Consider the following 144,179-nt stretch of genomic DNA (forward strand, 5'->3'; position numbering starts at 1 on the left):
AATGCTTGTAGGATGGAAAACTTCCTCAGAAAATTGGAATAGCTGATAATGGAGTGGAGTCTTTCATAGAATGGCCTGAGTTGAAAAGGACCACAATGATCATCAAGTTTCAACCCTCCTGCTATGTGCAGGGTCACCAACCACCGCTCCACAGAAGGGGCATCCACAGCCTCCTTGGGCAACCTGTTCCAGTGTCTCACCACCCTCTGGGTGAAAAACTTCCTCCTTGTATCTAACCTCAATCTCCTGTCTTAGTTTAAAATCATTTCCCCTTATCCTATCACTATCCAGCCTCATAAACAGCCATACCCCCTTCCTAAGTTCACAAGGAACAGAGAAGACAGAAAGCTTTTTTTTGTAATCCATCAAGGCCTAAAGTGAAATTAAAAATCATAACCAATTTCTTGTTTCTAATATTATCTTTATGCATAATTGAGCTCAAAATTGTTAATGTAGTTGTTGAAGGAATTGGGAAACAAACAACCAGAAACAAAAGCTGCTTTTGCTGCAAAGAAGAGAAATTGGACTGCTATCAAATCAGATTTTTGAATTAGGGATCTCACTTGGCAAAGGACACAGCAGCCCTCTAGGGAGCTGTAACAGGACAATGGCTTCTGTACTCATTACTCATATTTACTGAAACTGCTTTATCAGAATGGAGCATCGAGTTGAAAACTGATACATTAGTGAGAGACTATGAAGCACAACTACAGGTGCTGTGACTGCACAACAAGCCCACAACTGAGCATCACAATGCGACATTGGCATACAAAAGTTATCTAAATCACATGACTCAGACCACGTGAAGACCCGTGAAATATTTGATCAGGGAAAACAGATACATAGAAGGGCAGGGTGCCAGGTGAAACTAAGTTCGGGTCAAGCTTTCTTCAACAACCACAGTGATTACAGAAGAGCATGAAGCCGTGCGGGCAGCAGCAGCAAAACGCTCGCTTTGTTGGCTGCTATCTTCGGCCATAACGAGCGCTCTCGAGAGAAGGCAGACAGCGCAGAACGCGGAGACTCCAATAAACAAAACGAATTCAAGTCCCTAAGCCCAGGAACGAACGCAACCAGCGTTCTTCCTTCACTATGCTCCAGATTCCCGCATCGCAACTCCGGCAGCACTACCAAACAGACTCCAGGACGGGCTACGAATGCTCCCTCACCCACCCCACCGGCCAAGGAGCGCGGCAGAACCGCGCGCCCACAGCTGCCATTTCCGGGCGCCGGCCCCGAGGTGAAAGGTCCCGCGGCACCCGGATGGAGGCGGTGCCGCCCGCCTTATATAAGCCGCCGGCCGCCGCAGCGCCTTCCTCTCGCCGCCTCCTCCTGGCTCACCGCTGTTCGCTGGGCCCCGCGTCGCGCCCCGCCCGGGAATAAGTCGGCCAGGAAGGCCCCGCTGCCGCCATGGTGAGGCGGGGGGCGACGGATCGGGGGGAGCGGGTGGGGGGCGGCGCCGCCTGGTTGCCGCCGGGTCCGGCCAGCAGCGTGCCGCCGGCTCGGCCTGGGTCCGGGCCCGAAGCGCGGCGCTGGGGCGGGGCGGTGCCGCGTGTGCCCGCGGAGCGCTGTGGGGCGGCCGTACGCATCCGGCCCTGAGCAGGCCGCCGTGGGGTGAGCTTGGGCTCTGCGCCTGCCCTTCGTGTGCGTTCTTAAGCGAGCAGCGTGGTCAGCTAATAGGGCACGTGTCAGCTGCTCGGTCGGAGAAACGCCGTGCTTCTAACGTTTATCTTAAAATGCTTCTTTACTGTGTGTTTTCCCGTTCTTTTATCGGTTCGATCTGTCCGCTTTAATACAGTTTTTTTCCCCAAGCATTTAATTACGCGAAGCTCTTCAGATCAGTGCCTGAAGTGGTGCAGTCAGTCTTTCTGGTCTGTTTGCTCAATGTTCCACCCATTTAGCTGATATCTTTGCTGCTGGATTTATGCGGGGGCTGTTAGGGTGGTAGAATTTCACGGGTTTTGGATACAAGAACAATCGCAGAATCACACAGGGCTTAGAAGAGACCTCTGGAGACCGTCTGGGCCGGCGCTCTGTAATCACACAGAATCACAGAATGGCCAGGGTTGGAAAGGGACCTCAAGGATCATGAATTGCAACTCCTGTCACAGGCAGGGTCACCAACTTCCACATTTAATACTAGACCAGGCTGCTCAAGGCCTCATCCAATCTGGCCTTGAACATGTCCAGGGATGGGGCATCCACAACCTCTCTGGGCAGCCTGTTCTAGCACTTCACCATTCTCATAATAAAGAACATAAGTATGGCAAAGCTGTAAAGCAAGTTTCCTGGAGTAGGTCACACAGGAAAGTGTCTGGGTGAGTTCTGAGTATCTCCAGAGAAGGAGCTCCACAACCTCACTGGGCAGCCTGTTCTGGTGCTTAATTATTCTCACGGTAACAAAGTTCTCCCTCGTGTTTGTATGAAACTTTGTGTTCCAGTTTTTGACCATAGCACCTTGTTCTGTTGCTGCATACTGCCACGGAGTCATCTTGCCCCCATCAATTTGGTTCCTGCACTTCAGATATTCATAAACAGTGATGAGATCCCCTCTCAGTCTTCCCCGGGATGAACAGCCTGAGGTCTCTGAGCCTTTCCTCATAAGGGAGGTGCTTCAGGCTTCTAATCATCTTTGTAGCCTCCCACTGGTCTCTCTGGTAGCTCCCTGCATTTCTTGAACTGAAGAGCCCACAGCTTGACAGAGTATTCCAGATGTGGTCTCACCAGGGCAAGTTAGTAGGGAAGGAGGAGAATCAGGCATGATCACTGCCTGGACAGGCTGCTTTATATGTAGGCAAATCAGGCAGAGCTGTTCTCAAAGCTTTCTACCCTGCAAAGCAGTTACTTTTCACAGCGCTTCACACGCCTCTGATCATCCTTTATTCCCACTGTTTGGACCATGCCATTGTACCTGCCTGATCACGTCATGCAAATAATATAGTCCCAAAGCCAAATTGTTCTTTACATTCCACAAGCTTGTTTTCAGTAGTGTTAGTTGGTGTTGATAGTCGTGTTTGATATCTAACTTTCACATTTTAGGCATTTAAAGATACTGGCAAGGCACCTGTGGAGCAAGAGGTAGCAATTCATCGCATTAGAATTACTTTGACCAGTCGCAATGTAAAATCACTTGAGAAGGGTGAGTGACACTTTTTTTAAAACTAGAGTAGTAGTAAGACAGAGCTTCTGTCCCTCTGTTTGTCTGGGGGTTTTAGATGTTACTGTTGGAATGTCTGAGAACTGAAAGCTATTGGTTTCTAGATTGATACTCTGTCATGCTTGTTACTAAGCAGTCAGTTAGAAGTTCAGTGTTCAGTAAGGCATTAATAGATCTCATTTAGGAACTGATGTTGGCAACATTTTAATCACGTATTATGAATGTAGAAGCAGTGCTTGTTGCCTGACATTTGGGTTGCTTGTGGCTCAGATAAGGGTTAAATGGTAATAACCTTCTGTTGTGATTTTTTGCTATCTTACTGTGGGGTAAGTCACACAGAATCACAGAATCACCCGGGTTGGAAGGGACCTCAAGGATCATGTAGTTCCAACCCCCCTGCCTAGCAAGGCCACCAAACACACACATTCAGATCAGGTTGCCCAGGACCCCGTCCAACCTGGCCTTAAACACATCCAAGGACGGGGCATCCACAACCTCCCTGGGCAGCCCGTTCCAGGGCCTAACCACTCTCCTTGTAAAGAACTTCCCCCTAACATCCAACCTAAATCTTCCCTCCTTCAAGTCGTTTGATTTTGATGTAGTTGGCTATGAGGATAAACTCCTAAACCTGAATTGCAGTGATCATTTTATACGCTATTCTGAGCCAACGTGTCTTTTAAAAGTCTTTGTTCAAAACAACAAACGAAAGATCCACAAGCCTTAAAAGCATTCTGTGTTTTCAGTCTGTGCTGACTTGATCAGAGGCGCTAAGGAGAAAAACCTGAAAGTGAAAGGACCTGTGCGCATGCCTACCAAGGTATTTAAACTTAATTGAAACCATGTTATATTTCTGTAAATAAGCACCTAAAATGTCTTTTTTTTTTTAAATAAAAGAAAAGTTGAGATATGAAGCAGTGCTACTAAATTGAGGGTTGTGTTAGATAATAGCATACCTTGGTTCTTTGATGCTTTGATAACTGTTGTGTGACAAATGCAGAAGGTAGAAAGGGCTTCTTGTGTACATCAGCTTGATACCCTGTGTTTATGGTTTTGCTTCAGATTCTGCGAATCACTACCAGGAAGACACCTTGTGGTGAAGGCTCCAAGACCTGGGATCGTTTCCAAATGCGTATCCATAAACGACTCATTGACTTGCACAGCCCTTCTGAGATTGTGAAGCAGATCACTTCCATCAGCATTGAGCCAGGTGTAGAAGTTGAAGTTACAATTGCTGATGCCTAAATCATAGTTATCTACTTCGAATAAAGCTGGCTTACAAGTTTTCATTGCTCTCTGTTTCTATATTTGTGCCATGAGTCTGTGGTATTTCTCTGATTTACCTGAACAAGGACATAACCAAAATGCTATCTGGGAAGATCACATTTTCCTGATGTTATTTTTCAGGAAGAACACATGAATTGTAAATGAGAAGGTGGAACTTGGGCATCATAGTTTGGTTAGATTGCTGACTGTATGGACATTTTGCACATGAATCCTTTATGGAAAAATCTAACTCGGGGCTATCTGAGTTAATAAGATTACTATTAGTTCTCATGCATTTAAGTTGATGCTGTTCTGGCTTCTCCATGCATTGAGTTAACTTCAGTTAAAAAAGCAGAAACAAGGGCTTATGTTTGTGTGGAGTCTGATATTTCATTGCCTTCACCAAGAAATAAACTGGGGTGAAATCTTGAGCCACCTTTAAAAAGGGATTTAGGAGTCCCTCATCTGCACGGTCATCCCAGTGACATTAAATTTCAGGCTTTAGAAGGATCTATCTATGGGAAAGTCCATACTAACATGAGAAAAACCTTTCCTGTGAGGATGCAAGGAGCACTGAAAGAAGCAGCCCACAGAGGTGGTGGAGACTCCCCTGGGGGTATTCAAGACCTGCCTGGATGCTTTCTGTGTGGGCTGCTGTAGGGAGCTGCTTTAGCAGGGGTTGGACTTGATGACTTATACAGATGTCCCTCCCAACTGCTATGATTCTGTGATGAGCCATTCTAGATTCATCGTAACAGTACAAAGAGCTGTAGGAGAGGTGAGAAACCTTGTTGCATTTGTGGATGGCTACACAACTGCTTCTGCTGAGAAGCTGGTAGGAATAGCTGTGCTCTCAACAAAGTAGGGGAAAAAAAGGTATCTAAAGATAAGCTTCTGGTAAGATGTGAACAATGAGCTTCCTGGCATATTTTTAATCTTTTAGAATCAGGTGCATGTTGTTAGAGTGCATTGAGAAGCACAGCAAGGACTGTGATGGCACTGGTCAGAGCAGAGCGGGTGAGCTGGGGCAGACAACAGCAGGGGTGTACGTGAGGCTGGTTGGCCTTTGCATGTCATCAGCTGTTCGCTCTCACCCATCCACCTTCCGGCTTAGCCCAGTGCCTTTCTGACCTAGGGCTCTCCGAGGGAGTTAAGAGGGCTGTGACTCTCCTTTGCCTTCCTGATTGCTTTTCTAATGCCTCACAAGCATACCTCGTGGTATTAAACAGTTAAACAGCAGCCACAGTAACTTTGTATAACTTTTGATAGAAATATTTACATAGCCGTACCTCTCCGGCAGCCCGCCCTTCTGTCGCTCAGCCCGCAGCTCTCCTCGTCCCGATAAAGCCCGCCACATCCCGCCCAGCAGCGGCCCCTCCGACGGCGGCAGCGCGGATGCAAGTCTTACGCTGTGCGACAGCGCCCCCTGCCGGCCGGAGGGAGCGACTCCGAGCCGCGTCAGCCCAGCCCCCTTCCCGTCGGCCAATCAGCGCCCTCTTTCCCCCCGCCCAAAATGCTCCCTGCGCCGCCCGTGCGAGGTGTCCGGCAGGTTCCCGCGCGGCGAGGTAGCGGTGGTTGGAGGCTGCTGGGCGCTGCTGGGCAGGGCTCGGGGCGGGCGGTACGGAGGTGGGCACGGGCTGTGCCGGTGGATGAGGGCGATGCCCAGCTGGAGCAGTTAGCGTGCTCCCACTGGGAGGTTTCTAAACGCAGCCCAAGTGCCGCTTGTTTCTTAAGCTTCTGTCGCGCTGTCTTGCTTTGAGGACCTTATTTTCTTACGAAGCGGCTGCCGTGCTCTTTGTTTTTGTTTCTGTATGCTTTCAGTTGCTCTGTGAGAGAACGGTGTGCTTTTTTTTGTCTTGCGAGTGCCTTCGCGCAGAGCAATGGATGATGAGGGGAAAAGCCGCGTCTCTGCGGAGCTATCCGACGCGTCGGAGTCGGATTCCTTCCTGGACCTGGTGGGTAAATCCTCACCTAGGAGTCTGTAGTTGTCTGGCGAAGAGGGTCAGCCCGTTGGCTTGCCGTGCTCCCTGCTAAGTGGAAGTGCACAGCTACGGAGCAGCAATTAGAAACTAAAGCTCGAATTCAATACTGAGGGAAGCCAGAAGGTGGAAGCAGTGCAGTTTACACCTCCCGTATCATGCTCTTTTAAAAGCCCCTGTGCTGGCATCATAAAAACCCAAACAAACGCAGATTTAGGGCATGAGGATGTCAAGAAGTGAATGACAGCTCTGACCTTCACAAGCAGAGAGGGAGGCATTAAGAACAGCAAACAGTGCATCAGAGATGTATTACAATATCACCTGGGGGGTGTTCTGTTGGAGAAGTGGCTGCTGTAGCAACACATCTTTTTTTTTGTCAATAGGCCTATCAACCTTTGAAAGTTTTCTTGAGGGTGAGACCCTTTTCTGTAGCAGAACTGGAAAACCATGAAACTCAGGTTGGTTGTAGAACTAATAAGCTTTTATCCTCTGCCAGAGAATACCTACTATTGTAAGCTGGGTCTTTTTGTTTTTATGAGTCCTGTAGTTATTTCAAATACTATTAGTGGGTGCTTGTGTGAATGTGACTATCGCCGTTTTTTCTAATGTGCACAGTACAGACATGCACACCTGTAGCTCAGTGAAACTGCAGTGGTATGTTATTTCAAAGTAGTTGTCACTCTTATATCTGCCCATGGCTCATGAAGCAAAGAAGTTTAAAGAAAGCTATCAAACATCTCTACGAATAATGCAGGTATTTGACCCTTGAGCCACTTGAGAATGCCTGAAATCTCTGGTCCTGCTTGACTTGCTGCTCTTCTCATCAACTTTTAAAACTTATTCTGTCATTCTTAGATGCTGTGGTGTTTTACACATCCATGTGCACATGCAACCACACAGGAATATTGCTCTTTCTCCAGCCCTTTATTGTTAGCACTGATGCAAATAATTTGTTAAGCTGTTCCTGGAGGATGAGGTCTCTGCAGTCCTATCTGTCAGTCCTGATTTTTGCAAGGCCCTGTGAGTTTCAGTTAGACCTCTTGTTCCTGGCCTCTCTAAGAAGGATTTAATATTTGTTCTTCTTTACTTCTTAAGATATTTTATTTTATTGTTGTGTGTTCTAGTGTTGAATCTGCTGGAGTTGAAAGTTTTCAGTAGGAAAAGCAGTTCTTTTTTGGCTAGTATGCATTGCCACGGTTTTTTCCAGTCTGGCATCATTCAGCAATCTGAGCTGGCTATAGCATTACACTGATTTACAAAATCTAACTATCTTACAGGTTGTCTCTTATTCTTCTTTGGAATGGGAAAATTCAGAATACTTGACCATAAATGAAATTATTTGTGTGCTCTTACATGCAGTGAGGAAAGAAAGTAAATGCTGAAAAAAAAATTTAAAAGCTGTGAGGCTGGCTGGGGGAAATAATGAGAGTGGCATGGTACCAGCTGGATTTCAGTTCTGCAGATCCAACTACTTTAGGGCTTCTACTCACAAGCTTCTATGACACTGGAGGCAGCTGATGGATGTGCTGCTGGTGTAGAATTCCTCCTACACCAGTAGTGTAGTTTGTGAAGGGATTTAGTATGCCTGGCCTGCATTCCTGATCCTGGCAATGTGAAGAGGGTGTTAGAGAGTATAGGAGGTCAGAGCCTCATGCAGTAAGTAACTGGTCTGAATTCAGTACCAAGCCACTTAGCATGGCTAAGCCAGTTGACAAACTGAATTGTTGACTGAGGCTCTTATGAAAAGCAAGCAGTGTGGCCTAGGTGTGTGCTACATGTGTATTATTTGTATGGCCAACCTCTGAACACAGATTCCAGGTTTAGCTACAACTGATAATCCTTACTGCTGATACTTCAAAACACTGGCAAGCTATATTGATGGTTGGGTGTAAAATGAATTTTCCTATGATATTGCATTTTATATTTATCTAGTTAAGTGGGTGCTGGCTAATTGTATCTTACCTTTACTCAGTTGAGAAAATGCAATCAAATCAGATCTGAAACTAATTCAGGTTCCTTCGCTACTGATAACATCGTCTATCAGTCAAATTATGTGTTGCAAATTTACTTAATGTGTGCTATTTGTAGATTTTTTCGCACTAAAAATGATTTAAGAGGGGGAAAATGGTACATTTCTGTGTATCTTTGTTTCCATAGCTGTACAAAGTGCTGCAAGTTCCAATTATGAGATACCAGGGTTTGAAAAAGATGAGTTGCAGGTGGAAAGGAAAAGGCGTGGTGGAGATGAGAGGAGGAGAGAGAAAGGAAAGGAGAAGGGAGAGAAAGGGGAAGAAGAAAAGAATGTGGAGGGGGAAGAGGGAGAAAAACAGAAAAAGAAGGAAGAGTGGGAGAAGAAAGGAGAAAAGGGGCAAGAGAAGAGAGAAGTAGAAGGAAGGGAGTTGGAGGAAGGTAGAAGGGAAGAAAGGGGGGAGTGAGAAGAAGGAGTCAGGGAAGTAGAAAGAAACTGCTAGAAGGAATCCAAGTAAAAACTTAAACCTCTTAGAAGACTCCAGGCAATTACCTTAATTTTACTTATGTTCTGGCTTTCGTGTGAAGCAAATATCTGCTTGTATGTAGTTGTTACATACCTCAAGAGACTATCATCTGTTAACTTTGCAAGTTTTCATAGATCTTTTTTTCTCTCCAGATAGGCTTCTACATGAACAATTTTGTGGGATGTTTTGATTCATCTTTTCTTGTTTTCAAGGGTTGTGTAACTATTGAAGATCCCCAGACAGTAATTCTTCATGCACCCAAAGAATCTCCTGTAATGAAAAACTGTGAAAGAGGAATTGGTCACTCTGTACATAAATTCACCTTTTCTCAGGTAAGCAGGCTTTTTCTTAATTTTAGTTATATAGTTAGTTGTATTTTTCAATTGAAGGCTTTCTATGATATTGTATAATTTGATTTTTCTTCTTTGAATTACACATGATACTTTTTCCTTAGAAAAGCAAACGGCTTACATTTAGACCATTGTAACTGCTGATTTGCAGCAGTCAATTGCATTTGGTACAGAGCAGGAAGGAGTTGTTCACTGCTAGCACAGCTGTTGAAAGTGTCCATTGGACAGTATGCTTAATGAGTAGTATTCTGAGCAGATAATTTTAGAAGTAAGAAAGCATTAAAAAATAACTAAGTGCAGGTTTGAGTACCTCTTAGGATTAAGAAGGCATCCTGTAACATCCCAACAGAAAATGTTGAATTCATTTCTAGGCAAGGCAGAAAACTAATCTGTTATCTTCTAGTTGCTGCCATTGTACTGTGATATGTTGAACTTCTTTGTGTTTATTGCTTTTTTCTTTTTTTCTTTTTTTTCTTCTCTCCCTTCTCCAAGGTCTTTGGGCCAGAAACTACTCAAAGTGAATTTTTTGAAGGCTCAACAAAAGAGATTGTGAGAGCACATGTTAATGGAGTAAATGGGCTGGTATTTACTTACGGCGTTACAAATGCAGGCAAGACATACACTATCCAAGGTATTCCTTACATATCAAAAAGCAACTCTAACAACCAAGTCAGGACTCCAAGAGAAGCTTGTACAAATACCTAAGTTTTCTTTACTTATTTTAAGGAACTTCAAAGGACTTGGGTATTTTACCTCGCTCACTTGACATGATTTTTAACTACGTAAGAGGCAGACAGTATCTGAAGATGAATTTTAAACCATATTTGAGTAATGATGTTAAGAAATTAGAAGAGGCGCAAGTTAAGCAAGAAGAAATCATAAAAGCCACTCTTCTGGCATCACTGAAAGAGGTCAGTGACTATATAATTCCTAATTACTGAATGGAGTTTAAAAAATTCATAATAGAAGAGTCTTGTAAATGATTTACTGTTGGGTCTTTAGATTTATCTTAATTTACAGCACGGATTCTTTGTCAGCTCTGGAGCAGTAAGGCAACTGGCTGTGTTCAGGACTGAGGGTAAACTGGAAGAACTTTCCACAGAGGGCAGTAGCACATAGTTCAACACAAAAACTGTTGCAGAGCCTGGATTTCCATAGAGGAGCAGTTGTGACGCTGGTGGCACTGGCCCTTGGAAAGTCTCTGAGATATCTGAGGCCAGGCCAGGCTGGATGTGGCTCTGGGCAGCCTGGTCTACTGGTTGGTGACCCCACACGTAGCGGGAAGGATTGAAACTAGATGGTTTACTGTGGTCCTTTTCAACCCAAGCCATTCTCAGATTCTATGATCTGACCTGTCTAAACCTTGTTGCAAAGTGGATCTTCTTGGTCACACCTGCAGACTACAAGTACCAGCACCAAGCCTGTAGGCAGGACAGAGAAGTCTCTATTATGGCAGCTGTAGTGAGTGTATTCTATTATTTGCAGAATAAGAAACATCTGTCACCTGAAAAATGGGCACCTTGGTGTATTTGGTTGTTCTGTACTCCTTATTCCAATCACCAGTTTTCACAGGATGTCGGTGTTATTTTTTTCTAATGTCCAGTATAATTCCATGTATTTAATGCCAAAATTCAGTCATTTCAATTGATTATGATTCAAAGCAAGTCTGAATGAATTCTGAGAAGTATAGAAGTAACAATTGCCTGGGTTTTCTTTTTTCAGTGGTCGTTAATACCAACATCCTTGTAACTCCAGTTATGTCTGAAAGAATATCCTTCTGTGACTCACATTCATATGTAAAATTCCACTCTAAAGTCTACTGTTTAGATTAAATCCTGCAAACTGAACTTGAGGCAGTCTAGTTAACTTTTGAGATAAGACCTCAGATGAAAAACCTAAAAGATGCTGGAGAATATGTATTTATTTCAGGAGTCTTAAGTTCACTCATATTCTATGAGTATGTTTATGCATTTTTGGAGGGGGTGAGAAAAATTGACAATATCAGGAGGATAGTGGGTAAATATTCTGAACATCTTTATGGAATCTACAAGCTTGCAAGAAGGAACAAGCAGGAACTCGAGGTCTAGAACAGGAGGTCAAATACTGTGTTTGAAAGAGAACTTGATACTTCACAAACATTCCTTTCTGTTAAATCACCTTCTGACTTTGCTAATAGTTTAGTTACAGTAAATGATCTAGATGCTGATGTACTACAGTGAAAAGCAAGCAAGACTCCACCATTGAGAAAGAAAGGTAAAAATGCATCTAGACAATAATGCATGACAAGAACTCGCGTATGTGCTGTGATACGTCTGCGCTGATAGCTCAGCTGTCCCCCTGCTGAAGGCATGCTGCTTGGTAGCTTGTGAATAGCATAGCTGTTTGAATGCTCACTCAAGCTTGTAATCTGAGGGCAGATATGGTTTGGTGAGCTTGGTTTTGGTTTACATGGATTTCGGTAGGCTTTTTTCCCAGGCTCATTTTACATGTCATGCAGAAAGAATCTGCTGTTGCTTTCATTCTCTGTTGAAACTCTGAATTACTGTAATACACTTGTATTTAATGTTCTCCTCTTTATGTTTGTTACACAATATTGGTACAAAAACACGCTTGGCATAATTCTGACCCTCTTTGCTTCCCTTCCCTTTACTTGTTTTTCTTTTCCACTGGATTAAATATTGCTTTTTATTGGATTAAAAGCTGCTTTACTTGCACTTCCATTCCCACCTGTCCTCTTACTCACTACTAAGTATTAACTTCTGTCATAAGCAAGCACTATCAGTCCATGTTCCTGCTTGTTTTTAGATAGTCTTCACCTTCTTTTCTGTAGTCTTATGATCTGAAGAATAATATATAATACAGTGTGTAATTCACTTAATTTTGTTGAAATCTCTTTATGAAAACTTATTCAACATCATATCCATAAATATTGCTTTTTTACATTCTGTTTTTGACATGCATGTATCACACAGCTAAATCCCGTATCCTGCTATAGAATTTTACTTTGTGCTTGATAAACTGTAAATGATTAGCCTCCCTTCTTGTAATTACTCAAGAAGCAACATAAGCACACTGACAATGCAGAATTAACTAAAATAAGTGGGAACAAAATAGCATTAAATATTTATGTTTAAAGTGCAAGATCCTACTTGTCTGCAGGTATTCTATGTTAAATATACCAAGTGAGTTACATAGGCATCAGTAGGCATTCCATATTAAACTTACCCCTGGATTCTGATAGCTAGAACACTGCATTGCTTTTGTGCATCTGTTCCCCTCTAGTACAGTAAGGTAAACCTCTATCAAGACTGGATTTTGGGAAGTCAGTGTGAGTGGTCTACTGGTGTTTAAGATATGGGGGAAAGGATGGGGGGCAGGAAGGAAGCTAATACCTAAAGATACAGGAATCTCTAAGTAGTAGGGACTGCTACTTTGTTTCGCCTGTTGTCGAGGTAATTTGATGCCTATGTCTTGATAAACCTCAGAAGGTTTTTAAATGACTTTGTTGATGTGAAGAAATTCAGCAAGGGTGTATACTCACGCTACATTGATGTCTATACAGGATCTTTTTTTTTTTTTTTTAATGGCCTTTTAACGTAGTTAAAGGCTGTTGTTTATCAGATCTTTGAGTCCTTTATGAAGATCTCTTGTGTGAGGTCTTTGAGTAAGTTTGGCTCAAACACCCACAGACATAATACATGTCTGGCTTATTTATGTTTTTAAGTGACCTCTGTCCCATATCCTGCCCTCTGCCCCTTGAAGAGACTTGCTTCTCCAATATGGTTTGTTGACTGAAATATTGGTCAGACTTAAACAGCAGTTCGTAAAGACATTCTGGGTTGTCAGCCCAGTATTTTTAGAAGATTTCATTTACAGCTTGAGTAAAGTTAGTTTAACGGTTTACTTCAATATTTAAAACCTAAATACTAGAATTACTGTCATGTTTCACTTCTGCTAGTCTCATTATCTGTTTGGATGTAACCATCTCTTATTTCCTCAAGGAGACTGAAAGCATCTCAAATACAGTTGCAAATATGTGTCACGTGGAGCCAACTTCTTCCAAATGTACTTCAAGAAATCTGCCTTCACTAGGTAAAGTGGAAAATTGATTCAGAAAAAAATAGTTAGAAATTCTGGAACTTAGAGTGAGTAATTATAGGTAGATTTTAAAATCTTAGTATTAGTTATATCTTTACCAAATTTAAATAGCTGAACTTGGGAGGAGGAGTGACGGAGTAGCTTTGTGCCCTTTGTGGGAAGAGGGAGATCTCAGACTACACAGCAAATGAACAAAATGCTGGAAGTTTGCAGTAGAGGGAAGACAGCTTAAATCCTGTGCACGTTCTGGGTACAGGTGGCTGCTGTGAATGTTCTTAAAGTACGGTCAGTTATCCTGTACTGCATATCTCATTGTAAAACACATGTGAAAGCCACCTTATTTTAGAAGTTTTGATGTCTTACCTTGGCGTGAGAGACCATTAAAATTAGAGGTTTATCAGTGTTGTTGTTTGACCACTGAACCTAGTTTTCCTTTTTGGTTAGCAGAGAGGAATTGTGTTCCAAGTGACGCCTATCAGACCAATATACACCAAAGAACACAAGCATCTGTGTGGGTTTCTTTTTGTGAGATTTATAATGAGTATGTGTATGACCTCCTAAGTGTGTTATCTACATTAAAAAATCAGAAGCGGAGAGTCTTAAGAATTTGTGAAGATCAAGGAGGAAACTCTTATATTAAAGGTAACAATACTATTTTGTGACCTGGGGCAGTTTCATGGGGTGTCTTTGACCAAAAGTATATGTGAAAGGTCTCTCTTTGCAGACTTGAAGTGGATTAACATTCAGAGCACTGAAGAAGGCTGCAAAATACTAAAAATAGGAAACAAGAACCGAAGCTTTGCTTGTACTAGAATGAACGAGCAATCAAGCAGGAGGTTTGTTCCTCTAATTATAAGCATGCTCTGTCTTTTAAGGAGAGGAGGAGGGGGAGGGAGGTGAAAACTTCAGAGTGCCTATTAAATGAGCCAATATTCAATAATATCTTACGACTTTCCTTGATTGCTCTGGTTCTGTTATGACATTCTGAAAGACAGCTTGGATGAATGTGGAGAGGCTCTAGAACTGTAACAGTGGCAGGAATTGGGTTGCTTTTCAGTGCCTTTGGACAGCCAACGTGATCAAATCACATCTGTTGTGAGTGCCAACAGTACTGTGCTCTTTGGCAAGTGTTAACCCTCTGAGTGGGGATGGCTGTGCGAGGACTTCAAAGGAAAAAGCTGTGTAATTCTTCATACTGGCAGTAAAATTCCTGGAAAGCTGGAGCCTGGCAGTAGGGAATGTGAGAAGGAATGAGTCTTGCAGTGCCTTTTAGTGCTTCTAGATTATCTAGGTTCATTGCATTTTTGTAGCTGAGTTTACTCGATCTCTTAAGAATTAAGACACAGCTCTTAGTCCCTCTGGAGAGGGGCCAGGGAGAATCTGGTTTAACTGAGTGGGGGAGAATATATGGAAAAAGTGGTATACTTGCTGCAGAAACTATCTTCCTACTTGTTTTTAAAGCTGTCTTAATTGTTCTTTAACTGTAGAAGGGCATGCTGCATATTTAGTTACTAGAGTCATAGCGCTACTGAGCCTGCTTCTTCTCTGAGGAGAAAATCGTACTGTTTTGTATTAAAGACAACTTCCTTCAAATTTCAAGTGGTACTTCCATGTGACTTTCAGCCAAGATTAAAGTAGTGCAGCAGAGAAATGTGTGCTTGTCTGGCAGAGTTTTTGTTCCTAGAATATTATTATTTTTGCTCCAGGGAATACCCCGACTTCCGCTTAGCTTGTTCCCAAACTGTGCTGTGTGTTCTCCAGGTTTGTGTTGTTTTTTAAGAAACTTCTCTTGAATTGTGGGTTGGTGATGAGGTGTAAAGCACTGCTTTAAATCTGTCCTGGAGAAGTTTGTCTTCTACAGTATGTGTTTCCTGATGTACTGGATAAAATGGGAGACAGGGCTTATAAGGTTGTGGAACTTTCTCTTAGTTTCGCATAAGAGGTCTATTATTCTGTCTTTGTAGCTTGATGTCTAAAACAGAATAACAACAGCTTTTCAATTATTAGAAATCCAACCTTTCTGAAAAACAGGGAATAATTTTGAAACTTGATGAATAACTGTGCATGTTAAGAACTAGGCAGAATTACAGGACTTTTGAACATTAACTTATTCCTCAACCTATTTTTTTCTAAGAAGTTAATGCTTCAAATTTAATGAGTTCATATACTGTCTACCTTTTGTAGACTAAGTGGCTATGTGAGCATTCATTTTCTGATCAGTAAACTTCAGGGAATTAGCTGCTGCTTTCTCCAAGACAGCTTGTAGGTCTGATGTGATGTTATTCCCTTTCCTTCTATTGAAAGAAATGAAAAGCCACAAAATACAACTCGTATTGCTGCTTTTTGCTGTTAGATGAATGCACAGGTAACTGATGTAAATTATAGGGGGGTTGTTTTTGGCACAGAATTTTCTGTAGCATACAAATATTACTTAAGTGTCTGCCTAATTCTTGTAATTCTAATTTATTAAAATGTTGTCTTTTCCAGTCACAGTATATTTTCAATCCGGCTACTGATTCTAACTGATGAACATCAACCACACGTTCTTAGAGTTTCTGAGTAAGTAAATTCTTCAGCTGACTACTAGAATGCAAGTGTTTTTGAAAAGTTGATATGGTGTAAGCATGCCAAACTGCTGTATGTCCTTGGCGTTGTTTTTGGTGGTTTTTTTTTTTTTTTTTTTTTTTTTGTTTTTTGTTGTTGTTGTTGTTGTTGTTGTTTAAAAAACCAAAAAATCATCTGAGAGCTGAGAAGGAAATCCAAACTGCCCTGGTTTGATAAAGCTGGCTGGAAATCTGATAGGTACAGGAGTAGAAATAGTAGAAATATTTCTCTGTATCTTACTCTAAAGTTTAGCTGAAGGAACCTTTAGTGGAAGAATGCCTACACAGCTTTAAATGAAGCCTATAAACAGATTTCTTTGAACGTGCTGAATAGAGCAGCAATCTCATTCAAGAATCTTTATATTCACTGGGAAGATAGTTCAGTGCTGTTGTGTTTAATACTCTGCATAGTGCCTTCCAGATGAGATACGTAAGTACAACTCACTCTGTAATCTAGGTAGGCTGAAATGAGTCATGCTTTTACACTTGAGATATCTGAAGGAAAAAGAGGCACAATTGTGTTTTCATGCTATTTAGAAACATGCTTGTTTATGTGTTCTTCCATTCAGGTTGACTTTCTGTGACCTAGCTGGGTCAGAGAGGTGTAATAAGACACAAGCCTTTGGAGACAGGCTAAAAGAAGCAGGAAACATAAATAATTCTCTTCATATCCTTGGAAAATGCATTGCAGCACTGAAACAGAATCAAAATCCAAAGTAAGTAACAAGTTGTAAGCAACATGCTGAGTGTTAGGTTGAAAACCTAAGTATCTCTTTATGCTTCTATGAAGGATTCATGTGGTAAGTGGAAAATGTGAATTTCCAGAATCTTGTAAGCCTTTATTTCAGATATCACTGGAATACCTCAAATTACCACTTTCTTTAAAACTGCATGGAGAAAAAAAGGCAATTAAGTGGAGGAAAAAAAGCAAATTAGCAGCAAAACTACAATTCTTTTTCTTTAGCATTTGCATATGAGCCATACACTTTGTGTACAGAGCTTCTGTTTTGTTCTTAACCCCTCAACCTCCAAGATACACTGGTGGACTCTTCAGGCAATTGGCAGATCTCTTGTAAAAAGAGGCTGAAACAAGACAAAAGCTGTTTTCTAATACTAAGGAACAGTGATGCTGACATTTTACATCTCTTACTTTTAAATAATTTAGCTTGTTGGAGTGCTTATTAGCTCTAGGAAAGATCTTGCTCTTTGAGGTGAAATAGTTTAGCCTCAAATCCAAGCATCATCCTTCAGCTGCTTCCTTAAAGAGAAACAGAATTAAACCAAGCTACAGTATTGCACAGGCCTTTTCACATATTTTATTTTGTTTCACAATTTCATAATTCTTTTTTTCCATGAGGATGAAGCCAAGCTATATTCCATTCAGAGAGAGCAAATTGACTCGCCTGTTTCAGCCATTCTTTTGTGGAAAAGGCAAAGCTTGCATGATTGTAAATATCAATCAACATGCTAATACATATGATGAAACACTGCATGTAATGAAATTTTCTGCTATAGCCAAACAGGTAAGAGCACCTGATTTCTCTGCTCCAGAATCATAGAATATCCCCAGTTAGAAGGGATCCATAAGGACCATTGAGTCCAAATCCCAGTTCCACACAGGAGCACCCAGTAATCAAACTGTCTGAGAGCATTGTCCAAATGCTTCTGGAACTCTGGCAGCTTGGTGCCACAACCACTACCCTGGGCAGCCTGCTTCAATGCCCCGCTGTCTTCTGGTAAAGAAGCTTTTCTAACACCAAGCTTGACCCTTCCCTGATTTTCATGCTGTTTCTTAAGGTCCTGTTGCTGTCACCAGCAAACAGAGCTCCTTGTGAGGAGCTGCAGGCCACTCCTCATGGATGTCTCAGATTTTTTTTTTGAATGATTTTTAGCTGCAACTTTCATGACAAAATAAGAGTGTGTTCTGAGGCTCAAGGTTTTCTAATGTGCTGTGACATACATACTTATGGTTGCTTATCTAGGATGAGTTGCTGGGTAGAATGTTTCAGGAAGCAGTAAATGTTTTGCAGTGTTTGCCTTTAGCTTTTTATCAGCTTTTCAGGAAAATATACTGAAGCTTTGTGTTATTGTAGTGGGTTAGGAAAACACCTTTCTATGCATTCCCGCTATGTTTTCTAGTAGATCTTTCCCATTTCCACTTTGCTACAGTACTGAAGTTTTACTTTTTGTATTGATGTTTTTGTCTGCTAAAAGCCACGAGCAATTTTGTTAATGTTTTTATAATCATTAAATACTGTAATTACAACCATGTATTTCTGCTACTTCTTCCTGCTATTCTGACATCTGCAGTATTGATGGCATTGATAAATCAATGTGTTCAACTCTGGGCTTTCCAGGTTATCCAGGCTGTCCTACCAAAAAATTTAGGTGACTTTCCACCAAAGTTAGTTGGAGGTGATGGCAAACCTATTGTACGTTTTGATGTGAACACATCTGTGGATGACTTTCCTGACAGTAATGAAACCTCTGCAGAAGAGGAAGTGGACATCACCATTCTGAGTCATGAGGTAGACAAACATCTACTGAAAATTGTACCCAAGGCCACTGGTATTAGTTCTGATATTAGGAATGTGCTGTAAGAGGTATACTGGAAACTGTATCAAATGGAAACTGTAAGCTTTTGTGTTTTTTAAGACACAGCATTATTTAGCTGTTCATGTTCTTCTGAGAATGGCAACAAGATGAGATGTGGCATTTGAGGAACAAAGCTATGCAATCTAATGGCAGTAAACTACCAGTTGATATTTGAATGCCAAAATATACCCACAATAATCTTATTTTGATAGCATAAACAGTAAGATGGAAGGAGATTGGCTTAGCAGTAGAAGAAATTCAAATTTGATAACGTTTCATCCTTGGTACAGCCTCCCTGGAAAGATATATGTAGGAAGGCCCTATGTGAATGTCTTGTCTGTGTTAATGCCTGCATATTGAAATGCACACCTAGCTTATTTTCTCAACTGAATTTTGTTAAATTTAGGATCTCTTGAAAACTGCAGAGAACCTGAAAGAGAAGCTAGTTGCAGAAAGGCAGAGTAAACTCCTTCTGGAGGTGAACATACGTAGAGAGATGGCAGAAGCAATGTTCCGACAGCTGCTGGAAACAGAGGAAGCCTGGAGGCAAGTCATATTACAGTCCTATTTAAAACTGAAACAATGCCCCATTTATAAATACAGACACTTAAGTATATGTGTGTGTGTGTAAGATATGCATGTTTGTGCTGTTTTGAGAAGTTAGGGCTGGCTGGTTTCAAACCTTCAGTTGAAAAGGGAAGAAGTTAAACTGTTTTACAGATCAGCCTCTTCCTATGTACAATGAAAAGGTAATGTTGCTTTCTGTTGAACTTCGTTTAATTTGTAATTACAAAGGTTGTCCTGTCTTGTTATCCATACTTAATAGATGCAGAAGACTGTTATTTGAACTCAAGGCACTGATCCCTCTCAAACAGGCATTTGGTCATTGTATGCTAATATATATGCATGTGCTTCAGGTGGTTTGAATTGCAATTCTTTGAACTTTCCTTCTGGTTTCTTGCTCCTGGATGAATTATGAAGTTTTCTTGTTTTAGTATCCTAATAATGCAGGCAGCCACAGTAATTTGTTACTTAGTTGGGGAATTTTTCAAGTGTATCCAGATTGCTCAAGCTGAATTCACTTCCTCTTTGCTCTTCTCTTCTTGAAATCAGTTTCCTGCTGCTTGAGTTACTAACAAACACTTACTCAAAGTTAAGTTGCCAACTGCATGCTCTATTGTTTAACACCTTTAACATCTTTAAAATTATTGGGATCCTTTGGCCAAACACACAAAACTATTAGTGATGCCTTTTATCTGTTAAACTGATGTTCTGTCTCTGCTGGGCCAGTTTTTTAAATAGTGGCAAGACTAATTTGTGCCTTCTGTAACTTGAAATAACAAAGCACAGTGAATTTGTTGTTTATCTTTAATGAAAGAGCAAACCATGACAGACCTCTGCCCCTCCTGCCCAGCTTCCCTGGAAAAATGCTTCAAATATCAGGCCTAGTTGGGTGTAATGATATCTACCATTACATGCTGCTGGATTTTTTTAATTACAATTTCTGTTTCTCAGATCTTCCAAGTCATCACATAAATCTTCTAGTTTAAAATATTATTTGGACATCTGACTTGCTAGCAGACATTGAAGCAGCAGAGACTTCCAGGAGTAACATAGCTACAAGCACTTGTGCATCTCTATCAGCAGACCTTAACAGTTTGATTTCAGATTGAGGTTTTTTTAATCTTATAAGGGATAATATCTCTTGAGCGTTTGTTTCTGACTGCTTGTAGTTTAGAGAAGGAAAATAGGAGTATGGAGAAAGGGAGCTGTTGTCTGTGTATGTGAGAAAAAGTGCTTTTGACTTTTGTGTGGGCAAGTTAGTTGACAAAGGTGTCTCGTGATGATGCAGCACTGCATTCCTCTGCAGCAGCAATTTCCATCTGAGTGCCTGCTTCCCTCTGAAATGCGATATTAATACTTAGTATTAAGTTACCAGTTTTTCAGCTGTGAAATACAAAGTTTAGTGTCACTGGAGATTCATGCACCTGGTTCAAGTGCTTAGGTACAACAGTGTACAACCATTTAAGAACCATGGATGCTTTTACTTTTGATCTGCTGCTATTATGGCTTTCAGCTTCGAACAAGAGCAACATAGTTTGTGCTGAGATCTGTGGCTGTGTTTAATAGGCATGCTTCTGTTGACATGTTGAAGAGAATAACCACAGAATAACCACATCAGGTCTGAGTTCTGGGATTAAATGCACATTCTCCTATAGCGTGCTTTTTGGTATGCTGAAGCATTGTACCTTGATGCAAATCTGGTAGGATCTTTATAAAAAATATTTCTTAATCTCTTATGTTCACTATCTATAATTAGGTAAATAACTGGTAATGTATTTGGTTATGTATTGTCAAGTTGTAGTAGCTGGAATGCTCGTATATTAAATAAGACTGACGTTTCCTTCTCAGCAACCGCTTGGAAGATATGAAAGACAGTTACGAAGAAAAACTGGAGAGCAAATTTGAAATGTACAAAGAAGCCATTAAAAAGCATGCATACATGTGTGCAATGGAACAAATTGAAGACCATTATGTTCCCATAGAAGAATTTATAGCTGAACAAGAGAAAGTTGAGGTATTACTTGACTACTGCTAAAAACTGTGTGCTGAGCTAACGTTCTACTTTCCAGAATTGCTCAGGAATTGTACATTAACACTGAGCATTCAGAGTAGCTGTAGTGGTTCAGCCTTGCTAATTCTTACTGTAGGGTCAGAGATTTTGTCTAACACTAGCTATAGTGTATATCTAAAATTCCCAGTCTTTGAGGGCAAAGATTCAATTAAATCCAAGTCGTATTTATCTCTGTAATGCAATGATTACAACACCTTGAGGGCTATTGTACACAATAGTCTGGCTATGTGAATATTCTTGGAATTGGAGGGTGTGGAGTAAAAAGCTGGTCTGAAAGGGCTGGTGGGCAATTTAATACAGGATAGCTATTTTACTTATAATGGTCTCTGGTCCAAAGTTCTAGAAGGAGCTTACATGATAAGAAACAATGATGAGAAACAAATTTTATGCAGGAGACCACTTAACCTGAATATATTCACACCTAGGACTTCCCAGTAGCTGGTGTCAGTAAGTTGCTATTCCTTTGCACAGCATCAAGAGTGTGCAGATCCTCAGAACTGAGCGAGTAGCCTGTGTAAATAACTTCCTCCTGTGATCAGTGCAACATTCCTTAACAGCAATTTCTCAGCCACAGTCATCACAACTTCCACCCAAAATGATTTGTAAACTACATATGCATATGTAGTATAATTAGAGGACAGGGTGTAGTGCATGGGGTTGAGTGGAAATTTAGACAAATTCTGCCATGTCCTCTTATTTTTTTTCAGGATAGAGAGAGTAAAATATTGCAGTTGAAAAGGCAACTTCATGAACAGTCAGGAAGGCTGTTGACTCTGGGAAGTCCATGTTCAGATATATTGACTACTGAAAATGGTATGGAACCAGGTGGGAATCTAACCTGGCTATTTGTAATTCAAATTACTTTTTGTTTTCTGTATGAAAATCAAACTGCTTTTGTCTGTAGATCTTACAGACAAGACGATGAAGAGAGCCAATGAAGGACTGCAGAAACAATGCATGGAGAAAGATGAGGTAGTTCTTGCTTACTGTTTAGCAAATCTGGGATTAGCAGTCCTAAACTTTGACATGGTTTCAGTACTTGAAGAACTGCACTGTAAGGGGAAAAAAAAGCATGAAAATTCCTGCAAGTGGGTGTCAAGTTTACAAAAGAACCCATTATTTGATTGTGGATGATTCATGCCAAAGACTGGCTGTGTTCTGACTTTAGTTTGTTAGAGGTATCTACTACTATGCTGAGTCACGTGGCAATCATAATGTAAGGTTGGAGGAGGGGAAGATGGGAACTTATGTTGGAACACATGGTAAAAATTGCCACGGCCTCAGTGCTCTCATTTTGGAAATGCTGCCTTCTCATACACACGGGAGCAGCTGAAGAATCTGGTGGCAGTTTAGACCTAGAGCCAAAATACTGCCTTAAACCAGAATGAAATTCCACCATCCATTTAAGTTTAGGTAATGAGTGAGAGCTCTCTTTAAACAAACAAGATCCTTCCAGTTCTGAATAGCATATAGACAGTGAAGTTGTGGGCTTCATTCTGTGTTATGGAAAACGATATTGTTTTTAGAAAGATATTTCTAGTCTACACATCACACGACCTTTTTGCAAGGCTATAGCTAGTTTCCCATATTTAAAGAAGATGGAGGGGAGGGAAATGATGAGGGTTGTTCCTTTCACTAATAACAAATAAGAGTAGGATTTGGAGAAACAGATCCAGCTGGTTCTAATATACCATGTAAATGGAAAGTGAACTTACATCCATTCCTATAGAAAAAGTATAGTCCAAAAATAACTTTTCCTTACCAAATTTAATGTCTCGTTTTATGGCCCCGGCATTTATTTTCCACTCCTGGTCTTGATAGCTCTACAACATTTTCCATTTCCTATGTCAGTTTCAAATTTTGATGCCAGAAAGCAAATCTGGTTTCAATGCTTGATAAGAGCATTCAGTATTGATTCTTTTCAGTTGCCATGCTGCCTGGCAATAACTGGAATGAGCATAGATTAAAGCAGCTGCTTTGATTAGTGCCCTTCCACTGCTTTGCCTCACAGTATCTGTGCACGTGTGAGTGATTGACTACTTTGCTTCTCTCCCACTCACCTTGGTCTGTGTTTAACAGATTTTATTTAGCAATCTAGAAGTTTTTCATACAACTGTGTTGATGTAAATCCATATAATATTTCTGGTTTGAAGGTTTTTTTTCCCCTCTGAAAACAATCTGTCAATATTAAAATCTATAATATCTAAATAATAATCTATAATATCTAAAATCTAAAACCTCACATCAGAAAATGAGGTTTTCTGTTGTAACTGCACTCCAGAATATGCGATGAGAGAGAATTCTTCTAACTACCCTTATGGAAAAGAAGCAGATTGTTCCAGAAGTCTATACTGATGTTCTTTGGTTGCCAGATTGCTGTGCAATCCATTGGCTTTAGCACAATGGCCCTTGAATACTCTGGCATGTGTCTTGCTAGAAATTATGGGTTTGGACATTAGGATTTGGAAGAAGCAGTCTTCATCTTGGTTGCTTTGATCTTAGTTTGCCCTATTTAGTATTAAGCAGAAAGGCTTTCAGTGTATGTACCAGTTCTAGTCATGAACTAAGCTCATATGAAATATGGTGTCTTGAAACTTGAGTGTGTATGGGTTCTATTTTCAGCTTATAAAATCTTTGAAGCTTAAAATACAGAAATTAAATGAAACACTGTTGGAAGCTAATGAAGGCTGCAGAAAAATGGCAGAAGAGAACAGCAGGCTGAAGCATACGATCATGCTTAAGGTTTGTCAGTCTTCTCAAAACAACTCTAATATGACTTGTTTCTATAGGTTTATTGGTTGTTTCTACATGTTTGCACATGTAAAAACAATGTTCAGTTTTAGTAATTGTTTTTGAGCTTACAGCCCTCAGACTTCACACTTTGGCTTTGTGTCTGGTGTTATAAAACTCCTTTCCTCTCCTTTGTTATAAGACTCCTTTATTATTAAGTGATGGACTTAGTCAATAGGGAAACTGACGGTGCTGACAATTCTTGCTGACCTAAAGATGTCCTAACCTGTTGTCAAGCACATAAAATACAACTTGGAACTCTTGCAGAATTCTCTCAAATCATGATGTGTTTTGCTGAAGACAGGCAAGCTGTTGGTACACTAGTGTTAATGCAACAAAACCCTGTGAGTTTTGGCTTGAAACCTGTCCTACCCCTCTTGCAGAGGTGGCTGAGCTGGCTGATAGCTTTGGGCAGGTAAACTTCAAAAGCTTCATGAAGGTGATGGCATCTGACCTGGCTGCCAAAGTAAAACATGAAAAGTTGACTTCTTGATGCTTTGCATGTATGCCTCATTTGTAAACTGCAAATGGAACCATGTAAAAGGTTGCCATGTTGTTTTCCTCTGTGGATATTAACTTGCATTTAAGTCTCAAGTCTGAGTTTGAAAATTAATTATATTCAACTTCATTTTTGTTAATTGGTTTGAAGACTTAGGAAGTTGTGGTCTTGTTAACCATGAAGTCTAGGGAATGTCTTTAAGACTGTGTTCTATTCACTCAAAGAAAGTTATTCAGTTCTGGTTAGCAGACTTTGTAACTGTGATATGAATTTTGATTTGACCAGTTTTGTTTCAATAGTAAGCTTGCAGCTGGATACTGGAAAGACTTCTTTATTTGGTTCCTAGAACAAGTGAAACTGTTCACATGGTGTGGCTGAGCGTTTTAGAGTCAGTTTATTCAGGCAGATCCTAAGTAGATCTGTTGGCCCAATAGTTTGCCATTCTCTTAATTATGTAAAAGTAATCCAGAAGAAATGGCTGCTGAATAGTCATTTGATATAGTAATCATAGGGTTGTTTACCAAAAACAATAAAACTGTCTGAAATAGGAAGTCACTTGTATGAAAAAGACTTCAGAGCGTTCCCACAGCTAATGCAGCCTTATGCTCACAGGATCAAGAAATGAATAGTCTCCAGAACTGGGCTAAACGTGCTCTTGAGCTCGAAGAAACAGTGTCTTCCCTGCAAAAAGAACTTGATGGACGCAAAAAGCATTTCTCTATTGAGGACTCAAAACAGCAGAAACCCAGGAGAGGTTTGTTGGCTAACCTGAAATCCACAGTAGCAGCTACTGCTGGCACACCTCTTGGCAGAGGCTGGGGGAAGCATGAAGAGGCTTCAACCTCAAGAAAACACGTGTTATTTGCTCATAAAGCAAAGGAATAATATTTGATTAACAAAACTAGCAATTACTGGACTGCTTTATCAATCTCATACTGTTGGTAGGTGCTTTTTTCTACTCTTAGATGCCCTCTTCATTATTATGTTAAACATTTGTCAGTTAAGTTGTATTAGGTTTAGGGTTATGCAAGTACAGACCCGAACTTCTGCTTTTATGGTTGATATGGGGATGTTATTTGAGCTGGATCAATATGAGAAATCAGTGTATTTTATACATCTTAAATTCTTAAGTAACTGCTATCAAGGTCTCTTGTACTTGTATGCGATTCACACGAAGTGGAATATTCTTCATCTGTTGCTTGTACCTTTATAAATGAAGTATTTTTCTTTTGTTATTGATTCCTAGAAATGAGATAGCTTGTAACAAGTGGCTAAAATAGCTTGCTTCTTCAAAAGTATTGTAACTTTGACCTGAGAACTACCCTCTTGGGACTAAACTGACCAAATAAGACCTCATAAAAGAAACAAAATGAGGTCTTATCTATCTCCTCGCTATTTTTTCAGCTAACTTGCTTTAATATCATTTAAATTTCCACTAAGTGTATATATTAAACTTTGAAAAATGTATTATGAATAAAACTTTCAGTTATTATATTAAGCTTTGTTCATTTTCTAAAGGTTATATTCAGTAAAGGCAACTGTCATAAACTGAGGTTGAACTGCCATAGTGATTGACATAAGATGGTCTTGAGTTTAAAGAAACATAACTCTGGTTTTAACTTATCTGTATCTACCAACTCAATGTAACAGCAAGACTGGAGCATGGTAAATCTGAAAATAGTTTTCTTGCAGCCATTTCAGTCTGTGAGAGTGAAGTTTTTTTTAATTACTGAGAAAGTACTGTGCCTGTAGGAGTTGAAGAACTGCTATAAAACAAAGAGCTTTTATATAACTTGGAATGATCAGTTTGTGCTGTTTCTCGTGATGGAAGGGAACTCAGTTTGGAGTGAGAACCTTTGCTTCATGCTGAAGTCACTAGGTGGTGCAGCTTTCCTGCATGACACTGCAACAGCCCTTCACTGATGTGACACTCCTGCAGGTTCTTTGGGGCAGGCTGTTCAAATACAGTGATGAACAATTGCTCTGCTGTGTCTTCAGTCGGTCTGAAGAGGTGGGACTTGAACCAGTGCCGGTATTGTGTGTTGACCAGTTTGTGGTGAATATAGTGGTGAAGGATAGAGTGGTGAAGAGGGATTTGGCCTCTTCTCCCAGGCAATGAGCAGGACCCGGGGAAATGGCCGCAAGTTGTACCAGAGGAGGTTTAGATTAGACATAAGGAAGAACCATTTCTCTTGGAGAGTGGTCAGGCACTGGAATGGCTGCCCAGGGAGGTGGTGGAGTCACCGTCCCTGGCAGTGTTCAAGAGGTGTCTGGATGAGGAGCTACAAGAGATGGGTTAGTGCTTGTGGTGGCAATGGTGATGAGGAGACGGTTGGACTAGAGGATCTTATAGGTCATTTCAAACCTTGTGATTCTATGATTCTATGATAGGTTATCTGGCACCAGTAGTTCTAAAAGCCTACACTCCCTACCTGGTAGAATTTCTAAAATATTCTTTGACACAAGCTATTCCAGCTACTGAAAAATATTTTGGTGCTGCGCCACAATACACTGAGCGCTGATCCCTTGAATGAGAAGGTTGAGTACAAATTGCTCTAGGACAACAATGGTCAAACACTAGGCTAAAGCTATAGCATTTCAAATGACCTCCTGCTGTGCACTTGTCAGGACACACTTGTCCTGGTCTGAGATTTTATGTGAGCAGGCTTGCATAATATTAGCAATAATCTTTTATTCCCTGAGCAAGCGCTGTTTCCATGCATGCTCTGACTTTCCAGAATACTTTTGTTGACCTTAGGAAATGGTTTGAAAAACAAGGTTGTGGTGTCTTTTTTTCCCTTCCCTTAAATTAAAGCAAAACCTGTAGTGAAGTTCTTACCGATTTTTGTCTGTAATCCTTTCCACAGTGTTAAAGGATGTTACGTTAAAGGACATGGAGGTGCTGCTTTAAAGGACAGCTGAAGACTAAATCTCTTCCTCCCCTCCAAAAAGAAACAGATGTGGAAATGGCTGGCTGCTTTGGTGGCTTCAGGCTGAACTGATATAAAGCAAGCAGCATCCATTAATATTTACCATTGTAAAAGAAACTCGTTAATGGTAATGAACAGATGTTCCATGTGAAGCTACTGGTACAGACAGAATATCAGACTTTTTTTTGGTCCCAAATTACTACTGTACAACTTGTTTCAGACTAAGTGTTTATTTAAAATTAAAAATCACCATATAATAGAAACAATATTTACATATTTAACTGATAGTCTGCTTAAGCAGCACAGTTTGACTGAAGGAAGCCAATGGAGAAAAAGCAATGATTGCTGATGCTGCTGAACTTTAGCTGCAGGCACACCAAAGCTTAATGAAGAGTCTGAAGCTTCTGCAAAGTACCATTTCCCTGAACAACTGGGTAAGGTGAGAGGTGGCAAAGATGTCCTGGGTTTCAGTGGTGAGAGCCAGTGTCACCAAAAGAAAAAACCTACATCTATACTGTAGGTGCATTGTAATTGCACTAGCTCATCTGTTCGGTCATTTTGATAAAAACAATTTGATATATAGAGCATAGCAAACTGCATTTCCTTTTAGAGCTACAGATTTATATATGAGGAAAGTTAAATTGCAGAGATGCTATAACTTACTTAAAATCCCATTGCATCTCTCCACAAATTGGTTTGGGCTGTGCTTGAGCTAGTTTTAGTTTTAAAACAGCTTTAGGGTTAGTTGATTGAAGCAGCAAAAGTTAAGAAATATTCTTGAATAATCACATGATTAAAAATTAATCTTACAATATTTCCATGGGTAGCAGTGATTGCAATGAATGTATGAACTTCCTTCACCATCCTGTGCTTTCCCATTGACTTCAGATGATAACTTAGGCCTTGTGGGAAACTGGAGGTTGAACGCAGAGCTGGGCACGCTGCTGAGTCTGCCTTCATGGATGCTCTTCTGCATCAGATGGCTGTTGCATTGCTTTGAAGAGGATTTTAAATTTCATGAGTAACAGCAGTAAAACAATTGTTCTCAACGTAAAGAACTACATCCATAGCCCTTCCTTAAAATAAATCATTATACCATTTAGAAAGTCTGACAAGAGATGATGGTATTCCAACTACTAATGTGAAATAACAAGGATACAGAAACAATTTTAACAGTATGCTGCATTTGTCATGACTTTGTCATGAGGAACAACTTAAACATGTAAGAGGTAAGGGGGTTGTTCCTTTTTCTTTTGAAAGCTGCTGTTTGTGTATGCCTTTTATAAAGGGATCCTTGTAATGCATTTCATGACTTTGAGCCTAAGAAGGCTTTGAAAAATGGCACAGGTGAATAAGCTTTCCTTCTGTCTCCCTTCCCAATCCAAAAGGTCTGCTCAGTTTGGGATGTTTCTGCAGCTGCAAAATACCAAGCATTTAAAGGTAACTTCTTTGACCACAAAAAAAAAAAAAAAAGATTATTTTGCTCAGAATTACTCTTTCCTTCAGCACTCCAGCTTCCACACTTGGTTAAGATGTCCAAACTCAAAGTAATTGGTTACAGCAGTCTCTCCAAGTAATAGTCTGTGCCAATGATCCATGTCAATAGGAAAAAAGTGGTCTTTTTTTCTATGGCTGCTGTTGATATTGCCCTTCTGTTGCTGTGTAGAAATCATCAAGTACACTCTGTAGGTAATCAAATGTTGGCCTTTCTTCTGCTTTGTCTTTCCAGCAGTTTTTCATGATATCATAAAGCTCAGCCGGACAGGTTTCCATTCGTGGCATTCTGTACCCACGCTGAAGAGCGACCATCACATCTGAATTGCTCATACCTTTAAAAAAAACAAGTTTTGATGAGCTGATCCATGCTGCCACTGTTTCCTCTTCTTGGATAAGAGCCACAGCCACGATGCCCACCCTGGCCACCTGTGTCATTCTTTCCTTAGCATCCCTATGTGCAGAGGTTCTAATCTCCTTGCTCCATGCCAACAGCGAGCAGCATAACTGTCTCACCACACGACCAGTCCCTCATGTTAATGCAACCTTGCTGTATTAAGAAGCTTTCAGATTTTTTTTTTCTACGTTGCCTTTTGCGTAACTTGCTGATTGCAAGATAATGGACATCCCTGATACTGTTACATGCAACAGGCAATTTCCTCTCTCCTCTTCCTTGTACTATTTGTGCTGAGTTTTGTTTTGTTTCTCAATTATTGTTCTCTATTCCTTTTCTCAGAAAAAGAACTACCAGCAGTACAGCTTCTGCCTCTCAAGGACCAGTCCTGTGAGCGTGGCCTGCTATCAACTGTATACTCCTCCTCTTGTTTCCTTCTTATTTTCCCCCTTTCAGCTCCTTGAGAGCTTGGTTCAGAGTGATCTGATCACTTATGCTTAGAAGGCAATCCTTCACATGCCTGGGCCAGCAAGAGAACTGCTTCCTGCCTTTCAGCTGCCCCTTCCTCTGTACAGTTTGTGCAACCCAATGGAGTAATTATGCCAGGACCATCTTTTCCAAAACACAAGACTCTAAGCTTTCTACATTTCAGGGAATGCCATTTCTTCCCCGATGGCACCTGTGGGAAGCACCTGTGTTTCAGCCTGGATATTTGCCTCTATCAGTGAGAACTTTATACTGAGAAGGGTATTCCAGCCCTGACAGCTGCTGGCTGCTCCTCCGCTGGAATGCTGCATGCAGGCAGTTCTGCCCAAGACTTCAGCAGGGGCATGGGATGCTTTCACAGAATACAGTTACTGCACTATAGACAAAGCAAAGCCAAAATAAATACAGAAAATAAGATGTTTAGAATGTACTCACTGAAATAGTTGGTCATACTATGCAAAGCCTTGGCTAGCTACAACACAGGGGGACTGCTCCTCCTCAGCTTTTGTGTTGAACAGGACCAGTGCTGGGAGTTAAGGCACCTTTTTGGCTTGTGCTTAGGTCTACTGTCTTTAAGGAATAATTGCTACATGCTGAATGCCAAGGACAAGTAATGCTTTAGTTAAATAACTAATTGTTAAAGTAAGTTAACAAATATTTTTTCTTCAAGTTCAAAAGACAAAACTGAAAAACCTTTTGTCACTATTTCATACTAAATACATGCTCATGTATGTTCATTATGTGTTTTCTTAAAAACAAAACAGCTTACCTATCTACCCTAAACTCCTTGTAGTGCTCTCAAACTAGCCACTCATTCAACTTTTCTGTTCTTTTTTCCAGCAACAATTACCAAAACTACACCCTAGTCAGTAAATGACACATATTTGTTGCATTTCTGTTATGCTTACATGCTTATATGTTAGCAGTGGACCAACTCTAGATTTTGTATGGGTCTGTTTTAATTTACACTGTGGTACCTGCTAAGCTTCATAGAGAGAGACATGATTTCAGATGATAGAGCCCAGGAAATGATGCGAACACAGCAGTATGGAGGAAGAATCCCAATGCATAGAAAATAGTGCATCTTGTGAAGAGCAGCTGACATAATTGGGATGCAAATGTGTCTGTTTCCAATATTCAACATACTGTATAATCACCTGGAAATTAATTTTTAACAGCCAATTCAACTTCCTTGCCTACAGCTCTGTGCCATATTTCAGAGATAGTTCCTGATCCTATCGTCCCACTGCCTGCTTTGAGTTTCTCTGGAAGAAAAACAGCTGTTGGAATTTAGGAACAAAGATCACAAGAGCTCCATCTTTTTTGTCAGGAAATGCTTCCTACACAGTTGTCTAATTTGATTTTCTTTGCTAGCGTAAATCACACCCTTTCAAATGCAGCTTTATGCTGAAAGCTTGCTAGCTGCTGGTGGTTCTTCAAAATATTATTTTCAATTATTAAGTGTTCCCATTAGAATTGAAAAATCCATTTACTGTATCTGCCCCAGTGGCTGCTAGTTACATCCTATAACTTACTCTTGCCATCCTGGGGTAATTTGCCCAAACTGGTCACATTTCTTCATGTGAAAAAAAATCGGTCATCCACTTACTTTGCTGTCCTAATGGTTCTTCAATGTTAACTTTCTGTCTGTTAGGTGACTTGGTTTGCTCTTTTGTTTAAAATAGACATGTATCCCTCTTGCAGCTTAATGCAAACACGGCCTGAGAATTATTAAGATCATACACTATGCAGTCTAGAGGCTTCTCCACCTAACAGCTGTCTGACAAATGAATCCACAGCATATAGCTTATTTAGCATGCTCATAGAAATATTTCCATACATAAAAAACAAATAAACAAACAAAAAAAACCAACTGCCCAGGCTTCCCCTAAAAAAAGAATTTTCCCACAGTAGTACAGCAGTACAGTGTTGTACCAATTGATTTTGTTCTTAAACTAGAAATATGATAGATTTTACAGAGCTGAAGAGACAGCAGGCTTAGCTGCTGGATTAAGTACTGGTTTGGGTTTTGGATTGTTGTAGTGTTGGTTTCCAGGTGAGCTTGTAGCTTTGCTCAGGGAAGGACAATTTTCAAGGCATTCAGAAATAACCTTAGGAAGCCATCTCAGCATAGGCCAGTGTCTGGGTACATGGGAATGTGCTAATGGGAAATAAAGTATTCCAGCTGTGGGAAGAAACAAACCTTAAAGACACCTTACCCTGGTGCACACAGCTTCCATCTGATCTTTCCTTGGGGACATGAGCATTTTTCTAGAGTAGGTCTGGGAGGACCTGCTAGTTAGGTACATATTTTATATCCCTTGCCTAAAAAGTTACCCTGAGCATATGTTTAAACACTGAGTTGTGTAAGCAGTCCTATCACCTCTTGCAGTTGAGGGGGTTGCTCTTGAATTTAAGTGCTTCCCTGAACTGGAGCCTCGGAGAGACAATCTTGACTCAGATTGTCAGTTTTGGCTCTACGTCTTGCATGGAAAGCTGATATGTTCTTCCCTCGCATAATGTAAAGTTGGCTGCCATCACCTTTGCCCCTGCTGCTTGAATCTCACGTGAGGTCCTGCGTCACCATGTCCAGAAGTGTTAAGTCTTCTCGGTCACCAAGTTCTATCCCTTTAACATCCCCCTTCTCTGTCTGCCAACTGCAGGATTCTAAAGCTTCTCAGAAGTTACTCCATCTACTAAGCGGAGGTGAGCATTGCAGGTGAATACAGCTCCCTTTGCCCACAAGATAGGAGAATTTAGGTTATTTTTTTTTTTTATGTCAGTAAGCTTGAGTGCAGCCTGCTTGCTCCTAGCTGATCAGCTGTGCCTGAGATGCGACATTTTTCTATGCACAAATATCCTTTACCCGAGCTGTTTCTCTGTGTTGGAAACATTAGTAGATATTTTGTTTAGAAGAAAGAAAAATGAAACAAAGCACCAAACCATTTCACAGCTACATAATGTAGCCATTATCAATGTCCTCACCAGGGCCTTGTATCTGAACCACAGGAAAACAGTGTAACTATTCCTAGTGGTCCATCAAGACATTGCTTTAGGCTCCCTTTTCTTACTTGTTTAGAATAGCTAACACAAACAAAATATTCGAGCCTATTTGCTTGTGAAAACACACTTCCTTAGTACTTTTCAATATTACATCAAAAAAAAAAGACAGTGACTTATGTAGCAGCTCAGTAGTAACTACTGAGCATATAAAAATGATTCCTCATTCATGGTGCTATTAGTCCATTCACTAAAATTTACCCAAGAGATGCACATGGCCTACACATACAGTGATTAAAAGTTTTCAAAACATGAATTTTACCTGCTTGATGTTTTCCACATCACTGCTGTTGCTGCTGTCCAATGCCAGCTCTTTCACAGAATCATAGAGTTGCTCAGGTTGGAAAAGATCATCCATTCCAACCACAACCTAACCATCCTACTCTAACTCCCTCCACTACCCTCCACTAAATCATGTCCCTGAGCAGCACATCCAAATGGTTTTTAAAAACATCCAGGGATGGTGACTCAACCACCTCCCTGTGGAGCCTATTCCAGTGCTTAACAACCCTTTCTGTAAAGTTTTTCCTGATATCCAACCTAAACTTACCCTGGAGCAATTTGAGGCCATTTCCCCTAGGCCTATCACCTGTCGCCAGTGAGAAGAGACCAACCCTGCTCTGTGCTGTAAGCACCTCTCTGATTTTGTAAGAGAGCAATAAGCCTCAGCCTCCTTTCCCTGGGTATTTTATTCATCTTTTAACACTGAAGTGTAAACACAGAGAAACAGTATCAATGTACATCCATACCTGGATACGGAATCTTTCCATAAGTAACTATTTCATACAGGAGAATCCCAAATGACCATACATCAGACTTAATAGTGAAAGATCCATAGTTAATCGCTTCTGGTGCTGTCCACTTAATAGGGAACTTTGCACCTAAAAAACAAAGGGGTTTCAATCAGTCAAAGGCAATTTCTTTTTCGACATGGAGGAATTCAATGACACCTTTGCTTTATCCACACTTCTACATCATGTGCCATTTTGTCAGACTGTCCTGTTGCTGTCTGTTACACAACAAATGTAATGGAACACTGGCAGGAAGGTCCAGCCTCTACTGCCATGCCACCAACATCCACCTCTAACGTGACAGGCCAACATAATGAAACAAGAGGCATTATTTTTGGATCAACCCTCATACGTGGCACCTTTTGCCTCTTCAGCATCATGAATTACAGTGGCAGTAAGCATTCTCCTTTCTGCCCAGTTGCCAGGGAAAAAAAAATCATCTTACCATTCCCATCAGTTGGAACTTCACAAAGCTTTAACTAACTTTCACAATTTTAAAGAAAGCCAATCTAGCTTCAGCCTGCATTTTAACATATTTCAGTGTGTATCTTAACATATTTCACATTCAGTTATTTCTAAACAGCCACAGCTTAAAAAGACAACCAGTTTTGCAAAAGGTCCTTGCAACAACTGCAACTGCTTCCTTTCTGTAGAGAAAAGGTGGTGCACATGGCACTTAGAATGTGAAGAAAAAGTAATTCATAGTTTTTCAGCATTTAATTCAGTGGGATGGAAGCTGTGGACGTATAATCAATTTGTTCTATTTAGAAAAAAGAAATGTGTGCATTTCCTAACTTCCTTTAAAAGGAGGAAGTTATATATATATATATATATATCTTATATTATATATATTAATATATATATAATTATATATTTATTATATTATATATATTATAATTTATATAAATATTTATTATTTTTTTTTTTATAATAAATTATGTAAATTAAGTTTTCCACAAGCCTGGGAAGCACAGAAAGATTATTTGTTTCCTTATTCTTTTAAAAAGTTTAAAATGCTGCCTCTAGGAAGTTGTTATGGCATTTTCTGTCCTTGGTGACCTTATTATTATCTTTAGATACAGTCCCACTGCCTCCCAGAGGCTGAAGCTTTAAGGGCAAACATAAAAGTACGTACCTTCTCTTGCAGTATATTCGTTGTCTTCAATGACTCTAGCTAGTCCAAAATCAGCAATTTTGCACATCAGTAAGTCTGAAACCAGAACATTAGCTGCTCTCAAGTCTCGATGAATGTAATTTTTTCTTTCTATGTATGCCATCCCTTCTGCAATCTGTATCAAAAGGAACAAATGTTTTGGTATTACAACACTATACAATACCATCAACAGCCTGGCACCTCTGTTCTTTCAATTACTCAGCAAAGTCACATTCATTTATTCACTACCAGTAGAGAGACAGATGTTCTTCTAAGGTTTGATTAAGCAACAATGCAAATAGTTAAAAAACAAAAACAAGCAAACAAAAATCCTCACCAACTTTCTAATCACCTGCTATCAGCCTGGGCAATTACGAAACAGTTACTAAGACAAGTCAAATAGCTTACGTTTATCTTCCCCTGCAGCACAGCCTACTTGCTCATACATGAGGAGCATTTGGCATCAGCAAGCACTCAGATACTATCACATGTAAATTTCATTTGCGTTTCATCAACCCAAGTTATTTTCCAAATCAAATTAAAGGTGATTAATGACCTCAGAATATATATTGGGATGATTATTTCAGTGCTTGCTTCAGACTGCTCTTTTTACATCCACTGAAGAAAAATGCACTGCTTTTCAGAAAGAAAAGAAACTGAAACAAATAGTTTCTCAGCTCAGAGCAGTAGGTCTTACACATGGTTAGTATGCCGTCCAAAAGCTAAATAGGAAAAAAAAAATAGCATTTGGGAGCTGTCAGTATTTCTCTTCCTTGTGAGATTGCTGGTAGGTTGTTCCCAAGCAAGGCCTGCAACCTAACCTTTGCTACAGATCCTATCCCAGAATGACTGGAGGCAACAGGTCTTTGCCATCCCTATGGCTTGGGGAACACAGAATCACAGAATTGTAGGGGTTGGAAGGGACTTCCAGAGATCAGTGAGTCCAACCCCCCCCAAAGCAGGTTCCCTTCCTGGTAAGCACAAACACAAAAGCTCTCAAGTTTCATAGAATCATAGAATGGTTTGGGTTGAAAGAGACCTTTAAGATCATCTAGTTCCAGCCCCCTGCTATAGGCTGGGACACCTCCCTCTAGGCCAGGTTGCTCAAAGCCCCATCCAGCCTGGCCTTGAATGCTTGCAGGGAGGGGGCATCCACAACTTCACTGGGCAACTTGTTCCAGTGTCTGACCACCCTCACAGTAAAGAATTTCTTCCTAATATCTAGTCTAAATCTACCCTCTTCCAGTTTAAAGCCACTTCCCCTCATCCTGTTGCTATCTGCCCTAATAAAAAGTTCCTCCCCAGCTTTCCTGTAGGCCCCTTTCAAGTACTTCATTTGTTAATGAAGCAGAAGCAAAGCAAGAGTCCTTTTCCAGTCCTGGTCCCTCAGACATGAGCTCCTTCCTCTCCATCTCAGCAGAATTCAGGTACATTGGTGCCTCTCAATGCCAGAACAGCATGTTTCAGCTGTGCAGAAAAGCAGGTGCAAGTTCCTGACTAAATTTTAAGCAAACATGAACACCACTTCTGCTTATGCATTTTTCAAAAGCCCCCAAGGGGTACAACATACGCACACACTACTGCCACTTACAGCACTGAAACCGCACTGCCTTCATTCCTCTTTTTCAGCTGAAGCAGTGGAAAGTACAGCCACTTTCCTTCCCACCTTCCACTGCAATGGTTTTCTTACAAGCCGACAGACAGCCACTTCTGCAGGGCAGTCTTTAATTTCACTTACAGAACACAAAGGGGTGCTCACACACTAAACCAGGAAGAAACTGATGATGAAGAGAGTGAAGAACATCTGCATTTCATATTTTCTGGATATAAGTCAAAGGTATTTTATAATGAAGGAAGAAGCTACTTATGAATAACTGCTGCAGAGTGTCCTGCTAGAGACTCAAAGACATCTCACAAAATGAAAGAGTGGTATTTGGTTCTCTCCTCCAAATATAATTACTTGGGTCTGGGGAGGAAGGAAATGTGAAAGTGAAGGTTTTGCATTAAGATCTATGCTGAAATTGGACTGGCCAGCTTGGCACGTAGAACTGTAATGCAGACAGGTGCACCAATGTCAATGTGAAAATACAGCAACCATCATGAATGAATTGACTTTCCTCATACTTCCATGCACAGATGCAACATTTAGACTGGCTGCTGACTGTGGAGTAAAGAACCATCTCAGGAAAGAGAAGGTGGTGGTGGTGGCATTTAGTTTCCACATCCAGCCAAGCAAAGCCATGGGAAAGCCTGTTTTATTTCACTTCTTTGTGCCAGAACAATTGAAGACATCATCTGATTAGTCACAGACTAAGAATGTGATAGCAAACAATTCATTACATTTTCAGCAAATAAAAATTGCACTTCTGTGAAATTCCAGGACAAAGGTTTTTGGTGCATCCAATCGGAGGACTGCAGTGAAACCATGCATGTACAAACACTGGAGCAGGCAAAACAAACAAACAAACTAACAAACAAATAGGAAAAGTATTCCTTTTCCTAAACAGGCAGGGAGTTTTGAATGACAGAAGGAGGGGAAGCACAGCATTCAACAGCTGAATACAAGCACCCAGGTCATGTTGAACATTTCTAAGTGACAAATGAACAATAAAACAAACAACAAAATAAAACAAAGCAAACTACTAAGAAATGCTAGGATAAAAACTCTGTGACATTTCCCAGCTCTATTTCATCCATGGTTTTAAAACAGAACTCATCTAGATTACTCTGAGAGGCCTTGGGTACACTTTTAAAAGGCTTCACTTTGTATTGACAGATGTGGCTTTTTATTCTTCTCAGGACCTGTACATGTGACAGCCCAGGTGGAAGCACACCCAGCAGAAGCCAGGGAGCTGTGAATAAACGCTGCTTCAAAATACCTTCCATGCTGCTGCTGCCTGCCAGCAGACATGAAGCGTGCTTGAATTGAGAGATTGGGGTATTAAGGAATCCAGAACTTCTTCAGTTTAGTAGCAGAAAAAAAAAAAAAAAAAAAAAAAAAAAAAGGGCTTTCATCTTTTAAAAAACAAGAGCAGAACATAACTTAGTTCAAAAGGTTCATTGAATTTGCATCATATTGTCTTAGCTGACCTCATAAAACAGAGGCAAGTGTTATTTCAATAACTGAAATAAAGAACTACAAGTTTCGTGGGCAAATTAGCTTTGAGACAAGACAGAAAATAGCTAGTGAAATGCAGTGTGGCAGTACCTCTGGTGATGCAACTGCCTGGCTACTGCCCGTAAATGAGAGGAATGAGAGCAGTTTGCATGCTCTGGCTGCTGCATTAGCAAGATTTGGCAGTGTAGACTGTGGACAAAGTGATGAAATCCACATACGCTCAAGCTCAGGACTGGGAAGCAGCAGCTAAGAGCAGCCCCGTGTTTCCTCAGCCCTCTTGCTGAGCTGAGAGGCAGAAGCAGCAGGAAGTGGAAGTGCCTGTGAGTTGTATCAGGCTGGCTGGCAGAGGAAGTTGCAAGGGCAGCCCATGAGGCCGCTGTGCTGCTCAGCTGCCCATAAGGGAGGGAGGCTCACATGTTGTGTCCTGGCTTTGGTTCTGGCATATACTGCAAATTTACAGTTCTGCTGAATTCTGCAGGTGATACCATAGCCCTGCTCTGCATTAATGCAGGCAATGTGTGCCGAAGGTTTGCTGAAGGTTTGCCAAGCTCAGCTTCTTTTAAAACATTACAGAGTCTGCTGCATTCATCTCTAGGGGCCAAATATATTTTTGCTAGGGCAGGGCCAACACCAGATTTCCCCAGCCTCTATTCACACATGTTATTTAAAACACAAAAGAGAAACTTCAGCTCTTTTAGGGCACAGATTTAGAAACCAAGCTGGACCACCTTCCTAGCGACGACTTTGTTGCAATGTTTTCCATAGACCTGATTTCATAAATAGTGTCTGCTTGCACAGCAAAGAATAGAAATTAAAAAAAAAATATCCAAGTCCAAAGCCATGCTGAAAGATAAGAACCAGATTTAAGTCTACCTCAGTACTCATCTGGTACTATTAAAAATGACATCAATGTCTGTGTATGGTCAGCAAACAAAACAGCAAAATCAGGGTAGTGGTGTAGCAATATATTCATGGACTTGCTTGAAAAAGATGCTTACTATTCCCTGTGGGAGAAATCTTTGCTTTTTTTATTTTTATTTTTATTTTTATTTTTATTTTTTTATTTTTTTTTTTTTTCAAAATCAGAATATTTTATCCCTTGCAAACACAGATTTCTTTCACGATTTCTCCAGGCACAGGCTCTATGAATTCAGGGAGCAGAGCACTGACCAGCTGCTTGGTAATGGAACACCAACCCACTGCAGTCTTCAGCACAGTGACAAATCAGCTCCAGAACTGGGTTCACGTCTAAGGGCACTACATTGTTCGGCTGTCTGTTAGTCACACAGCCACATCCTCCTCTTATCCTCAATCCTTCCTTATCCAACAAGGCCACTGTAAGGTGACAAATGCCATCCCTCTAGATAGAAAGACAACATATTAAGTGGAAGCATATCCTGTCCCTTTTTGTTCTGCTGACTCACAAGTCCATTGCTAAAGTATTGCTCTGCAACGAGTAACATTCTTTCAGAATTTTTTTCTTGCAACAAGATTCTCACGCGCACATATGAGGACACAAGCAAGCCAGCTGTGTAGCGTGGCTGTGAGCAAGTCAGTCTTGTGCAATATCACAGACTTATCAGATGAGAAAAGACAATCCTCTGCTACCACTTGGTATGTTTTCAGTCTCCCCAAGAAGCTTGGATAGGCTGGTAAACTGCTTTACTGGAAAAGCATCATCAGAGAGGCACGCGCGGCTCATGTGTGTGCCACCAAAGAAAAACACATTCCTGATCTCATTTTAGTTCACTGTGGTTTCCTTCCATGCCTCTTCTGAAGCACAGCTCACTGAATTTCTTTCCCCTTAGGCTGTTCAGAGTTTAACATCATTACTGTAAGAATAAACTAACGACCCTTTTAGACAAGCCAAAGTACTACCTAAACTAACCAAACACACATTATGCTCTCATTTATGTAATACAGCCTACAGTCTTGTAGTATGTGGTCCATAAGTAGTCTGCAGTAAAATCACCATTATCTAAGCAATAGGCCCACATAGTTTGAAATTACATTAGTTTGACTTTTGTCCTACAGAACAGGCAATTGAACAGCCAGAATTAGACAGGACTAATGCAACATCTTGGTCATTCAAAGTGAAATCCCTGGCCTGAGAACCAAATGCAGCCTGCAAATCTATCCCATGCAGTCCTGTTTTCAGTTGACGATGTTCAAAGCCTCTAACGAACATGCTCAAAAAACCCACAAATTCTTTCCATAGAAAAAATCCCTGTTGCAGTTGGATTTTGTTCTCTGTTCCATTTATTTGGGCTGTAGTTGGAAATCTTCAGAAAGTGTTTCCTGAACATCCTTTTAAAATAACTCTGCAACCAAATGCACGCCTTGATCTCAGACGTTTCTCTGAACAGTCTACATCTTATGTGAAGAAAGTGACTTCACATACCTCCTGTGCTGCCTAAGGTGCTGCCCTCTGAGGCCAAGTGCAGGAAGAGGCTTTCAAAGAGGTTACTGGCAGATCAGGACGATCAGTCACCTCCATTTCAAATGAGCCGCCATTCAAAGCTTTGTAAATTATGATCACTGACCCCTGTCGCAGTGAAAGTTATTTACCCAGGTTTTATGCAGTTGCCTTTTCTCATTCTCCAATTCATTACGCTTTTTTATGTTTGAAATTTCTGAAAATGCTAAACTCTTTTAAACAACACAACAACTTGAGCTCTATTAAAAAGGCCTACTGCACAACCACGCGTCCTGGCTGACCTTCAGCCTTCCTCCATGTCAGTCACTGACCACAGATATTCTTCTCTCCCTTCAATTTTGCCCACTATTTTCAAAGTTACCAAATATTAATTCCTTATTTATTTTTTCTTTTCCAATCTTCCAATCTCCAAACTATGGCTTGGAATCAAACGTTTTTTTTTCACATCTACAAAGCTTTTATCTCCACTAAATTCTCAAGGATGAATTACCTAAATAGTTCAGAATACTTAACCAGTAGCTACGCTGAACCAATAATTATAGTAAAAACAGTTCCTGTATTGAATCTGTTACAAAAAATCTGTATTTGAGATATTGAACACCTACATAAAAATGTCTCAATACACAATGTATTTAACAGCTGTGTAATGATCTCATATCAAATGTTTTTGTATAAATCACTAATATTTTATTAAATCTTTTAAGGGCTTTCTCATCTTTCCCCATGACTTGTAGCAAGTTAGTAAAACAGGCTACAACCCTCTGCAAACTATAATGCATTAAGAACATATTGGAGACAGGAAAACCTACCAGAAATGCCTTCATTACATATTAGTAACATGAGCTACAACTTTACGTAAATTGTAATTATGCAAACCCACAATTCTCACCTTATTCTCTATATGCCCCCTGGACATCTGAAGTTTGTAACTGTCAGAGGCAGAACACCAGACTATGGGCATCTGACACAGACTTTGACATACAAGTGACTCTGGGCTATGATAAATAGTTATGGGATAACTTGTGCATTTTTAAACAATCACTGGTTCATAAGTCAGCCACTGGCACCTGAAACACCATTTGATTAGATTTTACTAATTTCACAGTAATTTACATTAGATTTTAGATTACATTAGAAACCAGCAATACTCTGCAGAAGTTAACAGAGAGATCTGACTAATTGACCTAATTTATGAAGACTATCCTCCTATTAACGAATCTCATAACTCCATAGAACTTGCACTTAAACTTCTACCTCATAGCTGCTCTAAGTGAAAACAGTCTTTCCACAAAGGGAAGTGACTGTGTACCACTGCCATCTAAGCAGCTCACCAGCGCTATCGAAGAGGGATGCCTACCTTCACATGGTCACTTTGAAACACTTTTTTCTTCTATCCCCTTTTTCAAGTAACCCAGTCTATTCAGACCAAAATATATTTGAAAACTACATTCTCATTTCATGAAAAAGAAAAATATGGTGAAGTTTTCCATTGTGAATTTCAGTCTTGGAGACAAATAGCCCCCCTCAATTTTTAGCATATTTCTTAAATCTTACCTGAGCAGAGAAGTCAATCAGCTTTGGAAGCATCAATTTACTTCCTTCATCACTCTTCAGAAAATCCAGCAGGCTTCCTGTTACAACAGAGAATGATTAAGTCAGTGTAGCTTACTATCACAATAAAGTTCCCAATGGGTACCCAATTTCTCGGGTCACAGATTTTTTGTAGTGAATAGTTTTGACTTATTTTCAAGTTGATTGCAGTAAGATCATCTCTTTACATAATCTAATGACAATAATGCTCACGCCAGAACGTCAGGTATCCAAGTTTTGTGGTTTTCTTGAGTGTTGAAAACTAATCATACCTTCATTCAGTGGTGAATTTGATAACGACCCTATTCTATGGACTATCAAGAAAGCTCTCTAGGAGAATCACACAGATTAATTCTTTCAAAGTCATAAATAATAAGTTCCTGAATTCTGAATTCTAGCTGGTGTTTATGAAGTCATCATCACTACTGCATGAAAACAGGCTGAAACAAATAAATTAAAAACCACTACCAAGACAATCTGTGAAGGAAATCGCACTTTCTTGTGTCATGATGTTCTGCTACAGGTTGTCCTTTTCTAGTAGTGCAGCCATCCTTGCACACATCACTCACTTTATTACCCAAACGCTTATCAATTCAAGGGCTACACAAGGCAATCTCTAACATTTTCATTACTGAGTGCCTCATTAGAACACCAGACCAAAAAATTAGATATTGGAACTCAGAGGAAGCAGATTAACTTGAGTGTTATATGCTCTGCATCTAAAACAATTCAAGAATGATACATTTAGGAAATCTGTAGAAATAGCTACCTTAAAAATGCAACAAGGAATTATAAATTTAAATATTTCTCCCTTTGAAGACAGATGCCTTATTTTGGAGCATACAAGAGAATAGAGCTAAAATCCCAAGTTTTCCTTTTCTGTTCCTTGCTTCTTAAAGGAAATGCACTGACTTATGGGAAGCATTTAGTGAGACGCCGATCCTGTGTCATTCTCACCTTTTGCCATGAATTCTGTTATTATATAAATAGGTTCTTCTTTGGTCACTACAGCATAAAGCCTAACTAACTTATCATGCTGAAGCGTCTTCATGAGGTTGGCTTCCTCCAGAAAGGCTTGCACAGACATCGTTCCAGGCTTCAGAGTTTTCACAGCTACTTTCGTGCTGTTATGATAGTAACCTGAAAAGAGGAAACCTGTTCAGTCACCCTGTTTAGCACAGCACCCTTACCTGTAGGAACACACAATGCGGGTGAGGTTAGATTCCATTAACAGCTACGAACCCAAGAGCTTGTGATCAGGTGTAGCACAAGTATTTACATTAAAATCGCATTTCATTTTGCCATCTCATTTAGTAAAAACTAATCAATTTCCTACATTATTTTGAATGACTCAAAATATCTCAAAAATACCACCTAAAGAAAGAAAGATATCTTACTTTGTGCCACTTGCATTTATAAGTAGCCCATGAGAAAATATCAAAACAGTCAAGAGGTGTTTTAATGAATCTTCACATAAATTGTCTCAAACTCTAACAGAGGCAATGGAGTGCTTACAGGATCATGGAATGTCTTTAAATACCATGATTGGACCCATCTTATGCCTGCTTGTCTCATGCCTTTAATCTTTTCTTAAACCCTCGGTACTCAAAGCGGAACATTTCAGTAAAGTGCAATCAAAAGAGCATTCTCATGACCAACAAAGATATGCTGGCAGGACTGCAGCCCTGTAGAGTTCGCAGCAAGACTCAAAACATGGTAATTCCTTTCCAGCAAAGCACATGCCAAGAGCAGAAATGACTGTGACTGCTTCATTCTCTGTTTAACCTTCTGATGTAATGTTCTACTAATATGCAATGTAAGCAATTGTAAATAAGAAAGTAGTGAATTATTTTCTGAGCCAAATATTTATTAAATGTTAAAATAGCATTTAAAAATCAACAGAATAGGAAAAATTTATCCTAAAGTTTATCTTGTAAAGCCTTTTACTGTGGGAAAGAAAAGTAAAGAAGAAAAAAAACCAGAGAGGCAGAGAGGGGTATAAATACAACTTCTTCCTAATGTTCCAGATTTACAGAACGCTTCAGTAATATCAAACCACAGCATTTTGCCCCCTACTATACACATTTCAACATTGCAAAAATGCATCTCGGAAGAGGCAAAGCTTCCATGGCTTCCATGAATCTGGACTGTATTACCACAATGGATGTACCTCTACATTTGAGCCCACCGGTTCTTTACACTACATTTCTTTACACTCTTTGTTGCTTAAGCAAAGCAAGGAATTAACTCCAAGATCCTAAGTCATTGCTCTAACCAATACATATTTTATCACCTTTGGAAAAGAGAGATCACTGCCTGACAAAAGCAACTGTATCTGTGACAAAACATTTACCTGCACAATTTTTAAATGTTTTTTTTCCAAGCGTAGGAAGATTAAAGCATAATACAAGCATGCCTCCATATGATCTAATAATTAGAAATGACAACGACAGGTCAAATTCTGCCACTGAAGCTCAGATATATAATTTCCACCCACCAAAAAAGAAGTTAAATCGCTTTCTGCTTACAAAGTATAAAGCATCTTTATACAGCTCATAATGTTCTATTCCATATCCGGAGTGAGAGCATTAGTTCCACTCTACTTTTGTGGAATAATCTGCTAAACATACTAATTAATACCATTACTTCTGAAGTGATCTACGCTCTTGACATTAACTACATAAAAGCATAAAAGTATTTCACATTCACTAAAGAAGTCCACCAGATGATGATGGTGCCTACAGAAGGTTTACATTACTAACGACAAAAACCTCACCCAACCCTGATGTTTTCTGCAGGAAAACAGTCTGTCCTGCTCCTATGGGGGTAACAGAAATCAAAGTAGGACAAGGGCATTAGAGACATTTGGTCCTGATCTGTCTCTCATTCATTTCTTTCATCAGGTATCGGGACACACACACACACACAAATTCCAAAATGATAGGTAAGAAATTATGTTCTTACTAAGACATCTGACATGAAATTCAGATTCTTTGCCAAGTAATATTCAGATCCTGTGTGTGCTGTAAAAACACACTTGTGATGCTGATGAGATGCACCCACCAGTTTTCCCAGTTCATTTAATATGCCTTTGTGTTAATAACACAATTTCTGCAGTATGGTTTACTCTGATTACTGATATCTCAAAATTTTTATTACTTATATTCTAACTTGGGGTTTAAAAAATGAAGGTTTTGCAACTGAGATGCAAGCAAAATGTGCCTCATTAATAAAATACACTATAATGGCTCCATTTGTGTTGTTAACTTTTCTCTTACCCCTACTTGAGAATTCTATGCATGGATTATTAATGCCACAGAGCATTATGGTTCACATCATGTCAGTGCACACTAGGAACAGAAATACATAAAGCATAGACTCTACTCTTACAGTACTACTCTAGTTTGTCACTGCACTAAGGGAGCTGCCCTAATGCATTAACCTCCACAGCTGAAAAGCTTTCCATACCATGACAGGACCAAGTCTCTCAGCAGTTTAGGCTTTTTTAAAACACTGTATGTGATGCAAGCAATAACACACAAGTCCTGGACAGCCAGGTTGTCTCCAGATTCTTGCATGGGCTTAATCAGACCAAGCTGTGATATGAATCTATAACAGACCAGTAATAAAGCATTTCCGATCACATGTCCAGGACCAAAGATGAACAGATCATCTTGTGAACAAGACACAGCATTCTCCTTCTTCTGCCTTCACAGTGTATAAGGTTACACCGTGAACAACCTGAGCTACAGAAATATGACACTGTTAGAAGGCAGATAATGTCTCAGACCATCACAGCTGCAAGAGGTACAGTTTATCCAGGATGCTGACAGAGGAACAGCAGCTTCTTCACATCCTATTGCAGTTTGGCTCATCACTCCTTCCTCACCTATAGGCACAGAATCATAGTATCGTTTAGGCTGAAAAGGACTTGAAGGGCCACCCAGTTCCAACTCCCTGCCATGGGCAGGGACACCTCCCACTAGACAAAATTGCTCAAATCCCCATCCAACCTGGCCTTGAACACTTCCAGTTCCATTCACAACTTCTCTGGGCAATCTCTTCCATGGTCTCTTCGAGTAAAGAATTTCTTATCTCTAACCTCAGACTACCCTCTTTTACTTTAAAGCTTGACCTATCACTATAGGCCCTGGTAAAAAGCCTTTGTCCACCTTTCTTATAAGAACCTATTAAATATTTTAAGGCCAAAATAAGGTCCCCCTGAGGTCTTCTCCCAGGCTACACAACCTCAACTCTCACAGTCTGCCTTCATAGGACAGTCATTTTCCAGTCCTGCTCTAACAGTTCCACATCTCTCTTGTGCTGGGGACCCCAGAGTGATATGCAGGACTTGAGATGGGGTCTCACAAGAGCAGAGCAGAGGGGGAAAATCACATCCCTCACTCTGCTGGTCACGTTTCTTTTGACACAGCCCTGGACACGATTAGCTTTCTGGGCTACAAGCGCTCGTTGCTGGCTTGCATCCTACTTTTCATCTATTAATATCTCCAAGTCCTCTGCAGGTCTGCTCTCAGTCTCCCAGGCTGTACCGATACCGGTCTACTCTGACTCAGCTGCAGGACCTTGCACTTGACCTTGCTGGACTTCATGAGATTTATATAGGCCCACCTCTCAAGCCTGCAAACCACACTGAATGGTACCTGCCTTCTAGAATATCAACTGCACCACTCAGTTTGGCACAAATTTGCTGAGAGTGCACCCAATTCTGCTCTATTCTTCATAACAACATTAAACAGTGTAGGTCGGAAGGGACATTGGGCCCAACCCCCTCTGCAGCAGGGACCCCAGAGCAAGGGGCCAGGCCCACATCCAGGTGATCGCTGAATGTCCCCGAGGAGGAGACCCCCCCACACAGACTGTGCCAGTGCTCTGTCACCTGCACAGCACTGAAGTGCTCCTGGTGTTCTGAAGCAACCTCCTCTGTTCCAGTGCCCACTGCCTCCCATCCTGGCACTGAGCACCACTGAAAAGAGCCTGGTTCTCTCTTTTTTGCACCCTCCCTTCTGATATTTATGGACATTGATAAGATTGCCTCCAACACTCCTCCAGGCTGAATAGTCTCAGTTCTCTGAGCCTTTCCTCATGGAAGTCATATTCCAGTCTTTTCATCAACTTTGTGGCCCTTTGTTGGAATCTCACCAGTAGTTCCGTGTCTCTCTTGTACTGAGAAACCTAGAACTAGATACGGTTCCTCTGAACTGGATGCTCTTCCCCCTGAAAACAAAATTCTAGGTAACCCTGAGCAAGTTGAAATGTCTTTAGTAATTAAGATATGGAGTAGTATTTCTCATTCTGTGGCCTAAGAATCATTTTGCTTCAGATGAAGTATATAACTGGGAGATTTCTCCATACTTCTACGTAATGCCAAATGCCTCTATATTGGTCACCATCACATTTGCTTGTTGGCATCCTGCACAGATCACATAGTCTTTTTTCATCTCAAACTTTACCCATACTCCTGATTTGAAAGGGTCTGCACCAAGCTAATCAGCTGTTCTTGCTTCAGAAAGGAAACAGAGAAGAGGAAACACAATGAATCATTTCACAGTACATTAATTTTTCTCACAGCGCAGCAATTCAGATACAAGGGTTAGACCCAACTGAGATGTCAAAATAAGGACACAAACAAGAGGAAGCATCTTGAAACAGAAACACCCTTTCAAAGTTTAATGCCTTTGTGTGTGTATGCAGAAATAGTCACTTCCCATAATGATTTTCATTTTCAACAGGGTGATAATGTTCGGCCATGAAGTTTTCCACAGTACTTCAGTGTCAGTTCATTATTTCTTGCCCTGATTTATTAGGCAGAGAAAAATGGTTCAATGGCAAACACTTGTCTCAACTAGCACAAAAATTGTCATTCAAGCCAGAGGCTTTGTTAAGCCTTTTCTTGTGAAGGCAGACAAAAGGCTGAATCTGGTTATTTAACATCATAGAGATGCGTTGCTGGCATTTTTACATGATTTATATGGGAAGATTACACCTACAACTGAATTACACCTTTCTGATTGACTGTAAACACGTGTGGAATTTGCCACTCAAATAGAACCACTCCGTGCTTTACTTTTACCTAAGGAAGGTATCGTTTATCTTGATTAAGTCAAGTAAGATAGTAATCACTAACCAGTGTGTAAGTAAAGAATAGCACACAGAACATGTGATACGAAACCAAAAGAATACTCAGATGCCTGAATAGGCAGCATTTCAAAAGAAGAGAATTGAATCATGATCAGACTGTGATTAGACAATGATTGTAATTCTTTGTTAAAGGAAGTTATTGAAGCTGAGAAAATGTTTTTAAGCAACCAAGGCTAGTTATGATTATAACTAACACTATAAATTTGTTAACCGACTACTACAATCTTGTGATGCTTTCATTACTGGAGACCTGCATGATAGTCTCCATATCAATCCCTCACCTTCCAGCCATGTAAGTCACCTACCTTCCTCAGCAACAAGCTCAGACAATAATCTTGGATTAAACAACCCATTTTTTCATGCAGTATGATAGCCCCATACACTATATTTCACTCTTTTCTTTATCAATGGATGATAAAAACTACACATAATTCACTAAAAGACAATTACTTTATATTTCAGATTTTCCACCACAACCTGATTCGACTTAAAGTTTTGAGATGCCAACCAATTTTGAGAACTGGGAGTCAAATCTTAGTAAAACCTTCTATTTTCCCCATAAAGCACATCAACAAGAACAAAACCAGTTGTATTAGACCTTATATTACAGTGCTTGCTCCTAAGAATTAGTCTGTGTCAGATACCTTACCCTTTCACAAATCTTCTTTCCTATTATTCTTCCTCATGGCAAGTATATTCTGAGTATATTAAATCAGGCCTTCATATCTATTGTTATTCGGATTAATTCTTAAACACTACTACTTTCAGCTGAGGTACTCTTTTCAAAGAAATAAGCTTACCCATCCAGACTTCTCCAAACTGACCAGCTCCGAGCTTCTTCACTAATTTAATTGATTCTCGTGGAATTTCCCATGCATCTTTATCCCACGGTTTTTGAGGCTTTGGACTAATACAAGCTTTTTCCAGTTTTCTGCATAAGCCATCTGATTGTTCTGTTTTCCAAAAGAAACACAAACTGTAAAATCCATTACACTTTAATGTCTTACATTCTTTTAGACAAATTTAAGCGTGCATTAACCAGTTCAAAGCCGATTCAAAGTAGTTCAGTTCCTTGATAAAAGCATAATCTTTTCACACTTAATAGAGAGGTGTCACATGCATCTGGTTGCATCATTGTTTTTTTTTTTGTTTGCTTGTTTTTTATTAATTACAATTTGTAACAAATAAATTTAAGGTTTGATTGATAACAGTACATAGATGAAGATGCACATTTGTGTTGAGCTTGAAACCTGTATTTGGAATTTGTCATCAGGTATTCTTATCGTATGTTTCAGATGTGCACACACATAGGAATGCAAGCAGAAATAGGTCACAACTATTTTTTTCTCCAGCCACATATCAGCTATAACTTCAACACAAATGTAAAATAATTATCAGGCTTACAAGCTGTGCAGAAAAATTACCTTACTACACATGTCTAACAACTTAGAGAAACATCATGGCCAAGAACTCAGCATGGCTTTGAAAAATTGATGTGATTTACATCTTTCTTATTCTCTGTCTTCCCAAAGGCAAGACAAATATATATATATGTTTTTGAGTTACTGAACAACAGGTTGTGCAAAATAAAAAGTCACTTTTGTAGCTGAAGTATAGGTGGAAACTTGATCCTATCCCTCTTCCTGTTTGTAATAAAAGCAGGTGCAATATACTCTCAAAGACAGAATTTATTTAGAATGCAGTCAGTCTTGTCTATTGTCTCACATCATCATCACTATGATGAGATGTTTTATAAAGCTGTTCTGTATCTTACAATTGCATGCAACTGAGCATGTATTAGGCCTTGTTGTAAAGCAGCCTTAGTAGGGTTCCAATCATTTTTACTTTATCTTTAATAACATGCATGTCCGAGTTACTTAGAAATAAGAGACAAAAAGTTTTGAAACAAAACAAGTAATTATTTATTTTCTTTCACAGGAAATAATGGCTGTATTCTATTCCGTAATCCACTGACACATTTAACTTACTTTGATAATGCTTGATCATATCATTGATGCTGGGAAAAGTTATTCTTGGAGAGATGTAAAATCCTCCATTGTCTAGACTCCTAATTTTGTAGTGCTTAATGACATCACCATGTTGGGGATCATAGTCTCTTATGGACAGAGAATAGCTGCCTGAGAATAAAGAAAGAATGATTATTAACAGATAGCAAGTCTGGGCTGCTCACACACACAGTTATCAACAAAAATATTTATTTTATTTTTACTTCTCTTCTTCCTCAAAAAAGCCTATTGCAAGTAACATAAGGAATTCAGTCAATAGCTAGCTCTGAACTGGTCACCAAAGTGCTTACAGTCAGACTTTCTCTTTCATTCTTATTCAATAAATTTAAGAGTTCCATAATCCAGTCATCCATAACTAATGTACACTTCTGCATAAAATCACACTGATTTGAGTAGAAACATCTGGGAAAGCAAATCTAGGGTTGTCAAACCAGTGAAATAGAAACTAAAATTCGAAGATCAGCATGTTAAAAAAGGAACAGGCTAGATGTCTTGGCCAGCTAGAAAAGGGATTGTTTGGAAATGGCCTGAGGCATGCAAGAAGGCATGAAGGTCTTTCAGTATTTGGGATTCTAACCTCAGTTAGGAATTAAGATGGGGCAGCATATTATCGATCCTAAACCACAGAATTCTTAATTTCTTTCACTTACACAGATCTCATTATCCATTTTCAAAGGAGAAGAAACCACCTCGGTTCCTTCTCTTTCTCTCCACATGCACATCCAGTGACAGGGGACAGAAGGAAATATTTAGTGGGTACTTTGCCTTACTTCTACAAGCCTCTGCTGAATTTAGATCAGTCTTTGTTAGAGAGCACAGAGACAGTGATGTGGGCTAGTTACAGAAAACTTTCTAAGCAACAATCATAGAATCATTTAAGTTGGATCATCAGGTCTAACCACTAACTTAACCTACTGAGTCCCATCACTAAACCACGTCCCTTAATGCCATGTTCACATGCCTCTTAAATGCTTCCAGAAATGGTGTCTCCACCACTTCCCTAAGCAACCACTTCCAATATTTGGCCATCTGCAATGTTAGGACCAAAAAAACCTACTGCTATGGAGAGGACAGACATATGATCCACTGAAGGGATTAGCATGTTTTCCACCTGGAGGATCCAATGTATCCAATTGGAGCATCCAGTTAGGTCACTGTTAGAGTTGAGATGTTGGAGCAGAACCATCTTATGCTCTTCTATACATCTCAGTTGAAACACCTGGAGAACTTACTAAACATTTAGTACAAAGAGCTGTATCTGTATATCAGAAATCTTTACCAAACTGTTTCTTTGTTTGTGTTTTAGATGATGCTACAACACAGAAGTGTAGACTCCTTTTATGCGTTAACTATACTTTAAAACTTGCAGTGATGGATATAGATACAAAAATGGAAGACAATAAAATACAGCTTCTACTATTTAGAACTAAAACTGTCCTTTAACAAAGGAATCATGAGTGCTATGAAGGAAAAAGATATTTTCATTCATTGCTGCTTCTTGTCAGTGTAATAATCCACAGGTACACACATCCCCTTCTGCTTCAACTTAAGAATTTGTAGCTTTCATCTCTTTCCCTGATAGCTTTCTCATACTTTTTACTCCTAAGTAGCTGCAGTCATTTCAAAACTGACAGACTGGTATAATTCCATTGCACTTGATGCAAACTTTTTTTTGAAGACAACTTGCATATTTTAACTGTAATATCAATTTCAAAATCACCCATCCAAAAGTCTACCTTTTAATGTTTCACTTTCTCTGATAAGGAATGCTCCAGGGCCATTTCCAGGAGCCAGGAGTTGCCTTTCAGCATCTTTTCGAGTTATGTCTTTGAAGAACCACCTGAAAAATATTTCAGAGGGTTAGAACTTTTTCCCCCACCCACCAAAGATACAACACAAGGTTGAAAATGAAGCCTGGCAGTAGTCGGAAGAACTTACTCTTCTGTTTCCAAGGTGTTTACTTTTGCTACGTAATTGCTGGGAATGAAACCTTCTTTCTTTGTTGTAAGAGATTTAGCTTTCCACCAGTCTCCCAGCCTGAAAAACACACACAACAGTAGTACACGCAGGAAAGGAAAGTCATAAATGGTTGTTCAGTTTCTGCTGTGTCAAGGAGAGAAAAAATGCCTTTTCTCTGCATTCAGGCTCCACTTAGCCATTGGTGCCATCAGAGCAAAGCTTGGTTATCATTACAGCTGCCAAACTTTACCCACATTCATATTTTCACAGATAAGGGATCTTTCTTAACATTTGTATACTTGTGTTACAAGAGGCACATAAAAAAATATAAAAGAAGTCCAAAAAAAACAAAAAAAAACCAAAAAAAAAAAAAAAAAAAGGAAATTACAATACAATTTGAACTATCATACTCACTCTTCAATAACTTTCAATTTTTCTCCTTTTTTGAAGGACAAGTCATCTTCATGAAGGCCATCATAAGGATACAGAGCTACTACAATGAGTCCATGCTCTTCTGGCTCTACAAATACAGAAAGGCAAAGGATTATTCTGACTATTTCACAACCTGATAAGGACATAACACATAGGCAGCAAGATTCCTTTGGAAAACTTACCTTCATTGGCAAATATCTGTCCCGGCAGAAGGTGTGCATCTGTGTTTGCCTATAATGAAATATGCCTTTAATTAAGCAGTTTTATATCTCTGAGCCAACACTACATTACAGTTACATATTATTCACTTGCTTTGTTATTATCTTATATGTTTTATGAAGCATTTTGCAATCATTTTTGACCTCTCATCAAAAGCAAATTACAACAAAGAAAATACAGTAAAACCCAACTAGATTTTGAACTGAGCAGCTCAGACCCCAGGAAGCTGTTCAACAAGGGAAAGTTCACATTTTGCAACTTCTGCTGAACAGGCTTTACATGGGATAACTGGATGGCTAGTATCACATTGCTGGTGTAAGGAACTGTCATGCTAAAGAGCTACAAGCACAGCTAAAAAAAAACCTAATTAAAAACAATGCAAACAGTAATTGTGATTTGTGTACATTGATAACAGAGCATAATACTGTGTCAGCTGGCGACAAACAATAGGAGGGTGCAGTCAACATCCATAGAGAATGCAGTCCCTGAGTAAGGACAGTTAAGAAATACTCCTTCTTCAGAAGAAGAGGGAGTGGGGAAAAGAGGTGTGAGTAAATCTGCAAAGTAGCAAGCCTATTTACTAACCAGTGAGATTTCCTTTCCCAGCACCCCTTCTTTTTTGCTAGATAGCACACGAGGAACTTCCCTTAGCTTGTTCCTCTTTCACCACAGTACTGCTGGCTTCAGAACTGCACTCATTCTGCTCCTCTTCTGCTCCCTTACATACACACCTTATGTAAGGTCAAATATTGGCCTTCAGTGAATAACAGTAAGGTTGACTACAACTGGTAAAGACTCTAACCTCAACCGTTTTAAACAGAAGTAATCACCATCTGGATCCCTTAGCTATTAATATCCAGCACCAATGTCTCTAAAATTACCTAGCATTCTTCTACAGACATACCTACATTTAGGTCAAAAGTCTCCCAGGGAGAGACCAGGGAGTCTCCCAGTGTTTCATGCAGAAAACAATGTAAATTACAACACATAAGACAACGTAATTCATCAATCAATAACTTCTTTAGTACATATCCTTTAAGTGGGAACTGCACAACACTAAAAGCCAAATTGCAGACTAATGATCAATTTGAATTTCTTCATGCTTGTGTTTTGGACTGAAATTTAAGCTATGCCAGTCATGCTTTGATCTTGCTAGTGGAATTCTCCCCTGAGACTATCTACTTACTGGCCTTTGCTGTTTATTGGACGTTGGATCCCTCACATAAATAGTTCGTTCAGTTTTACGTACTGATTGATTCTTCAAATCTAGCCCATCTCCATGCAGATTCTCTTTCCTTTTTGACTTTATACATCCCATATTTCCTGTTGGAATAAAAAAGGTATTAAACAAAACATTATGCCATAAACCAAGCAGTTTCCCACAGAGTCATCTGGTTTATGTAGCAAACATTTACTTCCTTTTTATATACAGTAGTTCACTGGAAGAACAACTTAATGTTCGGAACACATACTATAAGATTTTTTCTGATGCAAAGGAAAAAAAAACAATGATTTATTGTCTCAATCCACAAATGAAGTAAATATTTCAAAATATTCATTTCCCATTCCAACCATTTCCAACATTTCTGATTTATCATCTTTTCTCCTCAATCACCCCCTCTCCAACTTTCTGATTCTTCTGTGACCTTCAAAACAAATAGAAGTGCAAATATAATTACTGTAGTGAAAACCCGTTTCGGTGTTTTAGACAAGGCTGCTCTTAAGCTGTAAGAAATACTGCAGAGGCTCTAGTGTAGCAGATCTTCAGGAAACAAAGAAATAATCCACTCTGAATGATGAGCACTGCAGCTGCAGCTAGCCATGCCTGTATGTCCCCACTTTATTTTGCATCTGCCAATCTAGCAGGGAGCTCGGCTGGATTCAAATCCCTGTCTCACGCCAGGCTGATGATCTGTGCAGTCCCAGCTCCAGGGCAGATATGCTGCTACAGTGACCTTCAGCAATCTCCTTGTCCAGATAAGCCTGTTACAACAGTTTAAAACAGACAGTAGGTGTATCAGTGATGACAAACCACCACACAATTATTTCTTCTCCAACACAAATGAGAAGGATAATCCTTCTCACAGAATGTGCATCCATGCTCAGTCAGATGAAATACAGCTGCTAGCATCTGCATGGCTGGAACCTGACTGCTAATCCCACGATGTAATTACAGAGCACTTCAGCAAACATATATACAATGTTATCTCTATATTCCTCCCTCGGAGGATAGCAATTTTACTTACTCTTGAAAGAATCTACTAGGAAGGCTTTTCAAACCTCTTCTTCCTTCCTCTCTCCCTCCTTTCAGGTCAGTGCTCTAATGCTAGGTTCACGGTCATATTTTCTCTTGCAGGCATATATTCTCACTCCCCCTGCCCTAATTAATCTTTAAAGCCAGTTCTTTGAAGAACAGTGTAAAACAAAATAAGAGCTCAGCACAGATGGAGGGCTGAAGTAAGCCAGCTGTGAACAAAACACAGCTGGAGAAGCTAGATCATAGCACCCTACACTACATCTTTCACCTCCATCTCTCTAAAGAAGAGGTTCTCCATCTTGTGCGCCAACATTTCCATGCCCATTCCTGCACAGAGAGACTCGGAGGCAGCCAGGATCTTCCCTTAGAGGCATAGATCCACAATGCCTAATATTAGTTTGTGACAAAGTTCACTGGAAGATTTTCCAAACATTCACTTCTGCGTGGATTATGTGCTTTGGGGGTGGAGGGGATAAAGAAGAGGATTCTTATTTTTAATAATTGTGAATGTATGAATGATTCTGGATCTATTGTAAAATGGTCTACAGGGAATTTTTGTACACCCGTAAGCAAGTTGCTGTTTGCAAGCTCACCCTAGACTACTGGAAGCCCAGTGTTTAATTACTTGCTGTATCTGCAAGATCAGGTATTTAGCCACCTAAGCGCTAACCTTTTTGCTCTTGAGTATTTCTGCTTCTACAGAACAAACTGCTGAAGTTGAGGACATAAGATAATTTGATCCAAACTGCCTTTGTCTATTGCTGTAAGAAACCTGAAGATACCTTGGGAGACCGCAGTTCACCCAGCGCCAATGTAAAGTCACAGAAAAGCATTTTTACTAACGGGTTCTTTTTTCTGTTGTTGGATATTTTTTTTTTTGGCAGCTTAAAGCACATGAGCAGTGAGCCTGTTGTGAGGTCCTGTTGCAAGCTCAAGGTTAACATTTGTTCATAACAATAACAATGGAACAGTAGTATCAATGTGCAGGTGCTATCTAATCCCACAGCAGTATACTCAATGTCACGTAAAATTGCACAAATACAGTGTGTGAAACAGTGCGTGTGATGGCACCAAAAAGAAGATCCTGCACCTCATCACAAAGAACTGCTTTTTTCCCCTGAGAGATGAAAACTCCTAGCCCTCAGTGAACATAGCTACATCTACACTAGGAGGAAGTTTTTCACACAGGGGGTGGAACTGGAACAGGCTGCCCAAGGAGGTTGTGGATGCCCCATCTCTGGAGGCATTCAAGGCCAGGCTGGATGTGGCTCTGGGCAGCCTGGTCTGGTGATTGGTGATCCTGCACACAGCAGGGGGGTTGAAACTAGATGATCATCGTGGTCCTTTTCAACCCAGGCCATTCTATGATTCTATGAAAATTGGAGTTGGGCTCCAATAACCAAATAGCCCCAAGCTGGTACTGAAGACAGTACGTGCTTCAATGGGGAGTTACCATCCCCTTCCCTCCAGTACCTTTTTTTTTTTTTCCAAAAGCCTCTGCACACTGATTGAGTGTAGTGTGTGTGCACTGAAGGGCATATACTCAGTGCATTTCACCTGCACTGTCAGTTTTATAACCCACAGTATTATACTGAAATCTAAAGTTCCTTCCCAGGGTTTTGAGAGCGGTATCAACATAAACATTTGTAGAGCTAGTATAAATAGCAGGCACTGAATGAAAGGAGAGCTTCAATCAAAGCACATTAAATAATGGATTTCAAAATATAAAATGCTATATAATTATGAGAGTTAATCACGAACTTTAAGTCCTAGCATATTACCCATTCAACAGAATAGATTTGAAATGCAAGAAGTGTATGCAGAGTGCATTTTTTTTGTAGTCTACACAGTACTCATAAAGAAATTCTGAAGGGAGAAAGTTAATCCATGCATAAATAAAATATTTTACTTAGTATCAAGTGTTTATTTGCATAGCTCTCTCTTCCTGTATCACAATGAATATCAAGGAAGTGTTTTGAGAAGATATAAAAGGAAAGCCAAAAAAAAAACAACAACCAACAATGCAGGAGCACAGTATAATTACACACGACACCACATTATTGTTCTTCAGAGATAAAAATAATACAGACACCAGAGGAAATACTGTCAGTCCTCACTCAGGCTTTTTCCACCCAAAAGTTTTCCAGTACAGAAGGTATCACTATTCATCCACGTACTTTGCTGTCCACACAGATCCTCTTCACTGTTGTTTTGATACCTATAGAGACATTTGCTTTAAATTTTCCTACTGAATCCCTTGTTATCTTCTGTTTCATCTTGCTACGGCAGCACGTGGGTCTTAATTTCAAAGCAAATTTCCGGAGTATCAGAAAGCAGCACAATACTTGAAGGTCAAAAGCTGCTCTCTATCCTAGAAGTGCTCTTGTGCTATCTGCCTTTTGCTGCTTCCAGCAGTCAGAGACTGTGATCACTGCCTGTCCATCTGCCACCATTAGCTGTTGAGGTTTAATTTCCCCCCCCATTGCTTAAAAGCTGATCTTACTTTTCTCTTTGCTCACGGTTGCAACTATTGGCATCCTTGTGATTCACACGGTATTTACAGTGCAAATTGGAAACCCTTTCCTGAAAAATCACCCTGATACATCTGGGCCTTTCTGAAGTCATGCATTAATTGTAAGTGATTCTCAAATCCTCACAGATTTTTCAATTCTCTAGAGCAGTTCAATTCTCTAGAGCAGTTAGAAAAATTCACAGATTTTTCAACTCTCTAGTTTTAAAGCAACTAAAATAAACACTTTGTTGGCTTGTTTTTTCTTCTTCCAATAATAAAGTATTTTTTAAAGAACTTCAAATGTGATGGTGGGTATATGCACAATTCTATTTTAGCCAATAAATATTTGTTTATTCAAAGAACAGCAATCAAGAATGTAAACATGAATTTTGTGGGTAGCTTCAGCTTTTAACACTTACATACACATGTGCTTAAACTGACACATAAAGTGAATTTGTATTCAATTATAAGTTTCATCAGCACTAAAATTTTCACCACCAACTCCATTATACATATATACAGAAGTGTGTCCTTGCAGTACAAATAAGATAGAGATGGTCCATTGAGAAGAAATAAATGAAGACCCTCAAATTATTCTGATCTTTTAACACAGCTTTCTGTCTCCAGAATTCCAAGTAAAAGAACTGGAAGCAATTATTTTCACTACAAAAACAAAAACATTTTTAAAGCTAGGACTTTAAAATAGCTTGGAGAGCAGAGGGGTAAATTCCTTCGTCTTTTAAACACATCTTTCAAAAATGGAAAATTACATCCTTTATTCCTTCTGTTTTTCCCTAGTTTAATTCTATTTTATCTTAGTGTAGCCATTAATGCCTGCCTTTTTTTTTTTTCTGCTATTTCACAAGTACCAAAGACAGAAGGTAAGACTGTGATGCTCTCATCACATCCACTGAATAATAAAGCTTGTGAGACTGCTCTGCATTATGTTCAAGGTCAAGGCCAAGGCAGAAGAGTCTTGAGGAAAGAAACAAACTCACTCAGGGTCTGAACAACAAATAAACTTGGATCTAAAACCACTCAGAGGAAGAACTGTGAGCCAGCCCCGTCCAAGGACACCAACACCTGCTTTCTCGATACCATCCCCTAACTTTATTCTTCACTTCCTTCAACTGCTTCAGTTTCTCATTCCAGAAAATACAGAAATAAATGCAATCTTCAAGTTTAAGGAATTAGACTTTATCTTAAACTTCATTTCTGACTTGTTGTTGTAAGCCTCAGCTGCCTGGTAACTTTCATTACATTAGACTATTCAGAGCAGAGAAATCCTGGGTCAGCTTTTATCTTCGGGCCTGTTTCACTTCCTACATCTTGTTTTTGCAGCAGAGACCAGCTAGGGGAACTTCAGCAGTTTGTTCTTCCCTCGCCTTTCCGCTGAAATGGTTATGTATGTCTCAGTCGCTCCTCATCTCATGTATTTTAATCTCTTTTTAATTCAGTACTTTTCTACTGGACCACATTACATCATCTGCGTGTCTCTCAAACTGAATCAGCCCCTCAGATGGCACAGAGACACGAATCATGACGTGAGCCCTGAATGTTATAAGAAAGAACAAGAACAGCCTCCATCTACCTATGACAGATGTGCCTGGGACTCCACTTGTAACTGTATTGTAAGAAACTGTATTCCAGCTGGCAGCATTTCTAAAAATAAGAGAAAAAAAAAACAAAAAAAAAACCAAAAAAACAGGGAGTCCTTAAACTTCTTTCTTCTCTTTCTGGGAAAGGGTGAGACAAAGCTAAAATAATATTTTGACATGCACATCTATAAAGAAGCAAAGACAGCAAACTGTTTAACCAACAGGGTAACCTTCGAAGAACAAATATCATTGTACTGTATGGAGCAGTCTATGAGATATCCTCAAACACATAAGCTGAACCATAAAACTTTCCAAGGGTTCACTAGAGCTATCTGCTTTATTACTGGTCTAACAACTACTTTCTGGAAAAGGCAGTACAATTGCATTATACAAGCTTTGAAACAAGGTAATAAAGCTCTGTTTATACAGAGGTTACTGCATGGCAGTGGAGAAGAACAAAATGTGAAAGGTTTCAGATCCTCACCACACTTGGCTTTGAGGCCATCTCACAACTCCCAGTCTTAAACACTCTCTGGGGCCGATAACAGCTTTGAACCTAACTGGCTCTTCACCTTCTCAACTAATCAGGAAGAAGTGGCATCTCTCACTCTCTTCTCTAGGTTTTAAGGATCAAGCCCTTGCAGTCTTTTCTATTTCCACCAGCCACCCAGGAGCCCACATCCCCATCTCTGCATTCACTTGACCTCATCCCTCCTAAGTGCAGGAGCTGGTCATGTGCTCCAAAATGACTTTCAGCATTGCCTTGCAACAAACAGCACTTCTGTTTCTTCCAAAGGTAGAAATACGTTCCCCAATGAATTTACTGTTTTCAAACTTTCATCACACTGGCCTTTTGTAATCATCTTGTGATCAGTTAGAACATCCAGGCTTGTCTCATTTTTCATAATGACAAACTCATGAGAGCAGACTTTCATATCTCCGGTAGCATGTCCTTACATCTTTTCTCCATGTTATTTTGCCAGACTGTCCTTTCTGCACAGTATTCTCAACTGCCCATGTGTTTCTAATGCCTCCAGTTGTTCTCCTACTTTTTCTATTGCTAATGAAACTATTAAAAAAAAAAAAAGTCTCAAAGCAACAGGAACATGTAACTAGACAGGAGTCTGGGGAAGTGCAGCAGACAGGCACCACAATCCTATTCAGTGTCTTTCACAATTCCTTCCTAAGCCATTATGAGCAAGAAAACTCAACTTTGTCCATGTTATCTCATTTTTATTTTCATTTTTTATCATTTTCCTTTCTCTCCTTAATTTTTTCCAACATTTGCACTCCTGTTACAGTTCCAGATCCATCATGTTTACTTCTGCAATATTTGGTTTTTCTGTCCCACACCAGTATTTCTGCTCCTCCCCTTCACAACCCAATTCCCAACATGAGCACACAAACATCTCATTCCGACCACACCAATCTGGGCTGACAAAATACTTTACTGAACTCATTACATTTTTGACACCCATTCTTCCACCTTTTGGCACTGTTGGTTTGTTTGGTTTTTTTTCCCCCTCCCATATCGGTCTGCATATTGAAATCAGCTGAAGGAGTACATAACGTTTCTGATTTAAGTCAACTTCTTAAAGATGTTTTTTAAATCAGATTTCAACTTAGAATGGGGAAAAGAAATAAACATGCTGCTATCTGACTACAGTGAAAGTGTACAGTGTATCAGACCAAACAGAAAACAATCCCCCAGAGAGCTAATATAAGAACAGGAAACCTCTGGTGTGATAAAATACCTGCAGTTGCTGTACCGATGTGTTTTGTTGCACACACAGGAGAAACCTTTTCTTCTATATCCCTCCCCCTTTCTTTATTTTTTTAATTTAATTTATTTTTAACTTAAAAATACAGCATTCTAGCTATGTGATGCCTAATATTAACTAAAACACTGCTTTAACAAACAGAAAGTAAGAGATTTTAAGTTACCACACCTCAAACTTCCAAGAATGAAATAGTCAAATATGGCTAAGTAGAAATTATGTGTGGTCAGACAAGGTTTGCACTTCCCTCCACAACCACTGCAACTGCATTTATAGAGTAACTTTGGCAAAACTAACTGTATCAGTTCACGTAAAGAGTTTCCTATATTCAACTGATACTAATCGAAAGTCCAATCTTCTGTTGTTTAGCCGCTAAATTCCAGGGTTAAGATAAGATAAGTTTATTCAGTGCTCAGCTCCTTTACAGGAACTTATGAATAACAGGGTAACAAATATAATGGTTATCAGCACAACTGATGACATGAGAGCGGTAGCTCTAGCACAGATAGCAGATGGGGAGAGGACCAAGCAATGAGCAAGAGAGAAGTGTTATCTCTTTTTTATGAATCCACCACAGCTTTCTCCTAAATTTCTTGGTTTCATGAAATAAATTTGCCCACAGTTAAAAATTAAGAAATAAGGGAACTCACGAAGAAACTGAAAGTACCTAATGCCATCATGGTAGCACAACAGTGTTATTACACTTGTAAAAGGATAAGAATAAAATTCTGAAGTCAAACATCACTTTGAAATGATGTAGAATATGATTATACAAACTACCAATTCTTTTCCCTGTTTATTCAATTGAATAAAAATACCAAAGCACAAGAAAGTTAATCCACATTAGACTGTAATTCTGTTAACATCGCATAATAGACTTCATGTATCGTGAAAACGTGCCAGATTCATGTAGTCAGTACCTTTGGCACTGATTTTAAATCAAGTCTTATATTAAACTAACATCTGGTTTCTGACCTTATAACACTTGCTTCATTTTATTACGGTCATTTGCCTCAACTGCATCCTCGAGACTTTTGAATCATTATCAACAATGAATTAATTCATTTTGCCAGCCCTCAGGCAACCACATCTCCCATTTCCTCAACTTCACTTCCACTGTATTTACCTTTTGAAGATAGGGGAAAAGATCAAATAACATCTTAATTTGTCATAACAGAACAAATACTTTCATCAAATTATTCAAAACGATCATATGAAACAGAACAGGGAAAGAAGTGTGCCAAAATGTTAACCATCTTAAAGGGAAGGTTACCAAGTAAGAGGTTACAAACTTAAGTGTTGAGCAAACTATACATAAAAATATCATTGTTTTCACTAGTAAAGAACCTTTACTAATGAGAAACAGCAACTTCATGTAAGCAAATCTCCATTTCCAAATGAAAATTCGTCCAAACCACTATACCAAGGAGAATCAAAAATTTTCCTAAGTATTCGGAAGCGTTACACTCCCTTGAGCAAACTCAAAGGATCACAGTCTGAGCAAATCTGTGATTCACATACATTTTGTGCATCTTTAAGTTCACTGCTTTGGTCAATAATGTGAATGTGCCAAAGGTTCAGTAGTCCAGCATTTGCTCCGAGTGTTGCATTGCCTACTACACCCGAGCTTTATAGATGTCAATTTATTACAAGTAGCAGTAGGATCCTTCTCCTCTCCATTGTAAATGACTGGTGCAAGCACCATGGCACAGGAAAATGGGACACCACCCACAAAAATGATAAGGCTCCAGGACAAAGTCCAGGGGTACCTCTACACCAAGCATAGAAATCCATGGATACAAAATCACAAAACTGAAGGACAGAGGGGCAAACTTTAACTAATTTACTTAAAGAATACTTTTTGAACAGTTGCAGCACAGTTGACACCTCTGCAGCTCTCTGTCACTGCTGCCGGTCTTGCCAATTTACAAACCTACATCCTATCCTTCACTCCAGCACTACTCACCCACCTCCTTGCTCTCCCCTCCCTATCTACACTTTGCCTCCCACACAAGGTGTAGTTTGAGGTGTACAACAAACATTTCTACATCAGTCCAGAACGCCTTGTTCATACACACAGCGATTTTACTCTGATACTGTTGATTTGAACATACCTGTCAATTTACTTGTGGACAAAGCTGTAGCCACACAAATTACACCGAGCAACCAGTTGCTCTATATGAGCTATTTTGCAGTACCAAATGTCTGCATTTACTATGTAATACATGAAAGAGAAATTAGTGACCTTCTCCCAGTTTCACCAAGTTTCAGAAGACGATGTAGGACAAAGTGAGCAGCTTTCTAACATTTAGTAAAGTGCTTCAAAATTTGGTGGTCTCTTTAAGTATCATCATCAGGCTGTGTCCCAGGTAGCTCTTCAGTTGAAATCCGTCACTCTGTCTGCACCCTCCAGAAGCTGTATTGGAAGGTATATTTGCCTTCCTTCATCCCATCTGAATAAGGTAGTCCTTATTACTCAGCCTCAACATGCCTGACAAACATATGAACAAGGTATTGGTTAGAATCACCAACAGCTGCTATGACTAAGGGGAGATTGGTTACTAATAAACATGGCCTTCAATCAGTTAGAGATGTTGCTGACAATAAAAAGTCCTTTGCAGAAATGAAGCCTTGCTTTGAGATGTACCTGTAACAAATCTACTGCCATACTGTAAACAGAGGACTCAAAGACAAAGGAATTATCACAGTATGACAACAGTCAAAGATTCATGGTGAAAGTTTTGAGGGTGGCCTCATAGAAAGTACACCACTTCTTCTTTGAGTTTATCTTCTGTTTTCAGTGTGTTGTATTGAAGGAAAAGGGAGCAGATTCATCAGTGTATGTTAGCTTTTGTTTTCTCAAATTCAGGTAATTTTAACTCTATTGAATAAATCGAGTTAGTAGAACTCTTATAACTCATTTTCAGCACCTAATTAAGTTAGTTGCGATTAAATTACTGATGAGTGATTTCTATATCAATGGATATTAACTCTCTACTAGCCTGGTCATTTTCCATCCCACATTACTTTGCATCATGCTGCTTTTACTGTGCTCCTCCTTTGGTTCGAGGTCTTAATCTGGCACCACCTCCATGTTCAAATGCTGACACATACTCACAAACAAACTTGCCATTGAAACATAGTGATCTCATTACAGTAGCATCACACTGTGACTGGGGTGCCTCTCTGAAGCACTGATTTTCACAAACAACTCACAAAACAGGTATTTTTTCCATCCCTCTCAAAAGCCAACGTATAATCGAGTAGCAAAAAAGATCTACTTCTCTAGCAGACTATTTTGTGTTTCATTAGCTGCACTGTCCTTGGCATGTTGTATACTCAGAGAAACCCTTCCCAAACAGAACAATGTACTGAGGAATGTAATTAAGTTTTAAGGGTGAGCTCTGAACTCAGATGAAAACCTGGGGTTAAATCAGTTGTGCTGATGCATACTACTACTCTCACCCAGACTGCAGTTCCTCTTGGAACTTTGCAAACCCTGGGCAAGTTTTCTTCAGTTGCAAAAGGAAGTTGCAATAGTTCTATAAAAATTAGTGTCAAATCCAGTGTCAGTAAATTACAGTAGCAGAAACGATGTCTTGTGCTATATTCAGACTTTCCAGTAATACTAGGAGAACATTTAGTGCTAACTGTGTAAGCATTCATGACAGGAATCACCCAACCTTCTTCTCACTGGTGTAATTAGCAGAACAACCTTTAACTTCAAAGGTGTAATCCACATTCTGGCACTGGTCCATTTATAATTCATCCATTTAACTTAAACTCTATGTCAATTCTATTCCTCTGGGAGCACCGAATTTAAAAAGCGCACATTCTAGGTAACTTTCCTACCTCAGTGAACGGTTCCAAGCAAATGCCATAATTTGGGGTGCACATGATGTGTCAGAGGAAATTGTCTGAGCAACAGTTTGCTACAAATATTGAAAATAAAATAGAAAAGCTACAGCGTAAGCAATTTCTGGAGTTTTTTTAGATGACGTCATTGAGATCAGGACTTTGTGAAGAGATACAGACAGACGTAAATGTACCAAACAATCCAGAAGGAATGCAAAGAGGATCAGGACTGAAAACCTGGCACAGAAAGGCAGAAGTACACTTTACTAAAATCTTGTGAAACAACCCGCTCAAGCTGAGGTGACAGTAAAGAGGAATACATGTCACTGAACAAACACGGAGTAAGAGCCAACACTCAAGTTTCTAAGCATTCTTTTCACATTTGCTGCACGCGTGAGCACGAATAAGTAGTTTCTCCAAAGTTAACCAAAATCAAATATTGTACATTCTTCCATCTTTCAGAGAGGGATGAGAACGGGAATTTGGAAACTCTTGAGAAAGGATTGTGTAGCACCGGCACGCCAGCTCAGTTGGCTGTCCCTAGTTCAAACATCCTAAGGAATAACTGCGCACCTTGGATTGCAAACGCGTGCGTCTTTGCAGGGGACCTTTCTCAAGAGCAAAAATGAGAAAAGGGGAAAAAAAAACAAAAGTTCTCCAAATCTTGTAACGGCAGCTATGCAAGAACATTAACTTGATTTGAATCCTTTTACATCTGGGATAAATTGTGCTACACTAAGCAGAAGTTCTAAGCAGAGGACAACACTTTCGTTTTCTTCAGACCTGAAGAATCACACAGCATTTGCTTAACATTTCCATTTCCTTCATTTTCAGAAATCCTTTAATACTTTGACCACTGCTACTACTTTGGCTGTGCCTGACATTTTTTTTCCTCTCTCTAAAATCAATGGTGATCCGTTCACAAAGCATCAAGACTGCATAGCATTTATGTTTTCTGTTGTTCCTAGCCCTGCTTAATGCTCAGAAGCCTAGCAGTTGACTGCAGATGCCAACCTATTATGACCAGAGCCACTTCCACTGAATCATGCTCTGATCCTGTAATTGACATCTCAGAGAAGCTCAGGCCAGGGCTTTTTAAGCAAAGAGCAGGACGCAGACCTCAATGAGCACAAAAACAAATGATAATTTTAGCAGATTTAGACACGTGGTAAAGGCGAGGTCCCTAAGAAGAATTATTTTCACATTCATACTACAGATTGCAGTAATTTTACAGCTCTCTTATTACAACTGTACTGGCTGCTCGTTAAAATTTGTAACCTTCGTAATTTCAAGTATGAAATACAGAGCTCACAGGCAAACTGCATGATTATACCTTAATGAGTGAAAACCACAGGCAGTGCAAAAGCTCCATTGTTTATATACAACTTTTGCTGCTGCAATGTCTCCAGCATTCAGCTAACTTTCCAAGCAAGAGCTAGGAATAAATCAGTATTTGTTCACAATTATCTAAGACTTGCTCAGGAAAACTGTAATGACTCCACAATGAACTTACGTTTGAATCTCATAGAATTAAGACCCATGCAATGAAAACACTTTAATACTGTGGGAATGCACAGGAAGTTCTCAGGACTATACAAACCATATGAGAAAAGGTGAAGGGGAAATCCCTGAAAGGTCAGAAATGAGGTTAATATTGGGAAACAAGTGAAGAGGGAAGTTCGGATAAACAAAAAGATAAAAGGAGAAAAAAATTATCAACAGCAAAAAATAACTAACAGGGCAGAGAACTTCAGACTCTAGGCAAACACATTTTCTCAATGGATATGAAAAATTCAGAATGTATAATAACCAAAACGGTTGCATCGCTGCTCAAAGGAGCAATGACTTTTCTGTGTCACACCATACCAAGCATCTTGATATTTTTATTTTTGCCAACGAAGCAAGGAAATCATATCAGGAAAAGACAAATAGCAAATAGTTAAATCCATTACAAAAAAGAGCAATATTCACATCACCAATTCAAATAAGGTATTAAAAAGCTGAATATTCCATTTTCTGACATGAAATCCAATGAATCCAATACACCCAGACCAGCTTAAATGTTTCATCTAAAACAGATATACCTCACTTGAAGGACCTTTTTCCCCCACTTCACCACTCCCTCAGATAAACCACTTTCCTGCTGGTGCTTGCTCCACATAAGTTGATTTTTCAAAGCTTGTACTGCTCTCTCAATGCTAACTCCTTTATATTTCACTATCCAAGGGGACAGGGTACCTGGGGCACATTGCCACCAGAGCACAGCCCAGAAATCCTGGGGCTTGAGCTGCAATAGCACCACACACTCAGTGTGAAGCCTTGGTTTCTTCTTCCAGGCTAGCATGCATGTTGATAAATCCATGCTGCTGCAGTGAAACCAGGTGGATTTATGAGGAGGATGAACACTGGCTGCAAAAGCCTTCATACACAGCACAGAAAATCTTCCTGCATACAAGAGAAACAAAACCTGATCCAAGAGAGCTAGAAGCAGCATCACAGACAGCTGACAGCAGACAAAGGGGTAGCAGCCAACTCACAGGTTACATTTAAGAAGGAAATTAGCCTATTTCAAGTAAAGCTAAGAACGCTTTTAAATCAAACGCGACTAACAGCTTACTCTAAAGACAGACTGCATTTAAACATAATACCAATTCTAGATAAAGGACTCTGGCCATCTATAGAACAACAGAGCTGCCCTATAAGGAAGCAATGGTTTCTGAAAACATTGCAAAGACCATATCAGTACTGCTGAGCCAGACACTCTGGGACTTCAGAGCAAGAGGCTGGAGGTACATATTTCTGGGCACTTATTCCCTAATAAGGCAGCACATGTAGATTACAAAAGGCAACTAGATTATGCAAGGCACAGAGGCTTACATTGTGACAGGGGAAAAAGAAAAAGTTACTGCACAGAGATCCAAATCAAGAGATGAAATAAATGACCTGTACCACTGACAGTCTCCAAAACAAAGTAGGACAGAAACAGAATGACACTGCTGAACTAAAATGATGATGTGGGAATTGAAAAGGAAACAGCGGTAGGAAGAAAGTACTGTTATGGCAGGAAAAAGATTGAAATATTTCTTTTTTCCAGGAAATAAGGGGAAAAAAAAAAAAAAAAAAAAAAAAAGAGGAGGACAGGACATTGCTATTAACAGTATCACTCAAAGTAGTGTGACTGTAATGCTTTTCTGTCACTCTGGTGAGTGGTAGAGGGAAGGGAACTGCTACCAAGCAAATTAAGAGGGGGATTTTCAAAGGAAGTAAGCTCTCCTAGTCAGGCCCAGTTGCAGAACTGCTGTCTGTAGCCAATCAACCAGGTCATCTAAGTGCCAAGAGAAATGGGCTTACCATTCACCTTAATATGGCACGGTGCTTCTTCACTGATGCCAGGATAGGTGCTTTAGTATCTTGCTCAGCCAGCGTGAGCACAGCTGGCAAGCGGCGACAGCACAGAGACCTTGCGGGACAGAGAAAGGAATACAAAGTGCCATGCTAGCAATCAAGCAGGAGAGTTGCTTAAAGGGCAAGTTCTTCTATACACCTACAGGGCTGTAACACTGCTCCTCAGCCTTCGTATAGGTTAGCAAACCTTTGGCAATGTAAAAACGTCCTTTAAATCCCATTTGCATGCTTTGCTACCCCACAGCTACATGTTCAAATGCCTCTTGGAGAGCGTTTTGAACAAACTGAACACAGAACATCCAACGTCAGATTTCCTCTTTCTCCTGCCCATCCCCTTCCTGCGTGTTTGCCAAAAACTTTCACTTCCTCAGTGACACTGACACCAGTACTGACCATCACTTCAATTGTGCTCTCCAGCTGCCATCTGTCCGGACCTAACACACAGTCACGCTAGGGCAATCAGCACTGACTGAAGAGGTTCAGATATCACATCAAAACACACGGCAGGGATGGAACTGCCCTGGAGAAAAAGAGCTTCCACCCACTGAATCTAACAAATAAGAGACTCACGATGATGGAGCTGGCAATTTCAATAAATGCAGTAGATGTACTACTACTTAGAATATTTCCCATGCCAATGACAAAACTGGGACATATTTTCATTATCAAGATAGATAGAGTAAAACACAGTCATAGGTCAGACCTACTAACTTACAAATACATTAGCATAACACAGGAATTGACTTCTAATGTTAACATTGTTGCAAGAATAGTCTAGTATAGTCATATATGAAAAGAACAAACCTGTTTATCAGCCAAATATTCTTACCTTTGCACTAACTTCTGTAATAACTTGTTTTCAAGAAACAGCTTGAATATAAAATGCCATCAAAAAGAAAACAAACAAACTAAAGAAATAAAGTAGTTTCTATGTACTTATCTGTACAAACTAAAGAAGCAAACATAAAATAAGACAAAATATTAGTGGTTTACTGATATAAATCCACTTAACAGGCAATGAACTTTGTGACGAGCTTCCTGAAATGGCTTTCTGTTAAACCAACTAATAAGCAGTTAGGAACCTACCTCAGATAGAGTCCATTCCTTCCAAACTTTTCTCTGTTTCAGTAGACTGAGCTTGCTAAAACAAAGAGAACTCCAAAAGCTATCATTCCAGAAGAAAAGATGTATCCTGTACTTCTATCCGTATGGTGAGCTACCTAATTTTTTAGTTTTAACATCTCGCAGTTTGCTATTACAGGAACTTTTATACGAACTTCTCTCTATGGCTTGGTCAAATGAATGTATAAAGTAAAAAGGAAGCCTTTGCAAATCAAGTAACAAATTCTTCAACGCATCAACCACAGTTTAGACAGGAAGAACTAGCCCGTCCTCATGCAACAGAGACCATAGAGGAAGAAGGTCACACTGTACAGACCATTTATCTTTTCAGTACTTTGAGCTGACCATAGCACTGTGCAAAGATAGGAATCAGTTGTAGATACTTAAGATGCCAGCACTTTGAAACAGACAGGTGATGCTCTCCTAAAGTAAAGAGACGTTGGCCTGAGTAGTGTTGGTTTTCCATTTTTCTCCCAAAGAAATGAAATCTACTCATACACTCTTCACCTTTCCTACATGTCCTCTTACTCTCCCCAGCGGTGTTTGTCAGGATATCTTCTCTCTTCTGATGCTCAGCTGACAAAAACAACTAATTACTCACCCCAATGAATAGTTCTTCAGGGTATGCTATGAACACAAGTATTTCTCAAGTACTTGGAGCAAATACTTCCAGCACAAGATGCAGTTCTGCATTTACATTTTGTACCATGAACCCGCATCTTCAGAAAAGATGCCGAACACCACTGTGGATGATTCAGCCTCAAAAATGACACCATTTGATGACCACATCAACAGGAAACGTATTCGCATCACACAAAAATAAATAAGAAAGCACAGACATTTACATCCTTCCCTGAAGGACAATTGCCATTTAAATTTAAGCTAGGAATATACACAACACGGACAGTTACTTAGTATTTGCTTTCTGTTAGTATAAGCTAGTTTCTTTGGGAAGGTACTGTAGCTGTTTGTAGTAGGGCAGTCTCCTCCTACTTGTTTGCTTCACTACAGGCTGTTGGCTGTTTTCATTTCAATGTAATTTTATATTGCTTATCTACACAGTTTCCTGCGGCATCGCTTGGTAAGTTGGGAAGTCTTTCTCTCTTTAGCACTCCTACACTCATATGAAAGAGATTACACAAATAAATGAGAGAAATAAAGCAGCAGATAACTAACAGAAGTGGGAATATAGCCTGAAAGAAAAACCAGGCAATGTTTATTCTACAGAATGAAGCTGCTATTCACAGAGACAGAAATGCTCTAAGGATGAAATAACAGACTGTTTAACAGATACGCATGATTTTGTGCAATTATTTATAAACTCAGCTCCACAGATCCATGAGGAAGTATCACCAGCTCGTTACCAAGCTCACACGAGGATTCCCAGTCAGTGAATTCTCCTCTCATCCCCAGCACTATCACATGACATCTTGCATTCTGTGGGGATCACTGGTGTTGATCAACGCAACTCTGTGTATAGATGTGCTGCCACAAGCAGAGTGCAAGGAATCCTACCCCATGTTTACTGTCCCTTCACCTTATTTTTTTTTTTTGAAACCCTTCATGCTGTGCCTCATCTGCTTGTTTTCTGTGCTCATTTAGTTTTGCAAAGACCTGCCTTTACAAAGAACTCTGTGAACCCCAGGAGTAAAATTGGTTCTACACTTCCCTGAACACGAGAAATAAAGTCACAGCCGCCCTTTGCTCAGAACACACGTGTATGAAGAGCAGGAAAGACCTTGTTTCCTCCTCAGATCTCCCAGCGCATCAACAAAAACAGAAATTGGCTCACGGCCACTAGTTTTCTTCTCAAAAACCTCAGAGATGTTCATTAGGATTCCAACATGCAAAATACAGATAGAAAAGTGCCTCCTTTTCAAGACGGAAATGGAATCACATCTCAGATTAAATGCTGCAGTTCTTAAATGCTCCCGAATAGCTATAGATAGGTCAAGCACCTCTCTCCAACATGCAACACAAGGAAGGCCAGCCATTGTATTTCTGGTCTTGTGAGTCACCACATCACAGCTCCTAGGGCCTTGGACTATCTGCAGTGCGTGCTTTAAGAATTCCTTCCCACAATACCTGCTGCTGCCTGATGCTATTTACCTTACAGGAGCCAACAAAGTCATAAGAAAGGAGCTAGCTTCAATTACGCAGATAAAACAGAGGAAAACAGTACACAAGAGAGCTGCTTATACATTCCCAAATACATGCAAAAGAAAACATCATATTTATGGAAATACACTTGAAAGCATAACGTTAAAAGCAAGGAATATTAAACATCTGAAAGGCAATTGGGTTTTACTTCATATGTGCAAGTTTTGTAATTCATTGCACTGTCAGTAAAAGTCATTGCACAATTCTGCTGGTCAAAGGCACTTACAAGGCTTCAGCCTTTCCTTCATACAGAAACAAACTGGAAACATATATATGTAAACAACCTCAACCTTATTTATTCAACAAACTGCAGGAGAAAAGCAGAATAACTTCAAGTCAGACAACTACTGTACTGACTAGAAAGTTCATTCTACACCATTATGGTTAAATATATATATATATATATATATATATATGCCAACATCATACAATTAAAATAGAACTCCACGTTATTAAGTCAATTCATTTCTAGCTAGTCTATAGCTCACAAAACTGAAAAGGAGAGAGAAAAACACCACAAATTTCAGAAGAGAGAAACAGAATGAGAAATCTGTTGATCACAGAATTCATTAATTTTTAATCTTTGCCCAAGACTTTATAACATCCTATTTAACAGCATCAAAGTGATTTCTGCTGCAGCCTGTTGCTGCTTTTTCAGAGAAAGCTATGATTTTTCTCACACACCCTTCAGTGTTGGTGGTGGTACCTACTGTAAAGACATGAAGTCCTATCACAAAACATAAGCAATGCCTTCTCCGCGTACAGCACTGGGTTTGAAACAAGTCCCATGATGTGATTCTCTTTGGTAAAACTGAGCTGTTTAAGCAATGTAGCTTAGCCATTTCCCAACAACAACAACAAATACTTTTTTAATAAGGAAAAAAATAACTCTTTAGTAGTACTACGATCGGCATAGAATTACCCCCCCATTCATACCTGCAACTAACATTAAGATGTCTAGATTACAGAACTCTTTCAGGTCGCTTCCAATTGGCATTTGGTTGTGCAAAGATGGGATGGGTCTGACTGGGATTTTTTCAAAGGTGTGAATGAAGGGCAAGGGATGAGGTACTGATCAGGGGGCTAAGGAAAAACAATAGAATAAGAACCGTTGTGCTCCCTATACATAGGGAGGGAAGTCATATTCGTATGTGGATATACAGGATATTTCCTGTATAGATGTGTATACACGCAGCTAAGCAGATTTTAAGTATTAATCTCTTCAGTTTCTCGCTCCAACTGAGGTCAGTGGAGCAGGAGGACGAGCTCTCATGAATGCATTTGCTGCCAACACGCAGGAGATGCAATTTCAACAGAAATGCCAAATGCAGAACTACACAGACCTAACCTGACACTCAGATCCGAAATCAAAATCAGGAGAAAGCCCCCGGCGACCACTCCTTGGGCACACAGCATCGTCACGGCAGCAGCCAGCAGGAAACACCACATAAGAAACACCACAATGCCGTTTTCTTTTAAGCCAAAGTACGCCTGAGCGCACAGCGAAGAGGAAGCAGCTTTAAGCTGGGCGATGCTCCAGAAACTATTCCTCCTGGAAAAAGCAATTGAGGAGGAATACCCGGGGGCCACCTCTCCTCCTGAGGCTGCTGTTCTGCCTTCAGACACCCTGCCACCCGGCTCCGAGCCTGACACAGCAAGCAGGGCACAGCGACAAGAAGTAAAACGTTCTTCTGCGACCCCAACTGCCCCAAGACCCTCCAGGCTCCGCCGTCCTTCCGCCCTCCCCGCGCCCATGGAGCACCCCGAGCAGAAGCTCCTCGGGCCGGCCGGCTGCCCCCCCTTCTCCTCCTCCTTCTCCTCCTCCTCTTCCATCCCGCCTCTTCCAGCTTCGACTCCCGCCCGCAAAGCGGCCCCTGGGCGGCGGAGGCACTTACTTTCCCGGGTGCGAAAGTTGGGAAGCAGCGAGGAAACTCCACTGTTCCCGGGGGCTGCCGGGCGTGAGCTGCGGAGCGCGGCGCTGCTGCCCCGCCGGCCGGGAGACGGGCGCAGCCGGCGGAGGAACTTCGCTCCGCTTCAGGCGGTTGGCTGGGAGGTTCTCAGCCTACTTCCTGGTGCGGGGCTGCAATTTGCATGCGGGCGGGCTGGGGGAAAGCGTTCTCGGTAGGAAGGTGTGGGCTACGGCTGCTTCGAGGCCGGGCTCGCTGTCCACTGCCAGCTCGGAGAGCCGTCGGCCGGGGGTTGTTGGGATGTGAACGGGACGCGCTGGCACAGCCCCTTGTTGGAGCGGAGCTGCCCCGAGGCAAGGAAGCTCCTGGAGGAGCAGGAATGTGTCCTGTGGAGAGGAGTGAGGTGTGGCAGGAGCTATGAAAGAGACCGCTGCCTGGCACCAATGGGAGTACGGCAACCGTGGCTGGGAGATAATTGTATGGCCTTCGTTATGTGTTACAACGGGGTGTGACAGTGCTGGCCCCAGAGAGAAAATTGAAGAGGTTAATTGTTCCACTAACAGCCTTAAAAATCAACTTTTTCAGTGCTTGGTGTTACAGTAGCCTCTAAGATCCATGGGGGCTGGGAGGCCAACTGTATCCTGGGCTGCATCACAAGAGGGGTGGCCAGCAGGGAGAGGGAGGGGATTGTCCCCCTCTGCTCTGCCCTTGTGAAGCTCCATTTGCAGTACTGTGTCCGGGTCTGGGGCCCCCAGCACGAGATGGACATGGAGCTGTTGGAGTGGGTCCAGAAGATAATCAACCTAAGCCATTCTGTGATTCTGTGAAGACTGCAAAAGCTGGAAAGCTGGCTTGGGAGAAAACAAAGAATGGCTTACTAGCCTGGTGAAAAGTGAAATAAAATCACATAGATCAGCAAAACTCTAAACAGGAAATAAGGGTGTGTAGACATACTGCCTAAGAGGATGCAGCTGATCAGCACAAGAACTGGAATCAGGACATCACGTGTGCCCTGCCAGGCCACCTGGGCAAGTTCAAGTCATGGGGATTTCAAAGGCAGAAATTCAAAAGAAAAGCTTTTATGCTTTCAACATAAACCATTGAAGGCCGTGGAACAAGTTTGGAGAACAATAAAAATGGCAGTAGCCACAAGATGCGCTAAAGTATCTCTGCATCCTTTTTAATAAGGCCCAACTAGGAGTAGAGCTGGTGAGGCCTTCCGTCGGAGCATCCCAGTGACTGAAAGTATCCCAAAGCAGCTCATACCCTATGAGGTTAAGAGAAGAACCTAAATTGTTCCCAGGAAAGCAAACTGATAATGGAACATACAGAACTCGGGCACGGATCTGAAGGTCTGCCACACACAGTGATGTACAGTTGGCACAATCACTCAACTAGAACGCACTGCAGTCCTCTCTCTAGGCTGTGGCTTGAGCACCACTACCTTGATCCCACAGAAAGCTGTATTTGTAGAAGCAATCAGAATGTGATTTGCCTCATTTCTAAATCAGTCCCACCTGTCCTATTGCTAGTGACTCATGCTTCCCTTTTCCTTTACAGGATAAGTTCCTTGGTCTTGTATCTTGGAGAGAAGTGGTGAGCAGAGCCCACACTGGCCTTCTTTTCTTTCCCATTTCCTCTCTCCGCTTGTTTTAAAATTCACTTTCTCCCACGAAAGCATTATTGCAAATAAAATGGAACTGAGTTTTATAAGTGTATAATCTAGAGTTTAGAGATCTAGTAAAATGCAATCTCGCCTATAGTGTGAATAATTCAAAAGAATCAAAAAACTTTAGAAGTGTCCTCAGTGGGCTGCTATCAAGTATTAAATTCAGCAGGCGTAGCAGAAACTAATCCATTCTGCCCTGAAAGAGCTAATACATAGACGAATTGAAGTAGAATAAATATTTTGTACTTTCTAAGAAGAAAAAGACAGGTTGTTGGTATCATTTGAAATAAGTCACCTTTTTATGCACCGTAATTCCTTCTGGTAAGACAGATATGCACCAAGTCTAGCCTTGTACAGCATAAGCAGGAAAGGAACTCTCTCTAATTATATACTCATCAAGAGGGGAAAATAAAGACTTGCTTCAGCCTCCCTACATCTTTGTATCTACTGCTAGTCATGTATTTTAAAATGTCTTTATGTTTAGATCAGGAAAGTTGGTGGGTATGGGGAACATAAAATGGAATGTGAAAGAAACTTCACGCCTATCACTGCAGTGAAAGTCCTCGTAAAAAAGTCTTGAATTCTGTTAGCCAGCTAGAGTTTATACTTGGCAATTTATTTTCTACTTTGGGCAGGCTTGATTCCCAGACTATGTTGCTACTACTGAATCAAACATGGCTGCAAGACAATTCTGTGCCAAGGCCAGCTGGCCCTGTAACAGCCCATGGTGTCCGCACTGTTAAACTCTCTTGGCATCTCAAATAAGGGGACTACATGCAAACTCCTGTTTGAATAGTCTCTGGCCCATGTTAACTTCCAGATCAGCTCCGGAAATTTTTGGAGAGTGATAACTGGCCTGGGCTGAGAATGAAGCTAATCTGTATTGGAGCTCCAAGGTCCAGCAGTGTTCCCTCAGGCACTGTTAATTACTGTCATATACATAAGCCTGTAGAGTCTTTAACAATCCTATTATTCACTCATGTAGGTGGTTACTGAACCAGTCATCGTTTAGGTTGTGTCTGGGACAATGTGTTAGCACTAAATGTAGGGGACAATGTCTGACAGTAAATTAGATTTTATCACAGGCAATGCAAACAGCAGGCTTCAAAAGAAATGTGTCTCTCACTGTTTCTACTCCCTGCTTCCACAGCTTCTGATTACTTTCTATGCTGTGCTTGAACACGAAAGCAGAGCTGTGATAGAAGAATGCTAGTTAGTCATGAAATCATAACTGTAGCATCCAGAGCAGTCATTTGAGAGATCTCAAGGAACACTCAGGTTCAATCAATGCAAAAAAGCACAGAAAAGATCACTTTGTTCCAAAATAGGTTTACAGAGGTTTAAATTCTTTGTAGAATGACGGGAAGGGAGATCAAAGATGCATGCAAAGCTAAAACAATAAATAATCTGGCTTTGTACACTGAGGCAGCTTTGGAGCCTTGTTCTCATTTCATTGACAGCATAATATATTTTCTTCAGAAATTCCAGCATTTATGTGGTCACTGCTTGCATTGTTTTTCTTTATTTTATTTCTTCCTCGAGAGATGATCATTAAATAGTTGGAGCCCAAATTGTTACCCCTCTTTTGAACAAAGTGATTTTTAAAGAAGCAGTGAAAAGTGAATTATAAGCAAAAATGAAAGCAATATGTTTTGGTATTCATTTTCCAATGCCTCCTTCCTTATTGTACCCTGTGTTTGAAGGGGAAGATAGACTGAACATTGCAAGAAGAGTATTTTCAAATTTTATTTGAAGAAATGTGCTTTTCTTGATGAAGACTTTTCAAAGAAACTTAATGCACTCATGTTTCTGGATATTATTTCACAAGTTCTCCTTCTGGTTTGCAGTTTGAAGCCTGGTGGGAAAAAAAAACGAAAACAAAAAAACTTCCTAATTTCAATTTCAGCTCCATTGCGATTATTTGAAATGTGACCTGTCTTACTTTATGATCAGATTTGCATGCTGACTTTTCTGGATGATTTAAAAACACTTTAGGGGATAATGGGCAGATCCCTATTCGGCTCTTCCTGCGTTTGACCTGTCATTCAAGCTAACATGACACCTACTCAGTGGATTCAAAGAGAGGAATCTTTCCTGTGTCTAATGCACAGCCCGCTATGTTTTATTACACTGATATTTTCTGGTCATTAATCCTAAAGGCACCCTTTTTTATTTCATCTAGTTTATTCAAATTCCCATGAATGAGCCATAGTAATACAGCACATAGGAAAAGTTCTTACCTTGAGATACTCTAATTTTTGAAGTAAAGAAAAATCTCCTTCTTCCGTGTCTTTGCTGATCTTAGATATTTGATTCACCCACCATTACCTTTTTATTTAGATACACAGGACTCCTTCACCCGTCCCCCACCCCCCAACTTGTTTCATGTCTGTGAGCAGAAATAAATGCTCATTAGTGAACCAAAGCATGTTCAGCAGCTAGCAAGTTTGAGAACTGGTTGCAATGAGCTTAGTTGTGTTTGTGGCATGGCACTCAAGAGTATCGTGATGGAGACTGAAAATGGCCTATGTGTATTCTGTGAACTGTCCAAATTGCCTTCCTCCAAGAAGTGACAGATCAAGTGAAAGATCTTCATTCTCATGAATATCATCTTGTTCACAGAGCCAAGAAAAGCAGCCGAACTTCACAGCTCATTCATCTGGGCAACAATAAGGGTGAGCTGGCAAATAAGCTGTTCCATGAGACCTTCACTTTCAAAGATCTGCAGATTCCTTTTTTGGTCTGATGAGGCTGCCCACCCTATTAAAGTGTGAATTTTATTTAGCACACGGTTCTGTGACACTAATATTAAATTACCTGAAAAAAAACAGCTTTGAGCTAATTCAAGAGCAGGTGTGTGGTCATTTCAAATTAGAAAGATTGCACAGTAGAGACATTTTTGTTAGAATGGATTTTTTTTTGCAACCTTGAGCAATGGGCCTTATGCCTGATCTCGGCAGCCTGATTGGGCATCCAGCCTGCATCTTCCTTGCCCTCTGTCACGTGAAATGTTAGTGCAGAGGCAATGTGCTGCTTCTGAAGGTGGCTTCCAGAGCGAGCTGCTGCAGAAGTATATCTTTCCAAGATAGTTTTCATGGAAAACTTTCTCACCAAAGTGAATCAGGCCACCATTGGCATTTCTGCTGTGCAACACCAGTGTTTAAGCCACTCTTGAACAGCTGCAGTAGCAGTAGGAAAGCAGTCTTTTTTCCCAGCCACAGCCATGCAGTGATATAAGTATCCCTTCACAGTGCAGCTTTTGTTTTCCTCTGGAGTAGCAGAGCATCAAACAAACATATGTGGACATGGAATTAATGAAGGCACTTGGTAGCACTGCTGAAAACATTTGGTACTGGTCAAAATTATCATCCCTGTCCCCTTGTTCCCCAGGGTTTGTGACAGCAGCTCTTGTCTGGGACTGAAAACAGTGCCACTGAGCATCAGGAAGATTGTCTATGTTATTTTAAACCTAAAACCACTAATTTTTGCTTGCGTGTTGCCAACTAGCCTTGGGCTTGGGAAGGTGACGGCTTCCTGTGTGAGCTGGGAGGTGTCACCCATGAAGGTCTCAGCCTGCACATTCTGTGGCTAAAGAAGACGTGGGAAAGCTGTTCAGCCGTGGCAGTGGCTATTCAGCTGTTGAGCAGTAGCAACACACTGGGGGGTGATTTCTTTATTCCTCGTCTCCTGACCTGGCAAATCTTTCATCAGGAGGACGGATGCAATTAGTCATGATGACTTTACTGCTATCCATTTGAGCTGGCTGATCTGGCAAAGAACATGGCACTCACATCTTCCATATCTCCTGCTCATCTGATGGTGTGTAGCCAAGTAGAGTACAAACCTGCTGCTGGGCCTGTTCAGAGCAATAGAGTTGCTCAATCACCCTAATATGGTATGAGTCCACTTCTTGCATTTAGCAGCAACCCAGCTGTTGCACTGCCACTTCAGGACAAGGCTTCAGCAAGGCTGTGCAGTGTGACTAAGAGGAAGCTGGAAGGTTGCTAAGCTGCCCTTCCAAACCAGGCTCCACTTTTCACACTACTTCCTTCACAGAAGAGAGTCAAAAGAGCAGATGGTGACAGGGAAAGAGTGCAACCGGTGAAACTACAGCCATTCCCCCCACCAGCTGCAGCTTGTTCCTGTCCTGTCCTGTCCTGTGAAAACTGGGAGGGTCATGTTGTCAGGGACAACTTGACTAATTGCTTTCTGCTGAGTGCTTGACAGCTGTTTGCTGTAACTTGAAATCATGCATATGTTGGACATGAGCTGTAAATCATTTTTTCTCTGATTTTCCTGTTCCCAGTTGCTGTTTCCCCCTGAAGCCCTTTGAATCCCATTCTTGGAGCCAGGCCCTGCTGACTCTGAATTCCCAGCCATACTGTCCCATCCACCACAGCTCTTTGCCGCAGGGTTTCAAATGCTTGAGATGTCAATCCTTAATAACTCTGATTCTATCCATCCCTGCTGCAAAAGCCCCCACATAAAGCTCTCAGCTGGAAACAAGAGTACAGGAAGTTACTGAAAAACAAATACAAAAATAAAACCAAATCTTGAACAAAAGGGGACATGGCAGCTATTTCCAGACATACTTGTATTGTAGATGTGGAAGATGGGCACTTCCCAAGTTCTTGTCCAGGATCAGCTGCCAGAATCTTTGAGATTTGTCTTTTGCTCTTAATTTTCCCAGGTCCCTTTGATGGCCCCACTGAAACATCTGTGGGAAATTGTGAACTGTATCTTGATGTGTACTGCCCACAAATGTCCGCAGCAGTATGTAAGGAATGGGGTTGGGATGGACTGTTTCTGAAGAACAACAGCTATTTTTATGGCTTGCATAGTCTTAGAGCTTGACTTTTGTCAGTGACAGTGCTGTACTGGCACACGTGTGAATGCCAAGGCATAGACAAGGTATCTGTTGCAAGGCAGGAGTACAGGCTGAGATCTGTGATAAAGAAGCCTGACTATGGTGAGCGTCAGCACACATTGGAGATGGCCAACGCATGTAAGACTGTAGGCTCATGGATGACATCTAAGGATCTTTATCTTTGAATAGGATGAGCAGAGTGGAGGCAAGAGGGCAATGGGGCAGACTCTTGGGATGGGTCTGACTATGGGAGAGACACTGAATTTCTGCTATAGCAAAGCCAGCTTAAAATCTATTGATACAAAGTTAATCCATGAAAACTTTCTACTGTATGTTTCAGGTCAGTGCAGTGTATTATGAGGCCAGTACGCAGATTTCCTTTGTGTTGAACTTTACATCTAATAGTTCTAGAAGCTACATCTACAACTCAGTTCCACACCTGTATGCACCCTGCTGTCACCAAGCAAGCCCTCTTCCAGCCCTCTTGCTCACAAAGGGTTACATTTGTCAGCTTGTACACACAGCTAAGCCAAGTTTGTTTCCAAAAATAAACAGACGTGCACAATGTAGAGCTCCTACAGACACAAATGCATACATTGCATTCGGTATGCAAATTGCACAATGGTAAGTGTGGCTAATTTGTTGTTCGCATCAGCATTTCTTCAGCTTGTGAAATGTACAATCTCAGAGATAAAATAAATAAACCCATCTTTAACATTTTTAACCAAAATATGTAAAACACATTCTATGCTATTCTAATTCTAATCTGCTACCTTACAACTCTACAGATGGATTTTCCTGCCTTGCAGTTTGTGTTAAATAATTCTGGTGAAAGCAGATGGGAAAAAATGATATTGTTTTGTGCCTGCAAAATTGTTGAATGCTGAGAAATTGAAAAGATATTGCATCTTTTCCAAGTCTTTTACCTCTTAGAAGAAATGCCACTAAATGGGGAAATACAAGCATAGTGGAGGGTATCAGAACCACCCTGTACCTGATGAGGAAGTATCCATACCTAGGATATCCTCACTGAAGGTACTCAACTGGATTCCATTTCTTTCAGGCTTTTAAAGAGTCTCAGATGGGATACAGCTAACCAGATAAAGTGGCTCTGCATGTTCCCTATCATCTCCTTTGACTTTTGATTTTCTCTTTTGTTTGGTATTTAGACTTAGGAGCGTACAGTGCTGTGAAGTTCTTACCTCTTTCTGTAAATGTTGTGCTTTCTATTATTAACTACATTCTTTCAGTATAAATCTCATTTTTTTGTTAACAGTTAGCATTATTTTTTTATTATTATTATTATTAAGCAGGCTGATTAGTCGTAAAAAAGACAACAAAAGTGAAAGAAGTTTACCCATGGCAGAGAGAGGTATGTGCTTCATAATCTGCAGATGCAGATCAAAATGCAAAATATCTACTTGACTGAGCAATATCCTGAATGGAGAAGAACTGTAAGACAGTCCTTAAAACTGTAAAGTGGATTAGGCTATAGATAAATTACAAATGTTTTCCCTAAAAAGGCAAATGTGTCTTTTCTAGGACGAGCACTACTCAAGGTGGCAGCTGTTGTCCCATGGCTCAGTGACATTACTCAAAATGTCGCTCTGGTTTGCCATCACCTTTGCATGCATGTAGTGCCTTGTCAAGGACTGACGTTACCAGGCCTCCAAAGTGGCTTCGTGCCCTGTTGTGCCAAGTCGACGTCTGCCAAGCATGGTGAGGAGTCCCTGAACAACAGCCAGTTGATCTGTCAAGCTCACAGTCAGATGGACTATTCACAACAGTCCCAACACAGTAGAAGAATTATCTTCATACCAGTGACAGCTAGAGCCCTGACAAACACTTCAAGCAAAAACTGCCAAATGACACCTATTCTGCTAAGCTGGAGAGTAATTTCCAGAAGGTCAGAATGCTTCAGAACAAGTGGGGAAGTGGTGCATAGCAAGCTCATGGCCATACCTGCCACAAAGAAGATGATCAAGGAATCAGAGCAAAGATGTCAGTAGCTGCCACCCCCACATTTGTGCCTCAGACTTGTCTTGGATATCTGTGTTTGTGAAAGATCAAGTTGAATGTAAAAAAAAAACCACAACAGTATCACTGATTTTTTTTGAAAATATCTTATGTGTTTAACCTCCCATTTAATACCCTCCTTAACTTATGCATACTACTGCAAAATTAATTAGATTTGTAGTAAGCCAGTTTTGAAATAAATGCATCTTGACACTCATCTTTAAAGTGAAGCAGTGGAACAACAGATGTCTCAGATAAAAGTATTTTGAGCCAGATTCTTGAGGTGCACTAGTAACACACCTACTACAGCTCACAGCTGGAATTATGTGGCCTGTTTCCTCATGTTGTTTTTTTCACCTTCCATCTTTCACTTTCTTTTGCATACACTGTTCTAGTTGCTCTTGGCTTTACTTTTTGTAGGTTTTCTTCCACAGTTTCTTTTGCCCATACCTTTTCTCCTATTATTTTTCACCTCTTCCTCACCAGGGATTGAGTTGCAAATTGGAGCAGGCACATCAGAGTGCTACAAACATGATTAAGAAAAAGGACTGCATGATATTTGAGGTGTAGCTGAGACCCATGTTCATAATGGAGAAGAGTTGGCTTGGTAGAGGTCTAATTATATTTTTTGACGACTTGAAAATGTGTTATTGAGAAGGTGTCAGATTCATGGAGGTGCAAAGTGGAATGACAAAAGGCAATAGACAATGGCAATAAAAACTCCAGCTGGGTCTGGGGAGAAGTATTCTTGGCATGAGAATAACTAAACCTGGAACAGGTACACAGAGAGCCTGCAAGATCTCCATCCCTTGAGAAACTTAAGACTACTAGATAGGGCCCTCAGCTACCTGGTCTGGCTTAGTGAGCCATGACATGAGTGGGCAGTTGGAGTCCAACCTACATTATTCTGTTTTTCTGTCTTCAGTTCTTTTTGGTATGCTACTCTCAGTTTTCTTAAGACTTTCTTTTCAGATAAGCTTCCTTTTAGCTCACTCCCACTCAACCCATGTGCTATCTGGTCTTCAGCCAGCAGCACTGGCCTCAAAGTGAGATCACGCTTTTGGTTGATGCACAACCTTTCCTCTCTGAAGTTCTTCATCCTGCTCTCCCCAGTGTCCAGTTATCTTTGAAATTGAAGAAGTTTCTTCAGCTTTCAGGTAGCATTACTTGCTCTGCAGCTAGCAGCTAGAAGAAATCTATTGAGCAGGAAAAGAGTCAGAATCAGCTTGTTGTGTACAAGGTTGAGCCCCGCCATCCAGATTGTATCCAGATACTGTATCCTGTGTTCTGGTGGGATACCACTGTGGGCAGATATTTCACTGCTTAATATTTGAAAGCTGGATTTAGAAATACGGTTCTTTACATTCAATTTAGTAATATATCAAGAATAGCAAAATCCTGATTAAACATAAACAATAAAAATGTGGAAAAGATGTTAAGATGCACCTGTTATCATCATATTGGTCTTCCAGTATTTAAAGGGAGTTTATAAACATGGGGGAATGATTTTAAACTAAAAAAAGGGAGATTTAGATTACATGGTAGATTAGTAGGAAGTTTTTTACTGAGGGAGCGGTGAGGTGCTGTAACAGGTTGCCCAGAGAGGTTGTGGATGCCTGTCCCTGGAGGTGTTTAAGAGCAGATTGGATGGGGCCCAATCTAGTACTTGATCTAGAATCTGGAAGCCCTGCCTATGGCAGGGAGGTTGGATCTTGATGATCCTTTTATGATCCTTGAGATCCCTTCCAACTCAAGCCAATCTATGGTTCTGTGGTTCTGTGATTCATATAAGTTTGCCACTAGGGCAAAGTGGATGAGAAAAACAAGGTTTCTATTAATGGCATAGATTGAACCTTGCCTGCCACAGCAAAATTTTTGTGCTCCATTTAAAAGCTGAACGGCATTTAACACTCAAAGTAACAAACATTTGAGAACTACATGATAGCTATAGGCAGTATTAGACTGGCTCTTGGAAAGCAAGTTACAAATATCTTTGGCAAGAGTCTGGTTTGATCTGAGAACAATGATATTAACTTGCTATTACAACACACTGCAGTGCTAAGGCTATTTGCTAACTGTAAACAGGCTGTGAAACCTAGTAATCTGATCCTTCCTTATAGTGTTAACTCTGAATAAATAGTACTTAGAATGATGAAAATATTAAATTATTGCACTTAGAAACAATGTTGGCCAAGCAGAAGCCTCAGGCATGTCGGGTAAAGTCTTATTCAATGACTTCAAATCTCCGAAAGTACCCCATTTTCTTGACTTTCCCCTCATCTACACAGTGGAGGATATGAATGAAGATGAACAGGAACCAGTGAGGGCTACTTTTTTAGGAAGAGAAACACTAAAAATCAATCAGAAGTTGTCCCACAGGACTCCCACAGCTCAAAGAAACCATCACGTTGACTGAGACATCTAGAGGAAAGAGGGACTTGGTATAGAGGACTTCACTTAGTGACCCCTTCCAGGCTCCTTGGCAAGCACGCCTTGCTGGTATGCACCAGAATATTGCTTTCAGGAAGCTCCTGAGACTTTGAGGACCTTGAGATGGGGAGTGTGTGGATGAGATCTGAGGGCAAAATAACAGTCCTGCTGGGAGAGCATCTTCTGCTGCAGATAGCTTTGGCCAGTATCCCTGGCCTGGATCTCACACTCAAGAGGGGAAAGTGTCTACCACAGTGTACTGTGGCAGGATACAAAGGCAAAGAAAGGCACAGGCATATGTGCTTGAGGCACAAGAAGGTCTACAGGGCAGACTGCTGATTACTATTCATTTGGCTGTGCTGTGAATGGGAGGCTGCATAGAGGAGGCTGTTTGTACAAGAGGGCTGTTACGCCCTGCTTCAGCTCGAAGGCCACCACGAAACACCTGCACAAGACAGCCACTGTGAGAGCCTACTCCTGTCAGCAGCTATCTAGAGATTTCTGAGGCTGAAAGCATTGGCTGAGATCAAACTCCTTTGCAATGAGCCATGTGGATCTGTCATTTGTGCAACCAAAACCTGGGCAGGCACAGCACGTCTTTTGGGAAGTGGCTCCATGTCATCTCTTGGGCACTGCAGCTCTGAACTGTCCCACTGAGGCTGCCCAGCCCCAGGATGCAGGAATGAAGCCTAGACATGAAAGGCCAGTTTCCTCAGCATAGCCTTTGAAGAGCAGTGAGAACTGTGAGGATATGCTGTACTTCAAGAAGGGAACAGTGATGCCATCTGTACCAATTCTCTGACAGTGATGCTCTTCAGCTAGACTGATATAGGCTAGCCATGGTCAACTCATTCAGAACTACACACTTTCATGCAAAACCAGCATGCAGCTTCTGAATGCATTTCTGCTTCTGCATATGCTTTGAGAGTATTGTGCATAACTCACTTTGTGAGTATAGCAGCACAACAAACTCTTTCCCCTCCCAGCTTCACTATTTGCTTTTTTTTTTTTTTTTTTTGTATCAATTCAAAAAGCCTTTTCAATTGAATACTTGGAGAAAGCACCTATTTTATGAACTGAGTGTGTCAGTCATCAAAGATAAAAACAAGTACAACCCTAAGTTGGTTTATTAGGTATGCTTTGAGGTCCAAGGACATTATACCAGACTAGTTGATGAGAACATGACAGAAAAGTGATATCACTGTCATCAACAGCAAACACTGAAAGCAGCTTAGTAAGTAATAAGAGTTCCCAGCCGCTGCACAAATAAAAATATCATCAGGAACAAAGCAACGCTTTCTTTCCTGTGCCATTTTTTCATAGCACACTTTAGTAAGCCAACTATATCAAAGGGTTTAGAGAACAATTGTGTGAGAACAATCAGGAGAGGAAGGTAAGTTTCAGGTAATGTTTGAAGAAAAGCAGGGAAAAACAAGTTGCTCTGGAAGGCTGTTGCAAATAAAAGGGAGAGAAAGAAAAGGCTTTGCACTAATAGTGTAGAACAACAGAGGCTGCAGTGCCCAAAGCTGGATTAAAAGATGAGAGCCATGAACTCACGGACTCCTTTACCTTTTGGGCAAAGCTAGAAAATAGTGCTTTGAGCAGTTACTGGAATTAAAAGGTTAAATTTTTATCACCTACATCAACATTACTGTAAAAAGGACTTTGAGGTTTAGAGCTGGGGCTTTTTGAGGATAAGTAAACATTCACACATAGATCCAGAGCCAGTGTCTGCCCCAGAGACTTCCCGGTCTACACTTAGGGCAAGAATCCAGAGCTGGAATGCAGACAGTGAGTGGCAGAAATTTTATTGTCAAAATAAGTTGTGAAATAGATAGCACCATGATAGGAGGACTGGTGATTGAAAAGTGGAAAAAAAAGTTTGCCAACTTAAAGAACAAAATGTTTGCTTCCCACGTACCTGTGACCAGATCAGGAACAGAGTAAAAAGAATAAGGGAGTGGAAGAAGTGCAAGTCAGATTTGTATAAGAGAGCTATAGAGAGCTTCTGTTGATGTGACTAGTAAATAAAAGTAAAGAAAGAGCCACATCATTATTGTCTGCCTACTGAGTTTGGGCACATATGGAAGAGGAATAACAATGCCAGAATCAAATGTACATAACAATAGTAGTTAGACTCTGGCTTGCCCTCGTCTCACTATCAGTTCATAAAGTTGTGAGACATATTTCTTGACAGATTTGATTTGAGGTAATTATTAACGGGGTTTATTATGATTACAACTGGATACCACAGTGCTACGTACTGTGTGAACAAAGGCATTTCCTGATACTAAGTAAAGAGATTTATAATGACTGGAATAAAATCCTCTGTGTCTCAGTGACACATCACCATTCCAGTTTCATCAGCTAGCTACTTTTAAGTGTTACAGCAGAGATAAGTCCTGGAAGGGGATTTCAAGGAGAAAGGTGAATGTCAAGAGATTACAGTTATTTTAGGTGTGGAGTCGTGCCTCCAAAATTCTATCAGAAATATGGCAGAATGTTAGGCTTTATTCATTTGCAACCTCCTCACTAATTCCCTTTCACTTAACCTGTAGTTTAAAGCTGTTAATTTTTGGTGATTATATATGTGTATACAAACACGTACACATAAACCACCCACTCCAAGATTACTGACTACGTGTTTATCTACCTGACAGAAGATATCTTTTTCCAAGGCCTTTGGGTAAGAACAGACTGACATTTGGTGGATCTGAAGTTCAAAGCTCTGTTTGTACTTGCAGATAGAATGGAATGAGGAAAACATCTTATTTATTTTCTTTTCTACCAGGGTTTTTCTTCTCTCTCTGTTGATTTTAAATAAATCAAGTGTATGACCAGAATTATATTTCATTTTTCTGGGAGAAGAATTTGACTTCAGTCGTGGCATTTTTACTGGTATTCTGCTGTGGCCGTTTATCAGCATCCAAAAGAAAGAATGGAAATCTAGAAATTCTTCTCGTGCCATGCAAGAGCTAAACGAATTCAGCTCTTTTTACAGGAAAGCTCTGGTGAAGGCTCAGTGCTATTCTCTCCCTCTGATGCTGGTAATACCTGAAACTTTTCATGAAACAAAAACCTCAGAAAAATAACATCAGCTTTTCTAACCTCCCTCAGGAAGTTTTACCCTTGAATTCCCTGCTGCTTGTCCCACAAGAGACCATGGCCCATCTCTGTATTTTCACACCCAGGTGGGTAGTTGCCCCAGAAATTCCCCTTCGTGTCATGGGAGAGAATCCAAACGTAGAGGACAGTAAAGCTTCCCGCACAGGACTTCACTGCACTTTCTTCCCTACTTCACAATTTATGTCATAGGGAAAAAAATAGAAGTTAAAGTAACTGCACAACGGCTACAGGATGTCCTGTTGCATTTATCTAGCTATGCAGGCAAATGACTCACTCAAAATATTTGATGATCGGAAACTATTATGTTTTTCTTTCTTTTTCACATTTCTTCCTGAGGCAAGCATTTCAACCCTGCAACACGCTTAATGGTAGATGTTTTAAAGCTGTGTGAATACAAAGAAACGCTAAGGAAACTAAGTCTGTCTCTGAAAGCTTATCGGAGGCCAGAAAAAATATCACGTGACAAAAATACATCTGTCCACATTTGAAAGCTATGTGACGCAGCAGCAAACAGCATCATCCAGATCACTGGGAAGAATCCTGCCCAAACCGTATTCTTTGGTGTGGATTATATACTGCATTTATTATCCTGATACTTTTTTTTTCTTTTTTTCTTTTTTTTCCAATAAAGAGCTGTCCATCAGTGGCTACTCAACCGCAGTTCACACCATCCCTATCACCACAGCATTAACAGCTGTGGGCTGTTCCCCAGCCAGCGCTGTGCGGAAGCCATGCAAGGCTCCCATCTCTCAGCAGCCAGGCTGTGGGTAGCCAGCACGTGTCCAGAACATGGGGGTAGGGATGCCTGCTGCCTGCTTCTTCCTTTGCCGCATTTCTTCCTAATCTGCATGGGAGAGGGGGGAGCCTGAGCCCCATTCCCTGCTCTCAGGGCCGAATACGATGAGGAGAGATCAGCTATAAAGCCTCTGTTTGTGTTATGGCCTTGTATGAGAAACAATCTATCCAAAAGAGCAGAGACTGTTACAGGATGTTTCACTACAAACCATGTTTTGTGTGGTCATGTATAAGAAACAGAAAAAAAAAAAAAAACAAAACCCAAAAACATTACACATTTTAACCCAGGAGGAGTGAACAAAGGGTCGGAATGATGGCGAGATGATTTCGTTTACCTTCAGAAGTTAAGATTTCTTTCATCATGTTTTCTCAGCAACCACAGATCTAGAAATTCATGTGTGACTTTGTAAGTTTGCTAAAGAAATCAAGATTTTCATGTGGTTCCTTGATTGTTATCGACTGGAGAATGAAGAAAACATTGAATCCCATGACATTCATGAGATTGTGAGTTTTGATAGGGCTGACTGAAAGCACACATAATTATCTTGATATGCTAATGCTTATTTTCGGCAGAGAGTGGTCAGCTGTTTCTGGGTGAACTTTCTCCCTCTCTCTTTTGGTTATAAGAAGTTTTTCAGTGTTGTGCAATAGGGAAACAGATTGGAAATGGTAATTCCTGCCCCAAGGGCAAGGCTGAAAGAAGGTGGGAGGCAGAGGAACTATTTAAGCAGCTCAGTGGCTTGGTCAGACACCGAACCGTGTTTTGCCTTTCAATTGGAGCTTTAGGTCTCAAGAGCATTTTCACAGAAGACTGCTGGTTTCTGCAGAGCAAGGCATAACTCATGGCTATGTGAGAATTGCATACGTAAGACACACAAAGCCCAGGTTTTAGAAAGCACATTTATGGGCCTTTTCCAAAATAATAGCTCTCTCATGCACAAATGCCTCATATCCAAATAAAGATTTGGTTTAATTCATGAAGGGGCTGATTTGTCTGCTAGATTGTTTCCCATAGAATCATAGAATCATAGAATCACAAGGTTGGAAATGACCTACAAGATCATCTAGTCCAACCGTCTCCTCATCACCATTGCCACCACAAGCACTAAAATCATGGATCAGTCCATTCGCAAGCACAGTATATACAGGCATCTAGTTGGGTGTTACTGCTGCTTATTTCAAGGCAATAAGCAGTTTAGTACAGTGCAAAATTCAAAACTTTTATTCCACAGAGCAATCAAAGCAGATTTTACCTACTGGTTCACTGCCAGAATAAATACTACCTACTAAATGTGCTCCCATTCAGAGATTTCATCAGATCAAAGTACAACCACTGATATTGTCAAGCTTCATACTGTATTAAAAAAGGGTTCATGAATGACTGAAAAACATTTTAATTTCATTTTCAAACATGTTACTCATCACATCTTAATGAGGTGCAATCTCTCTTTTAACAGTGGTGTACAAGGGGGTGGTGCAGTTCTTCTGAATGCTGTGGTTTGGTCTGGGATAAAGCCTTCGTTGGAAGATGGAAATGGCATTTATGGAACCTCTGGCACCCTAAAACAGGTGTCCCTAGAACATAAAGAACAAGTGAATACTGCTCACAGACATAGGCTTTGGTTTTTGAGTGGTCCCGACCATGCAGGAGTTAGGAGTTGAACTCAATGATTCTTGTGCATCCTTCCAGTTCAGAATGTTCTATGATTTTATGATTCAGGCTGCTCCACAGGGCAGTTATACAATGTTTAAAGTTATACAACCCTCCCAGGGCAGTGGGATGTTGGAAACTCAGCAGTGGCCCAAAAGAGGCTAACACAGAAGCTGTTCATAAGAGCTGGTGAGAACAAATGTGCTCCACAACAACTTGCCAAGAGATGGTAATTGCTTAGAAATGGCATTTTTATTTCAGTTATTAAAAAAAGAAGAAAAAAAGTCAAGAAAACCTGGAGCATTCCTTTTCAAGAGATATAATTTGGTGTGAGAAAAACTAAAGGAATGACAGGGATAAGGAACAGAAAACATGGAGGCAGGCAGGGGGGATCTCTGAGACATCAGGAATTAAAATGAGGAGGTTGTAATCTATTTATAGAAAATGTGGTAACCAGCCCCAGATCTTAAAGCAATTGAGGTGGCAGAATCAAGCTCAGAATGTTAATTACTGTAACTAAAGAACGAGTATACTTATCATCTGATATAAAGCAATTTCAGAAACACCCACGTTTTTTAAATAATAGTAATAACAGTAATTGGAAACATGAACTGACAAGTCATTTGCAGCTCATTATATCGCAGCAGAGTGGAAAAGCTCATATCTTTACAAAGCCCCCTTCTTATCAACCCAGCCTCCCAACAAATACACACACACAAAGGAGGTCTAAAGAGCTACTGCACAGAAGATATACCACAGACGTGGGACCCAAATCATAGTGCTTCTCCTAGGTCTGATTTTTGGGATAGGGTAGAACTCAAAGCCCATACCAGTAGTTGGCTTCAGAAACACTGACTTGTCCAAACAGGTGTGTCCTTCAGTGTAAATCCAGTCAGCTGTTCTGAGCTACCTGCTTTCATTTGGATTTGCAAGAAGCTGAGGAAGACTTCATCAGATAAGGGGAAGAGGCTTTTGTCTGCCTGGCTTCCAGGAATGCTCCCACTGTCCTGTGGCAGTACCCTAATGAAATGCCAGTCCCTGTCTTAATGTTGGTTTATTTAATGTTAATTTCAGTTTGGATATTAGGAAAAAAGTATTCTCAGAAAGAATGCTGTGGTGTTGGAACAGGCTGCCCAGGGAGGTGCTGGAGTCACCATCTCTGGATATCCTAAAGGAATATGTAGGTGTGGCACTGAGGCACACGATTTGGTGGGCTTGGTGGTGATGGGTTGACTGTTGGACTAGAAGATCTTAGAGGTATTTTCCAACTTTGATGATTCTGTTATTCTATGTATCTTGAAAATTGATATCCAGGCCCCTCAGACTTCTCTTATTTGGGCTCATATGGGTTAAGAATAAAACTTCAAGATGTCAGAGAAGAGAATCCTGTCCTTGTGTGCCACAATCCTTGAGCCCAAAGTGACTGAAGAGCAACTTCTGCCTTGCTTATCCTTGCCCTCCTGTGTCCTGAGCAAAGGCAGATGAGGACATAGAAGTGGACATGGTCATGAGTCTCACGTTGCTGTGTTGCAGACTTCCTTGAAAGGGAAAAAGACAAATAGTTTTGCAAAGAAGCAAGAAGCAGCCAAATGCAGCCTGGATGCTGGAGGAAAAAAAAAATGCTTTATTTTCTTCCAACTATTCTAGTCTTCACTTTATGGAATTCAAGCCTAGAATAATTTTTGTTTGCACAATGCAACCACAAAAAGAACTACACAGAAATGCCCTGTCCCCAGCCCACATTGGCATTCAGCAGCTCCAGGACACCTTATCCTGTGGCTGCCCATGGAAGGTGGCAACCAAAGGAGAAGGTAACTGGGAACATATTTGCATTCCTTATGATATTGAAATTCCCATCCAGTATAATGTACAGGGTGATCCAGTGCCTAGCTAGCCCCAGAGCTAATGAGCAGTAGTAGTAGTGTGAAGTTAGTTTTGACATCCCTCATCCCTCTTGTGTGCCCTACACAGCCAGCAGCTCAGCCACATTGAGGCCTGCAGTTTCCTCTGGCTTTGTGCACCATGGATGAGATCCACCTGGACCCTCGCCCCAATCTTTCAGTTGCTCAGAGGAGGCTCTGGAGCTTGGTTCTGACTTTGTCAGCGTTTTCCTGTGAGCTCGCACTGGGACTGCGATTTGCAGATTCCCATCTGTGGCCATGCACAATGTGGTTACGCTTTGCTCTCTCCTTGTGTCTTTCCGGATGTCTGCCATCTGGCAGGCCCTACTCCCATTTGCAGTCCTCTCCAATGAGGGTGACGGATTTGCTTGCCACCAGCCACACAAACGCACACATTGTGTGCCTGTGTGCCTCTGGCTGTGTGCCTGGCTTCTCCCAGCTATAGCATAGCCCACCCATTCTGTACATTTCAACCCTGATGCATAATCAACTTAATATACAACAATAATTCCTTCCTATTTCAAAACAATCTTGCCCTTCTTGCTACCACTTCATTAATTTATTTGGCTGAGTTGCACAATGGCTTTTCCAAGCTGCAAACATCAGCCCTATTCTCTCTGAGTATCTCTAAACTGGGTTCAATTAGGATCAAGAATACAATTTTTTTTAACATATTTTGTGGTTGCACCCCTCAGATTGCAGCATAGGCTTGGAGTGTGCAAGGTGGGATCCTGCCATGTGACACTTACCAAGGGGGTCTCCACAGCCACTGATATGCACTCATAAAAGCCCCAGTGATGGGTACTCCATAGGGGCATTGGCTCTGCCTCTATCACCCTTCTTATAGCTCTGCAATGCTTGTCCTTCCAGACAAAGCTGCAGCAAACTCTCCTTCATGCACTAATTTGAGGGTTGGAATCTGGCTTGTTGTGGTAGGAATGCAACAAGACAGAAAGAAAACTAGGAATCTCTCCTTGGCAAAGAGGAAAAGATCTGCGGCTCACTCCATCCACAGCATGAAGCAAATGCTCAACTAGAATGAAGAGGGATAAGCAAGAAGCTACGAGTTATAACCAGAAACTTCAAGACTTTCAAAACTATCTTTTAGAAACATTACTTCTTCAGTGCTTTGTGTTAAACCATGAGAGTCTCAGCAAACACATTTTATGGTACAAGCAGCAAACTGCAGTATTCTGATTTTCTCTCATGACCAGAAAGCTAACAGTTATCACACCTCTGGCCACTGAGGTTCTGGTTTTGTTCTGCTTTTAATGAAAAATTGAACAGGAAAGGACAGTGGTGGCCTGAATAGATAGATGTTGGCTGCTTGCTGCTCTGCCTTTTTCCTACAGCTCTCTTCAGACAGTCATATAGCACTCAAAGCATTTCAGGGGCTGTGAGGAGGGATCCTGGCATCCCCCTGCCCATTCAGAACACATTAGTTATTTCTTACCCCCGTCACAGGATCCTAGGCCTATCCACTGAATCAGCTCTGGTATTTTTCTCTAACTGTAGTTTTTCTGGTGTGCTCCTGTGCTTCAGAGCCCTACCGTGGCTGGCACAGAGCAGTTATTGCATTTACTGCCTTCACAGTAGGCTGTGGGAAACGATCTGCTGGTGGTGATCCTGGCCCAGCCACTTAGCGTGTGCTCTCAAAAACGCAACCAGGCACTGTCATCAAGGTCATCTGGCCACACTTTCAGTGAAAATGACAAATAAACCTCCCTGTGTTGACCAAAAGGCATTGCAAAAGTCACACTGCAGAAGAAGAGCAGAAAGAAACAGGCAGTGTTTGCCTGACACAGCCTGGACTCCAGCAGGAATTTGATCTTTTCTTAATAATACCTTGTGTAAGTCTCTACAAGCTGCCATGGGCATCGCTTCATCATTGCTCACTGTAGTCCTGCTGTGCAAGGCTGCAGCTTCTTCAGCACCAGCAGATTCATGGCTGCTGACAGCCATACTACCAAACACCAGCACAGGGCTGGGCACCACGTTCTTCCCTCTTCAGACTATCTGGAAAAACAGGTACCTATAAGCTGTGATCTACGAATTCTGGCTTCTTTTGTTTCTCTCCAAAGCTAGGTCCCTTCTCACTGTTAAGCTGTTGTCTGTAGTTCCTTGGAATTCCTTCTCAAGGCATTTTTGCAATTTCCCTAATTCCCCACCACTGATCATGTCTGTGAGCAACCCAAACCCTTGGATTTATTTCTTTTTAGGTTACTGGATGTCAAACAGCTGCTCACCACTGGTTCCTCCTCTGGGCTCCATCGAGATTATGAATCTTTAAGAGTACTCTGAGCCTTCTGTACCAGCACAGCTTGTTTTTCAGCTGACAGGGCTGTCAAATCAGCTAAACTGGATTTCTTCTTGGCAGACCTTGATTCTGCAGCTACTGCATCCACTTGTGAACCGCATTTCTATTTACAAATAGATGAAATGATTTCTCCACTTGGAGTGTTTATAATAGCAATAATTTTGGATTAGGTGATTGTTCGTATTAATAGTGAAATGAATGTTCTTTTCTTGAACACCTCCAGGGACTGTGAATCTCTATGTTCCCTAGGCAGCCTGTTCCAAAGCCTCACCGCCTTCTGAGAAGAATTTTTTCTTAATATCCAGCCTGAACCTTCCCTGGTGCAACTTAAGGCCATTCCCTCATCCTATTGCTGTTACCTGAAGAAGAGTCCAACCCTCACCTCACCACAAACTCCTTTCAGTGCGTGGTGGAGAGCGCTAAGGTCTCCCCTGAGCCTCCTCCAGACTGCACAGTCCCATCTTCCTCAGCTGCTCCCCATAGTACTTATGCTCCAGACCCCTCACAGCTTCACTGACCTTCTCTGGACAAACTCCATGGCCTCAATATCTTTCTTATAGTGAGTGGCCCAAAACTGAACACAGTACTCACAGTGTGGCCTCACCAGTGCTGAATACAGAGGAATGGTCATCTTCCTGCTCCTGCTGGCTGCACTGTTTCTGATACAAGCAAAGACTGGAGCTGGAGAAACCCCAGCCCACAAAGAAACTTGGTGGCTTTAGGAAGTCAGCCATGAGGCTGAGCTTGTTTGTGCTCTTGGGCTGTACCTGTACAAGCTCAGCCCTCCTATGCAGCCTTTCAGATTAAGCTCCTGTATGCCAGTCAAGCAAAGTGTACAATTTGCTCCTATTCAGCATAATCATAGGCTGTCCCTGTGCCTGGAACAATTTAATGAATACCTTGGGACCTATGCTGCTGTCAGATCACAATACCACCTTTCACAAAAGCTCTCACCACTGTTGCTATTGCTGGTTGTGACACTGTGAAGAACCTCCTGAGCTCCAGACAGGTATGATATCAGGTGTCCTGACATCATAAATGCATTTATTCAAGCTGCACCAACCTGCAGTAACCACAGAGAGAAATATCCTGACAGTCTTATTTCTCAGATGCATTTTTAGGGTAAAGGACCAGGAAAAGGTATTTCGTTATTTCCCATACAACAAAGGATGAGCCTTTTCTCATGTCCGTGTGGTATTAATGACTCTGGTGAAGCCATTGCACTGCCCTACCAAACCACAGTAGTTTCACAAGAAGGTTGCAGTGCAGTTTTGTGAAGGAGGAAGAAAATAGCTGGAGCCATACAGAGACAGGAAGGACTGCGCTGTCATCAAGGCAGGCTGCCTTCAGCAGCACTTCTCCTAAGTTTGAGGAACCACAAAACCAGAGCAATTTCAGCAGGTTTTCAATGAAGCCTGCGCTACTGGGAAGTATGAGACTCTGGTTTTGGAACAAGGAAAGGGATGGGCCAAAACTCCACGGGGAGACTTCAGGTAAGTCATTTGCTTGAGACTTGAGGAGGGGCCCGGGAATGGACAGTGTCAATACTACGCCCCAAAACCCTGAGGTGCTCTTGCAGGGACATATCCTAAGGGGACGGTGACCCCTGGCTCTTACCATGCAGAAATCCAGGGCTTGGCAGGAACAGCCCGAGTACAGGATGAATCTGTGCTGTAGACTGCAGGGGTGCACTGCACAGCTTCATGCACATTCTGATGGGGAATTTCCCACACAGGGAAACCCTTGTGCAGTGAACAGATGCTGCTCATATGGTCAGGTGCTAACTGCATCTCACATACCTTCAGGGGACACCACAGGGCCAGACTTCATGCTCAGAGGCTGTGCTGACTGGAGATGGGAACCCAGCCCTGCAGAGCATGAGCCCTGTTTGCAGTCAGTCCTTCCTTCTGCCTGCTTCCCATGGGCTGCACTGAGTGTGCTCACTGCTTGGGCATATCTCCAGCATGCAGCATCTAACAGCCCATCTGGTTCTGGCCATTCCTCTAGCTTCTTTCCAGCCAGCAGTCCCTTTCGCAGTCTCCCAAGTAACAAATCTTGTATTATCATCCTTATCATTATTATTACTGTGGTAGTGGTTGCTGTTGTTATTATTGTTTGGTACGACTTTGGGGGCATTTTTGGGACTTCAGTGAATGGAACCAGCAAAGTATCTCCACAGGGCATGTGCCTGGGAAACACTCCTTACTGACCCAGTGGGCTGGAGTGCTCAGCAGCTTCTCCTTCTGGCAGCTGTAACAGGAAAGTTAGTTCTGCATCAGTTTCAAGTCTGGTTTTGCAGCATTTATTCTTCTGCTGCTTCCTCCTCCCCACCTTCTTTTTGGCAATGAAATAAAAAACAAAACCAGTGTACTGTAGGCTTTCCTCAATCGAATACACTTGCACAAATAGCTTTGTTCTGATTTCATACAGCAACCCATAACTTCCTTGACACTGAAAATCAACTTTTAGTGCTCTGAACCCCAACAAGACATTCCAGGGACAGGGATGCTATTTCCAGCGCTGAAAAGGCTGCAGCCAATCAAGCAATCAATCCATATGCTGGGTTAGGATTGCCCTTGTTATTGAGGGTGGGCAGATTCAGGTGCAGAGAGCCAACCAAATGAATATGACACAATTTTTATTGATTTGCTCAGTGAGTTACTGCAAGTAAGTTTTCCTTGCGCTATTTATGGGGTTTCCCTCTTCTAAATGTTACCAAGGTCACTGTGGTGTAACACTAATTTGTTTGTGTAACCCCTGAGCAATGCATACAGAGCCAGATGTTATTTCAGAAACTACACTTGGGGAAGGTTTTCTAAAACCTGTACGTTAAAACGTCACGGCACAGTGATTCTTGCCATAACACTAACAGGGCTGCCTCAGTGGCACTGAGCTTCTTGCCATGAAGGGGGGGTTGGGCTGCCCCAATGCACTGCTCCCACCCCATTAGATCCACCACTGCTCTGCACCTTGCAGTCTGATTGCTGGAGCTGTTTTTCATCACTTCATGGCAGCAGAAACAAAGAATCAGTGGGCTTGGTATAACGACTGATTTAATTAAGATAAACTTGAGAAATCAGAACCTTGGGAGCATGGCAGAAAGCGAAAGAGTACACATTTTATGGTAATTAGTACAAATAGTAGTCTGCCTCCAAAAAATACTCCGCATTTTTCTCATAGCTTCTTCGGCAGATTAAAGTACAAGCCTAAACCTCTATGAATATTTACTTTGCACTGGCATTGTAACTTGGTAGCCTAACACCAATTTGCAGCATGTGATATGCAAAACATTACTGGACTCAGCACAGTATTAAAACTCCGGAAATTTAATTCTGTTTCATCACATTTTTTTTCCAAAATACAAAGCAGAACAACACCCTACAGAAACTCACATAACGACTGATGCTGTCCCCTATGAAGAGCTTGGTGGTTGAAACTACTACTACCACAAAGCGAACGCTTTGTACCTTAAGTACGTAAGACTTAAGGTTTTATTAGAGTCAGTCCATTAGGTTTAATTGAGTGGCTCTCCACTATGGGAAACTGCGCCGAGCACAAAACTGGCAGCAACCAACCCAGCAGAGTCCATTCTGACTTCAAGTGGTGTGCAAAACAAATCAACCAACCAGCTAACGCATCTTTTGCACTTGTTGGTTAACACAGAAGAACAGGCATGAACAAGGGTATTCTTCCATTTTTGACTCTTAACACGCTTGCCAGGTAAAAGCAGTAAAAGCCTTTAACTAGCCTTCCATTTTTACCATTAAGTTCACTAAACTGGAAGCAAACATTGGAACAGTAAATGTTGTACTTTGTACGACATGTTTCAGCTTCTACTTCCTGAAAACTGGACGATGAACAAAATCAGACCACTTTTCTGATAAAACAAGTGGTAAAACGAGTGGTGTTAGTGAGATCTCAAAATGCTTCTGAAGTCATTCTTATCTATAGGAAAGAAGGAGGACTAAAAAATAAGATAACAACTTTTCTGTAAGCAGCTGCAGGCCCAATATAGTTAAATTGAACTATTAACATACTGAGTAAACATTTATTTTTCATTTGGTCTTATGATTTTATGGCTTCTTTTTTTTTTTTTTTTTTTTTTCCAATTTAGGTCAGAGTGGAATTTTAATAACATCACTACGTTTATATGCTACTGCTGCACAGCTTGGACCTGTAATATCTGCACTTGCCACTCTCTGTAGCAAAAGGACTGCCTGCAAATGCAACACATTTCTGAGGAAGAGGCAGGTGTACAGTACAGGATCTCCCTTGCCATTCTTTAGGAAACACTGCAGAGCAGGTAGTTTCTCTCCTTTCCAACCCCTTTTAAATACTGGCATGGGGGCCTGCACCATCACAGCAGTTCTTCAGCACAGTGGAAAAAACGCAGTGATGCAAATTAAATAGTTGAAACATCTGAAGGTAGGAAACACTCATTTAACACTTTAGCAATTGCCTGGTACTGGAAGGACAATAAATTTTGGAAAATTCTTTCCTAGGTGCTTCTTTACTGCGCCTGCAATGAGTCAAGTTGCACATTTATTTTTAACAACCTGCATATACAAACCCACTAGTCTCTTAACTGATTTAAAGATTTAATAAAATCTTTAAGTATGTCTTTATTATCTTTAAAAAAAAAATTCCCTTCATTTGTTTGTTCCACACTGTTACTCTACAAAGCCTTCTTCATCAGCACAGATCCATGGTTCAGTGCTTAGTCTTTGCTGCCTTCAACATCATGATTTGCTGCGCTCCAAGTAGAGGAGAATCAACACTTCTCATCTTCAAAATTTTATTTTTTTTTAAATTTATTTTTATTTTTTTATTTTTTATAAGAGTGTATTCCTACACTCTTACCTCATAAACACTATCAACATTAATCTCGTATACTTTCTGTAACCGTGTTTCAGTGAGAATTTCATGTCTGTGCCCTACAGACACTTCTCTTCTTGCCCGAGTCCTTTTCTGCCCAAAGAAATGTCCAAAGGCAACTGCTCTCCCTCAAAACCCAGACTGGGAGTGGATTACTCCTACTGGGGATTAGTGCTCCCTCTGCTGCTCCATGCTGCCTGCCTGAGGAGCAGGTCTCCAAAAGAGGATGAAACCTGTGTGTAACTTCCAGTAAAGCTGACCTCCAGTCAGGTTTCTCCTCATTATCTGTAGGAGGGGGAAAAAGAATAAATAACAAAGGAGAGGGTACAGCCCTGCTGCCAGCCACAAACACACCCTATTCTCTCTGTAAGCTGCAGCAAGCTGCAGAACTCACTGTAACAAATGTGTAGGCCATCATACCATAAAGAAACCTGAGAAGGTTTCCAGGCAAGCAGGGAGCCTGTGAAGCTAGGTGACAGCTGCATCTGGCGCCGTGTATCACACCATGTAGGTCCACATTATGTTCAGGTGCTCATGTTTTGTCAGCACTGACAGCATTCTTGACACTTGGTGTTTTTCAAACTATTCAACACCCTGAACATCCACAATGGAGTGAGTAAGTACCGCAGCACACATCAGAGCTGCAAAGAAGTCCCCAGGTCCTCCTTCAACTGACTGATCTTGCAAGACTGTGTCAAAAAGAGTTTCTCCTCCATTCACAGCTACTCTAGTTTTAGAAATTTGCCAAAATTCTTATAAAACATTTATTGGCAGTAGCAATGAACAAAACGTTTTTCAGAATAAAAATTAAAGCAGGAAACAGCTTCACGTCATTTTGGACAAGCCAGTTGTACAAAGGTTTATGCAGTAAAGTAGTCAAGGAGGTTGCACCTAGAAGAATGCACATGAAATTCAGGAGAGGTCAGGCCTTATTAGATCTCCAAAATAAGCTGTTATTGTCTTCAGTTTGTTATTGAGAAAATTTTGTTCTATTTCAACTTTCCCTCCTGGCCCTGCCAAGGAAGCGATCTGAAAAACAAAAGAACAAGAAATAGGTCAATCAATGTGCAGGTAAAGAGGAAAATCCCCAAACTTCTGCTCGTGTCATGTAAAACATCTTTATTCTGATATCACTGGTGCCTAACGCCTCCGGTCCCCTGTGTGTTTCCTATTTTATCACAGAAGTGAGTCTGTGGCTTTCTGGGGACCTAGAATTCGTCCCTATCCACTCAGCCAAAAAAAACAGGAGAACTTGAGAACTAAAGATAAAGAATCACTACTTCTCACACTATGCTGAGACATACTACAGCCTGGTTTGCAGAGCACCAAGAGCACAAGCATCCCTGATGCTTGCCTGGTGACAGCAAAAATCAAGCCAAAATCCTGAGTGTCAAAACGTAAAAAAAAAAAAAAAATTTTTAAATTTACATGTCAAAATGCAAAGTTTCGTGGGCAGAGTACAAACAAATCCTGAAACTGGGAAGCATAAAAGTTGTGCTGAAGAGTTGGGGAAGGAAATAAAGTAACCAACCAAAACAAAAACATCACAACAAGAAGATATGCAGCCCCCAAACCAAACAGCTTTCAAATACACTATCTTTTTTGGTTGTTTTTTTTTTTTTCCTGTTGCAACAACAAAAGAAAAGCTGTTGCTGCGTGCAGGTGAATCTCAGACACTGTTGATGGTAAGGCAGCCGGCAGCTGAGCAACTGCTGAAGAATGAGGTAGAGAGCCTGTGGGGCAGCGCAGGGCCTGTCTGCAGCCACCCGAGCGAGACCGCTCACGCTCTGTTGACCCAGTGAGCACCTTTGGTGCTTAATGATTACAACTGACAACTGCAAAGGAAACACTGTTGTGGACTTTGTCTTTTGGACCCGAGCACACAACCCTCCGTCCCCTTCCGCTCATGTTTACCACGCCCAGCAGTGCAGTGGCAGACGGTAGATGACTGACTGCTCCCTGCTGCAGGCCGCACAGTGGGAGGCTGCTGCCATGCTGTGCTGCTCCCCAGTGGGTCTGACGCTGGAAAACTTCCCACATCAACAAAATAAAAAACAGAAGGTCTGCAGGCCAGCAGTAGGCTTGCACTGGTCTTTACACCAAGATGTCTGTGACACTGCCAGCTAAAATGTGAAGTTCGGCTTGCGTTATTGCCACTTCTGAACTCCTCCGAGACTTCACTCTGTAGCACAGGTTTAAATATAAACATGCTGAGCTTCCTCTATTTTACTGCAAGTAAAAAAGCAGCCTACCATCAAGAGGAAATAACAAATTAATCTAAATTATACCTTGAACCTTTATTGACTTGCCCAGAAAGATCACACCTATCTAAAACAGACATTTACTTTCCTTTCCTCTCACCCCTCCCCCCTTTTTTCTTTTTCTTTCTCTATCTGTAGATAAAAACAAAAGTCTGAGCAGTTTTATTCATCCTTCAGTATAATGGTGATAGGAAAAAAAAAAAATTCCACATTCTTGTCAAAGAGGAACCCGCCACTTAAGTAAAAAAGCAGAAGCAGGCCAATTTATAAATAGCACGAGAGTCTGAACTGGCAAGTGATCAAGAATGTTAATTTTATGACTTACCTTTTCCTTCTTGACATTCTAAAAGCCGTTAATACTGCAAGGCAACCCATTTATTTTTTTTCCCAGGAAGATGTTAATTTTGTCCTATTTTATTGTAAATGACTCTTGCAAAAAGTGTAAGAGAATGCCTTCTGAAGCTATAGCTGCTTAACTCTCCAGGAATATTGACTGGATTGGTCAACTTAATATACGAACACTGATACTACCTGGGATTGATTACCCAGTCCCAAGTTTGGAGCACAGTATATATAATTAAGCACATATGAGTACTACTTGCTCATTCATATCAAACAAGTCTTTACTAAGTATTCCTCTTAGAAGTCCAAACAGAATACTTATTCAGTAATGCAGGTAGATGTCACTCCCTCTGCTAACAGGTGGCATTTGCTGAAGGATACCTGAGAGCACAATATCCACATGCTGCATGTATAAATATATATACAACTTTAAAGCATTAAATCCAGGATTAATAAGAGTAATTTCAATTGCCTCCTAAAAATATATATTTGAAAACTCAAAGGTGACAAAACTCTAATGGGCACATAGGCATAAACTGCAGAGGCAGAGTCAGGACAGAAATCTCCAGATTGCAAAAATCCATGACTGCACTCCTCAGAATACATCTCTCAACATCGCAGCTTCTCATGTGAATGGGAGGTGCAGGGAAGCAAAGGGAGCCCAGCGAGGAGGCACTGACTGCTCAGATGGAACCACCAACATTCAGAGGAGGAAAACACAAATGCTCCATCACCACGCTTGTTTATAAACTGCTGGAGGTTGCAAATTTAATTATGTGCAAGCTGCTAGCTGCAAGCTTTCCTTGGAACGGCTCAGTGAAGCCTGACAGATTAACAAGGACAAACTGCCATACAAAAAGCTCTAAAACGTATTATTATAGAATCACAGAATGGCTTGGGTTGGAAGGACCCTAAAAAGACTACACAGTTCCAGGTGGTCTTTCAAAACGTGAAGCACAATAATCATCTTACCATCTAGGCACAAGATATGCAGACAAAATCAAAGTTTCATTTTCAATCTTGATTTTCCAAAAATGGAGTATCATTACATTGAGGAAACAAAGGCAAGAAAAGAAAAAGGATCTGCACGATGTGCATTCTTTTCTTCACTATCAGAGTCAACAGCATTTTGCTTGATTTTAGGACCAGCAAATCATTCGAAGCACTAGATACAGACCAAACAGTAATAACATCTGAAACATAAGCAGACATGTGAAACCACCATTTAGGATAGCAAAATGTCCTGCGATTGAGGAGTGATTTCATTTAATTAGGTATAGCTGTAGTCCCAAACCCAGGCATCAGTTTCCAATACAGAAATAGGAAGAAGTCTGAAAAGTGACCACATTAAAAAACAAACACACAACAAAACTCTACATAACGACAAATGTAACCTTTCGCTTGTCTCCTACACCACCTATTTTTCGAAAGCACAGTACACAGGGAATAAATGCAGTCTGTAAGACTTTCCCAGCAGGACTATGTTACACATCAATACAAAAATCAGGCAGACTGCTGGCAGGTCAGCTCATGATTGATGGAGTCACAACAAGCTGCTAACAATTAATTCACTAATAGCTTAAGCGGAAAGAAGTTGCCGATCACTGTTACAACGCCAACATATATACTTCCCATTAACTAGTAGTAACCGTGGGATAACATGATAAATAGCACAGATGGAAGAGTATGTACCTATGAACACCTTGCTACGGCACTGTGTTTATCACTTCCCACCAGGTCTCTCTCCTGCTCAACTACAAAACGCAGCACCATGCCCAACCCAGCTGCCCTCACACAGTGCATCTTCCCAGAAATGCCAGTGCTGCATCCAGACACATCATCTCCACTGTTTCATGCTCCACTCTCTCCTCAGTGCTGCATGACCTCTCCTTCTAGCAAGGTTCAAAGAAGGCAGACATCCACCAGAGGGATGGATGAGGCCATAAAGGATGCTGGTTGAAGCATCACAACCTTGACTACATTTGGAAAAAAAAAAAACAACAAACAGCCTTTACTGAAAGTTAAGAGACAGAACCTAGTTTTAATCTTGCACAGGCTGAAACCTCAGAGGTATTCTCTAATTCTAAGGACAGGGAAGAACTCCTCCTGCTTCTTCCCTATGAGAGCAAGCTGAGAGAGCTGAGGCTGTTCAGTCTGGAGAAGAAAAGGCTCCAGGAAGAGCTGATAGCAACCTTTCAGTATCTAAATGGGGGCTATAAGAAGGAAGGGGACAAACTCTTTAGCAGGGTATGTTGTGAAAGGACAAGGGGAAATGGTTTCAAATTAGAACAGGAGAGACTTAAATTGCACAAAAGGAAAAAGTTCTTTTTACAGTAATGGTAGTAAGGCACTGGAATAGGTTTGCCCAGAGATGTGGTGGATGCCCCTGTCCCTGGAGACACTCAAAGTCTGGCTAGAGAGGATTCTGAGCGACCTGATGTAGCTGTCCCTGATGTAGCTGCCTGTAATTGCAGGGGAGCTGAACCAGATGATCTTTAAAGGAAATATATTACCAAAAAAGCAGTATTCTTCCTCTGTTATGCCATGCTACTTTTACATCCAAATATTGCTGGCTGAAAACGGGGAAATTTTTCAGAAGTTTAATAGCAACTCTGAAAATATAATAGCAAAACTGAAAATATATTTTCAATAAATACAACAGCTCCTGTTTATGAAATTGCAACTATACTCAAATTTGAATGTGAAATAGACTTGAATTTTGAAGGTCTGGCATTTTGTTTTTGTTTGTTTGTTTTTAAGTTATCCCACTTTAGAAAAATTCCTGATGCTTCCTTTATTTATTTATTTTTAATTTATTAGATCTTTTCTTCTACCCCACCCCGTACTGACACAAAGCCTGTTAGTACAAAGCTCGTGTAGCACGCTAACAAGGTCTGGAACATGACTTCACAACACTACTGCTGTAACCCACAGCACAGAGCCAACATTATATCTCCCTCCTGGATAGATCATTTCAACCAATTTACCCCATGGAGAAAGGCTTTCTAACACTGCCAAATCTCTTTACAGAACTACTGCGCTTTTCTTATGTCACAGGCCGGACTTCAGATAGACCAAAACATATCTTCTATCCCAAAAAGATAGCTCGAGCTGAGCAATAATTGATAATGGGCGGGGTGAGCAACAAACCACATGTTCACCACTGCTCCAGCTGTTGTGCTTGGTAGGTTGGTATAGATGCTGATGTGCTAATGCCTTATAGCATCAGCATATACGTCTCACCAGTTTTTCAGGAGAGGGCATCACCCACCCTGACCCTGCCCTGACAACCAGTGGCAGGACAAACACCTCAGCAACAGGACCTATGTCATGCAGAACAGTCTGCTGCATCACTGCATTAGTGTGTGAACACCTAGGAGGATTCTATATGCTTTGGTGCCCTTCTCTAATGAGGTGAAACCACTACAAAGAAACTCCTACAGTAAACCCCAGATTCTTCCCTCTTTGCTGCAAATATTAAGAAGAGAAGAAAAGAGGCGGTGCAACCGATCAAGGATAAATGCCAGTCCCTGAGGTGAGTACACAATAAGGCTTAGCACAGCTTGCTGAATGTAGACATTATTTAATCAGTCTCAACCAGCTTGCTTCTCCAATCACTCATGCAGGTCTTGATTAGGCTTAGCTGAGGTTTGAAGATCCAAACATAGTATTGCCTGCAGGTATCTCCTTTCTTTCCCTTGATGTGATGGAAATGAACCAGCTGAGAACAAGGATGTTGGGAAAGGTTGAACATTCCCTGACTTCAGGTTCCCTGCTGCTCATGAAGCTTATTAACCACAGAGCAAGGGCAGAAAATGTATCTTCATCAGAATTTTGCCAAGGCACAGATATCCTCATTTATTTATTTTTAACTATTATCAGCTTAAATTAGTATCATTAATTCTTCTCATAGAAGGTAAAAACAGCTTTCAAATACCCAAATGTTTACCAAACATTTTCACTTGTATTTGCTACAGCATAATTTTGATTTGAATGCACATGTCTATTTGAGACAGTGATCTCAAGTTCTTTCCTACCTTGAAAGAATTCTTAGTTGATCAAACTTTTTATTCTGTTTTCCAGAAATACTGCTGGCAGCCAAATAAAAGCTTAGTCCCACCCACAACTGAAGTAGTACTAAAACATGATCTCAATCGGTAATATCTATAGATCTCACAATTCTGCCCTTCAACCCAATTCCCTCCCAAACTTTTTTTTTTTAAAGGGATACAAAAAAAGTTAAAAAAAAAAAAAAAAAAAAAAAAAAGACTTAGAGGTAAAGATGCTGCAAAGAAACAGGTATCAGCAAGGATGAGCTGCAAATATCAACTATGTTTTTATGCACACACACATATATAATGGTTCCTGAATATTCCCTAATCAGAAAGAACATTTCTGAAAGATTAGTTCAACCTAAAAATGGACATACATTTTGAATCAAGCACATGCTTATAAACCAGATTGGATGCAACCGAGAGAAATGTTTCCTATTTCTTGTGAATACATCAAGTGTGTTTCACTGGTTCGATGCTCCCTCTTGAGGCAGAAGTACAGAAGTTTGCTCTTGCATATAAATTCACTGAATTTTCTAAGAGGATTCAGCCAAAGGAATCCTCTCTCCACTCTGCAAGACCAAATTGACTCCGAAAAATCATAGTACTATGCAGGCATGGTTCACATCACTTTTGGAATAAAGCCATACAGAACAAGGTTGCAGGTCTGATCTACCAAGAAGGCAGTGAATGCAGTGCCCTCAGAAACAGCACAGTTGAGGTCAACAACCACCTGCTTTCACAGCAAGAATTCACACTACCCAACATATCTAATGCTGAAAAAAAAAAAAAAAAACCCAAAAAACAAAAGGATATGTTTTCCAGTAAATTTGAACCCTCCTAATTTAAGGAAAAGCAGGATTTTAGCTTTAAGGTCGATTCCAGTAGCTGGGCATCTATTTCTACAAACCTGAGATCTACTGTCAGACAAGCCAACACGCACTGCTACACTGGCTTACAATCAGTATTAACATCTGCATGGAGTTTTGCAACAGAAATTAAATCAGCTTCCAAATTAATTTTAACTAGCAAAGCACACTCTGGTTGCAGATTCAGTCAGTAAAAAACAAGAGGCAGAGTACTGAAGATTTAACAACTGCCACCTTCCACGCTAAACATTCCAGACTGCCTCTTCTAGGAGCTCAGGGATACATGAAAGCCTGAAGTATTTGCATGTATACAAAAAGAGAACTTTTAAGGACACTGAAGAGGCAATTTTGATAAGCCTGTGCAGTGCTATCATAAATGAACTTAAGAACCTTGTAAGTTTCAAATCTAAGGCATCAGGTAACCTCTCAGCAAATACTGCCTTATCGAAGTTACTTAGATTCCAGGTTTTAATCTCCTGCAAAAAAATGTTAAATATTTTCTTCATCAGACCTTTCTAGGCCCCTGATGCTTACGGATTACATTTACAAGTACAGCTATACAACGATACACTAGCAGTGGGGTTCTGCACCCTTGCCAAGGTTGTCAGGACAGGAGCTACTCTATTCGATCCATCAGATTAATAAAATGGATCAGAACTGTGGGCAAAACCACATAGAAACTAAGAAGAAAAACTGCTCACGCCTACCATTAAGGAACCTTGAAGACATATCTTCCAATCCTCTAGAAATTCACAGTCCTGAAATTTCAGTAGTGGTAAATTCAGAAATGTCACTCCAATACAACCAGAGATTACGACGGCCAAGGCTGTAACCTCTGCATAGTCTTCTGTGGACCAGAAGACCACTACAATCATAGTTAGGAAGGTCAAGTACAACCCACCATTGTCCAAGCAAGTACCAACACTGAATTTCCCTCAACACTAAGCTAGATGCATATCCTCTCTCCACACTGTCAGATAATCAACCTTTAGATCTTTTTTTTTCTGTATACTGGCACAGTAGCTAGAGAAAGCATAAGGAATTGCTTTCTTTCCATGAGAACAGCCTATAGGTGGGAAAACCGAGCTGAATCCAAGTATCTCCTTTTACAACTAAGCTGTGACCACATAGCCACAATTCTGAGAGACAGCACTTTTCAGCAATTTGTGTAGAGGAGAACCTGTGGATGTACATCAAGGAACATTCAGAACATTCCAACAAGACTCAGAACCAACTGGACCAAGAGGTAGGGGCAGCAAAACATCTAATGCAACCACACACAGGTGCTACACAGGCAGAGCATGCTAACAGCTAGGCCATGAGAATTTCTCATACTGTCTGTTTGCCATAAACCATGTCTACAGGCACTGACTGAAGTCCTCATCTGCTCTACATTAGACAGAGCTTTTGGAAAAGCTGGAAATAACCTGTGAAGTTCTGTGGCATAAGGCAAGTGAAGAGAACATCTCACTGCTCCATCTTAGCTTAAAATCTACAAGACATAATTAGCATAGAAAATATACAGAGGAAACTAAACCAGACACTCAGGGCAAGTGCTACAGTCATCTAATTACTTCCAAAATAAAAAAAAGTACTTGACTGACATATTTAATTTCAAACACTGAAGAACAAACTGTATTTGACATTCCACATCAACAATCTGAACAATCAAACAGGTACAGTACTTTTCTAATGAACATTTCCACCATCAAAACAAACAAACAAAAAAAAAAGCACCACCCTGAACTGGTAAAATAAACTGTGTGTTTAACAAGTCAGTGCTACATCTAAGTAATTCAATCACTGCTCTGCAAGCAGCCCCTAGGTAACTACACACCTGTATGGGCAGCATGACAGATGTCTCTTGCTTGAGACTGTACTAAAATGCTAATGAGAATGACAGTAATGGCATTAATGATAGCAGGCTGTACAGTGATCTCCTGCAACTCCTTCATGAATGGAAAACCAGAAAGGTTTAGGACTCAGAATATATGAGATAGTATGAGCTGATTAAAATACCTTCTTTCTTTTATATGAATGTATCTGTCTGGCACGCAAATATACTGTATTTGGATTGTCTGTAAGTATCTCCAGTCTGCTGCTCTATGAAGGAATAGCATCAAAATAATGAAAATCATCTACTACTCCCATGTCTAAATATGCCAGAAGTGCTAGAAACACAGAAACCACTTAATGTAAGGTTCAAATTTAAAACAAAACAAAACAAACACGTTCAGCTGAACAGACTAAAAAACCTTAACTCTGTGCTTATACTATCTCTGTTTTACCAAGTCGAGGTTTTGGTAGTTAGCAAGCCATTTTCCAGTAACGTACCTGGTTAATGTCAGCGTTCCGAGGTAGAAAATAAACAATGTTGTTTGTAATCTTCTTGGAGAGCCTGAAAATTTCAAATGTAGAAGCCAGTAAAGGAAATAAATAAATAAATAAATGTAGAGGGAGGGAGAAACTATTACATATTTTTCATTTTGAAAGCTTATTATGCAATAACGTAATGGCTGTGTAATTAGATACTGTTCTGAAATGCAGAAATTAGTACTAAATGTAGAAATACCATTATTTCACCATTACTGTCCTTTTTTTTTAAAAAAAAAAACAAACAAACAAACAAAAACCCCAGAGAACCCAACCAATTCACTCATTTTACCTAGAAAATTTAACTGAACTGCAAAAAAAGAATTTGAGAAGCAGTTTATAGTCAGTACACTGGTTTGATACCTGCTTTCTAAATCATTTTGCATAACATTGCCTCTCACACAGGCATAGATTTCTTTACCCTTAGAGGTATAGCTACAGTTTAGCTAAAAAGGAATAAAAAGAGATTATTTGACAAAGAAAAACACAGTTCTGTAGTTGATGAGACTGTTATGCTCATGCCTTCCTAAATGAATGGCTGCTCACTACCAATGTAAATAAACTAACATTAAATTTTATACATTAATTGAGTTAATATTTTGCTCGCATTCTTCTGTTTTCCCACATCATGAGGTGTTATAATAATGACATAAATATTTTAAGCAAGGCTAGCTCTCATTAAAAAAAAAAAATATAGCTCACATAACTAATGATTGCCTATGCATATGCCACATGTGTATTTGATTACTTCAGGGTTGTTTCTTTAACTAAAATCATATAACAAAAATAATGAATACTTTAAATTAGAAGATATGAACATACCAGATCATCTAGTCCAACTGTTCTCCTATCACCATTACTATCACTAAGTTACTAAACCATATCTTGTAGCACCTCATCCAGATACCATCACTTTCGGTCTGCCAGCTGGACATGGCAAAGCCCACCTCAAGAGAAGAGGGAACAAAAAAAACATAAAAGACTGAAAATCACACCCATGATGACACACAGCTTTGAAAGGATATCCATCTGGGCAAATCATAGTTTGGATGTCAAAGATTTCAGCAGTGGCATAGTCAGGCCCACCCCAAGGAGGGCTGAGGAACACAACATCTGCTTTCAGGTCAGCAGCCAGCACCATGAAGTCTCCACACACAAATTCAATCTGGTTGGCCACGCCGTACACCTCGGCATTGCTGCGTGCAAGGCTGAGTTTCTCGGGATCTATATCAACAGCAATCACTGCAAGGGAACAAGGGAGGAAATGAACAGGTAACGTGGGCTGCAAAGTGCACAGAGCATCTGACTGTCACATGGATGTCACCCAGTTACCAAACAAAATGTTTCACAATGTATTTCACAATGTACAATGCTTGTAGCAACCAGATACATATCACATCCATAATTTCATTTTAAGTGCTAAGCAAGGACTTCATTTTCTAGGTAGCAGAAAACATGAAGCTCCAGCTCCTCAGAGGGAAAGGAAGGTCCTTTACTTTACAGCAGAAGCTCCATGCATTCACACCAAAGTCACAGCAACACCAGAGCCAGATCTTCTCTCCTGGCAGGAGCCCAACAGCTTACACAGAGTCAAACTGGAAACCTGTTCTTCTCTGTCAAAGATTAATGTTTACCTTGTGACTGATCACATTACACTGGAAATTGAGTTGGAAAAACACCCAGTGCTGTACAAGAATTATGATACAACGGCAGTACATAATCATGTAAACTAATGTGAAATTTAGGAAATATTTATAGAATGCATCATACCAAATTTAACACAGCACAAACTACCATTTTTCTTGCTCAGAAATTACTTGGAAGCGTTCAATGAGCTGGTATTTTACCAGAGTGTTTCAAGACTAGAGGAGGATTAAGTAGTCAATGTTTTTACAGAAAGCACTCTCATGATTCACTGCAATTTCATTACCTAGAAACAAGAACGTACACTAATATCAAGTTATCACTGCTTTTCTGTATTAGGTCCTGCTGCACCCACAGGTGATCCTATTCCAATATTTTAAGTACATTTCACATGCAATATGTTTTTGAGTACTTAGCCTTAACATACTATTGGGAAAAGCAGCAGCTTTTTGGTGTCACTGCAAACAGAATATAACCTTTAACAGCAATCTTAGAGCATCTTATGGACTAGCTACTATGCCAAGTAAAACTAACACTGATTATATACAACATAAATCCAACTTTGACTTTAAATTGGAAAGCAGTTTTTCCTCCAATTTTCATAGAATCATAGAATAGGTTGAAACGGACCACAACGATCCTCTAGTTTCAAGCCCCCTGCTATGTGCAGAGTCACCAACCACCAGACCAGGTTGCCCAGAGCCACATCCAGCCTGGCCCTGAATGCCTCCACGGATGGGGCATCCGCAACCTCCTTGGGCAGCCTGTTCCTGTGCATCACCACCCTCTGAGTGAAAAACTTCCTCCTAAAAAACTTCCTCCTAACTTCCTTCCCTAATTTTAGGGAAAAAGGTTGAAGAAATGAAACAATGTGCTGCATACAATGCCCACTTACCCCTTTTTGAGGTCAAAGCAAACTGAATAGCATTTCCTCCAACCCCACAGAAGGCATCCACTATTGTATTACAGTTGAATGATTGAGCCACACGGACTGCAATATGCTCTGCTATCTTCTCAGGAGTAACAGAAAACCAGCCCTCTACAAAGGGAAGAGAAGAAAAGTATTTTTTGCCACTTATTTCATCTAAATTAAAAATAAACAACTGAAGGTTTAGCATTAATCCCAGCAACTTTGGCTTAACACATTTGACCAGGAAATACAGGCTTTCAAGATTATAAACTCTAGTAAGTCCAGTGATTTGCTAAGCAAACAAAGTCTCACTGATGTGAATAGATATGCCTGATTCTCAGTGAAGGCTTTGTTGAACTTGGTGCTTATGAAGGACAAGTACATAAATACAGCTGCAAAAAACCTCATACATGTCATAACTATGCTCTGCCACAAATAAAACAGAAATATATCCTCTCACATCCTACACGTTATTTTCCTTACAGCCATGCTTGGCCTGCCAAACAATCTATGCGTTTATACGGGGAAGTATTAGAAATGAAAGCCTTACAAAAATCTTACCAAAAAGGGTGGTAATACCCTTTTTTAAAAACTCCTTATTTATCTATGAACTGATGATCTGGAAGTGGCTTCCACATAACATGGAAAAACGTAACCTTGAAAATGACTGCTGAAAGACGGTGTACGTTAAGAGAACAAAATTACATTCATTATTGCACTTCAAAGTTAAAAAAGGAGAAAAAAAGAGTCATTGAGGTTCTGAGAAAGTCCTGAGCAGGCACTGTTTGGGTACACTACGATCTTCAGCAAGCATCATAACTAGCACAAAGAGGGCTGTGCCACACTAGAAACTGGGGAACAGAAGTCCCAAAGCTTTTTTGTTTGTCAGCGCGTTGACTGTGCACTCAGTATTGCTCGTTTCAACACAAGAATTAGTAATAAGCTGTAAGAAAGGTCACAGGCTTGAGTACCCCTTATGCCACCCAAGTCAAAACCCTGTGTACTAGATACACCTACCTCTATCAAGTTTAATCCCCTCATCAAAGCGAGAGAACAGCCTGTAGCGTTGAGCCCAGTACTTGATCAGCTCAGGATCCGCAGCAATCTCAGGAGGTATCTCTCCCAGTGCAATCTTATGCTTTCTCCTCCTTTTTCTCTCCTTCTTCTTTGCAGTATTTTTTTCATCTACAACTGGAAGACACTGTAAAAGTTAACTAACTGTCTTCATAGGCTATGAATATAACTGGCAGCTAGATAAGAGTCAAGATGCTCGAGTTAAGCAACACTGCTAAATGACCTTTAATACTGTCTGCCAGATTATGCAGATCAGTAGTTTAAGTTAAAAAAAGGGCATTCTATATAGCAAACAGTAATCTAAACAAAGTAATCTATCAAACATCTGTCACAGTTATAAAATGATAATATTTTACCCATTATTTAGGAGTCTTAGCAGGCTAGACATGACTTTCAGCTGATAGAAATAAGCTGTAAATGGTGAGCAAATGTGGATCAGACACCATTTAATGCCTATGTACTAAATAGGAATAAGAATCAATCTAGATCAGTGTTTTAAATAGTTATAACACAATTGGATTTCTGTGGGAAGGATTAAACTATGCAGAAAGCTAAATAATCTTATTTTCTGTTTTTCCAAGGGTTAAATAAGCACGTTCACACTACAAGTTTTTTTTTTTTTTTTTTTTTTTTTTTTTTTTTTTTTTAAACAACACACATTTCCTAAATCTATGTGCATATATGAATCCAAAAGTGAGCATTCCTTGCCTCTAGCTGACATGAATAGCTCTCACAGGGGAAAAGAGGAGTGAACCAGAGACATGACCTACTAGGTCACATGTTAGATCAACACTGTTCACCCATACAGAAATGCTGTCTAAAGTAAAGGCAAGGCCTGGGATTTTGGTGCTGCAGGAACAAACTACTTTCACTAGTACAGCTATAAATTATTCAAAGAGACCTTCTTGGTCCAAGTGGTAAACCACAGGTAAATGCCACACAACACCATAATTTGGGAGAGGAGCAGCAGGCCACTACCAAGTCATGTCCAGTTTGTAGGAAACAGGAGTACCTGGGCTCACGTCCTCCATTTCTGCCTGGAGATAATCTGGTATGTCCAGAGGGACCAGCACCCTTCCAGAGCCATACTTGGGCTTTCCCTTTCCCTGGCATCCAGCACTGTTTGCTGTTGCATCCATTGCCTCTTCCAGCTTACTCGTCCCAGGTTCACCATCAACCACACTGGAAGGCAGCAGCTCAGGGGTTTCCATACTGAATCTCACACTCCGTGCAGTGGTGACACTTTCCTGATCCTCCGAGTCACTGCTTGTTGATGACTCCTCAACTTTACCCAGAGGAGAGGCTTTCTGGTACACGATTTCCTCTGCAGGTTCATTAACCTGCTTCAGGAACGCTTCCACCTGGAATGGAAATATATCACAGACTGTGAGATTAATTGGTAACCAGGTGCAAACAGGACAGTTTAAAAGCATTGCAGTTCAAAAGCACTTGCCATGGATACATTCTCTACCATGTGTATTTTGAAAAAAGGAAAATATCCACAGATAAGCACATAAAAAACCATCCAGTTATAACATGAGTCATTAGCTCTGCTCCCTTTGCACTTTTTTTTTTAAAACAAGTTGTCTTGGGAACCAGATACGACGTGGGTGCAAAGAAGAGAGTGAGTTGCCTCACCTCCAGGATGTACCAAATGGTACATGCATCAAATCTGCTGCACAGTTTGTAACTCCACACTGCATCCCAACCAATGGACAGGTGTCAGTTTCCCTCTTCAAAGGTATCTGCAGATGCCTAGTTTTAACATTACAGTTACTCTGGGTGGCACTAGGCCTAGTACAGTTGTTTGCCAGAAAGACTGAGGAAATTTGTAACTTCTTTTCTCCTTCACATCATCACAGCTCTCCTCACTGGCATCAGGTACAAGGAAGCAATGGCCAAGTTTCTGATACTAAATTATAGCAATGGGATGAGAGCTCAATACAACATTCTTCATCATCACCAGAGAACAGTGTCTTAGGGTGAAGTATTATGGAAAGGGAAGTATTAGGGAATGTATAGAATACACAGGGAAGTATTAGGGAATGCCTAGCATCCCAGTATATGTTGATTATGTACACTTTTTTCTTCCCCCTCACCACAGAAATTCCAGCACTAAGAAATGTACTCATAAACTCATTTTAAGATCAGAAAGACCTTTAGTAAGCACAGAAATCTACACACATCTTTAAAGGAATGATGCACCTATATTGTACATGGTTCCATGTAACTTCACCATTAAGCTCACATTTCTTTTACTAGACTGCTAAGCATCCACCAATGCCTTTTTACACCCACCCTACACAATAACTATTCTTCACCTAAACAGGAGGAGGAGAGGAAGGGGAAAAAAAGAACGTTAGCATCAGAATGAAAATGAAAAAAAAAAAAAAAAAAAAAAAAAAAAAATCACCTGTCTGTGCAAAATTTCTTTTGCATAATGTAACAACAGCTAAGGGAGCACAGACATCTATGCAATTCACCAACACTAACAAGTATACCCACCTTCTTCAGGGTTTTATTTTTTTTGCAAGATGTTTCTGGCTCTTCCGTAAAGAAGATGTGTGTATTTTTGCTCTTCCTTGGTTTACGCATATCCAAAAATTTGGACTTGAGTTTCGCTTTTTTCTCCAGGTACTGAACACTTCGGTGAGTGAAATCTGGAATTCCACCATACCTGAAATAAACAAAAGTAAAAAAAATTAGTTGGGAAATTTACAATTCTGATGATTTAAAATTAACATACATGTAGTGACAGAGTCAGCTACAAGACATACTCCTCTTTGAATCTTATATATGTACTAAATGTGCCACTTGAGCCCTGTACCTAAGCTACAGTCCATCTGAGCCCTATGATGTTGCTTCTAAGACACCGATAACCAATATTTAGGATATGCTACTGAAAATGGAAATTTCACTGAACCTGAATAACCTGGCAATACTTCATTAACACAGTTAATGTAAAGCAACCTCATTTCAACATGAAACATCTACAAATTACAATCTAAACTCACATAACTCTAAACTGAGAAGTCCATTAACGTTTTGAGCCCTTAAGCATCCCAAATTTAACTAGCTGAGCAGGCATTTCAGTTCTCTACTCAGTTGTTTGCAGTTATATAACTGCAAGTACCCTATGAGTTATGCTTATTTTTCAAAGCACTTTTCTTGTTGCCTAAGTCTGCATTTCTACTGCTAAAGCTACTGCAGAAAAATTAACTTCACCAATTATCTTCCAGAAGTTCAACAAAATCGGAATAGAAATGAATGGCATATTAAAATAATATCAACAGAGCTGACTTGCTGAGAAGAACCCTGAGTTCCTCATAAGCAATTACCTTTGTCCTGCACCACACTTGAAGCCCAAAATAGAACAGGTTTCCTCAGGATCTTCCACTGGATTCTCATCCACATCCAGTTCATGGCTAGGAGAAAACACAGATGACAACAAGTTAAGTTGGGGGTTATTTTTTTTCCCCTCCAAATAATCATATAATAAATTAAAAAAACAAAACAAAACAAAACAAACACAAAACCTACCCGCTCTTAAAGAAACGCCATTAAAACTCCTGCACTGAAGCCATTTAGAAGTGCATTTCAATAACTCCCCCACACACTGCTGATATCAAACAAGGCAGATAACACTAACCTATTCATATGCATGAGCACATTCTTACCCAACTCAGTATGGCCCTCCATGGGAGTTACGATATTCCAAATATTTGTAATGATTTCTCAAAACATTTAATACCAAGCCCTATGCAGAACTGATGAAGACAAAATGCCCGTTCACCCTATTTCTAAATTACCTTCATCATCTATGAAACTATCTATGTTATCCATCATTAGTGCTACAGCAGTATCAAAACGTTACAGCAAAAGCAGTATCATTAGCAGATAATTGCATTCATCCCTTTGTCTGTGTGTTTTTGGATTTATTAGAGAGGGAACGAAAAGCCTCCCATCCTTTCTGTGGTTGCAGATTTACTACAAGGAAGGAAAAAGACTGTGACAAGGCAGAGATTAACTATTCTGTGAATGTCACAGTACTGAGCACTTTATTAGCAACACATTAGCTAAGCAACACAAGTTATTAAGTAATATCTCCTACGTTTTACACTAACTAAACCAGAATAAACGAGTAATCACTTCCAATTTAATAATCTCATATATTTCAGTGGCACAAGGTATTGTCACCTTGCACATCTTGGCATCCAGACCATATATTCTTTATAAAGCAAAGACATACCCTTCACTTACGGCCAGGTAAAGTGACAGGCAGCAATGGAAGACTATCATAGAATCACAGAATGGCTTGGGTTGAAAAGGACCACAATGATCACCTAGTTTCAACCCCCTGCTATGTGCAGGGTCACCAACCAGCAGACCAGGCTGCCCAAAGCCACATCCAGCCTGGCCTTGAATGCCTCCAGGTATGGGGCATCCACAACCTCCTTGGGCAACCTGTCCAAATGTGACACCACCCTCTGGGTGAAAATCTTTTAACTCAATCTCAATCAAATGTTATAAATAACAATTTGAGGAAAAAAGAAAAAGATTTCACTACTTACCTTCTCTTTACTTTGGCACTCCTGTTTTCAGGGGGCTCTTCTCCTTCATCTTCATTTTGATCACAAAGCAGCAACTGTTCTTTGTCATTTGAGCTACATGAGTTACCTGACTCCTGGGAACCTAAAAAGATAAACTTACTTTAAATCTTTTTATATGTTAAATTTCAGAACTTCCCATCCTTAAAGTGCATCTGCAGCAACAGCTCAGTTGTTTCACATATCCTTATCTGATAAATAAGGCAAAGGTGTCAAACCACACATTTCTTCAACTGTCTTTGGGGGACAACGTGCCAACACAAGCTTCCAGTACTAGTTACACTACAGTGTTAATTTTAAGCAGGACTAATTTCAAAATAACTCAGCTCTCCAAGAAAAATAAAATGCTTGTGGGATACAAATTCCAAACAGTTTCTTCTTTCTTCTTAAGCTTTGTCTCCAGTGCAAGATTTTCCTCTCATCCCTCTCATTTGAACTTTACTGTAAGATCAATATGGGGGCACACCTGCTTCTTCTTTCCTTAAGAGGTCACAAGCAATGCACTCAGAGGTTTCCTCATCAAACTGAATTCCCAAGCTGCTGACTCTTCACTCATATTTCATATCGTCTTTCATCTTCAACAGGAGAAACCATACATCTGCCAGGAAAGCTGTCACACAGTCAATTATTGGCAATTCTGGCAGGAAAAATTTGTGGATAGCCACCTCCTTTCCCTGCACACAGAACTGGTAGCAAAAAAACATCCAGTTTTTGTTTTTTTTTTTTTTTAAATCTCCTTCATAAAAGCCCTTCCACCACCATAAGGCACAACACTGCCTCTCAACATACTCACTCCTTTATGAACTGGCATTTTTACTTGATGTGGGCACACTAATTTGGGGTTCTAAAGATAACTGCAGCTCACTACCTAATTGACAATGTAATGCTGAAAAGGACCTCCAGAAGTTAGCTGGTCCACAATAATACCATAAGCAGGACAAGAGTTTAATTTTAAGTATTACATTATTAAATAGAAGAACAAAAGAGAACCACAAACAAAACCAAACTGCGAAAATGCTTTTTGGGGGATATTTCTAAAAAGTCCTGTCCTTACATTTGTCACATTCATGAAAACATCAAACTGAGTTTTCATTAATTTTAGACTATCAGTGAAAAAAGAAACACAGGCTGCATGACACAGCTGCAATACTAAAGCTAATTAATAAACCAGTAAAGCACCAACTGTGCCCTTTTATCACTTTTCGTGGTACATTTGAGAGATGTATAAAGTGTATATTGTGATACTGTGTTAAAACCACTTGCAGATGAATACATTCAATATACAACCTAAACAGGAGAGATGTTCCAGAGAATCAGAGGGAAGAAAAAGGAATTATGCTATCTTTCCACAAAATTCTCAGTCTATGTTTAATAACAGTGTGATAAAGATAGGGTCTGGGTTTTAATACATAACCACTTAGAGTTACAGCAGTAGAATTAATGTTAGCTAATTGTATATTACCTGACTGGTTAATACTTCTATTTTCACAAGATGCTCTCCTTTTCCTGGTTCCTCCATCACATGGTTCCTTTTGGCTTGAAACACAGGGACTCTGGCTTTCACTGTTACGTGAACTGTGCTCTTCATTAGTTACTGTTAGAGGTTCACTGCTCTGCTCCAATGCGTCCAAATTTAGGTTTAAATTACAAATCCCAGAGATTATCTCATGATGGGGTTCAGCACCTGAAGTGAGTGTTTCCTCACTTCTGGTGTGAGAAGGAGACAGCTCCAAGATCAGCACTTTGCTGCCTTCAGCCTCTGGGCTGACCAGGTCCATTTCTTGCAAAAGATCAGTCTCCTGCATAACCCCATTCAGCTGAACACTGTCAGTGTGTGAGCTCTCCATAGTCCACCCCTGATTTGTCCAGTACTGAAACTGTTCCCAGTAATACCAGTACAGTTCACTATAATGCTGCTCCCACTCCTCCTTGGTGTCTGGACTGTTCCAAGGCTCAGATGCTGTCATGGCCTCAGGCAATGAGACATCTTTATGCTTCTCCAGCCAGCTTTGCCAAAGAAGGCCCTCTCCATACTCGTTCCAGTACTTCTCCCATTTCTGTTCAATGGGTAAGGCCTCATTAACAAGGCTCTCTGAACTTCCACAGTTCCCTTCACCTGCAATCTGAGATTTGCTGTTTTTTGCACTTTGCTCTGTAGCTGAGGCTGGCTCATCTGAGATAGGCTGCTTATGATCACCACAAGTGTGATCCTGGCATCCCTGCTCCATTTTATCCTGGTGTATTTGCTGTAATTCTTTTCTCTTCTTCTTTTTCTTTTTCATAAACTTCATGTTACTTCTCTTTCTATATTTTTCTTTTGCCTAAAACATAAAGGATAAATATATTCAGGAATCCACAACATGCAGGCAGTCCTTTCTTTCCCTCCCTGTAATCACATTTCTGCTTGTTGTGACCCTCTCTCACTCTGCAACCCCACTGTCAGCTTTCTCCCCACAAAAAGGGCCAAGGGTTATACAGGTCTGATAGGACCCTGTCATTTTGCCAAAGACTTCTAAGAAGGCTGTGAATAACAGCTGTGAGCATATCTGCAAAAAGGACCAAGAAAAGGTAGAATTCCAGTTGGGAAGGGAAGTTGTTCATAATTGTTCAGTGATTTAAGAGGAAAGACATCAGTGTGAAACACCATGAAATGCTATGGGGAGATTAGTCAGGAACTGTGTAGTCAGAGTTTAGCTCGAGTATCACTCAGTAACACCAAAGACTTCTTTGGGGTGCCACAGAGGCGAACCCTTACCATTGCCTGACACCTGCCTGTCCAGCAAACACTGCTCAAGTGATTTATTAGGGTAGTTAGCACATCATATGCTTTTATTTATAAGTTCTGTAAATCTTGCTTACAGAACCAATTTATGCCTGGCTAATGATGACTGATGAAATATTCTTTCCGTCCCACAGTGATTTCTGAGAGAGTTCAGAGAAACACAGGAAAAAGATTCCTATCCAACCAGGTGTCTCTTTCTGCAATTAATCCATTTCATTTGTTACCATGTACTGAAACTACTACAGCTGTCCAATGAAACAGAAGACAAAAATCTTTTCCTGTGCTCGTAAGCAAAACACCCTGAGCAACAAAATGCTATATAAGACAAATGTGCCAAGTTTCTGAATAAACTGTCCAATTAAATTTCACACGTAAAAGCGTGGTGGTGGTGAGGGAATACAACTCACATGGCTGCAACCCCTGGTTTTGTTGCACTGACAAATGCATAAGGCAACCTGTCAAGGAGCTGGCTTAAGAGAATGGGCATTAAACTTTCACTCACATTTCTCAGGTCACCTTAATGTATATGGTGCAAAGCACAACACTTAGCAGTAATCTAGAAGAAAACATTATCTTCTCACTTGACTTATTTGCACTACTACTACTATATAGCTGCACAAATCATACGTGCATACTATGAGCTTCAACTCTGATGTCTGGAAGGTCTATTTACATGTCATCATGTAAAACAATTTACAAGCTCCTCCTATTTACTGAGAAATTAATCAGGCTAGAATCACAGAGTGCTCTGCACAAAGGCACTCTCACCTCTAGGGAGGTCTGTATTCTGTGAAGCAGGCACTGAATATCTCACTACCTTTTCCCCACTGACACATAACTTCAGCCTATCCACAAAGCCCAGCTGCTCGCTGCAGGAAGCAGAGGACCCAAGCTCAAGCCCTGTCCTTTGGAACAGCCTGGCTTGATCAGCTACAAGGGGAATGCACAGAACTAACTCTTTCTATTACTACCTACACCTAGACAGTTAAAGCAGATACATGCTCAGTTTGCAGTATCTTAGTTGTCCTGCAGCACAGCATGAGCATTAGTGCTTTAAACCAGCTCCTCCTAGCAGCAGGAGCAATACAGACATGGAAGCATAAAGCACAGCCTGACCCTGCCAAGCCCAAACGGCAAGCAACTTTTACAGACTGCACGGACCAAGAAGCCAGAATTGTCACAGCACAGAAGATGCTGCATGACAGAGAACAATGTATTTTTCCAGTTCAACTCAGTTTTCCACTCATTTGCCTTTTCCAATCAAGCCCAAAGTAACTCATTCCTCTTTTCACATACACTCATTTTGTACAGAATTTTCTGGTTCCCCACTTCCTTTTGTCCCAGTCATTTTTAAGCTGTTAAATAAATAGCCACTCTTCTGCTCAGGTGAAGTGCCAGACTGACAGCCCTGGAAAAGGAAACCTTTCAATCAGCAAAAAAAGGCGCAGCACAGGCAACAGCAATGCATTTGAATGCATGGACCATGATGTCCCATAACGCTGGAAAACGAGGCCACTCATATACATTTCCACAAACTGCAGTCTCAAAAGCAACTAAGGAGTAGGCATGCCCCTACATTCTGGAACAGGGAGTAAACAGAAAAAATAAAGCACAGTGATTTTTACCACAAAGTCCCTGTGAGCTGAGTGCCCACCAAAGTGAAGAGGTAACCCCATGCTCTTCATAAGCTCGGCCTCCGAGTCTAGTTCAGTTTCTTCCAGGTCCAGAGCACAATCAGCATCCACTCCCAATATCACACTGGGACAACTGTTCTCCTGCTCAGATGCTTGTTCCTCTCCTGTGAGCAAATGACATCGAGTGAATACAATCTTCCAGATTCTGTAATCAGAGACCTTTAAAAGTCACCTAGCCCAACTCCCCTGCAATGAACAGGGACACCTACAGCTACATCAGGTAGCTCAGAGCCCCCTCCAGCTTGACCTCGAGTGTCCAAAGTATAGGGCACCCACCACATCTCTGGACAACCTGCTCCAGTGCCTCAGCATCCCCACAGTGAAAGACTTCCTTATAGCCAACCCAATTCTCCTCTGTTTCAGTTTGAAACCATTTCCCCATGTGCTATCACCAGACAAAGCGTCCGCCCCCTTCTTTCTTGTAACACCCCTATAACTCAATGCAAATCCTGTAACAAACACTTCTTCAGCTTCCTTTCCCATTTAAAGATTACAAGTACCTGAAAGCTACTAATAGATATTTTTCATCTTTTGCACTAGTTCAATGAACCAACGTTAACATCAGTACAAAGCTTTATACATTATACATATATATACACACTTTTTAAAATAACCCAATATTAACACTTCCATACATTCTAAACTTTTTAACTACGTCTTTATTTTAGCTGTATTAAATTTATCTTTTTCAGGACCATGCTGCATTTACCACCCTACAAAAGCAGCAGGGATACATTTTCACATCAGGCCTTAGTTGCAGAACGGCTCTGCTCTCAGGCTCTTTTTACACACATACTTCTTAAGAAAAAGAGGGAGTAAAAACAACTGGAGAACAGGAGTGCAAGACAACAGCAGAAATCAAAATAAGGCTTCAACAGCCCAAACATCAGACAGGGTCGCAGTTAACTCCCTTCCCAGCAGTCTGGACAGCACTGAGTTTGGACTGGTGGCTGCGCTGATAACACAGCTGTATTTTGGCTGTAGCTGCACAGCAGAGCCCAACGTTCTCTCTTTTCTCTACTGCACTCCCCAGCCATCTCACCAATTGGAATCCCTGCCTGCACAGTTAGCAATTGTTTGAGCACCACCAAACGCGCGCATAACGACAAACGCCATAGGAAAGTTAGAAGCAGACCCAGGTGAAAGCGATGCAGTCCTGCCGCACCGCAACACCCGCGCACAGCTCGCTCCGCGCATCACCGCACCATACTGTACAATTACCTTACCCGTACTCTCATCATCATCTCGGATATAAAATCCTTTCAATCCCAGCTTATATAACTTCCGATCCCTGTAAAAAACAAACACCGATGCTGACGGTCACCGAACAAAGAACGGCAGCACTACAAAGCCCGTTGGAGAAACGCTCAGCCCCCCATCCCGCCGCCTAAGGCCACTCACTCCACGAAGGCGCGGGAGCAGAGGCACACGATGCCACCCGCCGCCCCGGCCCGCAGCAGCAGCTCGGCCACCAGCTGTCCCCGCGGGTCCTGCACCATCCCGAGCCCACGCCGCGCCACAGCCCCGCCGTCTTCCTTCCGCCGGAACTGCCGCCAGCGCCGGGCCCGCCCCGAGCGCCGCGCCGTGCAGGATTGGGCTGGCTTAGGCCACCGAGCGAGGGCGCCGCTGTGCCCGCAGGGCCGTCCTTGTGCGGAGGGGAGCGAGGGGCGGGGCCGCTGAGGCGCTGCAGAAACGGGGATGGCCCCGCCTGGCGGGAGGTTGTGGCGGCTGCGCGTGGGCTGCTCGCTGGGCCCGCGGTGCTTCCGAACGGGAGTACTGGGAGTGCCTGGAAGCGGCACAAAGGAGGGGCAGGGGAGGGACTGGGAAAGGGGGAAAATTCGTATAATGGGAGCGGGACAGAGAGGCACCTGCACGCCCGTAAAGCTGCCGTTGTCACAGAATTACACAGCTGGGGGGTTGAAATGGACCATCTAGTCCAACCGCCCTGCTAAAGCAGGTTCCCTGCAGCGGTAGCACGGGAATGTCCAGGAGGCTTTGAATACCTCCAGAGAAGGAGAATCCACAACGTTTCTGGCAGCCTGTTTCAGTGCTATGCCATCCCTATCGTAAAGAAGGACTTGTATTAGTAGGGAATTGTCTGTGTTCCAGTTTCTGCCCGTTACTCCTTGTTCTGTTGTTGCTCACCACCCAAAAGAGTCCGCCCCAGCCATTTGACTGCTGCCCTTCAGTTATTTATAAACATTAACGAGAGCCTCTCTCAAGCATCTTTTCTGCAGGATGAACCTTGCCTGTAAAATCCATGAAATTCAACTCTCTTGGAGAGCTATTACAAAGCCACGCCATCACTGTGATAGGATTTCTCAGACAATAAAGTAACAAATCTGTGCTCTTTTCTTACGTGCTAGCCATTGCACACTGGCAGTTTTAAAAACAAGTGTATCATACATTTATACTCCATTTTCAACTCCTCTGCACAGCTTTATGTCAGCACGTGCTCTGCTCTTTGTCTGCTGCCCTTTTTCTCTTTGTCTGCATCAGTACATTCTGGGCCATAAGTTTATAAGGCCTCATGTGAAAGCAAAATATCCTCAGTGTTATTTAGGAAATGTGCAATGGGAAATTTGGAGGTAGAAGAACTGTTCAGGTGACATTAGGACAACCACTATCCAACAACAAATTTCATCTCCTTGCAAACAAAAATCATAATGCTGATTGTATCCTCAGTCATGCACAAATCCTGTGTCCTAGCAGAGTTATTCCCTTTGGCCCATCTGCACAGATGTGTGAGCCAGGCAGGGCAATGCAACCTGAGTACAATTTTTAGCAGACAGGTGTTGAATGTTTTGCTTTAACCTGCAAAAAGGTGTTAAGCCACCCTTTAAAAATCCCGCCTGCTGATACAGATTTTAAACTGGTGTCTGTAATGAAGCAGGTTTAAGTCTGTGCTTGACCTTGGTGACCCACCTCTTCCTGCCTTCCATCTTCTGACTGTAGTACATCGCACTCTGGACCATTCCCTTGTCTGGTTCCCTGATTCTTGCTCCCTTTCTCTGTTCTTGCATATCATGTTTGGCCTCAGCATCAAAGCCCTTCATGGACCTCACTATTGTTATTTTCTTGTGATAGTGAAAAGCTGGTGACCCTGGTTTTGTTACTTTTATCTGTGCTTCTCAGAGCATGACCTTGCCTCCTGACTGGCTTTAAAGCTGTTCATTTTTTTCCCCTTCTTTTGAAATCCCATATCAAGACTGACTTCCCTGAGAGCTACTGACCAAATAATGATAAGTTGAGGAGTGCTGAGAACACTGGTCTTAGCTTTTGAAAACAAGACAAAAGCAAATATATGCACTGTGTGTAAAACAGAAGATGTTCCCAGAGTAACTCTTAACTGCTCCTGTAATTCTGAGCTGGACCCCTACAGGTATGTGTACCTTTCCATGTGTGGGAAGTGCTGCAGAAATAAAGCAAGTATTTTTGAGTCAGACTGGAGTTTATTGTATGTTGTATTAGAACTCACAGAAAAGAGAGAACCTTGACTCTTCTTACGGAGGAAGTTATCAGATTATATACATAGCAGGGCATAACCAAACCACATGTCACGTATCAAAGGCTTGGTTTATAAGCAGATCTAAGCAGAGCAAAATTTTCTAAGTCATGAATCACAAAAGAAAAAGTTGTTCTATCATCTTTCTGCAGTGACTGCACATGAGCTCAGAGAAATATCTGTGAGTATTTGATTCAATGTGTGGTATTCTCTCTTTGCAGGAAGTGAGAATGTAGCCCAAATCCTTTACATGAGAGTCCCTAATCTATTCTGTTTATATACGGAAAGAATGGATTCAGCTGAAGTGTCTGTAAGACTTGCTGCATTGTGTTTACTGCTTGGTCTAAATTCCAATTATATGTTTGTATCTTATGTTTTTCTGCTTGCTGTTCTCTATGTTTTCAGTCTTTTCTTCAAATCTGCAAGAAAAAGAGTGGCTTAAAGGAGAATTATTCCAGTGAATTGTGGGACTGAGGAAAGCAAATAGCAATATAACTGTGGACTGTATATGTAAAATTATGGCATGAACCTAAATTTGTTATTTTCTTTAAAGGTTTGATGAGCCAAATTAATGTTTAAAAGGTCATCAACAGAGTTTGATATCCAGGCATGTTACCTAGGTCTGCTAATAATATTGTGCATTCTTGATCTCCTGTTTGACTTCTTAAACACATCTTAAGTTTCACCTCTGTAGTAACGGGTGGACTCCAATTCTGCTGTAGCTGTACTTGGATTATGTCATTAGACAAAACTGTGGAAGATGCAGAGTCTTGTAATCATTTTAGTTGCCTTATCTATTGTGGTTGGTTTGGTATTTGTGATTGCAGTGAAACAATAATGCTGCTAAGCTGCAATTACTTGGCTTTCACAGACGGAAAGCAAAAGTGTTTAAGAGAAAGCCTTCTGAAAAAAAAAAAAAGACCAACAACAAGAAATAAAAGGGAGCTTAGGTTACAGCCCTATGTCCTTTGATTTTAGGTCAAAATGTGAAACCTAATAGCTCATATTTTTATGCAGTGAATGATTGTGTTGGTGTAGGTTTTGGTGAGTGGGTGGTGGTTAATTTTTTTTTTTTTTTTTTCCTAAATAAACTGTGCCAAATAACCTTGTGTAACATTCACCAGAGAGGAGAAATTCACAGAGAATAGATAACTGGTTTGTTGCAGCACCAGGGAGTCCCATCAGTTATCGGTAGCAGCTTTAATTCCTACATAAAGAATCCTTTATCTCCTGCTGAGAGACAAAAGCTGAAGGACTAGAGAGATAACAGATAACTTTGGCAGTGCCTGAATCGTGGTTGTGATTGTTCCATCATTCCGCATATCTTCACAGTGCCAAAACGAATAATGTCAGTGCCTGCTGTCTTCAAAGCAACTCTGAATCCTGGCTGAGCATTAATTAATTAGAGCAGTACCTGCTTGGTCTTGTGAACTGCCAGACTCTGTTAGCCTTATACTTCTGTTACCAGTTTTAGTCTCTGGTTTAATGCAGTTAAATCACATTCAGTCCCATAGTCCTAAATAATGGACCAGACCATTTATTTTACAAGTGACCACTGCTCATTTGCACTTTTGAAAGTGCTGCTGATGTAATTGAAGTCATAGGAGACCACATCCTGAGACTGTGGACGCTCTGCGGATACCTAAAAAAATTAAAGATGTGTGGCTTTAATTCTTTCCTGTAGAAAGTACATTTTTCTTTGAATTTGAATGGTTCTCATATCCTTCTGTTACTCTGCCTATACAGAAGTTTTGTTACAGTTCTATTCTCCAGGGTAGCTCTGAAAAGAATAGCTTTATTTTTCTCTGTTCCTTATTATTATTTTCTTGCGAATTTGGGCACTTTCTGGCATTGTATGTGAGCCCCAGTCAGAGAACACTATATACTGTGTGCATACTGAGTGCTTCTAACCTCAAAAACAGAGAGCAACTTTGTGTAAAGAATGCATGATTTCTGTGGAGATTTATTAAGATTTAAAACAGGCCAAAAATAGATGTTAGAGACAAATCGAAGGATGTGGCTGGAGGCAAGGAACTACAGAAATAATTAATTTGTCACCTCAAGAACTACTATTGACCACAAAACAAGATGATACTGGTTGTAATCACTGCAGGGTAACAGAACGAATCTAGCGGATCCAGTCTCCCAAGAAACTGGGTGGCAAATTAGGGACATGCCCTCGCCTATATGCAGTTAAGTAACTTAATGTTAGAGATCCAGTAATAAAAAGGAGATATTTTGTGTGGGCACCACACTTATTCCTGCTGAGGTCCTGACTTGCAGATGCAAGGATGCCCTTACACAAAGTGTAGTGCCTGAAGCCTGGCAAGATTTAGCTGTAATGGGCTGGCCACTTGCTACAGCTTCTTCTTCTATTAGAAAGCTTAATGAACTGGAATTTTAATATTTTATTTCTATATATGTGCATTTCTATCATGCCATGTTTGTCTTATATGAATTTAAACTGCTGTATTTAACTATTAGTATTTTCAGTAAGGTTTTGGGGATACACTCTTTGGAATGAGTCACTGAACCATCTTTCTTGTCAGTTCCTGTTTGAGGGTCCAAAAGCTTTAGCTGTGTTTTTCTTTTTACACCCAAGTGAGGCACTTTTGTTTCATTCTCTCCTGCACTCTCATAGCATATCAAGTACTTTTAATTTCCTTAGTTTCTCATACTCTTATGTTTTGACTGTAGAAGATTTAATCATTTGGGAAGCAGCTCCCCAAATTCAGCAGTTTGGTTTCAAATAGTACTGAAATATTTGAGGAGAGTCTGCATGTTGAAATACTGTTTACAAACATGAAATTTCCCTACTGCATGTTCAGCGAAGACTTGCTCAGCTCTCACACTTTGACTCAGATCAGGATCAAAGTGGTTTATTGATTTATTAATGACAAGTTATCTGGCAATCGGTGAACTTCACACAGTGGATCGATATCAGCAGTCCAGCAGACAAACCAGACCACAAGACATTTGCAGAATGCTGGCAAGCACCTACAGCTTCCCAAAAACCTTTCTATAGCCAGCCCCAAAGTTCCATTCCCGTATGTGCCCATTCACACGTGAGCATCCCTCTTTTGCAGGAAGGGGGTGACAACGCTTCAGGGATGTGTGCCTCCATCTTTAGGTTTTCTTTCTCTAGACTGCCTCCTACTATTTCACGTTCTCTGCATTTACAGTGCCTCTTAATTCTTTATTTGTTACTTCTTGCTGCTTTTACAGGGAACTGTTCTCCTACCTAACTATCACTGAGAATGAACTAAGTGCAAACACCCATTCTACTTGGGCACTGTGTGGGAGGAATTCAGCTGTTGTAAAACATAAGGAAACATGTCATTAGCTAGAAGTGAAATTCTTCTACTGAGTTTTCTGAGATCTTGGCGCAGGGCTCCTCCCTACAACCTTTGCCAATATAAGTGCATTTCCATGCATTAAAAAATAAGCCCTAGAACCTTTTGGGTGATGTATTTTCCCTGTGTATGCCATGAATAGAAAGACTAAACTTCCTGAACTACCAGATGTGTTTGTTTTTCCTTTTTAAATTTCTTAGCAGGCAAAAATTACTGTCCAGACTATCAGAGACAGACACCAAAAAAATCACTAGGAAACATGAGGTAATCTTTATTAGAATGAGTTCTTGAACATCAGAACGTTGATTAATATGTTGTAATATACTGAAATATTTTATGCTATGAAGTCTTCAGAACTTAATGAATTGTAATATTCTAAGGGAGACGTTTCAATTCTTTAACGGATTTATTTAAAGATGCCTGTCTTTTAAAGGAAAAGTAACTATACCCATAGTTGATTTTGTTCTTTCTGTAGGACACTGTAGGTACATTCTCTATTCTAGATAAGCTCATGCCTTCCTTGACCTCTGATTATCACAGGAGTTAAATAGCAGGTGCAAACACTTGGCCTAGGTCTTAAGAAATTATATTTGTCACTCTCTCTTTTTTTTTTCTTGACCTCTGTCTTAGGATGCTTCTAAATAGATGAAGAGGTGAGATGACCTTTCCGTGGCTTGTGAATATAGCTTTTGTTGAACTGTTTTTCTATTTAACGTTACATGGGCTTGATGCATAGACAATTTCCATCTGTTTTAGCTAAGTATCAAAAACATTCCCTCTCTTTTCCAAACAAGTGATACGAGAAACAGATAATCTGAATCACAAAGGTGTTCATCTCTGAGCTGTGTTTACAGTCTATTTCAGGAAAAAGAAAAATAGGTCTAGAAAGAGTGTGTGACAGCATTTGGAAAGGCTATTACTCTCATCCCCGTATTTTCCAATTGGTATATTTTAATATCTATTATTATTTTTTTTTTGTCAGCATTTTAACCTTCATATGCATTTATATTTTATAACGTGTTTGTTTTTAGCAGAGCTTTTATGAAAAATCACTTATACAGTGAAGTTACATTGAGAGAAATTACTCTTGAAGTAGCTACTACACGGGGATCAGCAAAATTAAATATTTTCCTCTTGGCTTCATTTTTCGGCCCCTCACTACAAGACATCGAGGCCCTGCAGAGTGTCCAGAGAAGTGCAGTGAAGCTGTGAGGGGTGTGGAGCACAAGTCTCATGGGGAACACTTGAGGAGCTGAGATTGTTCAGCCTGGAAAAGAGGAGGCTCAGGGGAGACATTATTGCCCTCTACAACTCCTTGAAAGAAGGTTGTACTAATTTGTCGATTGGCCTCTTCTCCCTCTGAATAGCAATAGGACAAGAAGTAATGGCCTAATGTTGCAGGTTGGATGTTAGGAAAAATTTCTTCTCAGAAAGAGTGGTGAGGCACTGAAACAGGCTGCCTGGGGAGGTGGTGGAGTCAGCATCCTAGTGGTATTCAAGAATTGTGTAAATGTGGCACTGAGGGATAGAGGATAGTGGGCATGACAGGAATGAGTTGGCAATTGGACAGGATGATCTTGGTGGTCTTTTCCAAGCTTAATGGTTCTATGATTCTGTGAACAGTTTGGGGCAGGGGAACATAAGCAGTGCTTCACAAGAATGCTTTGTGGCTCTTATATAAGCACTGGATCACTGAATGTGGACTTGTGAAAGGGATGTAATTTTGCAGCAATTTCACAAGGACAAACTGAAAAACAGTAGCTAAGATGTGATTGCAGGTGATTAGAAGAGAGCCAGTGTTAGTAAGAACATTAATAAACTGATGACAGAATATGTAACATCATATTCCACTTGATCCTTGACTAACATTAGAAAGCTATTGCCATCCTCATATAAGCTGTTTGCTTGATGTGCAATAAGTTTGGGATTAGCTTGGTTAGCCATGGCACAACAAAACATCCACATCATTACTGACATTTATCTTCACTGGCAGCCTCAGGCACAGGGAAAGAAAACAGGATGGAGAAGGGCCAGGTGCTTACACTCAGTCATCACTTTTGCCTAAATAGGTGAGTTCCCTGGAACAGTTTTGGCCTAAGATGCTCCGATGGCTCCTTGGGGACAGCCTTTGCCAGCCACTGTTTCCAATAGGAGGAGTGGAGAGGGAGGAGAGGCTCTGGGGGACAGGGGAAGCAACAGTCTTATTACGTAGGAACTTACAGCTTGAGAAAAGGGAAAAAAAGGTTTGATTTTCAGGGTGTCTATCTGTATCCCAATCCCACACGTAATGAAGAATATGTAGATGCCTTATTGAAATAGATAAAGAAATCCATACGTGTGTGTGTGTTTAACATTTATATATACATACACATATATATGTTTGTGAAATGCATGGATATTGGCATTGATTTTCAAAAGGAAACAGCACAAGCTGTAAGTATGGATTACTTTTTCCCCTACAAGGTGAAACCCTTTTTTGCTAAAACAATTTTGTCATCAGAGTACCTAAGAAAGGAGAATAAATAAGACTGATAAGTAACAAACAGAAGTAGCACAGTTAGTGCAGATATAAGTATTTGCAGTCAAATGTTCATACCATTCCTGATAATAAAATATAAATATAGAAAAATGAAGTACTTTAATGCTTGAAATTAGACAGTTGTATTAGATGACATCTGGAGGTGACAGTCACAGATCAGAGAAGACATATCTGAAACACCTTCCTTTCTTCATGCTTGGGAAGAAATATCAGAAGAAAGCTCTGGAGGAAAACTCATTAAAGAAGAAAGAAGAACATAAATCAATTTAGTGATGGTTTACAGTGACAATGTAAACAAATCAGTTTTGTACCTCTGATGTGCTAAATATACAGAAAATAGCATAACCATGAATAATACAAATTCAACCAGTCTCTGCTATCGTACTGATACCTCTGTGGGTAGCGGATGTGGATACCAGCCACCCAATAAAAAAGGCGTATGCCTAACTACAGAGATTTTATCTTGCTTATATTAAATCTCTTTCCAGCTTGAAGTCCAAGGCTCCAAGATGATGTGTGCTGCATTCTGATAGGGGCTCCTGGATGGTGCCTGGTGGGCTCTGGGCAGCTCCACTTGGTCCTCACCTTTGGAGGAACCTGCAATGGGGCTCTTTGCTGGCTGGGGGGTACTCAGTGGGATGTGTAGAATACAGAATGTAGTCCTCAGGAAAACAGAAAAAGAACATAACTAAGAAAGAACGAGAGTCATTTTCAGAGAAATTTCAAGTCATTTTTGAAGAGACTCAGAGAGTTTATGAGTAGGAGATACTAAATACAGAGTTATGAAACTAAGCGAGGAACTACAGGCTGCTCACTTTTAAACCAATTTGTCAACAACACCTTAACAAAATCAGTTTAAAAATGTGCACCCCTTTCTTTCAGGGAAGATGATATTGGAAAACAAAAGAAGATGGTACATTTTTAGGTAATCAGAGCATTCTTCATCAAGGCACTGGAAATGAAAGGAAATCCATTGGCTGCACTGATGTTTCAGTTTATGTCTGGGAAGGAAAAAAAATAGTGAAGATCTGAATTTAGAAGATGGGACAATAAAACATAAAAGCTGGGCTTGCTGAGCATACAAACTGCTCAGAGGCCTTCTGGCCAATCTCTCCTTTCTAGAGCTTGATTTGAGAGGATGAGGCTCTAACATGGTGATGAGCATGAGTGAATTTTCTGTTGGTTGAGTAGTAAAGGAGTAGTATGTGGAAAAAGAGGGGCCGTGGCACTTGTTCACAGAACAGACTTTTAAAAGGCATTAATAAGGGACTACAGAGAAAAGGAAAGATCTGAGATGAAAGCAGGACCTTTACACAGTGTGCAAGTATGATAGGATGCTCTGGGCAAGTTATCATCTGTGGTATCAGATACAAAGAGTGGCATCTTTATGAACTTGGGAAATGTCAGCTGTAGCATTAGCTAATATAAAAGCCTGAAAGTGATATACTGCTGATCTTCAGGGATTCCTATGTAAGTGATGAGAGATTAGGCTAGCAAACTGACTTAATTTAAATTGAAAATAAATCAGACATGAGCAGACTATTCTGCTATAACCTCCTTATGGCATTTCAAGAGACTTTAAAAGAAATTATGTAGAGTCCTGGCTAAAATATAAGGAACTATAATGCCAGACATTTGATGAACAGCACAGCAGTTCACAGATTTATTTTTCCCTTCAAAGCTTCCCTGTGCACGAAGGTTCTTCCTCTTCCGCGCCTTATAAAAACTCCCATTACAGTTTTATTTCTACAGGTACCCCCATGCCAGCTTCTGGAGCAGCAGGGGTGCCTTATGAGTCCCTCCTAGTACAGGACATTCTGTCAGTGACTGACCTTTGCTTTTAGCAACGTAATACTGGTTTTTACTGCACTGTTCACAGGAAATTATTATCGTTTCTACTGCTTATCAGTTCCCATTAGGATTCATTTATCTCAACTTCTTTTACCTGTCAAAGCCTTAGCCTTGCTCTTTTATTACCTCTTACTTTCTTTTTTTTTTTTCCGTCTAACATATCTTCATCCCCACTCCTTAGCACAGCAAATCCTACAATTTACTAATGACATGCTTCCATTGGAAGTTGTTGATTCCTTCCCAGGCTCTTTGCATTCTCACTCATTTTGAAAAAGCACTTGTAGAACTGTAGGCTTTCAACCTGCACTTAGTAAGTCAGAAAAACAAATTGCTGAGCGTGTACAGTACTGTTGGCTGATCTGTGCCCATGAGAAACTGCTCCAGCACATCTCCTTGGTTCAGCTTGTACATTGCTTTCCAGGTAATTTTGACCTGAAATTTTCCAAAGAATGTTTTTTGCAGGTTTATTATTACATGTTTATTTTGCTATTTGTTTTAAACCAGACCCGGTCAGAAAATAGGCTTTCACAGAATCATAGACTCATTAGGATTGGAGAAGACCTTTAAGATCATCTAGTTCAACTGTCCACTTACCACCAATATTGTCCACTAAACCACATCCCTAAGAACATCTGCATGTTCATTGGACACTTCCAGAGACAGTGACTCCACCACCTCCCTGGTCAGCCTGTTTCAATGCCTAATCATTTTCAGAGAAGCAGCTTTTCCTAATATCCAGACTGAATCTCCCTTGAAACCTCCCCTCTCATTTCAATTCATTTTTATTTCTGTTTCATTTATTCTATATGTTTTCTTTCTTGCAATGTGCGGACAATTATTCTAAAAGTATTTTACTGAAGTCTATGGTCTTTTAAAAGTTATAAAAAACAATGCTTGGTGGGAACATAGAGGCCAGGCCAATTTCTTCTAAAATACTCTTACATTTCCAAGAAAATGCTCTTCTAGAAACTGTATTTTCTGAAGAGGAGCATCAAAAATGTTCTTCCCTTTGAGCTCCGTATAAAATGTTAAGTTGTTTGGAATGAGAAGCTACATAGAATAATCATAGAATCAGAGAATCACAAGGTTGGAAAGGACCTACAAGATCATCTAGTCCAACTGTCCTCCCATTACCATTGCTACCACAAGCACTAACCCATATGTCGTAGCTCCTCATCCAGACACCTCTTGAACACTGCCAGGAACAGTAACTCCACCACCTCCCTGGGCAGCCATTCCAGTGCCTGACCACTCTCTGAGAGAAATGGTTCTTCCTTATGTCTGACCTAAACCTCCACTGGTACAACTTGTGGCCATTTTCTCAGGTCCTGTTTGTTGTCTGGGAGAAGAGGCCAAACCACTCCTTATCACAACCTCCCTTCAGGAAGCTGTAGAGTGCAATGAGGTCTCCCCTGAGCCTCCTCTTCTCCAGACTGAACAATCCCAGCTCCCTCAGCCTCTCCTCATAGGACTTGTGCTCCAGACCCCTCACCAGTTTCGTTGCCCTTCTCTGGACACACTCCAGGGCCTCAATGCCTTTCCTGTGGTGAGGGGCCCAAAACTGAACACAGTACTCGAGGTGCGACCTCACCAGTGCTGACTAGAGGGTGGATGATCACCTCCCTGCTCCTGCTGGCCACACTATTTCTAATGCAGGCCAGGATGCCATTGGCCCTCTTGACCACCTGGGCACACTGTTGGCTCATGTTCAGCTGAATGTCAACCAACACCCCCAGATCCCTTTCCTCTTCACAGTCAAACAACTTCTTTTGAAGCAGTTTTGATTATTCAAAATTAAAAATATTTTCAGATCCTCACTCTTGAACCATAAGCTAAGTGTGAAGAGATGTTCTCTGGCAGTAGAACTTTTCATACAAAAGGAGCTGTCCAGTACCATCTAGTTGTCATATGTTCTTCCAAGGGACACCTAGCCCTCTAGAGACGATATTTCTTTGAGCTGGAAGAAGTCTATGCATCTGCTGAGTTTTGCTGAAAGTGCTGCCAAATACAAGAGAATATAAAGCCTGTATCTCTTCAGATTTCTTCCTTGTACATTTCAAAAGGTACTGTAAGCATGAGGGACTGTGCAGGTGTCTACAACACTAGGAAAAATTCCAGATAATCAAAGATTTAAAAGGTTATGCTTTGGGGACTGATGCAGGGACTCCTCATGGGTGATGTGATTGGCAGCAGGGCCTGTAGCAAGCACTATGGAGAAGGCAAGCTATGTGTTTCCTTTCTCTCAGTCTGCCTAGTACAAGGGTTTTGAGAATATGTACTCAGAAGTGAAAAATAACACATTTACGGTTGGTTTAAGAACTTGTTGTAACATACTTAGTGCTTTAGTAGGAGTAACTAATGATGTGTTGCTAAGAAACATCACTGAAAAAATAATGTTGAAAAAAAACTAAAATTGATTTACTATTTATTTAAAATTTATATTAATATTTTAAAATGCGATATATTTACAATACTTACTACTTTAATCAAATACCTCCAGTTACATTAGCTTGAAAATACTGGGGGTATTCAGAGTGCAAGGCAACTTCTGATATCCTCAACAACAGGACTCTCTTCCCCTAACAGCGGACACAAAGCATCTCTTAAACCTGGCCTCTAACACAGGACACCGCTGCTGGCCTGTGCTATGTGACAATACAATCTCAGTGAGGATTTATTAAACAGCGTCTTTGAAAAGTCTAATGGAATGTATGATCATAAAAAAGGTTTAGTTTTCATTGTTAGGACAATCTCCTGTGATTAATCATAACAATTTAATTATTGTCGGTTTTCTAACTTCAGAAGTATTTTAACTTCCTTCACATACTAATTTATTTTGGAGTTATTTTTATGTATAAACTTACATTCCAAATGATAATATCTTCCATACACTTCATTCATACACTCCAAAGTTATACAAACTGGTGCTGAAAAGTTGTTTTTGAAGTGATTTGTAATAATTAGAGCAGTGCAACAGAAGCAATATCATTAACCAATTTTAGATCTCTGAATCAAAATGAACAAAGTGCAAGTAAACATGCCATATGCTATGCTCTTGGTTTGCCTTCCCAGCATGTTGACCACAATGGCATTTTGAAATATTTGCCAAGACTCAATGACCAGTGCTGAAATATTTATTTCTTGGCTGTCCACTGAATACTGACTCATGTACTTTCATTTGTTGTTTCTCCTCAGCATGTTGTAAGGAGCTAAATTGTAGGATGACTTTCATGAAGCTAGTATTGGACATATTACATTCTGAGCACTTGCCTGTTTGTGAACAGAGTGATTCAGAAAATACACTGGAAGAACCTAGGCTGTTTATTACCACAGTGCTGTTCTCACAGATCACAGCTGATTTCTGTATTAACATGAGCTGGCTCTGCCACTCAACAACTAATCACTTTACCAGCAGGATACCTGGTAAATACCTCAGTGGTAAATAAAATGTTTAGAATGGAAATGTGTAATCTAAATTCAGACACAGCCCTCCATGCCACAATATGCAGAATGGATTTTCCATTCTTCTCTTCAGTATTTCCTTCATACTTGCTTCATAGCTACTGTGAGCCTGGAGAATTGATTCCTTAATTGTTTTTATTAGCATTTATGTCAGAGTGGCAAGCAAAGGTATGAACCATTTGAAATAGCTTGTTACATCAGCTTAGCAATTGGATTTCATATACAGGAATTAAATCATGCCACATTACTCTGTAGCCAAGCAGAAAAGACAAACAGACCTGTGTGAAAGAAAAAGGAGACAGCATGGTTTTGGCAGAAGCAAGAAGAGTCAAGAGACAACATACTGAGAGAATGGCCCAGACAGGGGATTCAGTCCGGGGACTCAGATTCAGATCTCTGTGACCTGTGCTCCAGTTTGGTCCATGGAATTGGTAGCCTGCAGCTTCAGAAAACATTTTTCAAGCATGAGCTAAAATCATGCAAGATAAGAAAAGTAAAAACACAGGAAAAATGGGTTTTCTGAGGTGGTAATTGTTAGCAACTCAAAGAGAAACAACAGCAAGAAAAAACAGGCAGTGGTGAGGATGTTGATGCTTGACTTGGTAGCCTATTAATCCTGGCTATCTATTCTTTGTATTAGCCAATAAATAATGCTGAGTACTCTTAAGCCGTGTACATACTGGTCATAAAACCTCTAACAGAGTGATGAAATATACCATGTATGATGAAATGTAGGGTGAGAGTTCCTGGGGGTCTCATTGTGATGTACATTCAGGTGGCTGGATCAGGCAGCAAGCTGACTGGGTTCTGGCTTCAGCTGTGTGTCTTGCTCAGGAAAGTAAAATAGCATAGCTCTTTTATAGCAGGTAGTTTCCCATCAATTTGCCTAATTCCCTTTTGAACCTGTTGATGCTGTCTGCCTTTATGATCTTTGGCAGCAAATTTCAGAAGTTCACTCTTTGTATAATGAAGTATTTCTTTTTGACTTTATTTAAACCCATTAGTTTCACAGAATGTACATTCTAGCTCTGTGAGGTTTGACAGATTTACTCCATTAGCCTTTTCTGTGCCTTTATGACACGATAAACCCCAACAATATCCCTCTCAGCCTTCTCCTCTTGAAATGGAGGAGCCTCAGGCTGTGTGTGTCTCCTCAGAAGATATCTATTTGATTCTCTAGATCATGTTAGCTGCCATTCTCTATATCACTTCTACCTTGACAGTGCCCTTTTGAAAAGTGGCTTTCCAGACTATACAAATTACTCAAGGCACAGATGCACCAGATTTTTGTGTGATGATAGATTGTCTTGTGCTTTGACCAACACTAAATACTCAGCTAGTGGTTCCAAACTACTGATAACTCCAGGATTTCTTTTGTTAGGGTTGTAACTTAAATGTCACTTTCTTCGGAAACCTCTTTTCAACTAATTACACACCACTGCTTTCCACCATTGCAATTTATCATTAAAATGAGCTGTATGGTTAATTGGGCTCTGGGAATTATTCAAGGGACCAGCTCTAGAACCGACTTTGAAATACTTTTATTGAAAATATTGATCACAATACAGAGAAGAAATAAAAAGATGTCAAATGCATGAAGAAATATATTTCCCTAATTATGTTCCAAAATTTACTGGGCAGATAGGAATCTTTATACTGAAAGTTTAGACTGTGTTATTATGAAATGTATACAGGAGGTCAGTGTCTTAGGGGTAAACATTGCCTAACTTCAAGACATTAGGGTGCAAAGTGAAGATCTCATTGCAGCTCTAGGTGGGAGTGTCACAGTAAACACATACTTCCCATCAGGCGTTAGTGCCTCGGAGATACACCCACCCTTTATAATCTTACTACTGAGACCAAACTGTGTTAAAAGCAAAGAAGGTAAGAAGGTAGATACAGCTAAGACTCCATACTCTGCCTTGGTGATCAGATGTAACCTAAACTTATTCTTGCAACTCTGTGCTTATCTAAGCCAGTGTAGTGTTACACCCACTAGTCAATTCTAGCAGCTAGAGTTGAGTTCACAACATCCACACTTCTTTACAGCCATTTCCTTTGGCTTTCTTCCTTTAATGTTGTTTTTTGGCCTAACTTAGAAAATTAATATATAATACATACTTTGGCTTACTAAAAGATATATCACCGTTATTACTCCCCCTATTGCTTTCTCTGAGAAAGCCTTTGCTTCCTCTCTGGAGTAGGTGAAGACCATTTTGTCTTTACCTAGTGCTTTGCATAACTGGATTCTCAGTCCCATGATTTTAGTTACTACTCAGGTTTTTACAAGGGGATAAAACAGACTTTGAAGAAGAAAAAGAAGAAGTAGGGTAGGACACACAATTGTCAAATAGGATTATATATGCACTAGAAGAGTTGCTGGGAAGGGATCAGATGAGATTTCATTTTGCTTTCAAGAAAAGTATTCTAATAAAATACAGAACAAGCTGTGTCAATATCTGCCCCAAGTTATATAGACAGTGACAATAAGAATATAGTAGTGGCATGTAGGATGAAGGGAATGTTGCAACCAGTTGCAGTATGTTGGTTGTTACCAGAGATTATGAGATCAAAACAGAAGGAAAGGGTGAGGAATTGAATTTAATCTGCTTAAAGTACGTGTCCTTTTTAACCTAATAAGCAAGGGGAAAGGGGAACAGGGAATTAACCACAACTGCAGGCAGAGTAAATGTGAATAGTTGTAAAAAGACAATACTGGCACAATTTCAAATGGTTGTCTTGGTACTAAATAGAATTGAACTAAAGAGTATATCTGAAGACCAAGGTCTGAAATAACGTTCTAAATAGATTACTGACTGTGAAAAACAAAGGGTTTTAAAAGTGACTTTGTAAAATTTTTTGAATGATCATGGTGAAAATCCTTAGAGAGAAAAGTAAGTTTTTGCATATTGCAGTACTGTTATCTCCAAAGGTACCTCACCTTGATTTACATTTGTATAATATAATACAAGCATTACATTGATTCTATGTGCTTGTGCTTCTGGTGTTTATCTTTAGAGGAGGACAGGAGGCTTTTTTCAACTTCTTTCCTAACCCTGGGCTTGCAGGATGAAAGATCTTCATGTTTCTATTGACATTAATATTGCCAAGATGTATTTACGGTGTGTCCTGATTATGTGCTCATAATGTGTGCCAGATTTATAGTCAATAGTGACCTTTTCCCTAAGTCAGTTTTGCAGGGACAACAGGTTTTTCCCATCTGCTCTTAGCACTGGGCAGGAATTATGTTATCATCTGGGAGTTTTCTGTAGCAAATTCTTCTTGTTGCAAGTATCTCTGTCATAGACAACTCCCTTAATCTGTCCTGTTTTCCATCTGTGACACTTAATTACTATGGCTCTTGACCTCTTATTAAAATTCTTATCACTGGTGATGTGGAAGCACCATGTGTCATTGCAAGTGGAATAAATATTCTGCAGGCATCTTCAGTAGCCACCTGGCTATACCTCAGGCTTCTAGAGGCTTGGTTTGTCCCCATTTATTCTTTTCAGCTCTACATTTTTATATCACAAATAGAAGTTGAGGGAAATTAACCATTAGGAGAATTTGAGAAAAAATTGTTGCACCAGATCAAGTCTAATTTGGACATGCAAACTATGTTTTGGACATCTTGTCTTTCTCAAGATGTCACCTTGTGAACCACCTGGGGTTGGTTATTGACTTATGTCCTGTATCTCCTGCTTGAATTAGCTATTGGAATCCGAAAGATTGTGAACCGTTATTCTGAGACCTTCAAATGTCTGGAACAAACAAAAGAGAGATTTCTGAAAATAGAATTAGGAGCAGAGTACTTAGTTTGGTTGGTAACTAGAAATAGATATATTTTAAAAGGAGGATGAACTAAATAGTATTTGAGAGTAAGAGGAGATGAAGTTATGGTGTTACCATTGTGCATAATTAACCACAGTAGCACTTAAACTCTCTGTAAGATAAAATTCTGAGAAATTCCCAGTTTTTACATGGCTTGGCTAAAATTCAGAGTTTGACTAGCTAGTGTACAGTATTAGTATTGTGAGTGGTTGAAGAAACAAGCCAAATTCTGGACTAGCTATAGATTTTTCTCTCACCTCAATATGACTCTCAGGAATCAAGCATTCCTCCTGTTGCTTGGGTCAAGTAACACAATGTCATCACTTCAGGTTCATTGTGCTTCCTGCTGAGGGTGGTCATAGGACATCAGGAACTAGAAGCGTAGGGCTTTGAAGCAGCATTGAGGAATCAGGAAACAACAGGCAGCCTCTTATCTCTTGTAGGTATCTCCACAGAGAGGTATTTATAAAGTACAAAAAGGAAACGCCTGAGAAACCACAACTCGTTTTACATATCTCTGAAGAGAAATTATCATCAATGAGATCAAACTTTCTGACAAATGTTAAAAAAGCAAACGAACAAGATTTTTACGATGAAAAATATTCCTGTTGCTTTTTTTCTGGTTGGGTTTTTTTGTTCGAAACTATGATGTGGTCCATTCATCTGGCAAACAAAGTGTCCCCTATCTGTACTCAGTAAATTGTCAGTTTGCTTTTACTGAGCAAATAATTTTCCACATCATTTGCTGGGAAGAAAAAAAAGACGATAACAAATATTTCTATTCATTATATTACGAAGAGGAGAGATTTTACAAATCAAAACAGTGGTCAAGCAGGAAGGCAAAATGAAGTGGAGCTGTGTTTGAAAACCTCATGTTGTGACAATATTGTTTTAAAGTTATGATTACAGAACTTAAAATACATTTTGAATACAAATTATATACAAAGTTTCAAAAGTAAGTTAGTCTTACTCCTGACCATAACTGCTAAAGAAAAATCATAGTGTGACCAGTGAGGGTGTGAATTTGTAGAAGATTAAATAAAAGTTATGGGCTCACATTTCATAAAAAAACAGTAAAAGATGCAATTTAGATTCAGTATATGAAAACTGAGGGAACGGAGTTTTCATACTTCCGCAAACAAATTATGTGTTGGAGAATAAATGTCTCTACAACGTGGCCATTCAATAGGATTTTTAGCCAAGCTGTAAGATGAGTTCAATGGTTGCTCTTTATCAAGAACCTTAACTGAGAAGTGGATGTGATCCCAAGGTGACCAAAAAAATGTAATCATAGTCATTTCAAAATACATCTCGAGGTCTACACTCTTTAAGGGTGTAGGAAGTCCCTTTTCTAGAGGGTAATGCTACTGATCTTCCAGAACAATTGTTACTTTCCAGGAATGCAAAGACTGAGACCAGTGTTCTGCCACTTCATGCAGCTGCCTGAAGGCCTGTTCCTGCTCTACCACACGTATCAAGAACTGAACACTGTTTGTATGAGGCATTGTGACCAAGAGTTGCAGAACACAGTGGCACACTGAGAGTAAGTATGACACATCATCAGTTAGAACAAGACATAGCAAGTTGCATGCTGTTTCAAACACCAAAATGTGTCTGCAATACTGCATTGAAAATGAAGAATCAGTGACATTTCAGGCCAGTAAAAACTGGGAATCTGCATCTGAGATTCTTTACTTTACTTTATTAAAGAAACTAAATGTTTCTTATGCATGTGTATGTGGCCAGAGGAATGGATTTTAGAAATAAACTAAAAACACAAATAACTTTTCTCAGTTTCTACCAAAATCTTAAGGAAAATAAAAATACATCATATTGCCATGTCAGAGGATTTTAGACATAATGTTCAAAGAGAAGGAAGCAAAACCTCTCTTTGTATGAGGCCCACTTACGGCTTTGCAATTAATTAGGAAATTAGAGACATATTGAAATTCAATTATTAGAAAAATCTGTGAACTTGTCACAGAAGTGGAGGCTGAAGAACAATTGTAGCTGTGTACTTTTTACTATTACAAGGTAAATATATTTAGACAGGTAAGATTTTGCCAGGGAAGATGCAGAAGGTGCCTGAAGAACTAAAGATGCTGCAAGCAAGAAATTATGAAAGACAAGAAATTGGAAGGAAGCATTCCCAGAAAATGGGTTTTAGTGGTAGACTTTGCATCTTATAGGGAGGAAGTTATGGGACTGAGCTCTGTTCTCTCTAGAGAGAGGGCTGCCTACCTTTTCATTTAAAAGGTAACATGTCTGTCAGTCAGGGATAAGCAGAAGTAGCTGAACTTTCTTTAGAGCCGAGATGGATAAGATAATCTCTCAGGGTCTCTGCACTGTAATCTTATGATTCTACACTGTATTTCAGTTTCTCACAGGATTTCCACTGAAGGTTGCATAGGTCTACTTGGAATTTGGAAATGGTAGAAAATAATTTGTGTAGATGATAATAGGGTGGATATTATGAGACCAGGAGACTACAATTCTGTGTAGTCATTGCTTCTGTACATCTCAGATCATTCTTATGACACCTAGTTTTGTTTTGTTTTGTTTTCAAAATGTTAACAACTCTTTTGTTGTCATTTGCCATACAACAATGGAGATGAAAAAGACACTGTATACTCCAAACCTGATATATATATATATATATATACACACATATATATACTTTGGCATAACTGGGAAATGCCTGAGGCACTTCTTTACCCTTTACCCAGTTCTAATAGCATGTCAACAGGACAGGAATATTCAATCTACCAGATGCTCAGTTGGTTTACCCTGATTATATTTTTTATCAGAAACTGTCTCTAACTTCCCACAAAGTCCCCATTTACGCTCAGCGTAATCATCTTGCTTTCAGCAGCTTTAAACACAAGGCAGGCTATCAGTTCTACGTGTCAGATCTTTAACACAAGGTAATTATTGTCCCTTTCAAATGACTGGGAATAATTTTTTGTAATATAAGGAAAAGAAAATATTCATTAGCTTGTAGGAGGAGTATAATCTGAAATGGTAACCTTGCATTAAAATAAATCTAGTCTTGTGGAATATCAACAGATTACTCCAATGGATGATGCAACTCCCACTATTACCTGGAGGGAGACACATCGGTCATACGGCTCTCCAGCTGATATATGTTAACAATTAAGGTGTCAAAGGATGTCACACATGCATCCTTACTTATGTGCCCTAAAAAGTCTGTTTTATATGTTATGTGTGTAAAACTCTTATGAGCTTAGCTTTTTATCTTTTACAAGTATTTTATACAAAGAAGAATTAAGTAGAAATGACATTAAGATTTGCTAAAGTGATGTCACAAATAACCAATCTTAGTCCAGCTATTGCAAAATTAGCTGCTCTCTTTCACAAATAAACACAACGAAATTTTCCCTCTATTGGCACATACATTAGTTGGTGCAAATGGGTGCAGATGCACCATGTAAGGCACATACTCACTATTTACCTTACTATTCATGTCCTCTTCTACTCTGCAGAACCCACCTCTATAAATATTTATCTCCTTTTCAACCTAATTTGAGCTTTCAGACCCTGATGTGAGAGGGAGTGAAGTCAGTTCCAGAATGAGAAAATGTGCTGAGTGAACTTTAAAGCAAAAGACTTTTTAATAAGAATTTATGCTGAACTAACATTGAAACATGAAATGTTAAGAGATCTTCAGTTCAAAAACTGAGAAAAAATATCACAGTATATATCTACATCTAAGTTTACTTTAAACAAGCCAAATAATTCAAGCATCCTCCAAACAAGTAAAATCAATAAAAATATACATAGTCTTGATACGCTATCCCTATACAATTTGTTTATTTATTCAAACCAACAAAAAAATACTTTTACTTTTAACATTGATGTTGCTACTCTAAAACTTTATTGTGAAGTAGGATGAGCTTATGGAACTCTTTTTAGAAAAGTAACAAAACCCAGAAGGTTCAGTCTGTATCTAGGTATACTTAAATACATTTTAAAAAATACAAATATTGGTGAAAAAAAAAAGGCTCAACTCTATGGTAACTGTTATGCAATATTATTTACAGGCATTGCTCTCACCC

General features: G+C 40.4%; 4 protein-coding genes, 1 long non-coding RNA gene and 1 other non-coding gene across 9 annotated transcripts; 4 read left to right on the plus strand and 2 right to left on the minus strand.

Annotated features, from left to right (window-relative positions):
* The first annotated feature begins 1,305 nt into the window (after positions 1 to 1,305).
* RPS20 (ribosomal protein S20) lies at positions 1,306 to 4,443 on the plus strand. Its single transcript, XM_042839710.1, has 4 exons — positions 1,306 to 1,413; positions 3,040 to 3,139; positions 3,901 to 3,974; positions 4,217 to 4,443. The coding sequence occupies exons 1-4, from the start codon at positions 1,411 to 1,413 to the stop codon at positions 4,397 to 4,399; spliced, it is 360 nt and encodes a 119-aa protein (XP_042695644.1). The 5' UTR covers positions 1,306 to 1,410; the 3' UTR covers positions 4,400 to 4,443.
* LOC122155308 lies at positions 3,761 to 3,827 on the plus strand. The gene has a single exon (XR_006167233.1). It is a non-coding gene; the product is annotated as a small nucleolar RNA U54 (small nucleolar RNA).
* A 1,627-nt stretch (positions 4,444 to 6,070) lies between the features above and the next one.
* Positions 6,071 to 25,931, plus strand: LOC122155181 (kinesin-like protein KIF20A). Of its 2 annotated transcripts, none has more exons than XM_042808991.1 (18): positions 6,071 to 6,375; positions 6,783 to 6,857; positions 9,107 to 9,226; positions 9,737 to 9,875; positions 9,971 to 10,155; positions 13,246 to 13,336; positions 13,787 to 13,984; positions 14,067 to 14,178; positions 15,830 to 15,901; positions 16,515 to 16,661; positions 17,303 to 17,468; positions 18,303 to 18,473; positions 18,947 to 19,086; positions 20,953 to 21,118; positions 21,883 to 22,000; positions 22,080 to 22,147; positions 23,798 to 23,917; positions 25,077 to 25,931. In XM_042808991.1, exons 1-18 carry the CDS (start codon positions 6,301 to 6,303, stop codon positions 25,347 to 25,349), a joined length of 2,436 nt encoding a protein of 811 aa, XP_042664925.1. In that variant the 5' UTR covers positions 6,071 to 6,300; the 3' UTR covers positions 25,350 to 25,931. The 2 variants fall into 2 exon arrangements, with proteins under 2 accessions (XP_042664925.1, XP_042664926.1); XM_042808992.1 differs by having other exon boundaries at positions 21,883 to 21,988.
* Positions 25,932 to 27,608: 1,677 nt separating this feature from the next.
* Positions 27,609 to 73,411, minus strand: LYN (LYN proto-oncogene, Src family tyrosine kinase). 2 transcript variants are annotated; one of them, XM_042838713.1, is made up of 13 exons: positions 73,296 to 73,411; positions 53,963 to 54,036; positions 52,677 to 52,725; positions 52,477 to 52,582; positions 52,042 to 52,140; positions 51,840 to 51,943; positions 50,065 to 50,214; positions 48,877 to 49,029; positions 42,875 to 43,057; positions 41,882 to 41,958; positions 34,755 to 34,908; positions 33,578 to 33,709; positions 27,609 to 29,223 (listed from the first exon to the last, which is right to left on the minus strand). In XM_042838713.1, exons 2-13 carry the CDS (start codon positions 54,029 to 54,031, stop codon positions 29,021 to 29,023), a joined length of 1,479 nt encoding a protein of 492 aa, XP_042694647.1. In that variant the 5' UTR covers positions 54,032 to 54,036; positions 73,296 to 73,411; the 3' UTR covers positions 27,609 to 29,020. The 2 variants fall into 2 exon arrangements, with proteins under 2 accessions (XP_042694647.1, XP_042694638.1); XM_042838704.1 differs by having other exon boundaries at positions 53,900 to 54,036.
* Positions 73,412 to 93,492: 20,081 nt separating this feature from the next.
* Positions 93,493 to 94,266, plus strand: LOC122155055. Its single transcript, XR_006167113.1, has 2 exons — positions 93,493 to 93,790; positions 93,982 to 94,266. It is a non-coding gene; the product is annotated as an uncharacterized LOC122155055 (long non-coding RNA).
* A 2,848-nt stretch (positions 94,267 to 97,114) lies between these two features.
* Positions 97,115 to 123,061, minus strand: TGS1 (trimethylguanosine synthase 1). 2 transcript variants are annotated; one of them, XM_042839752.1, is made up of 13 exons: positions 122,964 to 123,061; positions 122,789 to 122,853; positions 121,494 to 121,666; positions 118,549 to 119,407; positions 117,051 to 117,171; positions 115,818 to 115,904; positions 114,985 to 115,156; positions 113,492 to 113,840; positions 112,423 to 112,596; positions 111,391 to 111,534; positions 109,877 to 110,093; positions 108,813 to 108,891; positions 97,115 to 99,983 (listed from the first exon to the last, which is right to left on the minus strand). In XM_042839752.1, the coding sequence occupies exons 1-13, from the start codon at positions 123,059 to 123,061 to the stop codon at positions 99,867 to 99,869; spliced, it is 2,655 nt and encodes an 884-aa protein (XP_042695686.1). In that variant the 3' UTR covers positions 97,115 to 99,866. The 2 variants fall into 2 exon arrangements, with proteins under 2 accessions (XP_042695686.1, XP_042695687.1); XM_042839753.1 differs by lacking the exon at positions 122,964 to 123,061 and having other exon boundaries at positions 122,784 to 122,853.
* Between the last annotated feature and the right edge of the window lie 21,118 nt (positions 123,062 to 144,179).

This window comes from Centrocercus urophasianus, unplaced genomic scaffold (assembly GCF_019232065.1).
Source record: "Centrocercus urophasianus isolate 14NV4802_14NV808 unplaced genomic scaffold, USGS_Curo_1.0 seq_11, whole genome shotgun sequence".
Lineage (NCBI taxonomy): Eukaryota > Metazoa > Chordata > Aves > Galliformes > Phasianidae > Centrocercus > Centrocercus urophasianus.

What these genes read in the sequence shown, in the direction of transcription:
- RPS20 (XM_042839710.1), top strand. An exon ending in TGTAAAATCACTTGAGAAGG is followed by an intron (nt 3,140 to 3,900) that starts GTGAGTGACACT and finishes CTGTGTTTTCAG; the next exon opens with TCTGTGCTGACTTGATCAGA. An exon ending in CTGTGCGCATGCCTACCAAG is followed by an intron (nt 3,975 to 4,216) that starts GTATTTAAACTT and finishes GTTTTGCTTCAG; the next exon opens with ATTCTGCGAATCACTACCAG.
- LOC122155181 (XM_042808991.1), top strand. Translation starts at nt 6,301, where the DNA reads ATGGATGATGAGGGGAAAAGCCGCGTCTCTGCGGAGCTATCCGACGCG. An exon ending in TGGAAAACCATGAAACTCAG is followed by an intron (nt 6,858 to 9,106) that starts GTTGGTTGTAGA and finishes CTTGTTTTCAAG; the next exon opens with GGTTGTGTAACTATTGAAGA. An exon ending in CTGAACAAGAGAAAGTTGAG is followed by an intron (nt 21,119 to 21,882) that starts GTATTACTTGAC and finishes ATTTTTTTTCAG; the next exon opens with GATAGAGAGAGTAAAATATT.
- LYN (XM_042838704.1), bottom strand. Translation starts at nt 54,031, where the DNA reads ATGGGATGTATAAAGTCAAAAAGGAAAGAGAATCTGCATGGAGATGGG. An exon ending in CCAATAAACAGCAAAGGCCA is followed by an intron (nt 52,726 to 53,899) that starts GTAAGTAGATAG and finishes ATTTCATTATAG; the next exon opens with GCAAACACAGATGCACACCT. An exon ending in TGGAAAGATTCCGTATCCAG is followed by an intron (nt 29,224 to 33,577) that starts GTATGGATGTAC and finishes TTTTTTTTAAAG; the next exon opens with GTATGAGCAATTCAGATGTG.
- TGS1 (XM_042839752.1), bottom strand. Translation starts at nt 123,061, where the DNA reads ATGGTGCAGGACCCGCGGGGACAGCTGGTGGCCGAGCTGCTGCTGCGG. An exon ending in AGATGATGATGAGAGTACGG is followed by an intron (nt 121,667 to 122,788) that starts GTAAGGTAATTG and finishes ATTTGCTCACAG; the next exon opens with GAGAGGAACAAGCATCTGAG. An exon ending in GGAACGCTGACATTAACCAG is followed by an intron (nt 99,984 to 108,812) that starts GTACGTTACTGG and finishes TTTGTTTTTCAG; the next exon opens with ATCGCTTCCTTGGCAGGGCC.